At 35.0% G+C, this 144,179-nt stretch overlaps 1 pseudogene; it reads left to right on the forward strand.

Moving 5' to 3' along the window:
- Positions 1 to 114,320: 114,320 nt before the first annotated feature.
- On the forward strand, positions 114,321 to 115,328 carry LOC129495391 (glyceraldehyde-3-phosphate dehydrogenase-like; annotated as a pseudogene).
- The last annotated feature ends 28,851 nt before the right edge of the window (positions 115,329 to 144,179 follow it).

The following is a 144,179-nucleotide window of genomic DNA, read 5'->3' on the forward strand; positions in this document are numbered from 1 at the left end:
TGTATCTAAATATAGCTATCTAGGTATATATAGTGGCTCAAATTTAGATTTTTGCCAATTTCAGGTAATATACTTAAAAATCTAATTAACCTATTACTCATACTTACTAGCTTATAAAATATTCATTTTAATTCTCATCTTGTAATATCTACTTTGAATATCAGTTTGAAACAATTAAAGATGTAAAAGGCAATTTTTAAAATGTAGAATGCTTTTATTGCTATATACTTTTTCATTTACAACGATAATCATTTGTTTAACCAGTGTTAATCTTTAGAATTTTCCTGATATCTTGCTATTAACAATAACAAAACAAAGATTTTAAAGATGCATGCTCCATTTCTAAACTCCAAGTACATGAAGAAAGGAAAAAATCTATTATATAATTTTATTTTAGTATACTTATATTTTATTAAAGTAAGGCCACATTTTAATTATTAGTTTTATTGCATTAATCAATACTCCTCTATAAGTAATATAGTCAAGGTTATCCTAGACATTAAGGGGGAAATGGCCATATTGATAATATTTATTTTTAATAGTTTGCTTTTATGTAATACGGTTAAAAAGGCTTGTCATTAACATAAGCACTCTAAAAGCACCTCCGAGATTAGATAAAAATATTTATTATTAAATATGTGACTTACTGCTTTGTTCATAAATATTCACATGCTCGATGAAGAATTATCCAAATGTCAACTTCTTTATGGATCACATTTTTGGAGAACTTGACTTTGGTGTGCAACAATAGAAAACACAGCCATGCAGTTACTGACATCACTAAATACCACATATCTTACCTCTGTGAACAGGGTAGGAACATCAAATGGGCAGCTAGCTCCTCAAAAAGAAAAAAGAAAAACAAATGTAACAAAGGACTGCAGTGAACACATTCAGTTACTTCACTTGAACTCAACAAACTCATCAACCAAAAAGGACAAGTCTTATATCTTATGAAGGAGGGAGGCAGAAGCCAGATGTGTTCTCTAGCAGAAGTTTCTTCCACATGAGAGGGAACATCAGGAACACAGAATACACATTCTTCTTCTGTGATTTCAGGCTTAAAATAATCAATAAATACAAATTTACTGTGCTCACCATTGTTTCTCCAAGAAGCATTAATATCATTCATGGGATAAAGTTAATTTTTTCCTGTTTAGTCCATTTCATAAGATCTTTCTAGAGGGAATTTGGGGCATGTAAAAATGGTGATATCTTAGTTATATACAGACTTTCTTTTTGGCAGAACAATAAGTGACATTTTCCAGTGCATCTTGATTTTAGGAACATAAAGGGAAAACATTGTATTTGTCTTTTATAAAAGCATCAGGTTCTGAAAGCATGTTATTTATCAATTTTGAGGGAAGTTCTGAAAGTATCATCTTTCTAAAAAAATCAAGTGCATCATGAAGAATTCATGGTTATGGCAGCAAAAGGCTAATGACATTTGATTTAACCTTTTCTGAGTTCCTGATAGAATGTTGTTAAAGTAAAATAATGCAAAGCTTCCCCAGGCCTGGAAACATAAATGTGTCTGGGCCAGTGTTACATGATGATAGTTCATAAAACATGTTTGAAGCAAATTATCAGGCAGTAGATGTATAGCAACTAATTTAGTCCTTACTCAGCATAAAAAGAAATGTGACTAATGAAGATAAGGGAAGGTGGATGGAGGTTTGAATGGTGAAATAGGTAAGGGGGATTAAGAATACAGTCATGAGCACGGAGTAATGTATAGAATTGTTGAATCCACTGTTGTACACCTGAAACTAATATAACACTGTATATTAACTGTATTGGAATTAACATAAAACACATTAAAAAACAGTTGAAATCTTGATATGAACCTCTTTCCTCACTTGCTATTACAGACTAAAGATACATACTCTGAGATTATAATAATTAGAAATAAAGCATTTTTTCCTAAAATGCATGTTTCCAGTTTTAAGTATAGTTAATATTTTATTTGCTCCTTCATAGTACGGTTAAGAGGCCAGATGTCTTATTTCTATATTCATCTTTGAAAGTTCATATATACAGTTTTACTGGCAAAAAAAAATGTGGTTGTAGTCAGTTAAGCCCACAGTGATCTAAAACATTGGCCATATGTGGCTCAGCCACATATAGTGGCTCAGCGGTTTAGTGCCGCCTTCAGCCCAGGGCCTGATCCTGGAGACCTGGGGTCGAATCCCGCATCAGGCTCCCTGCATGGAGCCTGCTTCTCCCTCTGCCTATGTCTCTACCTCTCTTTGTCTCTCTGTGTCTCTCATGAATAAACAAATAAAATCTTTAAAAAAAATTTTGCCATAGAGGTGCCTTGATTGCTGTTTTTAATCAAAGATTCTCTATCAATATCATCAAGAGAGATAAACAAAGATACTGATATAATCTTGCCACTCTTTTCTTTATGGTGTGCATTAAAAACCAGTGAGACAGCAACTAACATAAAATAATTTGAAACATTTCTCTGAATTGTCCTAGAAATATCATAACACTCATTCTCATTGGCTTCTTTAATTTGCATATTATTCATAAATTCTATGTGGGGGTGATATGCAGCCTTATTTTTGCAAGTTAGCCATTAGTGATTAGCCCTCATTCTGCTTATTTTTTCTTTCTTTGTGTGCTTAATGATTGCGGTCTGTTTCATCATATTGTAGCCTGGCATTTTACTGCCTTATGTTCCCATTTTTGAAAAGTGTAATTTCTCACATTTATTTTACTTCTTTTTTTAAATAATTCAAGTAATATGGTTAGAAATCTATTAAATATTTATGGGAAATATTAATTATTGATTCATATTAAGCAAAACCAATTTAATATTTCCTCTCTCCTCTTGCCTGAAATGCTGGTTTTCCTATGGACAGCTCCTCCCACTCTCTGCTTTTTCGACTGGGTATGTCATTCGTAGTGACAATTCTAGCTGGTTACTGTGCATTGTGAGCTCTCTGTTTACACATTGACAACTTCAGAACCATATTTAAAACTGCCCAACATGCGTCCTCTTTTATGTCTTGCAGGGGCTTCATACTCAGCATACCCACAAATAAACTAAACACTTCACCCTCTCTTAGTCTTGTCCTTCCTGTTTTTTTTCTTGGTCTGTGTCTCTAATATCCACACATAAATCTAGAATCTTGGAATAATCTTTAATAACTCCCTCTTGCCTCACATCCAAAATTGGGCACTAAGCTCTTTTAATTCTGTCTCATAATGCTGCCTACATCTTTGAATTGCCATTACTGTGGTTATGTTTCAGAAGCTCTTCTTTCTTACAATGATGGCAAAAGATATTCTCTATACCCCCAGGATGGCACTTTGCATGCCCCTCTGTGATGGCATCTTTACAGGTGAGAGTACATTTGCTTCTTAATGGAAGTCAGAAACCTACACTGTAGATGACGTTGTTGTGATCTGAAGACATTTCTAACGGTCGTGGTTATGTGGCAGTTAGTGAGGTGCTAACCCAGGCATCACGGTTGGTACTGCACAGAAAGTCTAATTCTTTCAGTGTCTCCTGGGGCTTATCTCCACCAGGGACAGATCCAAAAGAAAAGATCTACTGATATAAGTTGTTTCAATTCACCCTCCAAAGCAGCAGCATTTCCTGCTTGTTTCAGAAAGAGAAAATAAAACTAAAACAAAAACTCAAACCCAAAAAACTTTAATTTTTAATGTAATTTTGTTATGTTTTAGCCTTCTGATTTTTTGCCATCTAGTATTTTCTGGGGAGATTGCAATAGGCAACTGGTTTCAATGAAGCCCCATGTTAAGTAGGCTTTGCCAAATGGAGGAATAAAAAGGAACCTACAAAAAGAGGAGTCTCCAGGCAGATAGAGCTCAAGAAAATTATTTGTAAAATACTACTGCCTTATCCATTTTTTCCCTGATGGGAAGGCCAGGGATAGTAATCCTTATTTCCTCTGAAGCAAAGTCTAGCATCACTATTTGACTATCACATGGAAGCTGTGAATACAAGGGAATAAGTCTTGGGGTGTTGAGACATTACTTGGTGAGTAGGACAAGCAAATGATAATCTCCTCAGTTACTTCTAGGCAGGTAAGCAACCACTTACAGGCTGGACTCCTGAAAAATAAATGTAGAATGCTTACTCCAAGCTATCGAATCTGATCAAGATGCCAGCATTAATGACATTGATTAGGGATATGGGGGACAAAGTTTATATTCAAAAAAACCTTTGAAGAGGTGCCACCTGAATGTCTGATGTCTTCATCTGATGTGCCATATGCAAGAAGCACCCTTGGATATTTGCAGTTCAGTGGAACTCAGCAACCAGCTAGTGTTATAAAGAATAAGAGCAACGGAAATTACGAGTTGACTGCTGATGTATGGACATGTGTAAATTAAGGAAATGGGTGACATAGGAAAATGAGAGGAAGCTCATCAATGCTCCTCTAAAAACACTACAAATATTTTCGAAGAGAGGGTTACTGCATCACTCACTAACCATTATTTGATTTATGGTTTAGGGTGGTTCTTGGATACTTGGGCTCTAAAACATAAAGGCAATGAATTTTATAAATCATGCATTCTATGATCTTGAAAGAATATATCATAGAGGTTACTTTACAGGAGTATTTTTTTCCCCAGGTAAATCATCAGATCTCACCCTGTGGATGAAATTTTATTGTATGAAATAGAATTTTCCAAGAAGTGTGGGAGATGAGGGAACAAAAGAGACTGTAGCTGTATTTCAACAAATATTTTTTCCAATTCTAATTCTAGTGTAGTTAATGTACAGTGTTATATTAGTTTCAGGTATACAAGATAGTGATGCAGCAATTCTGTGTGTTACTCAGTGCTCATTCTGATAAGTGTCCTCTTTAATCCCCTTTATTTATTTCACCTATTTCCCCCACCTCCAGCTACCTTCTTCTGATAACCATCAGTTTGTTATCAGTAGTTAAATATTTTTCAGTTAATCTCTTTTGTTTCTTTGTTCATTCTTACTCATGTAAGAATTCAAGAATATGAATATTTATCTTTCTTGGACTTACTTCACTGAACATTATGCATTCTAGATCCATGCATGTTATTGCAAATGGCAAGATTTCACTCTTTTTTATGACTAATATTGCATTGTGCGTGTGTATGCACCACATCTTTATTCATCTATTGATAGACACTTGAGTTGCTTTCATGATTTGGCTATTGTAAATAATACTGCAATAAACATTGATGTGCACATATCTTTTCAAATTAGTGTTTTTGTACTCTTTTGGTAAATAGTAGTGGAATTACTGATCTTATGGTAATTCTGTTTTTAACTTTTTTTGAAAATCTCCATATCATTTCCACAGTGGCTTTATCAATTTGCATTTCCATAAACAGTGCAAAGGGAACCCTTTTTCTCCACATCCTTGTCAACACTTGTATCTTGCTTTTAGTTTTAGCTCTTCTGACGGGTGTGGGGAGATATCTTGTTGTGGTTTTGGTTTGCATTTCCTTAATGATAAGTAATGTTGAGTATCTGTTCATGTGTCTGTTGGCCATCTGTATGTCTTCTTCTTCTGCCTAATTGGTCTTTAATTGATTTGTTTAGGTTTTTTTTTTGTGTGTGTGTTGAGTTGTATGTGCTCTTTATGTATTTTGGATACTAACCCTTTATCAGATCTATCATTTGCAAATATCTTCTCCCATTCAGTAGGTCATCTTTTAGTTTTGTTGTTTCCTTTGTTGTACAGAAACTTTTTATTTTGATGTCATTCCAATAGTTTATTTTTGCCTTTGTTTCCCTTGCTTTAGGAGACATAGCTAGAAAAGTTGTTGCCACAGCTGATATCAGAGAAAGTATTACCAGTGCTCTCTTGTAGGGTTTTTATGGTTTCAGATCTCACAGTTAGGTCCTATTTAATTCATTTTTAGTTTCTTTTGTGCATGGTGTAGGAAAGTGGTCCAATTTCATTCTTTTGCATGTAAATGTCTAGTTTTCCTAACAGCATTTGTTGAAGAAACTATATTTTTCCCATTGCATATTCTTGCCTCCTTTGTCAAAGATTAATTGACCATAAAAACATGAGTCAATTTCTGGGCTCTCTGCATTTTCTTCCATTGATCTGTTTTTGTGACAGTACCATACTGTGCTGATTACTATAGCTTTGTAATATATCTTGAAATCAAGGATTGTGATACTTCCAGTTTTGTTCTTCTAGTTCAATGTTGTTTAGGTTATTTATGATCTTTCATCAGTGTTTTATAGTTTGCAGAGTACAGGTCTTTCAGCTCCTTGGTTAAGTTTATTCCTAGGTATTTTATTATTTTCAGTACAATTGTGACTGAGAGTGTTTTTTATAACTTAATCTTTCTGTTACTTCATTATTGAATAGAAATGCACCAAATTTCTGCATATGGATTTTGTATCCTGAAACCTTACTGAATTTATTATAGTAGTTTTGTAGCGGAGTCTTTAAGGTTTTCTATATATAGTATCATGCCATCTACAAATTGTGAAACTTTTACTTCTTCCTTATCAATTTGAATGTCTTTTATTTCGTTTTGTGGTCTGCTGTGGCCAGGGCTTCCAGTACTATGTTGAATAAGAGGGGTGAAAGTTGATATCTTTGTCTTGTTCCTGACCTTAGGGGAAAAGCTCTCAGTTAATATAAGTAACGTAGAGTGTTATCTTAGTATGCCAAGGTCAGGTGAACATCCTGGCCAGACTTTTGCTGCATCCCAAAGACTTTGGGCCATTGTGTTTTCATATTCACTTGTCTCCATGTGTTTTCCATATCCTCTTTGATTTCTAGGTTGATCTGTTCATTGTTGATTACCATATCGTTTAACCTCTGTGTATTTGTGTTTATTTCAAATTTTTTCTTGTGACTGATTTCTAGTTCCAAAGCATTGTGATCACAAAAGATGCATGGTATGACTTCAGTCTTTTAAAAATTTTATGACCTTTTTTGTGGCCTAATATGTAATCTATTCTGGAAAATGTTACAGTTACACGTGCACTTGAAAAGAATGTGTATTCTGCTTTGTTAGGATGGAATGTTCTGAATATATCTGTTAGATATATTCTATTTATCTATATTCTATATAGGTCCAGTGTGTCATTCAAAGCCACTCTTTCCTTGTTGATTTTTCTGTCTGACTGATCTATCTATTTATGTATGTAGGATATTGATAGGGGTAGTAGTATTGTGTGAGGGGGGAAGTAGGGATACTATTATTGCATACTGTTTTTTATCTCAAGTTTTTATATAAACTCTAATTAGTTAACATACAGGGTAATATTGGTTTCAGGTGTAGAATTTAATAATTCATCAATTATATGTACTGCCCAGTGCTCCTCAAAACAAGTGCCCTCCTTTATACATATAACCCACTTAGCCCATCACCCACCCACCTTCCTCCATTAACTCTCAGTTCCCTATAGTTAAGACTCTTTTTTTAAAAAGTTCCTGTGGTTTGCTTTTCTCTCTTTTTTTCCCTTTCCCTTATGTTCAACTACTTTGCTGCTTAAATTCCACATATAAGTGAAATCATGGTATTTGTCTTTCTCTGACTGGCTTATTTCATTTAGCATAATACAGTCTAGCTCATCCACATCATTACTAATGGCAAGATGTCATTCTTCTGGTGACTGATTAATGCTCTCTCTCTCTCTATCTCACTTCTTCTTTACCACATCTTCTTTTTTTAAAAGATTTTATTTTTTTATTCATGAGAGACACAGAAAGAGGGAGAGGCAGAGACATAGGCAGAGGGAGAAGCAGGCTCCATGAAGGGAGCCCGATGCGGGACTTATCCCGGGACTCCAGGATCATGTCCTGGCCTGAAGGCAGGTGCTAAACCACTGAGCCACTCAGGGATCCCCACATCTTCCTTATCCACACATCATTTGAAGTACATTTGGGCTCATTCCAAAATTTGGCTATTGTGGATAATGCTCCTCTAAACTTTAGGCTGCATGTGCCCTCCTATTCAATATTTTTGTATACTTTAGGATAAATATCTAGTAGTACAATTGCTGGGGTGTAGGGTAGTTCTATTTTTAGTTTTTAAAATTTTATCTATTTTATTAATCTAATCTAATCTAATCTAATCTAATCTAATCTATTTTTAGCTTTTTAAGGAAACCCCATACTGTTTTCCAGAGTGGCTATACCAGTTTGCATTCCTACCAATAGTATAAAAGTGTTTCTCCACATACCAATATCTGTTATTTCTTGTGTTATTAGTTTTAGCCATTCTGACAGGTGTAAGGTAGTATCTTATTGTGGTTTTGATTTGTATTTCCCTAATGATGAGTCATGTTGAGCATCTTTTTATATATCTGTTAGCCTAGTCTGTATGTCATCTTAGGAAAAATGTCTGTTCATGTCTTCGGTCCATTTCTTAACTGGATTATTTATTTTTGGGATGTTGAGTTTGATAACTTCTTTATAGATTTTTGATACTAACCCTTTATCAGTTATGTCATTTGCAAATATCTTCTTTAATTTCATAGGTTTCTCTTTAGTTTTGTTGATCATTTCATTCACTGTGCAGAAGCTTTTTATCTTGATGAAGTCCCAGCAGTTCATTTTTGCTTTCATTTCCCTGGCCTCTGGAGATGTTTCTAGTAAGAAGTTGCTATGGCCAAGGTCGAAGAGGTTGTTACCTCTGTTCTCCTTTAAGATTTTGATGCTTTCATATCTGAACTTTAGGTCTTCATTCATTTTGAATTTATTTTTGTGTATAATCTAAGTGATCCAGTTTCATCATTTTGCATATTGCTATCCAGTTTTCCCACCACCATTTGTTGAAGAGACATTTTCCAATGGATATTATTTCCTGCTTTGTCAAAGATTAGCTGACCACATAGTTGTGGGTCTGTTTCTGGGTTTTCTGTTCTGTTTCACTGACCTCTGTGTCTTGTTTTGTGCCAATACCATACTGTCTTGATGATTACAGCTTTGTAAAACAGCTTGAAGTCTGGAATTATGATGCCTTTAGCTCTGCTTTTCTTTTTCAAGATTGCTTCAGGTATTTCGGGTCTGTTGTGGTTCCATACAAATTTTGGGATTGTTTTAGCTTTGTGAAAAATGCTGCTGTTATTTTGATAGGGATTGCATTAAATGTGTACATTTCTTTGAGTAGTATTGCCATTTTAACAACATTTATTCTTCTGATCCATGAGCATGGGATGTTTTCCCATTTGTTTCATCTCTAATTTCTTTCTATAGTTTTCATAGTATACATCCTTTATGTCTTTGCTTAGATTTATTCCTCGATTTTTTCTGCTTTTATGTTTATTTCTAGTTGCTTTATGTATCTGGGTGCACCCATGTTGGGTACATAGATATTTGTAGTTGTTATATCTTCTTGTTGGATCATTCCCTTTATGATTATCTCATGTCCTTATCTCTATTTTTTTTTTGTTTATTTAAATCCAATTGGGATCCCTGGGTGGTGCAGCGGTTTAGCGCCTGCCTTTGGCCCAGGGCGGGATCCTGGAGACCCCGGGATCGAATCCCACGTCAGGCTCCCGGTGCATGGAGCCTGCTTCTCCCTCTGCCTGTGTCTCTGCCCACCCCCCCTCTCTGTGACTATCATAAAAACAAATTTAAATCCAATTTGCCAACATATAACACCCAGTGCTCATCCCATCAAGTGCCCTCCTTAGTGTCCATCACCCAGTTATCCCATCCCCCCCACCGACCTCTGCTTCTGCAACCCCTTGTTTGTTTCCCAGAGTTAGGAGTCTCTCATGGTTTGTCTCCCTTTCTAATTTTTTCCACTCAGTTCCCCTCCTTTCTCTTATAATCCCTTTCACTATTTCTTATATTCCACATATGAATGAAACCATATGATTGACCTTCTCCAAATGACTTATTTCACTCTGCAGAATACCCTTCAGTTCCATCCACATCGAAGCAAATGGTGGGCATTTATCTTTTCTGATGACTGAGTAATATTCCATTGTCTATATATACCACATTTTCTTTATCCATTCATCTGTTGATGGACATTGTGGCTCCTTTCACAGTTTGGCTATTGTGGACACCACTGCTGTGAACATTGGGGCGTAGGTGTCACAACAACTACTTGCAAGATACATCTATGAAGACAAGGGAAACAAAAGCAAAAATGAACTTTTGGGATTTAATCAAGATAAAAAGCTTCTGGGCAGCAAAAGAAACAACCAAACTAAAAGACAACCTACAGAATGGGAGAAGATATTTGTAAATGACCTATCAGATAAAGGGCTAGTACCCAAGATCTATAAAGAACTTACTAAACTCAACAGCAAAGAAACAAACAATCCAATCATGAAATGGGCCAAAGACATGAACAGAAATTTCACCAAAGAAGACATAGACATGGCCAACAAGCACATGAGAAAATGCTCCGCATCACTTGCCATCAGGGAAATACAAATCAAAACCACACTGAGATACCACCTCACACCGTGCGAATGGGGAAAATTAACAAGGCAGGAAACAACAAATGTTGGAGAGGATGTGGAGAAAGGGGAACCCTCTTGCACTGTTGGTGGGAATGTGAACTGGTACAGGCACCTTGGAAAACTGTGTGGAGGTTCCTCAAAGAGTTAAAAATAGATCTGCTCTATGACCCAGCAATTTCACTGCTGGGGATTTACCCCAAAGATACAGATGCAGTGAAATGCCGGGACACCTGCACCCCGATGTTTATAGCAGCAATGTCCACCATAGTCCTTGTCTTATTACAGTTTTCATTTTGAAGTCTATTTTGCCTGATATAAGTATTACTACCTTGGCTTTCTTTTCACTGCCATTTGCATGATATTTTTTTCTCATTCCTTTATTTTCGATCTGCATGAGTCCTTAGGACTGAAATGTCTTTCAGAGGCAGTATGTAGATGGGTCTTTCTTTTTATCCATTACATCACACTATGTCTTTTGTTTCACGTATTTAGTCCAATTTACACTCAAAGTAACTATTGCTAAGTAGTACTTACTACTATGCTGTTACTTGTTTTATCGTTGTTTTTGTACTTCTTCTGTGTTCTTTCTTCTTTTGCTGTCTTTCATTGCTTTCTAGCTTTCTTTAGAGATACACTTGGATTCCTTTGCCATTCTTTTTTATGTGTCTATTACAGGCTTTAGATTTGTGGCTGCCATTAGATTAGTATATAATACCTTCATATAGCAGTGTGTATTAAATTGATGGTTTCTTGAGCCCATTATTTACCCCACCCTTTCCCCCAACACTTTAGGTATATGGTATGGTGTCATACTTTATATTGATTTTGTGAATCCCTTGACTGATTTAATAGATATACTTAATTTTACTGCTTTTTTGGTTTCTACTCTTATTACTCCTGCTTATAGTCTTTCCTTTCCACTCATTGAATGCCTTGTAAAATTTCTTGTAGGGCTAGTTAAGTGAACATGAATTCTTCTAATTTTTTTGGGATGGAAATTTTTTCTCTCTCATTTTATTCTGAATGATAACCTTGGTAGGTAAAGTATTCTTGGTTGCAGGTGTTGAAAAATCAGTGGATAGCTTTATGGGGTTTCCCTTATATGTAACTGTTTCCCTTTCTCTCACTGTTTTTAAAGTTCCCTCTTTTTCTCTACTTTTTGCCATTTTCATTATTATGTGTATTGATGTGGACCTCCTTTGGCCGATTTTGCTAGAGGCCCTCTATGCCTTCTGGATTTGGATGTCTATTCCCATCCCCAGATTTTAGAAGTTTCCAGCTATTATTTCTTCTGTAAATTTTCTGTCCCCTTTTTTTCTCTCTTCTACTGGGATCCCTATAACAAGAATGTTGTTATGCTTGAGGGTATCTCTGATTTCCCTGAGTTTATTTTCATTTTTTTTTTCCTTTGGTTCCAATTGATTCTTTTCATTACTCTGTCCTCTGGGGAACTTATCTGTCTTTCTTTAGTCTACTATTTATTCCATTTAGTTTATTTTTATTTAACTTAATGAGTTCTTCATCTTTTTTTTTTTTTATGTTTTCTATCTCTTGTTGAGGGTCTCACTGAATCCCTGTGCTCTTTCTTGATGCTAGTAAGTATCTTTATTACTTTAAATTCTCTGTCAGGTGTATTATTTAACTGTTGTGTGTTGCTCTCTTTTTCTACCTTTTTTTAAAAAGATTTTATTTATTTATGAGAGACAGAGAGAGAGAGAGAGAGAGAGAGAGAGAGAGAGAGGCGGAGACACAGGCAGAGGGAGAAGCAGGCTCCATGCAGGGAGCCCAACATGGAACTCAATCCCGGGTCTCCAGGATCACATCCTGGACTGAAGGCGGCGCTAAACCACTGAACCACCCAAGCTGCCCTTGTGTTGCTCTCTTGCTGTGATTTTGCCCTATTCTTTCTTTTGGGACATATTCCCATTTCCTCATTTTGTCTAAATCTCTGTTTCTCTGTGTTAGAAAAGTCTGCTATGTCTCCTGTTCTTGAAAGTAATGACCTTATGAAGAAGAGGTCCTATAGTGCCCTGCAGTACAGTGTCCCATGTCCCCCCAAACCTGGCACTTCAGGGGTATCTCTTCTGTGTGTTGCATATCCCTGAGTGTTGTGACTGAGCTATGTTTACCTTTAGTCACAGTGTCTGCAATGGCTCTCTTTGTCTATTGTGGGAAGGGTTTGGTTAGTGTTGTTAGAGGGTCAGTCTGGGGATGCTTTAGGCATGAGTTGAATCAGCCCATGCATTTGGCAGAGCTGCAGTAGCATTGAACTGCAATGTATTATCCCTATGCATTCCTCTGGGAAGCTTTCTTTGGTGGGTGGGTCCAGCAGTCAGACCAGCTGTCTGTCCCCAGCCCACTGCTGGGGCCACATTTGGACTGGGTGTGTGTGTGTGTGTGTGTGTGTGTGTGTGTGTGTGGTTGTCTTTCTTTCTTCTTGGTACAGGAGTCACTTTAATGTAATGTTGGCTCCTGTTGGGACTGCTTACACACCGCTAGGCTTGTTGCACAGCTTGGGTGGGCTCTGGTCAAGGGCATACAGGAGGGTCAGGTCTGCTGGAGAATGTAGGGATGGGGTGCATTTTGCCAACAAGGTCCTTGCAGGCCCCCTGGGCAAGGGAACTTGTAGCTATCTAGAAAAACTTTCAAGGCTGGTGAGTCAGAAAGATGGATCCACAGAAGAGCACAGGGGTGGGAATATGGTGTAGCAAGCTCAGTGCAGATTGTTAGAGCTGAGTTGATTCCTGCCAGTGTCCATGTATCTAGGCTGACAAGTAAGGGAGTGAGATGGATCCCTCCAGATATTTTGTTCTTGGAGAAGTATCCCAAAGATCCCTGACCCTCCAGCACATGCTCTGAGATTGATAAATACATCTCATTCCTGTATACTCTGGGTGTTTTGCAAAAAAGGTGCTTCTATGCTGTATAGGATAGTTGTGCTATACCTTTAATAAGAGTGGAGACTCCAGCCTCCCAGCTCCCAGAGCTGAGTCTGCTGATGTTTAATCTTCCAGGTATTAAGCCCCACTGATTTTTAGGCTCCTCTGGTTTTCAAGGGGATTCATCTTCCCAACATGGGTCCTTCATGCCCAGAGTACCTGGGATGGGAGTCTATTCCACTTTACTCTCCATGTCTGTGGCATTCTCCCTCCTGGGGACAGTCCAGTGGGTCCTTTTGGCACCTGACCATATCATCAGCCTTCCCACTCTGTTCAATGTGGCCTCTTCTCTATATTTAGCTGTGGGGAGTCTATTATGCCAGTCTTTGGATCATTTTCTGTGTCATTTACACTGATGTATTTGTTAACTAGTTGTGTATGTGAGATGAGGTGAGCTTAGAATCCTCCTCTACCATCTTTCCCATGGGTCCTTCAACCAATCATTTTAAATTATTTTATTTATCCCCTATTTAATGACAAGATTGTTGACCTTTTTAGGGCACGGATTCAATTCATATTTTGGTAATGCTGTTAGTTTGGCTGCAAACAGATTCTTTTTTCTAATCATGGTATTTAAAAAGTTAATGGATAGTGGTCATCAGTATCCCCTCGTAGGAATTGTGTGTTTTGTTTTGTTTTGTTTTGTTTTGTTTTCAAACTGTGAAGTATTAACCAAACATTTCCAGAATGCACAGAAGGAGATATGTAAGAATAAAGAGAGCTTGTTATTTTCTGATTATGATCTTTGTATTAGACCTTCCTAGAGAGGAACAAAATGTCATACTGAAAAATGAAAGCTCCTAAAATCTAGTGGATCCAATTCTGTACTCTTAGGTGACATTATTAGGACCTGAGACTTTATCTTTTGAATTTATTATTTAGAAAAAATTTCCTTCATTTTCATATGATTCATTCTGTATTTGAATATAAAATTTTATTCTTAACCTCTGTAGAGTGGAAGAGTAAGCTGTTGATTACTTTGTCTACTTTGGCCACCTCTGTTATTACATGTTTATGCTTGAAACCCTCTGCTGCTAACCTTGAGAACATACTATATTGTTCCTATGTCCCAGTGCTACTTCCACTCCTCCTGGAGAAAGTTCAGTTGAATCTAGTTACAAGTTTCCATTTATTTCTATCTCGTGTACATTCTGTTGGCTGCCAAGTAACCAAAGCATTAAACAGTTGGCTGTGTTAGGTGTATAAATTGTCATGGTAAGGATTTATAGTCAGTCTTAACTGTGTATTCTGACATTGTATGTTTTTTTTCACATTAATCACACTTTAACTTATACTATCCATCATCATTTACATACTTTTCTATGTGAAATCATTTTGTGGAATAATTGGAATAAATAAAAATAAATGAAAGTTCTTCCCCACCCCTCAAAAATTTTTCATTATTTTTTCTGCCTTTGAATTAGATTGTTTGATTAAATTGACTAGTTTTGTGAATGATGAAAAGGGCTGTTGCATCATTCCCAAAGTACAACCTATAGTAATGACTAAAGCTGTAATGATCATGAGTTGTTAAATCCTGTGTTTAGAACTTGTTCATGAATGTAATCAATATTATCATTGTGGTATTTAAATTTGAATTTTGATTTTAGATATTGGGCTACTTAAGAGCATGGAATAACTACTAGCTATAAATACTTATAAGATTTTTGATTTTAAGTTAACTTGAGAGCTGGAATTATTTATGAAATTTAAAAAGGTAGATATTCTGAGCTCTGTTATTTTTTTAAAGGAGTTGTTTATTTGTACTTTTAAAAATATGCGGAAAGTGATGTCTAGAGAAAAAGCCAATCAACTGAAATCAATTTGTTTAGTTCTCTTGTAGAAATAAATTGGTTCCTTTAAGTCAATTATATGCACTCATTATGAGAAGTCATAGCAAAGTTGTTTCTTTGAACATACTGCTGCTATCTGTTCCGTTTTTTTATATTGTTTCTGGATAGTCTGAAAATAAGTTTTATCAGAAGGGATTCCTTCTTATATTCTTCCATCCCACACCTGATGTAGAACAGCAGATAGGAGTTAGAAAGAGTTTAGGTCTCTTTCTCACATATTTTTGCTTCATTTCTTCTCAAAGGCAATAATCTATGTCTGCCTCTGGGTAAAGAATGTATGTTATGCCTGTGATAACAGCAGGACAAAATAACTCACTTTACTTCTTTTCTGTTTTAACTTATTTTGGGATTTTCCTACACCCTCCACACATATGGATAATATATTTCATTGGCATATGTAATTTACTGAGCTTTGTTATTACTATGAAACCCAATTATTGCAGAAAAAGAAAGATTGCTCCCATAAATACTCTTATGCTAATCTTGTTTCAGACTGGCATTACAGGTATGGTGCCAGCCCTAATGCCTGCTTGGTAGTTGGAAGGAAGGAGAACATTTTGTCTAATGTAAGAGAGATGTTTCTAGAGTCAAGGAAATTCAAGAAGCAGATGGTAGCATTTTTTATTGTTAGCTGTTTGTTTTGATTTGTCTGGTTAATGATAGAGTACTGAAGAGATAATGAAAAGTTCAGAGTAATGTGAATAGCTACATATTTATTAAATAAGAAGAGTGGGTGTGGTAATTTTAAAAATACATTTTAAATATTGGGTTTCTGAATCCCATAGTTGGTAGAACTGTGCACCTAAGAAGAGTTGAATGTTATACTCAGAGTCACAGGCAGATGTTGAAATCAGTTTATATTTAGAAGTATCTTAATCAACACTTATAAGTATGCTCTACAAGTACTTTATTCCTTTGACTATCCTGTCACTAGCATGTGTGGCTGTATAGAATATTGTATCTTCCTTGAAATTTCAAATGACTTGCTTTTTATACCCTTAATTGCAGCAATTTAAGTATCTTTATATATATATATATATGTATATATATACATACATATATATATCTAGCTGCGTACTAATAATACGTATTAATTGAAGCAAGTCAAGAATAAAAATTCTGAGGCATTTAGAATATATAGATATAGTTGAATATACCAAAGGAACTTAGAATCTTGTATATACTTCTTTCTGCTTCTTAGAAAGTAAATTTCAATTTAAGCGGGACCTATCCATTACACTAAGGTTGACCCTCTGAAATTTCCTATTGTTTGTTTTGTTTTGTTAAGATAAAATGCTCTGGGTATGTGAAGCAATTGATTTTGTTATATATATTTTTACTATATTCTTCTCCCTTGTCCCAAGGCAGCTAATTTGTGCTCCAAGTACCTTATATTTGTGGATGTTTGTGTGTTGGTATGACTTCTGCAATTTTTCTAGGAAAACAGGTAAATATTTCTTCCAATACCACTCAAGCAGAGTTGGAAGCAAATAATACCAATTTAAAGACAGAACTAAGAATGGAATTTTATCTCTTTCCAATAAAAGAAATAGAGGAAACTCTAAGATCTTACAGGAAACTGTAAGATCTCTAAGAGTAGAAAATCACATAACTATCTACCCAACTACCTACCTATTTGTCCATAATAATAATACACTGAGATTTAGACTTGTTCAGTGTCATTGAATCATCCTAAATAACCAGAGAAGAAAGCTTTCTAGACCTTTGTTTTCAAATTACCAACCATGGCTTTGAGGCCAGAAATTCTTTGTTCCAAAAGAAGTATTAAGAGCATTTTGTCTTGGTGAAAATGATTTATTTTTGTCAGAAGGGATAGAAAGGCTAGATAATGTCCACAGTAAGGGTATGGGCATAAGTAGCCCAAATTGGGGTTTTGATTTGAAGAGAGAATTGGTCTTGAAAGGACTGATAGAAGTGAAAGAGACCAGAGTGCTGCTTCCTGGGTCCTCTGTGGGTAGGAGGTCCATGATCTTGTGGTTTGAAAAAGTAGACCTTGAACTCTTAAGAGCCCTTGGTCTTCATAGCTACAGCCCCAAGAGCCATACCCAAGGAAACCATGAGAGCCTACATTTAACTGAACCAATCACATGAGGCTGCATGAGTATATTGTGCAGAGGTCATGGTGTATGCAACACTAGCACTTTTTCCCCACTTTCTGAGTCATAGAATGGATTTGGTGCTGAAACATAGTTGAGACTGCATTTTTCTCTAAAATGGAGCTTTACAGTCAGAATTAGACTCAGAAAAGTAAACTAATTGATGTTTCTAGCCCTTTAATATTTGGCAATAAAAAATCAGTGGTAATCTCTATTAGGTTTAGTTGAGGGAAATATTAGTCTGTATATGATGCACAAAAAGCAATTATCTTAGGAGTTTTGGCTTATGCTGTGTGGACTGGTTAATATGTCTATACAGAGTAACTGTTGCATGGGGTTCAGGGCCTGAAGTTGCTATTGGTAGGCCAGGTCAGCAATTGAGACATACTTTGGGGCTGAAAAAATATAAATTGAAACCTCTGAGTTTGAATTGAAAAGTAAAAGGACAAACTAGAGCCTACATTTGTTTCTTATCATCTGTGATCTGGATGATGTGGGTGACCTGAAGAAGCTTGCAGCTTTCCCCAGAGTTGGACACATACCTAGCTGAGGATTCAAAGTCAGAAATATCCCATGGGGGTTAGAAGGTGATATCACCTGCAAGCCTAAGTCACGTCTATACAAACAAGGGGAACTAATATTAGCAAAAATATGTGTGAGGTGTCCCAGAGTCTGCCTCCCTACACTGAACTTTGGCTCATAAAAAAGGTTTATACTTCAATTCTCACTTAAGATAACACAGTATTTTTCTTAAATCCAATCCTAACCAAGAATTGCACAAGAAGAGGAATTCTGGTAGAATGTAGTTACGGCTTGCAAAATTGTCTAAGGGCAAAAACCACATTTGTCAATTTGGCCCCCCGTACATTTCTTCTGTCCTTATCAAATCTCCAAATAAACACAAAAGCAAAATCATGTTCTAACCTCCTATGATGCAGGTATTATTATTTAAAAAAAATTAATTTTTATTTATTTATGAGAGAGAGAGAGAGAGAGAGAGAGGCAGAGACACAGGCAGAGGGAGAAGCAGGCTCCATCCAGGGAGCCCGACATGGGATCCGATCCCGGGTCTCCAGGATTGCGCCCTGGGCCAAAGGCAAGCGCCAAACCGCTGTGCCACCCAGGGATCCCCTGATGCAAGTATTATTGATACAAATGGAAAACATACTTATTTCCTCAAAAGAAATTAGATAATCCTTTTTTCCATTTGAGTGATGATCGTTCCTCTAACTGACTCCTACTCCCCATTTGAGATCTTGTATCTTAAATGTTGAGATATATGTTTAAATATTAGTACATTTAGAATTTCAAAGTAGGAAATAGGAGAGAGGAAGGAAATAATTAGTCAATCTATGCCCAAAATTGTTATATCAAAGTAAGAACACAATATGTAATTATTATAGTCCTTGTTTTTATGTATGTAGTTCTAACTGGCATTTATAACTATCTTTTCCCACAACCCATTCCATTTACCTTTCCCCTTAGCAAGCAATCTAAGCCCTTTGCCAATCTTTGTTTGATGGGGTAACCTAAACATTCATAGTTGAAGAATCGGGTATTCATAGTCCTATGTTCGGATGTTGTGGCTTTCTACTGACTTTTTTTTTTCTACTGACTTTTTATCATAAGATGTGAATATATTAGTGAGTCGCCTGAAGATACTTCCTGGCTTCTAGATGTACACATCATTGTCATGTTGCAACCAAATTTCCCTTTGAGAATCAGGGTCAGTCGCTCCAGCCAACAGAGTACTCTTTCTTTTGCCTGCTGACTAATTGATATGAAGGAACCCAGGTAGCAGTACCAACTTCCAGTTTGATAGACTATTGCTGTGTGTCTTGCTGAATGCATTCCTCCCTTGGGAACCAAGACTGTTTACAAGGAGAACCCCAAGAAAATTTTTACTAATTGGTCAGTGGAAGTAATAGAAGAAACACCTACTATTTCTACCCCTTGATTCCTAGATCCATGAATCTTGGCCATGGGAGAAATGGTATCATAAAGTTCTTGGTGATTTAGAGCATATATCATATCCTTGAGAACATTATTTCAGGTTCACAAACGTTGCCACTAGCTGGTATGGTAAGCAAATCTTCAGAAGTTTATTCCACTAGTGTATCCGGTCCACTGCTTTTGTGCTGTTTTGATTGGAAACATGCTAAGACCAATGAATTCCATTAGTAAAGGCCCCTTTTTTTCACTCAGTTTGTTGTAAGATGAGTTTGTCAGAAGCAATGCTGTATGCAATATCAAGGTGGAGATGTGTAATTTCACAAGTATTGGTTTTGGCAGAAGCATAGTGGACAGAGAGGGCAAATCCACAGGTAGAGAAAGTGTACTAGCAAAAGCACAGATCTGTCCCTTTCATGATAGAAATGATCCAGTGTAATCAACCTGCTTTATGGGCTGACTGACCCCCCCCCCCAGAGAAATGTTACTTTATCAAGGCTCAGTGTTGATTTCTTCAATTAGCAAGTTAGGCTCTCAACAGTGACTGTAGCTAGACTGGCTATGTGAGTGGAAGCCCACGGTGCTGAGTCCATGATAACTTCTATATCTATTCCAGTGGCCACTTTCAACATGGCTGCATTGGGCAAAGAGAGAGTGGCTAAGAAAACAAAACAAAACAAAATACTGGCATCAAAAGAATGGGTCAACTGGTCCATGTGATTATTTTGCTTTTCTTGCTAAGATTTCTCTATGGCAAACATTTACATGAGGTGCAGATGTATTAATATTCTCTCTCAATTTAGAAATCTCAATGTCTAGCTTTTTTTTAATGTCTATCCTTTCTTCTTTTTTAAGATTTTATTTATTCATGAGAGAGAGAGAGAGAGAGGCAGAGACACAGGCAGAGGGAGAAGCAGGCTCCATGCAGAGAACCTGATATGGGACTCGATCCCAGGACTCCGGGATCACACCCTGGGCTGAATGCAGGTGCTAAACTGCTGAGCCACCCAGGGATCCCCATCAATGTCTATCCTTTCTGATGATTCTTTTATTCCCTTTTCATTCATTACCAAACCATTAGCCATTGCACAAGAATCCCTGTAGATTGTTCCTGGGGCCATACCTTCTTACAAGCAAAGTATGTAACAACCAGGTATGCTGCTTTAAGTTGTTAAAACTGTTCTGGACACTACCTAAGGCGTGAAGGTAGAGATGCAATGCTCCACTTCCAGCTACTGTCAGCGTGTGTTGTAGAATCTTCTGTGAAATAGGCCTAGTTTTTCTTCGCCTGTAGAGTGTTCATATTGTCTTTACTTACATATTGTAGTAGGAATACAGGTCATGGGACTTTGAATCACATACTCATTCAACTTATTTGTGCCATTAGGACATTACAGAGGTGGATGTAGCCTTTTTTACTTCCATTTGATAAGGGATATGGGCCTTTCTCCATTAAGCTATAACTGATCCAGCCTAAGATGCAGAATTTGAATGGTGAGATAGAGTTAATGTTGGAGAATATGTGGTTCTAGGTGCTGCCCAGGGCCAACCAGTTGAGCTTGCAGATCATTGACAATGACATGAGCTGTCCCAGTGCCTGATAACTGTGTAGGACTTCACAGCATCAAACAAATGGTTTGTATGTTTATTATGTTTTATTTCTTTGGCATTTCACATGCAACTCTACCTGTAATAGTTTCTTTCAAAGTATCATCTTTATTTTTCCCATAAAACCATTCCACTTCCCAAGAGGAGGCCAATATTCTGGGCAGTATATACTCCAACTTTTTTTCTCTATTTTCCTGCTGGGGCCCAGAATCTTTTGAATGTTGTAATGGCAAAACACCACACAGTACATCCCAAAAGATCAGTGCTACTCTTTGTCCAGCTGAAAGCAAATAGGAGGGGCTAGACTGCCAGAAATAGCATCCTAGGTCTTGAACAGCATACATTTCTCCAAGGCAATGAATATTGTAATCTACTTCAGTCATGCTAAATACCAACATGTGTTATCTTCTAGGGAATAAAAGTATGTGTGCCTGTCAGATTGTTATCAACCACAAATTGGTCCTCACTAACTCCTAGTACATCTTCTATATGTCAAGATGGCCTGCCAAATGCCTCCTTGCCACCCCTAGTCAGGATTGCAAAGAATGATAGTTTTCAACCTCAAACCTCTCAAAGTGAAATGATGTGCTCAACACTAGCCAGAGAAAGAATTAAGCGTAGAAGGAGGAAGTTGTGACTCCAAGGCCAAGTTCGTCCATACTTTCATATTTCCCCAAAAGAGTCTAATGCCCTTTATACCTACTTACTTTTGATGCATTAAGTGCTCTGGGCAGAGGGAGTATATGCCCAATTACAATATGCACAATTATATATGAAGGAAAGAATATACTTATAAATTGAATATTGATTTTGAATACGCTGGGGGATATTGAATACTGGTTTAGAATATGCTTTGGTTTTTATTGAAAAATTAATATGAATGATAATTTAGATTTTATAAATGCTGAATAGCATAACTTTAATTCTAGTTACCTTAACTTCTCCTATAAGTGGGTCTAGATATTATACACTTCCTCCTGCTTCTGGAAATCACTGAATTCAAGTATCCCATCTTTTCCAGACTTTAGCATAATGTAACTCTGGCTATTATTTTCTCTGGAATCTCAAATTTTGAAATGGGCCTGCTGCTAGCCTCACAGATAAATTCTCTAATAAAATAATGAACACTTAAACTATAAAAAATACTCTATGTGGTTTAAAATAATTATTATTATATAATTATTATTTTCTCTTATAATGGGGAGCAATATAAAATGTGTAGTTTATATAAATTGGAAAATCTTTTTCTTATTTTTAATACTATGTTAAGCAGAGTGTTTTATTTTGAAACTATAGTCTCTATTGAGACTTCTGAATCAGAGTGCAGTGAAACATCTGGATCTTAAAAGGTCTCAAACCTCGAGACACTTTATATGTCTGGAAAAAGTCACACATTTCTTATGAAACACAGAAAGCCAAGGAATGCCTCTCTGTTTTGAAGATCCAAAGTGTCATTGCTGCAGAATTCCTGGATTTATTTCATGTACTTGTACAACTGTAGTTGCTACTATATGGTTCATAAAGTTCTGGGTCATTTTGTAAATCTGAAATGTGACAGGCCTGTGATGATTTTCCATGAATGATGACAAGACTAAAGGTGGTCAGTCCATGATCTTTGTGTCTTTCTGCACAGTCATGGTTAGCTTATCTGCAAATGGCCCTTTCTGTGCTCAGGCATCTCACTTGTGTTCTGGGCAGGAAGAATGACAAGAGCAAAAATGCAGCCAACAGAAAGTGCTCACTTTTAAAAGCCTTCGCAGAAGCCTACCAAGGGATTTGTTATGCATCCTATTAATGAGAGATCACGTTCATATGGCTCTCCCTAGCTGAGATATAAGCCATACTCTCTCTCCTCCATCTCCCTCATTCCCTACTCCCTCCACCCCACACACATTATTTATAGATTCAGAGCACCTATAATATATATGTTAATGATGCTCTGAATTCTATCTGTAGATAAGAACATGGAGAGCATGGAGTATGCACTTTTATGGGCAGCCAGCTAACCTTACCAATTGAGCCTGCAATGCCTAAAGCTTATCAGTACAATTTTATACTGTAAAAGCATAAAAGAGTATAAGCTCCATGTCTTTGTTACTGTATCCCTAAAACTAGGAGAATATCTGGTTTATAGTAGGTGCAAAGTACATATTTTTGAAGAAGGAAAGATTGAAAGAATGGGTGCTATGGTTTTGAAGGTGAATGCTTCTAGATCAAAATTTAAACTGACTTCCTTGGCTATCAATAATTTGAATAGTTTCAATCATACAAAGGCACTGAATATTAATAAGTATGTTCACCTGCTGGAATTGTTAAATATTAGTATAGAAAATGGCCTTAGAGTTTGTTTAGGCTGTTTTTACAGATGAGAAAATAGATTGGAATTTAGCAATCATATATTTTTGCTTGTGAAGTAACTTATTCACACCAAAAGGCTTCTGGTTGATATGCCCCCCCTCAAAGAGGACTTGCCAATGTTTATAGAATCACAGCGTGCAGAATTGCAAAGATAATTTGGGTCTTCCAACTACTGGTCTAGCTGTTCCTCCCTCTATATTGTACTGACTGTAAGTGTGCAGTTTTAAAAATGATTATAAATGAAATTCTCATTGGGAATTTGTTCAAAATTCCAAATTTTTGCGGCACACTTCCATGAGAACAAGAATCAGGGTCTGGATGAGGCCCATGACACAGCATTTTTAACAAGAACCCTGGATGATTCTGATGCAGGTGGTACACAGATCCCAAACTGAAAACAATAAAATAAATGAAATGAGGCTTAAATTTTATAGCTCCTGGAAGAGCTCATGAAAATTCCTAACAAGTAGAACCCTGGAAAAAACATGACTGCATGAAACTAAAGACACGTGTTTTCCTGATTAAAAAATGAAAAGCACAATGTTTAAATATAAATAATCCTGCTAACGCTCACTGTGAGAGTGCGCTACCTAAGGTGCTTCATTAAGACATACATTTTATAAACTCCGTGCCACTCGCATAGATAATTTATGTAATCGAATCGCACCAAAGCTGGCATTTTCACTGCAGAGTACCAGCTGTGGCTGCTGTCCAAAGGAGAACTCCATTCCAAGAGCTCAACGTTTGCTGCTTTATTTCATGTAGCATTTATTTGGCTGCCCAAGAATATATTGCATCCAGCATTAATCATCTTTTAAATATTTGCCTTAAATTATAATTTGTTCTGAATTTTTTATTTTGATGTAGTAGGAAAAAAGGAGAGCTAAAAGTAAAGTAAAAAAATCATACTAGTTCATATATGTGTGTGTGTATATATACATATATACTTTCAGGCTAACCTTATGGGAGAAATTATCTCTGTTTTATAGAAGAGAAAACCAAGGGAGATTAATAAGTCTGTGTCTCACTGAAAGAATTGAAAACTAAGACTTACCTGTTGTAAAATGTGATCTTCTTAATACATTGTGGTCTGCATGTCTCTCCCTCTGTCTCTAACCTGTCTCCCCATCCATTCATCCTGTTGGTTTTTTCCATCTACTTCCCTCATTTTCTCCTTTCCTACCACTCACCTACAGAGCAACCATCTTTAATTGAAAATAGGATTGTTGGGATGCCTGGGTGGCTCAGCACTTGAGTGTGTCTGCCTTTGGCTCAGGGTGTGATCTTGGAGTGCCAGGATCGAGTTCCACATGGGGCTCTTTGTGTGGAGCCTGCTTCTCCCTCTGCCTCTCTCTCTCTCTGTCAGGAATAAATAAATAAAAATATTTTTAAAAAAAAGAAAATAGGATTGTTAGCAGGTGCCTTGAAATTTTACTCTAGACTTATGCTGAGTATCCTAACTAGTTCTACCCTATAAAAAGTCATAGATGTTAGAATTGGATTATTAGTTTGAACGATAAAACTCTCTCCTGTTACATATGAAGAAGCCAGGTCCAGGAAAATGAAACAACTTCTTTACACTTTACACTGGTTACTTGAGTTATTTTTTTTAAGATTTTATTTATTCATGAGAGAGAGAGAGAGAGAGAGAGAGAGAGAGACAGAGACACAGGCAGAGGGAGAAGCAGGCTCCATGCAGGGAGCCCAACGTGGGACTCGATCCTGGGGCTCCAGGATCATGCCCTGGGCTAAAGGCAGGCGCTAAACCACTGAACTGCCGAAGGATCCCTGGTTACTTGAGTTATTAGCAGAGCTTGAATATAATTAAGTCTTTGATTCATAATGCATTTTTTTCTATTGGAACTTTAGGTTAAAGACTACTAGTTAAACTGAAAGAACTTAAATATAGAAGGGGAAGTGGGCGGGGGGGGAAGGGGTGACTGGATGATAGGCACTGAGGGGGGGACACTTGATGGGATGAGCACTGGATGTTATACTAGATGTTGGCAAATCGAACTCCAATAAAAAATATACCAAAAAAAAGGGAAATAATGTACGCACTTTGTTTATCATTAAAATCTTGACTTCTATCTATCACCAGCAAACATATAAGTAATGTAGCTCATACAATGAATAAAAATCCATGAGTAATGGAAAAAAATAAAGCTTTTCTAGGTAACCAAAAGAAGGAGAAAGATCTGTTCATGAAGTCAATTTGTTGCATGAGATACTTAGTGAAAGAGTGATTTTACAAATCACGTGCAATAGCAAATTCCAGAATTAATAGGGTGCTTTCTAGGGATTAATATTGTTATGCAGTATAGCAAGCTGCGTTTCTGAATGAAATTTGCCCCACTATATCTCCAACAGGGGCACCGTGTGGCTCAGCGGTTGAGCATTTGCCTTTCACTCAGGTAATGGTCCTGGGATCCTGGAATCTAGTCCCACATCAGGATCCCCAAGGGAACCTGTTTCTCCCTCTGCCTATGTCTCTGCCTCTCTGTGTCTCTCATGAATAAATAAATAAATAAAATCTTTAAAAAATATATATGTCTCAAACAGATTCTGCTAAGATTTTATTTCCTGTAGTGTTAGATTCGGTTGAACCTATCCAAGGTATGTCTAACAGTTTTGACAAGTTGTTACAATAGATTAACCATTTCTAGGGTGTATTCTGGACCATTCTAAAATTTTCCAATGTCACTACTAAATGATACAGAATAGAAAGAATATCTATCAGAGTGCCTACTATTGCCAGCTAACATGAAAGATGACTTACATATATTAATGTCAACCCTTGCAACGATTCTGTAAGTATATATTTTAGTAATTTTCAAAATATTTTTTACTAAATCTCTTCATTTTATAAATTTCCAAACTAAGATTAAGAAGTAATTTCCTCAGGAATACATAGAATCACATGAGCTGTGTTACCTGCATAATAAGAAGACATAAATATGTGTGTATGCTCTCTCTATATATATGTATAGATATACAGATAAGTAAACAAAATATATATTTCATAGTAGTATACATCACAGTATAGTGGAATACTGCAGAAAACACATATTTATCACAATGTGTGAGAAACAGTAAATTTAATGATTCAAGTTGCAGTTAATAGTTGATTTGGACTAGTTTTATAGTCAATAAAATGGTAACATTATTTTAAAGTGATGTTTATGCAATATTTTTCCCAGAAAATACTTCTTAACCTTTGTTAAAATATTTTGCATTGTATACAAAATTAAAATATTTGCTAAACCTAGAAAATATTGTGTTTAGTAATATAATAACTTGTGGATTTTTAAAAAGGATCATAGTGTCCAGGCCTTTGATTCAAGAAGTTTGCAAAATCACTGGAATCATCCCTCTTAATCTTTTGAAAACATTCATTAAAATGGTTATATATTGCTAATTTAAAACATCATCTGTATTACTTCCGGTTCTCCAGAGAAACAGAACCAGCAGCATTTTCTATATATGTTGTTTGGTATATACATACACGTTCTGGGGACTCTTTCTGTGTGGAAAGAGAAGATTTGGATAAGGATATTAAGAAAAAATCTCCCTCTGTGACAATGTGTAATCTTTTCCTAATTAAATTGAATGTTTATCATCATACACCCACCTGACCGTCACACCAGGGAGTAATGAAACAGGAGCTGAGTGATATGGAAAGTTGTAACTTACCCCTCTGGTGATGCTCTCCACCTGGAAACAAAGTGCTGGAGGCTGGAGATCCCTGGAGATGACAGGCCTACACCAAATTTAAAAGTCCTGAGATAGAACTCACTATTCCAGACTTGTAGATTCTATTGCCCCCCCCCCCCCCCCCCCCCGGTAACTTACCCCAGCATTTAATCCTTCTGACTGTTGGAGTCAAAATTTCAATTCAGGAACAAGTTTAACTTCATGAAAGAGAAACTCACCCTTTCCTGAAAGTCTTAGCAATAATGAGATAAATGTTTTATAAAGTTTAGTAATTTGTAATTTCCATAAGTAAGATTAAAATAGTTATTGTAAAATAGTTAAAAAATATTATCAATATTTAGTGTATTTTTTAAAAGATTTTATTTATTTATTCATGATAGGCATAGAAAGAGAGAGAGAGAGAGGGGCAGGGATACAGACAGAAGGAGAAGTAGCCTCCATGCCTGGAGTCTGATGTGGTACTCGATCCTGGGGCTCCAGGATCACGCCCTGGGCCAAAGGCAGGCGCTAAACCGCTGAGACACCCAGGGATCCCCAATTTAGTGTATTTTTTTACAATTACGACTTCCCTTTATTGAGAAAATATTTATTAAATGCCTACTATGTGTCAAAGAACTGTAGTACCCAGTTCTATACTCTCTTCACCAGAGGCTGCAACTTTTGTTATGGTTTTTTAAACTCTCCTAGTGATAAATTTCATAAATATTAATAATAGGTTTATAGCACTATTTGTTAGATAGTAAAGCAATTATGTGCTGATTGGCTCTCATGGAATAAGAATTTAGCTCAATTAACTGAGAAAAGTGTATGGTTCTTTCTTGTCAGATGATGTAACTCATCGGCATTATTTGGTATTTGACTTACATTTTAATTTGGATATAAATATTATCTAGTTTTTTTAATAATATTAAAATGATGTAGTTTGTATCCCCTGTCCTGTGGAAGTATATTATACACCATGGGATTAAAAGTCACATTCAAGTATCTGAGAAATCTGTTTCATGTCTTAGAGGAATCTATCTCATAGGAAAATATCTGTACTATTTACATCACCTCTGCTTTATTCACTGTATTTTAGTCTACTTGTTCTTCATAAAACTCACTGATGGATATCAACTTTTCTTGCTACTTTGGGGTGAAGAGGATTGCTAATTAGTGGCTTGATTTACCCAGTGTAAAAATACAGTAACCATCTAACAGTAAGAGTCACAAGATTTATCTTTTCTGCTTTAGATTTTTGTTTTAATGTTCTATTTTTCATTTCCATTTTTTAGAATTCTTCTTAATAATTCAACAAATGTTTGTCAAACCGTTACCATTCACCATGTGCTTTACATCACTGGCTACCAAATACTGGCCTCTAGATTACTGCTATTTTGGGTTTACCGGATTATGGGGTGCTGCAATGAAAGTGTAGATTTTCCATCACCACAACCCACTACTGGTATTCGGTATGTCTGGAATCCAGTCATGGTATGGTACTGCTGAGTTAATTAGGTAATAACTGCAATTGATAAAAGCCAAGTAGAATTTCTAGTGGAAAGCAACTATCTCTCTGCATCAGCCTTGTGTATACTTTGCCTTATATACTCACTGTTATTTCAGTTTATTACTTCTTCTAGTGGTTAACTCCACAATTCTTAGTAATATATTTAAATCACTGTTTGCTAAATTGCTAACTTAAGACATTACTCATTGATTTGCCATCATGACATATCCATGAGATATAATTTGACAAAGAATAACTTTCTGGTAACTGCATCCCTCATTTCTTTTGGAAATCCATCACTAATCAAGTTTTACTATGGTTAGAATGGTATTTCCTCCAATTCAAGCTCTGGAAAACTACAACTTTTTTTTTTTTTTTTGGTGTCTGTCTACACAGCCTGAAAACAAAGTCAATTCTCTGGAAAGCAGAGTCTAGGTATAGAAGAAAAATAGCCTATTGTGGTATAATTGGAGCCAAACAATTATCTTCCACCTAACATGAAGCTGTCCATTCAGAACTTTTTTTTTTAAAGAAGCCATTAAATTATATTCATTTTCAGTTTGAATTGTCTTTAGTCTTTGATAGCTAGTTATAAATTGATTGAACTGGATGACTCAATATTAGGATAATCATTATTTCTAAAACAGTTTATGCATTCAGTCATATTAGATAAGAATAAAATTGCTCTTTTAATGAAGCATTCTTAAATAGTTACATTTGAAAAATAAACATTGGAATATCTAAGAAATTATTTAAAAGGAGGGGGAATCAAAGTTTACAAGATATTTTTAGAAGCTAAGATAATATTTAAAATATTCTAAAATGTTTAAAGTATTTTTAGAAGCTAAAGTAATTTTAGAAGCTAATCCAGTATGACTGGTGTTCTTAAAAGAAGAAACAGGCACCGAGAAATTTCTTTAAGAAGTAACCAGAATCACAATCTGGAGAAGAAAATTGTGTTAAATTGGACTTCTTCAAAATTAAGAATGTCTGCTTTTCAAACAACTATTTAGAGATGGATACGACAAGCAAAAGGACTGAAAGGTTTTTAATTTGGAATCTCATGTATCAAAGCATGTGGCATTCCATACTCCTATTATGTATGATTTAATGAAACAAACATAATTGAATATATTTTCATGCCATAAACAGTGTTTAGACATGCAATGAGTAATCTATGTGAATTTAATTTCTGTCCTTGGTATTACTCTGATACATCGAAACTTGTTGAGATTTTTATAAGAATGAACTTTTATTAAGAGGACTTGGCCATCCACATGGCCTCAATACTAAAAGCAAGGATTGATGTAATCCTTGAGTGTCATTATTAGGATTTTTATTACTCTTACAGAACCAGCGTGTAAAATAGGCTACACATTGACATTAATGTAAGTGGTACGCTTACACCTGAATCCTCATTTTTCCCTTTTATGCCTCTGGTTTTATTGCCTAAGACTAACAGATAATACACATTCTGCCCTCAGCTACTTTTATTGCATATGTTCTTTTGTCTCCTTAAAAGATAAAGTTTATTCCTTTTTACTCCTTTTTTCTGATATACTCGTTCTTTGTAACTTATGTTAATTTTTCTGGTTCTACATCAAAGTGCCTTAGATTCATGAACTTGAATTTTTCTTCTCACTTATTCAAACACTGAGAGCAAGTTGTCATCATCAAGACATCATTTTGCCTTTTTTTTCTGAGTTATTTTTGTTTGCCTGTTGAAATTTATGCATCTTTTATTTTTCTAAGTCCCTGGTTTTATTGTGGGCTCATACCATTTGATACCACCACTTTACAATGCCTCTGTTTTCACAGTATGATATACAAAACATAAACACATGACAGATGTTGTAAATTTGCCTAATTTGATTTGGGAAAAGAAATTGGGTCGTTTGTCTTAGTAAATTCAAAATATGGTTTCAGTTAAACTTTTTTTGTTCTGGGAACATGAACAACTGAGACAAGCTCTTATGGTCTACCTTTTAAAATGTTTCCTCGTGACTTTATCACTGTGTAACTGAGAACACTCTGGTCAATAATACTATCCACAGTATCCATATATATGAATATTGATTAGTAAGGTTTTGTGATATCTACTAGTTACAGAGACTAGTAAATAATAAGACCAGTTAAGTGCACTGAGTTTATTTTACAAGATTGGCATTGTTTCAAAACTTTCTAAAGTGCTCATTGCTTAGAATCCATCGTAATTCAATATTTATTATTTTTCATAGTTCAATACCACTGATTTGAGTGGGGAGGATATCAAAGATGTGGCATGAAATGAGAAGCTCTCCAAAAGGCCATTGGTACTTAGAGAAGCTGTTTGGAACTCAACCCCTTGCCAAAATCCTGTGGCAGCCTTCAGACATGTTAAGGCATTTTACAGATAACCAAGATCAGTAATAAAAGCCAAGAGTAAAGGGGAGAAAGGATTAGAAGATACAGGTCTTACCATGGGCCTTTGTAATCCTTCAGCATGTAGAGTGAAGGATAAAACACCAGGGAGATCTGATAGCCTTGGTGAGATTGCCTTCTTTGACTAAGATCACATTCCCAGGAGATGCCTGGGTGGTGAAAGGTCAGAGCCAGAGCACTGGCTAACCAGGAAATGAGGCTCTGCGAATCGAGGTAGTGCACAAGATTATGCAGTATAGCTGTTACACCAGTATGGACGGTCTGGACCCTGGGGCTGACCTGGAGTCTTTTGACCAGGTGATTATAGGACATGTAGTTAGAGCACTTCTGGCAGCATTCAGTGTAATTCTTGAACTGTTTACTTGCTTATAGGCAGTGGGAAAAAAATCTTAGACCTTGAAATATTTCCTAGTAGAGGAAATGACACAATGATTCCTAGTAGACACAATGATCTCAAATGTAGAAGGAGAAAGACCAATCAGAAGATATTACCTTAAGCCTTTATTTTTTTATTTTTTTAAAATATTTTATTTATGTATTCATAGAGGCACAGAGAGAGAGAGGCAGAGAAACAGGCAGAGGGAGCCATCATGCAGGAAGCCTAATGTGGGACTTGATCCCAGGACTGGACTGAAGGCTGTGCTAAACCGCTGAGCCACCCAGGCTGTCCCATCCTTAAACTTTTATTACATTACAACATATGAAGAGTTCAAGATGGTTGCTTTGTGGAAAGTAAGTAGATAAAGGTTTTATAAGCTAGGATTGAGGAAAGTTAGTCATGGTTTAGTCTTATTCCAAGAATTATTCATTGCTCAAATTCTTGGATACTATGGGGGAACAGAGGTGTTATTCATGTGACAAGATGCGGAGACTGCATGCCCTTGTTAAGCAGTGGTTGGTCAATTCGGATTAAGTAAAAAGGGTAGAAAGGAACATCTGAAAGTAAGATATTGCAAGGGTCAGTGCAACATTTTAAGTCCTTCAGTTCTTCCTTTGGCCAGCATTTGTTTAAAGCATAGTATGCTTAGGCCAGTTGTCAAAGTCTAGATTGTTACCTCTCCTGAGATTTCCATGAATGCCATCCATGACCTTTGGAGATAGTTGAATCTTGAGAGCATTCATCAGCTCTTCCTATGACTTTGAGGACTTTATCCCTGCCAATGTTCTACTTTTGCAATTTTGCTAAGATTATTAGTTTAGCAGGGAAAAGACATGCCAGAAACATTCTCAACAATTTTAAGTAAAATTGCTGATGTTGATTTAAGCTTGCAGCCAATTTTTCTGTGCACATTATAGCTGATTATGTTAGCCAACATTAGCAAAATGGGAGATAGTAGCATCTTTTCTAAAGGGATGTTGCACAAAATTGATTTATAAGAATTGTCATTCATGATTATTCTGGGAATAAAAACACACTGTAAACAGTGAGACCATTGATAAATCTCCATGGCCTTTTGATTTATATCATGAAGCACTCTGTAATTGCCCCAAGTTGTCCTCGGTTGATTTATGCATTAAAATCTATTAATAACCTACGTGCTTTTTTCTTTAATTCAAGATATGCAATCACTGAAGTTATTTATACAAACATATTTTACTTATATATATAGTAAAAATATGATAACTGGGCTTCTCTTGTCACATTGCTTTTTTCCATTGTGAGTTAAATTTGGTATACAAAGAATTCCCACAATAGTTAGGACTTAATTAAAAATTGGATAATGCCAAAAACTATTTTTATTATCTTTCCATTTTATTATTAGTTTTTAAGATCTTATTTATTAGAGAATGCATGAGTGGGTGGGAGGGGTAGAGGAAGAGGGAGAAGCAGACTTCCTGCAGGACTCAATCCTAGGACCCCAAGATCATGACCTGAGCCAAAGGCAGATACTTAATTGACTGAGTCACTCCAGGAGCCCCTCTCTTTCCATTTTTAAAGCAAAGGAAGAAATCATTCATTATCTGATTGAAATCCAAAGATAGTTTTAGGTATAAATGACAAATTTATAGATTTGTTTTTCTGAATTTGGAAAAGGTAAAATCAAGAATTGACAGTACAAATAGCATAAACATATGAGCATAAGTTGTATTTTTTAACGTAAGAAGTAATTGGAAAACCACAGCAATATGGAATGATGATTCTCAGAATATAGTCTCTTCAAAAATTAAGGACTTTTGCTGTCTAAGCATAGCAGCAATTTGATCATTTCATATGAAAAAAAAATTACTTTTTTGTATGTTATCCAGTATTATTTTGAAATAAAAGGTGTATAAACTTTTCTCTATGAATGTAATGAATTATTAACATTGAACCAGGTTTTTTTACTCAGAGTTTTAATTTTACTTTTCTTTTTGTTTTATTATTTTAGGTTTATGATCTTAATATACCATTATATGTATGTGTTTAAATATACACAAATATATAACCATGTTAGTAGATTATAATAGCAAACTTTTAGTTTCAGCTTTTTAAGTATTTCAATACAATTAACTTCATAAGCATATTGAATATATCAATATTTTATATAAAATTTCCCATCTTAAACTGTAACATGTTTATACTATATTTTATATATAGCATGTATATTATATATACATAGATGTATATATATTCATGTAGATATATTATGTGTATATATGTTTATATGTATTTATATGTATGTATGTATATATGTCTTATATAATCATCCAAAAGCATTCGCACATTCTAAAACTTTTAAGAATAAAGTTCGTTTAAAGTTAACATTAGTGATTAGCATTAGTATTTCTTCCTATTTTGATCTTGTCCACATAGTCAAAGATTTTTTTTCATTTAATTAAGCATATATTAATCTATTGTTTTAACTTTAAAAGACAGGAAATATGATTTTGCCGAATATTAAGTCCCTTCCCTTCTTTTTAACATCATAAGAATTTATGGTAGTAATCTGTTAAGAAAACAATTTTTATTTAAATTATGTTTGGTAAAAGGCATTCTTATATATTTCTGCAGTAAAGGATTAACATCGTCCAGAGAAAGAGTTGATTATTGCCCCTGACTCCTGAGAAGTCTGAGCCCTTGCAATGTTTTGTGTGATAAAAGTGTCTTTGTTTACTTGGGGCCTGGGTTAAAGACAGATGGTCACTGCTAACAACCTGGTTTAATTCAACTTCTGGAGTGGATGGAGGCCATCAGCCATGTGAACAGACATTCATGGCAGTCCATGTGACCAGACCCCCCAAAAACTCTTAACACCAAAGCTTGGGAAGAACAACTAGAATCTTGTGCCGAATGACTCCTGGATCATGCCCTGTGGCTCTCTTTCTGTAGTTAATTTTCATCTGTGTCCTTTTGGTGTAGTAATTCCTACCACTGAAAATCACGGCTTTTGTGAGTTCTGTGCATCCTTCTTCTAGTGAAGTACTGAGCCTGAGAATGGTCTTGGACCCCGAAACTTGCAAATGATGTCAGAAGTGAGGGTGGGTTTTGGGGACTTGCAAATTTTGCAGTATTTAAAATCTAAAATATTTGTGTAAAGAATGGTAACTAATTTGAGGCTTAAAATCAGTGCAGGGAGTTTTAAAAGTTTAAAGCATAAGCTTCACCCTGTTAGTGAATAAACTAGCATTTTGTATTGACATTAATTTTATATAATATGAAAGATGAATAGTGTATTCTAACCCTTTGCTATTTTCTTATTCTAATTAGTCCAAGGCATCATGTAGTCTTTCAGGAATATTACATGAACTTGCAATTTATAAACCTTTGAGTTCATAAACTAAATTTTAAAGACATTCAAGTTCATTTTTATATGTTCTTCCCTTTTTTGTTTGAACCGGAGATCTATTTATCTTATAAGCAGTGAGCAACTAGATTGCATCTCTTAGCCTCAGTTTGTTTTTGTTGTTCCTTTTGGTTCTGCTTTTTACATAGCTCATATTGTTTTGAAACTCTAGGAATATCTAGTTCAGATAAATAATCAGAATACAAACATAATGACAGAAAACAAAACTTTGATTAAAAATCTCCAACATTTCCCAAGAGAAGGGAGGAGTGGGAGATGGAGGAAAACAGTGTTAGGAGAAGTAGGAGCCAACTTCAGACAAATATTTCATTATCATTGGAGAAACCTAATTATATTCCTTTTTTTTTTTGACTCTATAACATTTTACTTACTAAAAAAAGGGGGGGGGGCAAATTGTTAGTGTTGGAAAGGGGGTGGTGATTCCGTGGGGTTTCTTTTTTTTTTTTTTTAATTTTTATTGGTGTTCAATTTACCAACATACAGAATAACACCCAGTGCTCATCCCGTCAAGTGTCCCCCTCCGTGCCCGTCACCCATTCACCCCCACCCCCCCCTCCTCCCCTTCCACCACCCCTAGTTCATTTCCCAGAGTTAGACCTAATTATATTCCTTTCGCGAGGAAGAGAGAAGGATTAGATGCAGGGAGCTGATCTTCACAATAACACACTCATACATATAGTCTCACACTTACACTTGCACACAAACACGAGTTTAGCACAGCTGCTTGAAATAAGGTGATCTCTCCATTATATGGATCCTTTCTTTTACCCAGCAAAACAAATCTCATGAGAATTTTCCACTTGTGTGCCTCTGAATGAAAACTTTATGTTAAAAGTCATTTAGAATGATCATTATAATTCCAGACAGTCCTAGGGGAGTCTCATAGACTGAATGTGTCCTTTCAGAATTCTTATGCTGAAGCCCTAACCTCAGTGTGACTATATTTGGACATAGGGCCTCCAAGGAAATAACTGAGGTTAAATGAGACCCCAAGGGAGCCCCTTAGGAGTCTATGATCTCATAAAATTAGTGTCTTTAAAAAAAAAGTTTTTTTTTTAAGATTTTATTTATTTATTCATGAGAGACAGAGAGAGAGAGAGAGAGAGAGAGAGAGAGAGAGAGAGAGAGAGAGGCAGAGGGAGGAGCAAGGTCCATGCAGGGAGCCAGATGTGGGACTCAATCCCAGGTCTCCAGGATCATGCCCTGGACTGAAGGTGGCGCTAAACTGCTGAGCCACCCAGGCTGCCCAAATTAGTGTCTTAATAAGAGATGCCAGAAAGCTTGCTAGATCTCCTCCCCTCATGCGTGAATGAAGAAGTAGTCACGTGAGCATACAGCAAGATAGTAGCCACCTGTAAGCCAAGAGAAAGCTTCACAATGAAACCTTCATGTGTGGCACCTTCATCTTCATTTCCCAGCCTCTAGAACTGTGAGAAGTTTCTTTTACTTTAGCCATGCAGCCTGTGGAATTTTGTTATGGCAGCCCTAGAAGACAGATACTATGAGATTCACCCAGTATTCAATATTAGGTGGGGTGGTAAGGTCAGAGGGCCATTGCCTTTGTTGTCTACAACCACTCTAGTGGTGAGGACAATAAAGCGCCATTCACCCTCAATGACAGTCAGTGGTGTATCTTTTATCTCACACATAAAAGTCATGATCAGTGATGGTAATGAAATAATAAAGGTGCGAGAGGTACTTTAACACAAAAGACCAGGTTTCCAAGCAGATTCAGAGCTCCTCTAGTTGTCTAGTCACCTCAGTCCCAAAGAGGAGAAATAGCAGTGGTGTTTCCAGACTGTTCCAGAGCTTTCACTGAAGCATCCCAATCTCCTTAATGGGGAGTCTGGTCCTGATTAAGATCAATCAGGAAGGAGAAAAGTAGCCAAAAGCCATTAGCTTAAACTAATTTGCAATATAAGAATAATTCCAGGTATGGGATGCAAGTGACTTACAGGTCATAAATCATAGAGTGAGAAAGAGTAAAGTTCAGTTTTATTCTGGAAACTGTTCTCTGATTAAGTTCTTGGAAATTATGGGAACCTGGATTTGTTAGTTATGCTACAGGATCTATGGGCAGCAAGACTAGGGCATTTTTCATATGTTACTGGCTTCTGGAATTTCTCATCTGTGATTTACTTGTTCAGATCCTTTGTACATTTCTCCTAATGAACTGTCTTCATATTATTTATTCTTATATAGTTCATTATATCTATTATCTATATACCTCTTCTCCTGAGGCCATTCTTATCTTAATATTGCTTATTGTGCTTTTCTTCTTAATTATATATTTCTTAAATGTTGGCATATCAATGTCATAAATCTTTCTTTATATTTTGTACTTTGTATTTGATTTTAAAAGTGACACTCAATAAAGAGTTTATACCTTATTACATCCTGGGCAGATTCTTTATTTTACATCCACATATCCTGCTATGGTTCTCTTCCTTTCATGCAGTTATTTTTTTTTCTGGGAATTATTAGTTTCATTTTCCCCCATCTCTTTATATTCACATTTCCGAGATAATGTTGCAATTTCATTTATCCAACTCTTCAATTTAATTATTTATTTAGCAATCGTATTTTCAGTTTCCAAGAACTCTTTTTTCTTAATTTATTATGGCAATTATATTTTTTAATATCCAAGAGCTCTTTCCACAGCCTCTTGTCTCATGATATAATACATTAAGTCCCTCTGAGATACTAATTAGAGATTTTTGTTTGTTTTAGTTTATTATTAAACTTCTTTTCTTTGAATCATTAGTATTATTTTTGAGTTTTTAATCTCCTTTTGGGGGGATTGGAAAAGGGGTATGTTTCTTTCACTCTATAGGCTTTCCTCAAATAGCCCAAGATCCTCTGTCCACTCATATTTAAGAACAAGGCAATGTAAGGTTGACTGTGAATTAAGTGTACAGGTCAGGCTTCTCTCGACTTGAGGGCTTTCATTTTGTGTGAAAATTGGGGAAAATGCCTATATACTTGTATAGATACAAGTCTTTTGAGTCTTTTGTGAAGAAGTGTGGTATGCAATTTCTTAGACAATGTTTTTATTTCTCCCCTGACTGATTTCTCCCCAGGCATTTCCTGATTCCTCTGCCTCTCAGAGCTACAGTCTTAACTGTGAAGTCTCTGGGATTGTACTTCCACTAAGTCCCATCAAATCCTAGATATGTGTTAAACTATCTTATAACTTGATGGTCTCCAACTTCTCTGTATTATTATGAGTTTATAATGAAATACTAATATTTTCATCTAATTTCCACATATCTTGGAGATAAATACTCATATGTGATCAATCTGACATCTTAAACTGGAAGTTTTATTTTTTTTATTATCATTTGGGGATTAGTAAAATCTTCAGATATTTAGTATTCCTAATTACTAGATATATATGTAATTAACTTTATTAACTTGTTATGAATTAAATTTTGCCTTAGAAATATATTAGGTTTCCCAAATCCATCCAGGAGATATAGCTTGGAAGCTTTTGGTTTAATACTAAGGCAACTATTATCTACAAATTTTAGGTCAAATATACCTGAAACAGTTCAAATACCTCTCTGTTTATCTCTGTCTGCTACCATGGACTGGGTGGTGTAGTTTTAAATTTAAAAAAGAGTCAGATATATACCAAAAGCAAATACAGACAGTTTTATGAAATTCATAGGAGATATATTCCCCAAAATAATTGACCAAAACATTGAAATATAATTTAAAAGCATTAAATATGTGTTCTTTAGAGAGTATAGTAGAAGAGTATTACCTTGAATTTAATATTTGAAATAAGTTTTCTAAATAATGGAAGTTGATAAATTCACATATCAATGAGTTAATCACTTCCCTAAAGGAATTAAGTTTTAAAATCCGTATTGATAAATTATTCATCTTCTGGGGCACTTGGCTGTCTCAGTCAGTAAAGCATGCAACCTCTTGATCTCAGGACTATGAGTTCAATCAACCCCTATGATGGACGTGGAGTGTACTTTTAAAAAAAGTTGTTCATGTTCTATTACATATGTAATCACTATTCAAAAAATGGCAGTAAGAAAAGCCTGTATAGCCTGACCTGCAGCACATTTATGTATTTAGGGAAACAAAATATTATTTTTGTTGTAAATACTAGATGACTGTCATGGCTCTTTAACCTATCTAAGTTGATATTTGATCTGTCATTATTCTTCAAAATGTATACAACCCTTCATCTTCTTTATTCATCTATGATGGACATTTTAGTTGCTTTTGTATCTTGGCTAATGTAAATAATGCTGCAATAAACATAGGGATACATATCTTTTAGAATTGTATTTTGATTTTCTTTGGGTAAATACCCAGTACTGGAAGTACTGGATTATATGGTAATTCTATTTTTATTTTTTTTTTGAGGAATTTCCATACTGTTTTTCATAGTGACTTCACCAGCTGACTGGCATTCCCACCAACAGTGCTTGAGGGTTCCTTTTTCTCTATATTCTTGCCAATTTTTTTATTTATTGTGTGTTTGATTTTAGCCATTCTGACAAGTGTCAGGTGGTATCTCATTGTAGTTTTGACTTTCATTTTCCTGATTAGTGATGCCGAATATCTTTTTGTGTCTGTTGGCCATCTGTAAGTCTTTGGAAAAATATCTATTCAGGCCTTTACCCATTTTTTAATTGACTTATGTGTGTTTTTTTTTTGTATTGATTCATAGAACTTCCTTTATCTTTTGGATCTTAATCCTTTATCAGATATATCATTTGCAAATATTTTCTCCCAATCAGTAGGTTGCTTTGTCATTTTAGTGGTTTCTTTCACTGTGCAGAAGCTTCTTATTTTAGTGTTCCAAATTTAATTTTGCTTTTGTTGTCCTTGCTTGAAGAGACAGGAAAATGTTTCTATAGCCACTGTCAAAGAAATTACTGTGTGTGTTTTCTTCTAGGAGCTTTATTATTTCAGGTCTCATGGTTAGGTTTTTAATCCATTTTGAGTTTACTTTGGAGTATGGTGTAGGTAAGTAATCCAGTCTCATTCTTTTGCATGCAGCTGTCCAATTTCCACAACACCATTTGTCGAAAAGACTGTCTTTTTCCCATTTTATACTCTCACCCCCTTTGTCGTATATTAATTGACCACAAAAACATGGATTTATTTCTGGGCTCTCTGTTCTGTTTCATTGATCTATGAGTCTTTTTTGTGCTAGTACCATACTGTTTAATCAGTACAGCTTTATAGTATATGTTGAATTCTGGGATTGTGATACTTCCAGGTTTGTTCCTTTCAAGATTGCTTTGGACAGAAACATATTTTTAAAAATATCATGTAGGAAAAAGATTACAACATATACTTAAAAATATGATAATATACACTGCATTGAACTTATGTAAATAGTCAAAGATGTTACCACTTTTAAGTTTAGGAAACTTCTTCCTATAAGATGTCGCTGTTATAGACAACATGAATTATAAAGTCTTTTATCAAAACCAAACTTCTAGAAAATAGACTTTCTAAGTATTTTACATGTACACATGTGTTTATAAATACAAAGTCATATGTGTTTTCCTTCTGATAAGTGATATTAAGACAAAATAGAGATATGTATATGTAGTCAATTGCTCTTAAAGAGCTTCCAATTTTGTTTTATTTGAAACTAGATTTTTTCCATGAGATTAAAAAAACAATGATTAGAGAAATTCTAAAAACATACATACATACATATGAAATATGCATGAACTATTACGCAGCCATAAAAAAGGTTACAACAATATGTATGGACCTAGAGAGTATAATGCTAAGTGAAATAAATCAGAGAAAGACAAATACCACATGATTTCATACCTGTCGAATTTGAGAAACAAAACAAAAAAGCAGAAAGATTCTTAAGTACAAAGAAAAAACTGATGATTGCCAGGGGGAGGTTTTGGGTGGGTGTGACGTGGGTGGACTAGATAAAGGGAGTAAGAGTACCTTTATCTTAATGAACACTGAGTAATATGCATAATTGCTGAGTTGTTTTATTGTACGCCTGAAACTAATATAACACTGTGTGTTAATTATACTTCAATTAAAAAAATGTGTTTCTAATTAACATATATAGTGTATATTAATTCATATGTGTTTTTATGTATATCATCAGTGTATTACCTAATATATGACACATATTTATGTGATATCAGGTAATATATTTTCATGCTCTACAACACGAATGTGCCTTGCATATGCTTATTAAGAGCATTTAGAATGAAATTTGAGAGGATTCAAGTTTTTTCCCATGTCTGATATCATGAATTTCTCTTCTGTGTGATTCTTTTTCCTTCCATATATTAGATTTTCAAACTTATTTTCCTGCTATTTCTACATAACAATTTTCTGCAAGATTTTCAAGACGAAGTACTGCAATTTTTTTTGTATTAATTTCTCAGGTGATTCCCATGTTTCTCTACACATCAACTACTCAAGTAATTTTTAACTTATGTTAAAGTAAGATACCGTTGGACGCCTGGGTGGCTCCACGGTTGAGTGTCTGCTGTTGGCTCAGGGTGTGATCCTGGAGTTCTGAGATGGAGTCCCACATCAGGCTCCCTGCATGGAGCCTGCTTCTCTCTCTGCCTATGTCTCTGCCTCTCTCTGTCTCTCATAATAAATAAATATTTTTTAAAAAATAAGGTACTGTTTTCTAGACCCTTAAAGACAGTTTCTTAAAGTAAATATAAGAAATCATTTAATAGAATTTATAGTGATTCAGAAGCCCCATCACTTATATTGCCTTTCTTTTCTCTATAACTCTTTTGAATACCAAATCCAGTTATAGTCAAGTGTTACCAACTAACAAACAAGCACACTTAAAACACCAAAAAAAAAAAAATACTCTATTTCACAAAGGCTGAGATACAGCTCAGCACAAGGGTTTTCACAAACAGCTGAGTTCTATTTAAGTTTTGTAGGACCCTCACTAGTTTTAAAGTGTATAGATTGATTTTTTTTACACTCATACATCTTGATGCTCCTTCATTAATGTTCATGCATGCTCTCTTTTCTGTATATATCACCTCATGTCATTCTGTATCTATTTATATGTTTATCTTCTCTAGATTTAGAACTTGGGATAAACCAAAAATAAAAATGTCAACCTGCCTGAAAGCACTGGTTGTGTTCCATGAACTGTAAGATGAGCGAACCAGTCATTCCTATACTTTACTGAGGTTCCCTGTGGAGAGAATAGAGTTCAACCTTTTTGCATGCCTCAGAGGCTATGTAAGATCCAACTCTAATACCATGCGGTCACAGAGCATGATACATTGAGGTTGCACTTCCTGGATCAGCTCCTATTTCCTTCATCTAATAGCTGTGTTACCTGTGGTCAAGTTTTCACACCTATATATAGGGCTGTCATTAAAGTTTAATAAGGTAATTTTTACCATATGACTTTAAATTGATTTTTCAAATTAATTTAAAATATGCCATCATTTCAGCAACCATGCAGTTATTGATGCAACCTAACCTCCATGCAACAAAACAGGATACCAGATGATGAAACAACAAAATAATAAAAAAAACCCCAATAATTCAAAATTTGTCTAATACATACATATGGTGAAAGATAAAAATAAATAAAATCAATAGCCTATTAAATAGGATAGAAATTATACATTTTTTTCTCATCATAGTTGAAATTGAAGGAAATCTTTTATATTGAACTCCAGAAAAATCACTGTTATATGATTAGAATGAATATATAAAACAAAGATACAGAGATGGAATAAAATGGGGAAGAATGTGGAGTGAGAGATTCTAGAACATAATATTATGCTTTTACTTTCAAAATGTGCTAAAACATTAATCACTTTTTAGAAAGAATTACCATATGTATGTTTCTAATTCCCATTTATAATATTTCTCAGATGCTTAGATAAGTAAGTTTAAGATGTGGCTGCTTTCAGAAATTAAGATAAATCACTCTTTGAACAGTTAGATCTTGCAATATTAATATTGCATCCAAGTCTTGGGGATCTTAGTATTCCCCAGTGCTAACTCATCAAGGTAGGGGGCTATTTTAAGACCTTATAACTAAAAAAGACAAAAGGTAAATTTTGAAGAATTGGACAAGTATTAAAATTATTATTGGCCACAAATGGAGTGACCAACAATGGTATCAACATATAAACTTATATTTAAGTTTCTGATATATTTGTGAATGTGATTATTCCAATAGTATTAGGAGAAACTGCAAAAGTTACCATCTTTTTATAAGAACCAAGAAAAACAAGAAAAGGACAGTGCAGATTACCGTGAGAGTATAAAATGTAATGTTTTATAGCTCTGTAGAATTTTGAACATGGGATGATGCCTCTCTCATCAGGTGGTAGCTTCCTTCCCTGTCAGCAGCAGACTCGACCTCCTGCTTTAAACTCTGTGCTTCAGGGGTGCCTGGGTGGCTCAGCGGTTGAGCTTCTGCCTTTGGCTCAGGTCTTGATCTCGGGGTCCTTGGATTGAGTCCTGCCTCAGGCTCCCTGTGGGGAGCTTGCTTCTCCTTCTGCCTCTCTCTCTGTGTGTCTCAGGAATAAATAAGTAAAATTTTTAAAGTTAATAAATAAACCCCCTCCTTCAGAAAGGGTCATCAGCCCCATCCAGGATAATCTCTTCTTTGAGTCACAGTCCATTGATTTGGTGTCCTAATTAGATATACAAAACCCCCTCACTGTGTCATATAGCACAACCCACCTATTCACAGGAATGAAACCCATCCTATCCACAGTGCTTCCTGTGTTTAAATGGAGGAAATTATATGCCAGGGGTAAAGAATCATAAGGTCCATCTCAGAACTTTGCTACTAGAACCTGAGCAATGTGGTTTTAAGCTTAAAAAAAGAGCCAGATATATAACAAAAGCAGTAACAGAGAGTTCTATGAAATGCAGGGGAAACTTATTCATCCAAATAATTGACCGAAACATTGAAGTATAATTTTAAAGCATTAAATATGTTTTCTTTAGTGGAACTTAGGTGTCACCTCAAATATAGTATTCAAAATGCTTTTTAGATAATGGAAATTGATAAATTCATATATCAATGAGTTAAACACTTCCCTCAAGGGATAAAATTTTAAAATTCACATTGATAAATGTTTTATACTCTATTATGTAATCAATGTTCAAAAATAGCAATTAGAAAACTGCCTAGCCTGACCTCTAGCACAATTATGTATTTAAGGAAACAAAATATTATTTTATAATGATATACCACATAATTGTAATGGCTTTTTAGTTTGTATGAGTTGATATTTGATCTGTCAATATTCTTCAAAATATTTCTTTCCAAAACAACCGTTTTTTTAAGGTAGGTCATCTCTCAAGTGTAAAAGTAAATATATTTTTTGGTGTCTGAATTTTTATATTTATAGTTCATTAATCAATATTGATGAACATTTAAATGGGTGTCCTCCAGACTGTGACTTGAGAAGCATCAAATTGCCCCCTTTATAAGGAGCTATTTCTCTGTGTGTGTGTGTGTGTGTGTATTTAAATAATTTACTAAGCATTGGCTCTTTGTTACACAGAATAACACAACAGCATTGTGTTTAGTTAATCTATTTCCTATTTCATTTAAAATTCTATGGAAACTGTCCATCTTCCCTCTACACCTGTGTCCTCCATATTCTGATGAATTTCAGGAAAAATTGATTGAAGTTTTGCTCATTGTTTTTGAGTGGTGAGCATGCATGGGTGGATGCCCTGCTACGACGCTGCTAAGGATACACAGCAAGGAAGTGGGCTTAGAAGATTTTAGAACATGCTAACACATTTATGACAAAAAAATGTTTCACATTTATGAAACAGAAGATTAATGAATTTACCCACCTACCTCTAAAAGTGTGACTTTGTTTTGGAAGCAACTAGATTTAGTCAACTTAAAACTTGAGAAAGGCTCCTTCATGTTACCTGATCACAGATAGCAACCTTTCTCACTGCTCTTTTGTATCATTACTTTTCAGATGGATCTAGCTCTATGGCCACAGTACTCTTACCATACTACATTTTTTTTCCATGCTACATTTTTATCATTGTCATCTAGCTGGTTTGTTTTATAATTTTATAGGACCACTATTTTTGCATAGAAACATGCCAGATGAGAGAAAAAAAATTAAAGTGTTATGATGACAGAAGAACAATGATAAAAAAAAAGCACAAGTCTTTAACAAAATCAAATGTATTCTACTTACATGTAATTTTCCCCCTCAGTATCCATATCTTAAGGGAAAGGAGTAATTTAAGTAAATGTGATTAAACATTTAGGAGCTTCATTAGTGCTTTTTGTTGTTGTTGTCAAATAAAATAGCAACCAACAATCAAACCATATAAATGTATAGTTTTTGTGTATTTCTTCTCAGTTAGAGGTAAGGCTACATATCATGGAAAGGGAATAAACTCAGGAATTGTTTGGTGTCATTATCCAAGGGTTTCTAGGTTTTGACTTTGAAAGTATTATTCACCTTAATAATCTTGTTTTCATTGGAAAAGTAGAGATATATCTCTCTCTTAGACAGGTGTTATGATTAAACTAGATACGATATATGGAAAACTATCCTGGTCCCTGGTTCACAGGTAGGCACTTCATGAATTATTATCATTTTTTACATTTCTCTACAGGTAATTTTATGGTGTCATGGTTGCTAGTCTACTAAGGTAACCCTAGAGTCCAGTAGACTTAATGTATATTCTAAGCATAAATCATTATTCTCAATTTAGAGGGGACTTTGTGCAGGAAAGAGCTATATTCTTTCTTTATTAACTTTTATAGGATATTGAAGACTTACCTCGTGCAGGTATTAAAGCACCTCTGAAAATGTGTGATCTGTTCCTAAGGAGAACCCACTTGAATTTTGCTTTTCTTATTTGTCACAACAAAGTCTATACAGTCAACTAACCTTTGTGGGTTTGAATTGGGATTATTGGCAATAGCAGAAGTTGTATCATGAAACACTCTGGCCATTTTCTTCAGTTTTTCCACCTGATGTAGCTTTGTGTTGACAATGGTTCAGGAAAAGAAGTCCTCTGGAATTCCTTCAAGCAGAAAGATTTTGGAATCTTTTGGAAGATTTTGGAATGTTTGGACATGAGTTTTTTTTTTTTAATTTATGATAGTCACAGAGAGAGAGAGAGAGTGAGGCAGAGACACAGGCAGAGGGAGAAGCAGGCTCCATGCAGGGAGCCCAATGTGGGACTCGATCCCAGGTCTCCAGGATCGTGCCCCAGGCCAAAGGCAGGTGCCAAACCGCTGTGCCACCCAGGTATCCCTAGTTTTCTATATCTTCTTCAGAAACTTCTTTCTTTATATCAGAGAATAATTCCATTGAAAATAATTCTAGTCTAGTGTAGATAGAACTAAAAATTTCTTCATTTTTATTATTTATTTTTTAAATTTAAATTCAATTAATTAACATATAGTGTATTCTTAGTTTCAGAAGTAGGGTTCAGTGATTCATCAGCTGTATATAATACCAAGTGCTCATTATATCACATGCCCTCCTTGATGCTCGTCACCCAGTTATTCCCACCCCACACCCCTTTCCCCTCCAGCAACCCTCAATTTGTTTCCTATGGTCAAGAATCTCTTATGTTTTTCTTCCTCTCTGATTACATCTTGTTTTATTTTTCCCATCCTTCCTCTATGCTCCTTTGTTTTTTCCTTAAATTCCACATGAGTATAATGATATGATAATTGTCTTTTTCTGATTGACTTTTTTTCACTTAGCAAAATACCCTTTAGTTCCATTCACATTATTGCAAATGGCAAGGTTTCATTTTTGACAACTAAGTAATATTCTGTTGTATATATATATATATATATATAGATATAGATATAGATATAGATATAGATATATATCATATCTTCTTCATCCATTCATCTGTCGATGGACATCAGGGCTCAATACATAGTTTGGCTATTGTGAACATTGCTTATATAAACATTAGGGTGCAGGTGCCTCTTCAGATGACTACATTTGTATCTTTGGGGGTAAACCCCTAGGAGTTCAATTGCTGGGTCATAGAGTAGCTCTGTTTTTAACTTTTTTGAGGAAACTCCACCCTGTTTTCCAGAGTGACCCAATAATTTCTACATGTAAGGCAAAAGAAAAAAGGAATGAGGAAAGGAGGGGAAATAATGACAAATAACAAAGAAAAAGAGAAAACGTAACGTCATTAAAGAAAAATCACTGGACAGAGTGGGATGGGAGTTAGACATTTGGCAGGAAAGGAAAAGGCAAGAGGAAGAAAAATGAGGACGAGAGAAAAGAGAAAGGAAAGGAAAAGTAGGGCAGCCCTGGTGGCTCAGCAGGTTTAGCGCCACCTCCAGCCCAGGGTGTGATCCCGGAGACCTGGGATCGAATCCCACATCAGGCTCCCTGCATGGAGCCTGCTTCTCCCTCTGCCTGTGTCCCTGCCTCTTTCTCTCTCTATGTCTCTATGAATAAATAAATAAAATGTTTTTAAAAAAAGGAAAGGAAAAGTAGGAAAGAAAGGAAAAGTAGGAAGGAATTGGTCCCTCTTCCAGTTGTATGTTTGCTAATTCAATGACCTGGGTGTCTGGTCCCAGAGTTCAGTTTGTTTCCACCCCAGTGGGTTGTTGTAATTGTTGTTGTTATGGATGGTGAGGACAGAATGTATTTTTTTTTTCCACTATGTAATGTTCAAATTCCTGCTTTTCCACCCCAGTCATTTTTCCCCAGTTTTTTTTTTTTTTAAACAGTATTTGTCTTTGTATGGGAAGATGGCTGTTATTACTGGGGAGGATTCAAAGGCAGAGTCCTAAATTGGAAGCTGGAAACTACAATTATGTCTAGATGCAGCATCTATGGATTTAAAGGGATGAGTGAATCAACTAACTGACCAATGCAGACTCCTGGCATTTGAGCCAGAAGATAAACAAGAGGGGATAATCACTGACTATGTTTTTGTCTTAATTTTTCAGTCACCTTATTGAGGTGACACCAGGGTAAACCATTCCCTGAAGAATCTACTGGGTGAGTTCCACTGTAGCTGCCAGGCAGAAATGTCATTTTGTACAGTCTTAGAACTTAGGAGCACACTTGATAATAATTCTCTCTTGCACTTCTGGCTATAGAAATTTCTAGGTCTAACATAAATATTCAACAGCCATTTCTACCTCCGTCAGCTGTCAGCTTCAACTCATCTCATATCTTTAAAAGTTTAATAACTTAGATTTGTATAGCACTTAAGTGTTTTCAAGTCGATTTCAGAAATAAAATTTCATTTCATTCTCAAACAGTCCCTCAGATGTCAAAATTAATATCCCAATTTTAGAGACAAAGAAACTGAAGCCCAGAGAGATTAGCTGCCTTTTCCTGGGCCTATGGACAGGAACTGGCAGGAATATGATAATAATTCAACTTTTCTGATGCCTACATTAGTGAAATGAAAGTGATTTCTGTTTTGTTTTGCTTTTCATGTGATAAGACAAGCATCAGTAAGGGGAAAAGCATGATCTGCCTACGCTCTCTCTTCCCTGTAAATGCAGACCCTCTTAGGTTTATCAGTCCTGCTATAACTATGTCTATCGGTGTGTTGTGAGAAGAGATTTGTTCTCTATCATTCTACACAGAAGAGTTCAACTTATAATAGCAGCTTATGTTGGAAAAAGGACTCTGGTCAGGAAGGGAATCTGGTAGCAGTTCCATTCATAATGGTATTACCTGGGATGTCCTCGACCTAGTCAGAGGTATTTAGGGCCCCGACTCACCAAAATCAATACCCATTTTGTTTCATATTTCCCCGTGTTTTTCTCCTTCATACATTCATTTACCATTCAGATAATGTATGGCGAAGTAGCACCCTAGGTTTCAGAAGCTTGCCACAAAATGACAAGATTTTTTTTTTCTGAAAGAAAAATGAGACAGAAGGAAAAAAGTGTGTAAAAGGTAACAGATAAGGACAAAAATGCATTATGTAACCATTACCAGTACTTGGACTGTGGGAGGTTGTGCCTGCAAGAAATGGTCGAATTCTCATTCCAAATTGTAAGATATCCCTGCATTGTCCCTGTGGTCAAGGCTCTCTGGTGATGAATGAATCTGACTTTTACATGCCTGGGTAGTTAGGCTGTTTTTGTTAAATGATTCATTAAACCCAGTAAATCCAGAAAGAGAAGCTAGTTAGAGGAGGTACAGTATTTCATGCACGCTTGTTAAGCTCTTTCTTCACATAATGAGCAGAGTTTCAAAACTTTTGACTACACTGCCACTAGCAATAAAATACTTTCCTGAGATATGTATGGTTTGGCTTTCTGTTTCTGGAATATATTTCCTATAGATGGAGAAAACTGCTGAGGACCAAGTAGTCACACATGTTCTATTATCTCAAGTGAATACATTTGGAGTGTAAAAAAATCATTGCTTATTCTGTTTTGACAATTTTCCTTTTTTTTTTAAGAGGAAGTGAAGGTTACTTTAAGTTTTTGTGTAAGTTCCAGTTAGCATACAGTGTGATGGTAGTTTTAGGTGTACAATATGGTGATTCAACACTTCCATCCAACACCTGGTCCTCTTCACAACAAGCGCACTCCTTAGTTCCTGTCACCTATTAACCCACACCCCCATCTCCCTTCTTGGAAGGAGTTGTCTATCGTTAAGAGTCTGTTTCTTGGTTTGTCTCTCTCTTTTAAAAAATGTTTGCAAGGAATCTTAGTAAAGAATGATTGCTACTTTTTGAAAGGAGAAATTGTATCCTCAGTTCCTGTATGTGTATTTGTGTTTGTGTGGGTTTCTGCTTTACATTAATTCATATCCCTATGAAATATAGGCTCAGCTGTAGCATAAAAGTTACATTTTGGAAATTACATATTTGTAATATGTGTAATATATATCTTGGTAATTTTTCATCATCATTAAATATATTTGGAAAATACTGAACTTACAAATGATGACATTGCAGAATCTAATTGAGTTTGGCTGGCTATTGTAGGTAGGAATTTTATGTATAAAATATAACTCTGAGTTTTTCTTTTTTTTTAAAGATGTATTTAATTAATTATGATAGACAGAGAGAGAGAGAGAGAGAGAGAGAGAGAGAGGCAGAGACACAGGAGGAGGGAGAAGCAGGCTCCATGCCGAGAGCCCGATGTGGGACTCGATCCCGGGACTCCAGGATCGCACCCTGGGCCAAAGGCAGGTGCTAAACTGCTGAGCCACCCAGGGATCTCCAACTCTGAGTTTTTCTATCAACAGATGAGGAAAATAGTCCACCAACATACCACAGGGTTATTCCTTGTAGGTAATTTATTTCTTTGAATGTATTATAATCTTTATGACATGTTCAATAAAATTATGTTTTCAATATTTTTCATATTTGTTATAATGGGCTCACTCTAAAGACATGCATACTGTCTTCTATGATAGCCTATGTAGTTATGAATTTCAGGGAATAGGAAATACCTTGTTCCTTGACAGACTTTGTGTTAATGTCACTATTGGGATATAAGATTTGTACTTTGCATATTTGGTCTTAGGTCTTAGGTATAGCCTAAGAGATGTTTTCATACATAAATGTTTCCATAATTCCCTCCTGAGTTGAGGTATTCTGTGCTGGTGCAGGAACTTGTGGCTAATAATAGCAAACTTGCTGATTGTGTCATGATATAGGATTTGTTCTATTTAAATGTTTACTCTGCTTCACGCATTGTATTTGTTGTTCATTTATATAAATACATTTTTGTAATATCTGGAGAGAGAAGAGATGCAATTCTTAGTCAATTTTAGGTATATTCTCTAAGTGATCTAGAAGTATTTTTTCTTTCATATTAATAATATCGAAGCTTATTTATTTTCAAAGTATTTTCCAGTTGAACCTCCTCTCTCTTATTTCTCTTTCCATCCCTACCCTTTTGTATGCCATATTTTTGTCCTCACTTTGCAATGTTCAGGGAACAAGTTGGAAATTATCTCTTTCTGTTAATGGTTAGATAAAGATGTCAACATAATTTTTACTTACTGTGTTTGAGGCCTTTTTCAATGCCTGTTAGCACTACAGGTGATTGCCTGATTGCCAGCATGCAGCTGGTCTGTTGTCTAAAGCACTAGATTAGGGGTCAAGATGCCTGACTCTCATTATGTATCTCAGCACCTGTGTCTAGGACCAAAGTGCTAGTCTGTGCTCCATTTGCCTATATTTACAGGTATCTTTAAAGGGTTTGGAAATAATTTATTACACCATCTTAGAGTTGAAAGGATATAGTTTCTTCTAAGGAACACAATTAGCTTATATGACTATTGAATTTGTCAAGAGAAAATTGAAGGTGGTGCCTGAGTGGCTCATGTCTGCTTTCGGCTCAGGTCAAGGTCTCAGGGTCCTGGGATGGAGCCTTGGGTCAGGCTCCCTGTTCAGTAGGGAGTCTCTTCTCCCTCTGCCCCTCCCCCTGCTTGTGCTTGCCCTCTCTCTCTTTCTCTCTGTGTCAAATAAATTAATTTAAAAAAAATTGAGGGAGCTTTATTTGAAATGAATATTTTCTGAGTGAGAAACAAACTGTTTACAAACAGGGAAACATTAAACTCAAAGTGGTTGAAAATATAGCTTTCAGGAGTTACAGCTCAGCTTAGAAGTCATGACCTCTTAAGTCTCCTGAGAGATGAGGGGCTTCTCTCAGCCAAGCCTGGTCTTGCGCTGGTGCTGGGTTGTCCTCTCACTGATGTGGATGCTTTGTGTCCCAGGGGTTTCTATCCATCAGACAGAGTGCAGTGTTGGAAGAAGGAAGCCAATATTCTGAAATGTTTCTAGTTGTCTCACTAATATTTCCCTATCCCAGCAAAGTAACTGGAGAGAAACCGCATAGTTTTCAGGAATGAAGACACTAAGGTTGGGTTCAGCATGGTTTGGGGAGGTGAACAACAAGAAATCAATGTACACACAGGCAAGGGTAATTGTGTGTGTGTGTGTGTGTGTGTGTGTGTGAGAGAGAGAGAGAGAGAGACAGAGACAGAGACAGACAGAGAGACGAGAGGGACATTTACCAGTTAACTCACTGAGATATGTCTCTTTTGGGACCACTCCAGAATGTATGTGTTTTGGAACTTTATATGTAATACTCTTAGATTTTTTTTTAAGATTTTATTTATTCATTCATGAGAGACACAGAGAGAGAGGCAGAGACACAGGCAGAGGGAGATGCAGGCTCTCATTGGATAGCCAGATAGGGGACTCGATCCAGGGATTCCGGGATCACGCCCTGAGCTGAAGGCAGATGCTCAACCACTGAGCCACCCATGTGTTAATTATAGTTCTGTACCAATGATAATGGCAGCCACTTTGTTTTCTATTGTTAGATAGATTTTACAAGCTTTTTATTTTACTCTTTTGTTCTAATTAAATTGTGTAAGATCACACTCAGGGGTTCCACCTGTTATTCTTCTTGTGTATGAATACTTCGTCTATGCTTACAGGTAAGTACACTGTTTTCTCTTGTGATTGGTTACTAGAAATTTACCTTTATTTTCATTGCACAATTTGATTTGTGTGTAGCTAATTATTTAGGAAACTGTAAAATCATGCTGACAGGAAGAAAGCTTAAGTTTAGCTTAAGGTCAGAATTAGCATTTTGGGGAAACCAGGACAGTTTCCAGTTTGGGTTATGTGATTTTTTTTGTGTTTGGTCTAGGAGTATATTCAAATGTAGTCCCCTTTTGGGTCTTTACCCCTATATAGGAGATCTAGAGAAAAAGGTGAAGAAGAAAAGAACACTACTTGCTATTGATTTTTTTTTAAATCTTTTTTTTTAATTTTTATTTATTTATGATAGTCACACACACACACACACAGAGAGAGAGAGAGAGAGAGAGAGAGAGAGAGAGAGGCAGAGACATAGGCAGAGGGAGAAGCAGGCTCCATGCACTGGGAGCCCGACGTGGGATTCGATCCCGGGTCTCCAGGATCGTGCCCTGGGCCAAAAGCAGGCGCCAAACCGATGCGCCACCCAGGGATCCCCTTGCTATTGATTATATACATTGAGGTAGTTCTCTTAAAGTTACAAGCTCAAAGAATGCAGTAGAGACAGACCAGAAGAATAACAGATGCAACTTATGACTTAAAAGCTCAAATATCCAAAATTTTAGCTCCTGAAAAATAAGGAAGGTGAATATTAACAAAGCCAATTTCTACTCTTTTCAATTGTAAAATCAGCTACCATGTAAAACACCAAAATTTCAATTAAACCAGTATACAGATAAATCCTATCCATGCTCAAATGGTCTCAATACAGGAACTTCCGTCAATAGAAAACAATTATTTCAATCAGTCCTTAATTTTTAATCTCTCACCTATTACTTTTACATGCTCATTTTTTCTTTATACTTGGTTTTATCTCAGCAATAAAATTAGAATAAGATCCCTGATAGTTGCTGATTTAGATAGGGAAAATGAGTCAAAAGTACATTTCCCTTAGGAAAAATGAAACAAAGATTTGGAAAGGATGTTTCCAGGTTTTGAATTTATAGGATAGGGATTATCCTAAATAGTATTTGAAAACGAGTCTTTATGTTAGAATGTTTTTTAAACAGAACTAGTTGTATAAAATAGAAAGACTAATGTAAGGACATTTTGATTCTGTCCCTACATTTATCATTGTATCTGTGGAGAATGTTAGGCTTGTTAAAAACTAGGGTGTGGGGGCAGAATGGCTATGTTAACAGAAATATTGTTTTGAGAACAACGAAGAGGTAAATGTTATAAGAATCTGAGATTATATTTTTGAGGTATGGTAAAGAATGGGTGATGAAGTCAGAGAGCCTTGCCATCTTTGTCTGGACCTTGAAGATAGAACCTGAGTTGATTACAACCACATGTTTGGGAGACTCATGTGAGAAGTCTTTTGATATACATGTATCTGTTATGGACTGAATGTTGTATCCACCCAAGATCCATATTATCAGGATTAACAAACACTTTCATTCATTCCAGAGTCTGCTTATCACTTGAACTCCCACTGAAACCAAGCAATTTGGACATTTAAGTATTTTTTTCCCATTCCTTTTGAAAAAAATGTTAACTTTCAATGATTTGAAAAATTATTAATCTCAAGGCCATTGAGGAATAAAACAATATATAAAAGAAAATACAATAGAAGAGAATCTAGGGAAATACAAATGAAAACCACACTGAGACATCAGTGCATACCTATCATTATCACTGAAAAATGGTGACAAGACGAAATGTTGAAGAGGATATTGAGAAACTAGAACTCACATGCATTGATGCTGGAAATGCAAAATGATGCAGCCACTCAAAATTAGCTTAGCAATATTTTAAAGTATACGTTTACCATATGATCAGCAATTGCATTTAGGCACTTATTCCAAAGAAATTAAAATTTATATTCCTAAGAAATCTGTGCAAATGAATGTGGTTTCTCACAATAGCCCCAAACTGGAAACAACCCAGGCAGCCTTCAGTAGGAGAGTGTTTTAACAATGCTGCATATATCCATGCCATGGAATACTCCTTAGCAGAAAAAAAGAATTAAGTGTTGATAAATGCAACAACTGAAATGAATCTCCAAGGAAAAAATTCTGAGTGGAAAAAAAAACTCAATAGTATATGATTTCATTTATTATGACATGCTTAAAATGAGAACATTAGAGAAATTGACACCAGATGAGTGGTTGCCAAAGCTAGGGACAGGGCTAAGGCTGGGGAGAAAAAGGTGAATGTGGCTATAAGAGAAGAACACCTGAAATTTTCTTTGGGCAGGGGGCTCAAACTTTTCTGTATCTTGACTGCATCAATGTGAATACCCTAGTTGTGATGTTGCACTATAGTTTTACAAGATACAACCCTTGAGTGAAACAAGGTAAAGCATGTACAGAATCTATTATTTCTTACAAATGCATGAATATACAATTATCTCAAAATAAAAGCCGCTTTGAAATGATAAAACAAGAGAAGCAATAAATAGAATTCTGTGCAAGCATTCTTATTTTTAAAATATCGACAAGTTGTTTTTTATAAACATTCTTTGAAGATCAAACATATATAAGATTCTATTGCTTACTCCTCTCTCAACCTACCCTACTCCCCCCAAAAAGGGCACCATAATCTTTAATGCAAATCTATAGGATAAATGCAACTGTTCCTAATGATAATGGATCTGTGTTCCAAACCACACCTCATGTACTCTAATTCCCAGGTAAGGATCATGCCTCTCCACTGGAGGCCTCCTCCATATCTTTTGGGTCGCCCTATCTCTTGACAACATTGATGCTTTTGGCACCTCATCTTTCTTTTTGTGGCCATTTGCTCCACTTGTCTCTAAAAGCTGCTTTCTTTCATCTTCTCAAGGAATAGTCACCCTGGGTGACTTTTTTTTTTAAAGGTAAAGCAATAGATAATTATTTGAGTGGACTGGTCTCACAAGAGTACTGGTAATGTCACCAAAAAGCTCACTTTGTACATTTGGTTTTTAGGAATTGAAAGTAAGCTTTAAGTACTTCAGTGATGCAGCAGTATGATCTTTAAGCTTGAGTTTTATTTTTGGAATTTTTTAAAGACATGCTTTTCTACTGAGAATAGTTTGTGAAATTATGTCCTTCTATATAACTAGACCACCTTGGACCTCCACAAGTGGTAGGATTCTCTTGAAACTCTTCTGTTTCAGGATAAACTCTTTGACCTGTCACACACAAGAAAAGAGTACATGCAAGGTTTCCTGTCTCTTGTTTAGTATTACCTGATACGTGGCAGGTGCTTGTGAAATATGTGGATGGCTGGATATATATGTATGAATTATATGCCAAACTCCAACTTCTGTGCTATAACCTGATTTCTGAAGCATTAGCCATTCTAGCTCCAGGCTTTCCTTAGTAAATTTGTGGTTTCTATGAGTTACACTGACATGTTTTTAGTTGAAAATGAAGCTATAAAGTCTTTATTAATAAAAACTTCTATTTGTATGCGATTACTGATAAACTATGGTACCAACTATCAATAAACCATAATCTGTGGTTAAAATCACATACTAGCTCACTAAAATTCACAATCATTATCAAAGCATATTTAATAAAGCAGAGGTAAGTGTAAATCACATAACTTGTTAGGATAATTGTATCTAGGTTGTGTTTCTTGCGGTTTTCACAGGTCTTTGAGTATGTTATGCATATGCTATACTGCATCTTCTTTTTTAAATCTCCCTAAATCTCTCTAATTTTCAAGGAAGGGCATGATTACAAGTACTTCCCATTTTACATGCGAACATTCAGAACTTGTTCAGGAAAGTTTTCTTAAATGGCAATCACGAGAATAAAAGCCACCAGGACAGAGTTTTTCTTGACATGGTGAATCCTGCTCATCACCCACAAGTATGCACATATGTATAAGCACACACGTACACCTATTATGCTTTCATATACCACCGAATGGAATGAAGCCTTGCAAAATGTTTAAATGATATGGCTGAGTGGGATGGGATTTGAATGGAGGTAAGAAAAATAATAATTTCAAATTCTGGATGCTATTGCTCAATCTGTTGCTCTACAAACACTTTGTTTTGTTGCATTTTTCCCTTAGAAAAAATGTTGAGCCTCTTTAGAACATTAGGAAGAATCCTGTTCATCTGCCTTTCCACAATTTTAAGTCCTTAAAATAACAACCACCAAAGTATATTCTGAAACATGTGATTAATTTTTCTTTCTTTTTCTTTTTCTTGTTTTAATAAAGCTGTAAAAGCCATGAGATTTAACATAGTAGTGAGCTAAATTATTAGAAATGATCTAAGTACAGCAAACAGGTGACATTTGTTACTCTCTGACTCTGGGCCACATATATTCTAACATGACAGTGCTATTAGATAGGCACGTTATCTTCCTTTTGTAGTTGAGAAATTTCAGGCATGGTAAGTTTAATAGAGCGCTGGTAAGTGAGTCACTCAGTTCAAACTCAGTCAGTCTTACTCAGGTGATAACAGTCTTGGCTGGTGACTGCATTACAGGCATGGTACGCATGGCACAAAAATAGCCCTTTTTCATTCCCCTTGATGAAGAAGAGCAGATGGAATACTTTATGTTCCTTAGATATTGATGTAGCTGCAAGCAGGAGCATTGGCTGTGAGTTCAGAAAGCAGGTGGTGGGAATGCAAGCTCCTGGAAGCTTATTTCTCACACAGACTTCTGAACTGATAGCTGTTATGGTCTGCCTCTTGGTGCACAAACCTGCCCTGCTCAGGCACTGAATTTGTCTAGATTCCACAATAGGGTAGAGAGCAATATTGGTACTTATGTGCACTCTAGAGATTTCTGGTAGAAAAATTCAAAAGTAAAGTGAAAAATAAGCGTTAGTTTTCTCAGGGATAGTCAGGTATGAATATCCAAACATCATAGATTTGGATCCAAGGAAAACAACTTAGAGAATATTAATATTAATTTCTTGGAATTATTGAGTATAGCTCAATGACCATGGGTCACTGGGCACCAGAAGGAAATCAGCTAGGATGTCTCACTCTCTGTCCCTAATATCATAAGATTTAAGAACATGCCTAGTGTTCTTAACTTGATGAGGTTTTGTAATAACTATTCTTCGGTGCTCATGATTTCAGGCTCAGGTTCTCTAAGAAAGGAAGATCTGTAGAGTTCTAGGAGTCCTTGAGGTCATTTAAGATATCATAGAAGTCAAAATTATTTTCCAAATAATAATAAAGTATTATTTGTCTCTTCCATTACTCTTCCTTGTGAGTATATACTTAAGGTTTCCAGAAACTACATGGCAGTGATATTGCAACAAATCAAATGGAGAAGCTGATCAGAGACTCTAGCTGACCTTAGAGGGATTTACCAAAATGTAAAATAATTACACAAACTCCAGTATGTATGTTTGGAAAATATGGCTATTTTTTTCATAAAAATATTACCTATGTTAACATATTCTTATTTATTGTTATTTTAGATTAAGTATTTTTAAATATCTCCATTTTAATTCTAATACAATAAATATTGATAAATATAAGACACACAAGGAGAAGCCCCCTTAGGGTCCTCAGTCAACTTTAAGAGTATAAAAGTGTCCTTAGAACTGCCGACACTTAGAAGACCTGACCAAGTTTTCTTAGAATAGTTGCTTTCTGCTTTTGTTTTATTTTTGGCACCATAGCTATGTTATTACTTCGGTGTGTTGAACCAGCTTAAAACAGGAGTAAATAATTGTAACTATTTTTGAGTATTTTTTCATCATTAAATACATATATTTCTATATAAAAACATGTATAACATGTATATAAAAACATGTATATGTATGTATGTTTTAGGAACTTCCCGTCTTTAACTGTCAGAAGACAGCTGAATACAATTATAACTTATAAAACATATATAGCTTTCAAAGTCATCATATATATTTCAAGTTCCAAAATATGACTCTAGTGAGAAGCACATTTTGTCTAGATGAACATTAATCAGATCATTGACTTGCCAAATATAGAACATAAACCTACCTATATACGTACTGACCGAAGCTGATACTGAGTAAAGGAACTTTGACAAAATTTGCAAGCATATATTTTTGAATTTTTAAAATTTTAATTATTTTTTAAAATAATGACTTATAATGACTATTTCAAGAACTAATTTTCTGAAAGAAATGAGAACTAATTTTGATGACTATTTTTATGAGCATATGTAAATATAAAAACTTTGTGATTAGTTGAGTATCATACAGATTTGAACTTTTCCTATGCCTGCATGTCTAAAGTGTTAGAGTTCTGGGGATAATGTTTGAATTCTATTTCAGGTATATAAAACATAACCTCAGGTCCTCATTGTGAGATTCTTTTTTTTTTAAGATTTTATTTATTTTGAGAGAGAAAGTGAGAGAAACAACATGAACAGGAGGAGGGATAGAGGAAGATGGAGAGAGAAATCCCATATAGACTCCTCTCTGAGCATGGAGCCCAATATGGGGCTCGGTCCTACAACCTTGAAATCATGACCTGCACTGAATTCAAGAATTGGATATTCAACTCACTGAACCACCAAGGTGCCCCATCCTTGTGGCATTCTTAACACATCATTTTACATTTTGTTTTTGAACATAAGCTGTCATAATTAACTTGATAAAGTATTTTTTTTGGGGGGGAGTTAAGCATAAAGCAGGAGAACTCTCAAATTCCTTTTCCCTCAATATCACTGAATCCCCCAATTGATTATATCATTAGTAACAATTTAATGTGTAGTAGTTATAAACAAGAATTGCCTATATCACTTCATGAATGTATTTAAGTGGCTAAGTATCTCATTGTATAAATGATGGTGAAATGTAAAATAATAGTAGAAAAAGATCACTATGGTTTGTGTGTTTGTTGAGGTCAATACCATCTGTATTGCTAATAATAAAAACAGATGCATACTTTGTAGTTCAAATATTTAGTTTGATTGATAAACATTATTAGGAAAAATTATTAACTATTAGTATTACTATTAGGAAAAATATTTCCCAAACATCTCTATACTTACTAGCAATATTTCTTTGATGTATAAAAGAAATAAAACAGTAATCTTTGTTGATACCTCATGGCAATAAATATAAATATAATTCAGAAAATACATGATATATATATACTATTTATTTATATTATACTAATAATATACTACTATTTATTAAAATTCAATTTTCCAACATAGTATAACACTCAGTGCTTGTCCCATCAAGTGCCCTCCTCAGTGCCTGTCATCCAGTTGCCCCAATTCCCCGCCCACCTCCCCTTCCACAACTCTTTGTTTCCCAGAGTTAGGAGTCTTTCATGGTTTGTCTCCCTCTCTAATTTTTCCCTGGTCAGTTTTCCTCCTTTCCCTTATAATCTTTTTTCACTATTTCTTATATTCCACATATGAGCAAAACCATATGATGATTGTCCTTCTCCGATTGTCTTATTTTACTCGGTGTAATACCCTCCAGTTCCATCCATGTTGAAGCAAATGGTGGGCATTTGTCCTCTCTGGTGGCTGAGCAATATTCCATTGTGTATTAGACCACATCTTCTTTATCCATTCATCTGTCAAAGGGCATCATGGCTCCTTCCACAGTCTGGCTCTTGTGGACATTGCTGCTATGAACATTGTGGTGCAGGTGTCCTGGTGTTTTACTACATCAATATCTTTGGGGTAAATACCCAGTAGTGCAATTGCTGGGTCATAGGGTAGCTCTATTTTTAACTTCTTAAAGAACCTCCACACTATGTTCCAGAGTGGCTGTACCAGTTTGCATTCCCACCAACAGTGTAAGAGGGTTCCCCTTTCTCCACATCCTCTCCAACATTTGTTGTTTAATGTATGATATATTTCAGATAGAAAACTTCTTTTTTGTTGACATTTTGAAATAACATGGAATACCAGTTTGTCAAATTAGGTTCATAGGAATCAGATGACTTACTTAGTATAAAGGATCATTGATAATTTCATATATGCAGGTCATCACAAGGAGCTTACCCAACCCAGAAAAAGGTCTCCAGATTTACCACTACTACTCCCACTATATCAAATCCTGGCCCACATTTAACATATAAAGTTTATAAATATTTTCACATGTGGAATCTTCAAGTAATGTATATACTCACTTCACTTATATGGAAAGAAAATGTTTTCTCATGAAACAGCACCATTTTAGACTTACATAGCTTACCTGATATTTTTGGGGAAGTTATTCCCCATAAATCTGTAGTTTCCAGGTTTCTTTGATATAAAGCAGCCAAGACAGGCCAGGTACATTCTATTCAAATCATCCCATTAATAAGGACTCTCCCACAAGAAATGCCATTGACTTATTGCCTGGTGGTCTATCATTAGCATGTTTAAAAAGAATAAGGCTGGGTTACTTTTCTAAGGTGGTTGCTTTGGTAAAATAAAAGAATGGATTTTTAAACTGCTGCTAATCGCCCCCCCCCCCTTATTTCTGTTCATTCTTAAATTGCTTAGGTTTTGGCCAAGTTATATTTACTTATAATTAAAGAAAATGATTCCAAATGTTTCCAAGTTTCTCGGATATGGTACACATTTTGATCTGAGTCATAAATATTTCACATAGAAAATTCCCTTCTTTACATGATTGTGACCCAGATTTTGGAATTTTAGAGTTAAAAAGAAATTTAAAGCCCAGAGACCTTAGACACTTTCCCAATGTTTTGCATATGTTCAGTGGAAATGCCTTCTTCACATTCAAGTCATAAGTCAGGATTATGTCCATTCCACTCCCATAAGTCAATTTGCTAAATCTTATTTGCAGGTTAATTATTTTCACATCAGTTTCCATTATTTATTGCTACCATTTAGTTGCAACATTACTAAGTATTGTATATTTTAGTAGAAAATTATGTATTATTTTATTGAAACATGAATTTATTGACAGAAAATTAAAGCAGAACATAAGTAGCACATACAATCATCTTGTAAAAAAAAAGTAATGCTATAAAATAACTTTCTCATGATAGCACTTAAATTTAGTTTCAGATAACCATAAAATTTATTTTGAATCACTTCAAATATCTTTAATAAGATTTTTCATAAAGTACTGTGTTATTTTATAGATTATTATTCTTTATAGATAAAAAAAGTGGAAGTATATAAACATTGCATTACCTTTACTGACATGACTGGCAGTGAAATTTATCAATAAAATCCTGAGATGGGGCGCCTGGTTGGTTAAGTGATTGCCTTTGGTTCAGGTCATGATCTCAAGGTCCAGGGATTGAGCCCTTCATCTGGCTCCCCGCTCTGTGGGGAGTCTGCTTCTCCCTCTCCCTCCCCCTCTTCCATTTTCCCTGTTTGTGCTCCCTCTGTCAAATAAATAAATAAAATCTTTAAAAAAAAATTCTCGGACGTATTTGCCACTCCACTTCTTTTTCACTAGGAAAATTAACTCTATCTTTTAGAAACTGAATTAATCAACACTTTAATATACATAATTTGAAATGTTTATAAATAGATTATGGCACTGACAAAGTGAAATGAACATGCATTGATAAAAATAAACAAGATAAAGGAGTTAAAACTTTATATTTACAATGAAATATTTTATTTTTACAATTTTTATATTTACAATATTTGCAATTAAAAATTTTAAAAGATATCTCATGTGCCATTCTGACCAAAGTAGCTGCCAGTTATTCAAGAGAGAAGAGATGAATTTTATGTCTGAAGGACTGCTTATTAAGATTTTGAGCAAAGCATTTTGTAAAGACATAAGGATCAATCATCAAAGTAGATAATTGAAGTATTGTTAGTACAATATGCCATCACAGATGTCAATCCTTTATTACTGTTTATAGAGGAATGTAGTGTTTTTAGAGTGAAAATAAAGAAAGAATGTTTCATGCATTCAACATGTAGCATTTTTCTGGATTAATATAATAAAATTCACTGTAGTTTAAACAGATTAAGATTAAAACACACTCAAACATTTTTTTCTGTTCTCAAAAATCACCCTCTTCCAATATTTTAAGCATCCAAAGGGGGAATGGATAGAGATAAGATCTGAGAGCTCACTGAGAAAGAGTGTTATTTGTTTTTTTGTTTTTCTTTTTTAAGATTGATTTATTTATTCATGAGAGACAGAGAGATAGAGAGGCAGAGACACAGGCAGAGGGAGAAGCAGGCTCCATGCCGGGAGCCCGATGCAGGAGTCGATCCTGGGACTCCAGGATCATGCCCTGGGCCAAAGGCAGGCACCAAACCGCTGAACCACCCAGGGATCCCCAAAAAGAGTGTTATTTGTATTATGTCTTTGCTCTTATTGCAGTATGAAAATATTTTAAGGAAAAGTTCTTGGGCAGGGATTGGTCTGCCTGCCTTTCTGTTTCTCCTCTTCAAAACAGAGGGTATCCAAGTAGAGATATGCAGTTGTGTGTGTTAGTCCTCAGGTTTTGCTCATTGTGATAACCTTGTATTATGGTTCCATTTAGATGGCAGGATTTATATGCAAAAACTACATCCAAATGTCACATGACGTTCCATTGGAGAGGCTGCTCTCAGTTAATCCTTTCTTCATGTCCTTTGGATTACACACCTTAAGTGATAATGTGGCTGGGTGCCTATCTATATCGCCTGTAAGAGCATCATAGTCTCTTAGTCACTACTATATATCTCTGTAAGCTCCTGACCATTCCAAACTGGCTGTCATTCCAAATATGCCACCATATATGGTAATTACATCCACCCTGCCTCTGATGGTTAAATGTTGCCATCTGGCCTCTGCTCTACTGGGACCCATTAATCCTATTGATAATAGACCATTTTGAAATATCATTTCCAACCATAAGTCCTAACCTATAGAAAATAATAGTCATTTGAATTAATCAATAATGACAATTTCCTTTTACAAGCATACTTTTTAGACAAGCTGAGAAAGTTGAGGGATTAAGACAATTAGACTTCTACTGAGATATCCCCATTTCAAGTATAAGGACTACTTTCTTGGGCCCTCACTTTGGCATGAAGGGATCTGCACAGCCTAAACATGTTGTCTTCTCTGAAATTCGACTGCTCATTCTATTGAGTACTGTGCCTGCTTTCTGCTCTGTCACTTCTCCAGCTGCAGGTGATGAGAGTCTCTTAAAATGTAGTCATAGGGGGCATCTGGGTGGCTCAGTCGGCTAAGTGTCTGATTCTTGATGTAGGCTCACGTCTTGATCTCAGAGCTGTGAAGTAGAGCTCCACATTCAGCGCCACCCTGAGCGTGGAGCCTGCTTAAAATTCTCTCTCTCTCTGCCCCTTCCCTCTTTTATCTCTCTCTTAAAAAAAAAATGTAGTCATGGATCCCTACATGTCTTGTATAGCTTACTTTAAGATGATAGTTATCTGTCTTGAAACTCATATCTACTCATTATAATGCATCAGAGGCACTTATTAGCATCCACCACACAGTCCCACAATCCTTAAAAATACCAAGTTGTTCATACCTCTAAAATGTCAAACATAAAGCTCAAGCCAATGGATCCCTTTCTACCCTTTCATGCCTCAATTTAGTGCAGCATAGATCTTCTTCAGGATAGGGCCAGGTGGGATATGCCACATCCACTAGGAATCACTCTACCGCAGCCTGAAGCTGAGGGAGCTGCCCCATGGCTGCTCAGTCTGTTGAGATAGCTCTTCACCATGTAGCCATCAGAGATGAATGCAGCACCCAGCTCAGAGGCCCTGGCTCCCCACTCTTCTTAATTAGTTCTGTAGATTTTGTTGTAGTTTGTTAGAAGGGCACTTTGATTAATCTCCAGAGATTTTAAATGATTGTACTTTACTAATTTTGATCAGTTAAGTAGGTTTTCTCTGGGGGAGCTCTTTACCACCTTTCCAGAGCTCTGCTTCATCAGGTTGGCTTTGATCCTTTTTTACCAGTCCTGCATGCCATCATTCCCGCCAGGCTCCTGTGTGCTTTACTAACTCCTTGCCCCTACAAACTTCATTGGAGGATAACTTTGGGCCATTAGAGCCCCTCACGGAGGATCAGAAGTGGCTAGAATTTTATGTTCATTTTCTCCTCCTATGGATGCTCTTAGCTAATGATTACCTAACTTGGAGTACAAACATCCTGCTCATTTGTCTCAAAGAAGAATGACTCCTAGGCCTTATTTACTCCTAGGCCTTCATATAGTGTCAGGCATATTTGGCTTCTCCCACTTCTCTATCCTGTTTCCCATTCACTTGCTAGCATCTCCTGGGAGTACTTTTTTTTTTAATATATTTTTTTAAAATTTTTATTTATTTATGATAGGCACACAGTGAGAGAGAGAGAGGCAGAGACACAGGCAGAGGGAGAAGCAGGCTCCATGCACCGGGAGCCCGACGTGGGATTCGATCCGGGGTCTCTAGAATCGCGCCCTGGGCCAAAGGCAGGCGCCAAACCACTGCGCCACCCAGGGATCCCTCCTGGGAGTACTTTTTAAATAAATTACACACACTTGAATTCTTGGCTCAGTATCTGCCTCTGAGAGGACCCAAAATACAAAAAAAAAATATATGTATTTTTATGGTATGCCTATGACTTTCCCAAAGCAGTACATGACAGAAAGCAAGTTCATAAAATAAATGGGCTGTGACAATAACAGGGACAGAACTCAGTATTAAAGTCTTAGTAAAAAATTTCACTTCAAGAGATAATAAGCAGGTAATGGAAATCATTAAATGATTCAACTGTGTGTTAAGTTTTGGTCTGTAGGAAATCCATTTTGTCCTGTAACAATGAAATGATAATTTGCTATGATGATTTAAAGAGAGAATGGAGATCGGGGAGCCTTCCCACATATACTGAATTCTGATCATTTGGTTTATGTGTTCCTGAATTGGCAAGTGAAGCAATGGGATTCAGGCAATGGGCCTCTATCATGAACCTTCCCCAGGACTTGAGAGTTATCTCTTAGCAATAGAGGTAACATTTCCCCATATTCCAATTCCAGAAACAAGGTAGCATCTATTACACATACCAGAGTTTCTGGATATTTAATAATCAGAAAGGGAGAGTGGTTCCTTTTGACTCCCATAAGTATTTATTTCTTTTCATTATTATCCAGTAAAACTTGATCCACTTTTGTGTGCGTGTAGTGTGTGTGGATGTAGTTCTAATGAAGGGCTCTGTAACAATACGTAGCATAGATTTTATAGCAAACAACTTCTGTTATGAAAAAGGCCTTGAAAGAAATGCTAAATAAACTATGTTCAAGCTGTGATGGAGGAAGGGGCTGCACAGGGCAATTGCCAGTGGGTCTGATGTAAATACTGTGTAACACAGGTCTTTTGGCCATGGGGTAGGTAGGGAAGTTCAGTGCAAATAGGACAACAGAGAAATTATCAAAGACTATAGGTTTTTGTGTCCTGTTAATTTTTCAAGTAATAAACTTTTCAGAAGTTATTCTTTGTCAGCAATAATCCTGAATTATATATACAATTGGATGGTAAAGGAGAAATACACCATTACTTTATTTTCAACAATGTGCACAAATAGGATGGTAACTCTGAAACTATTGTCAATGAAGACAGTAATTGAAGAGTCTAAAATTTGAGTAATTATACATGGAGCAATATGGGAGATCTCTGCTATTAAAACATCATGTCAGATTCAAATATTTATGGTGCATTCTTGCATGACTTTCCCCAGGTATTGATTTTCCAAGAAGTTAACTTATAGGACCCCCTAGGATTATATTAATAAGTTTAATTAATATAATTCATCATTAACTCCCTAGTCAGTATGAGTTTCGGCATATTTCTCCCTCATAATTACAAAGTTCCTGATTATGTGTGGGTATGACCTAGTTTAGAATTGCTTAGTATTAGAGGATCATGCCATTTTTGCTTGCACATCACCCTTCTAACTTCCCTGGTGTTCATATCAGAATCTCCTGGGGAAGTCTCACTTATCCCAAACCACAACAGGCAGTGGCTGTCTCAGCAAATAGTTGGCCTGACTTGCTCACTCATCTGCGGGTGAACCCATGGTTCACCCACAGATCAATCACTAGGAAAGATAATCTATTTCTTATCATTTGGAGTCACACTCTTCTCCATCCTGTTTTCTTGAAGTCTTGTCTTCCTTCTCTGATGTCTCATTTACTCTCTTTTCAATCTAAGCGAAGTACTCTTTCAGAGTCCCATAGAAACAGTTTCTCTTCAACCCATCCCTAAGATAACCTCCTTTGCATCTCAGGATGTGCCATCTGCTATTCTTTATTTACTGCAAGGTTATATAAGCAAGTGACAACTCAACATTAATTTCCATGCTGCATGAGTGAGCCGGAACATCAGTGGAGGAGCAGTAAAAATAATGTGTTTGACAATAGGGAAAAGAGAAGGCTCTATATGAAATCGAGGTAAAAAAACTTTTCTCAAGCTGACTCCACTTGGTGTTACATTAACTTCCTCATAAAAATAGTTTGTCATTAACCCCCCATCACTATAATTGTGAATAACAGTTATAGCATTCAATATTTAGGGTATATATACATATATGAATTAGTGTATGGATTTATGATTCAAGTAATTATTTTTTGTGAACTGTATACATTTCAACCAGACATTTAATATCAGTAATTCTTCATCCTTTTTATGTCCTTGTACTGTGTAAGTAATCTCATCACGTCTTGATAAAAGTAGGTACATAACTGGATGGGTCCAAAAAGCAATTGTAGTAAAGTTGCCATCTGGCTTCTGCACCTGAAATGAAGTTGGCAGATTTGGACATTGGTTTCTCTATTGCCATATATAAAACTTTTTCATCAAGTCTCATTATCCTTGAGCAGATGACACTGTTGGCCATTTCCTTTTAAATTTTTTTCTCCCCTGGTTTTCATAAAATTATTACTCCTGGTTCTTCTGTGTTACTGGTCATTTCTGGTTCTTTCTTCCTCTCCCTCCTATTATTCTGATTTTACTTTACATTTTTATATTCCCTGGGATTCTCTATTCATGGCTCCTTTTCAGATTTTCCTTTTTTGTAGAAAATATATTTTCAACTGGCTTATGCAAAAAGAGAATATTAGTTTAAGTAACAGAATAATCTAAGGGTAGGCTGAGTTTCACTTTGTTAATCAAAATATGTTACCAAGATGTACTTATGTTCTTTTTCCAGGATTGACTTGATTTTCCTCCTCCATGTATAAGATTCATTTTTTTTTTTAGAAAAAAAATATGCTAGGAAGAATAGAACAGAGCCAAACTGTGAGCTTCCAAGTATAAACCTAAGGGAAAACTGCCTGGTGGCTCTCCATGAAGCCCCGGAGTAAATGTTCAGCCACAGGTTGGCTCTGATAATTCAAATTCCTGTCGAGAGGACCGTAACAATGAGTGCAGGATGCAGACTAGTGTAGGTCACTGTTTGACAATGGCCATTTTGAGTAGGACGGTTCTTTGCACAGGAGCAAAGCATTTGATGGCAGTTGGCATCCCTTACCCTAGGGAAATTATACCAGTAGCATCCTTTCCTCTAAACACCCACACAATGCTGATTGTGTAGTGGACCAGTAAAAGGACCAGTCAGAATGGAAAACTGCTAGTTTAGACCAATTAGGGTCCATTTCTGAATGGGATAGAGTCTATCTGATCTGATATCATGAACTCAGAGTATAGGAGAATAGAGTTCTGATAGAAAATTCATGTTTATTATTTAATGAGAAACTATAAATAAGAGTTGCTATGAATAGGTGTCACTATGGGATTTATCGGTTTTCATACCTTATTTCTGTGTAATATCACCTTTAAGATTTTAACTATCAATATCAGGCTAATGGTCACCAAATCAATACAGCAAGATATGTCTTCTGAGATCCCAGCTATTACAGATAACATAAGCTCATCTGTAACTATAATCACTTGTAGGGTCTAATCCTGAATTTATCATTAACTCTTCACTTCAAATTTATTCTTCCATTTTAATTCACTTTCTACTATCCCATGATTTTAGCACCCTCTGTACCGTTTTATATCAACTAAACACAAAGTCCTGTTGATTATGCTTCCTAAATGTTGTCTAACTCAGTCTTTATACTCAATCATTGCAATGCATTGAACTATCAAAAATGTATTTATTACTAGAAAAATGACTTATCTAACTCAATCTGGTATCTTTCTGTCCATCCACTATAAAATTACCAAAGTATTTTTATACTTAATATAATTTTTTCAACACATTTTATTACCGATTCTTTTTTTTTATTATTTTTATTATTTTTTATTGTTATTACAGATTCTTTACAGGAGTTGACAAACGTTATTAGCCTAAAGATTAAATCCATCGCGTGGCTTGTTTTGGTAAATAAAGCTTTATTGAGACACAATCTTCTACATTCATTTATACATTGTCTATGACTGTTTTCATTCTATAAGAACAGAGTTGAGTAATTACCTATTACACAGAAAGTATGCTGACACTTGCCTTGTGAATAAAATCCCCGCCCATCAGTATGCCGGAAATACCCTGCAACATCTTGCTTCTGTTACGATCTCCTCAGCTACACATATCTTGAAAACTATTTCATTGTACTCTTTGATACAAGCTTTTACAAGTTCATTGAATGCAGTTGTGCTGTTTCATAAGCTTTTTGCGTATCATGTGCTGTCTGCTCCATTTGACTTAATACACACTCTTCCAATCTTGTCCAACTATACTTTCACTTTATTCCTAAAAATTCATCTCAAACATAGTATTATTCGGGAAGCCTTTCTGATCCCAAGTGGATAGATTTAATTATTTTATTTCTACATTGCTTCTCCATCCTAGACTTTATTCTTTAATCAATTTTATTTTCTGTCTGAAGATCTATTTTTTTTTGCACATTGTGAAACTTTAAGATGGAGACTATGCCTTACTATATGTTTATCTTAACTTTCCAAGACATTCTTTTTAATGTATTGGGTTCTTAATAAATATTTGATGAATAGATAACTGAATATTTTTTTTTCAAATTGTAGTTATCAAATAAAAGTCATCTCTTACACAATGGTAGCTTAACAGCCTAATTCCATTTGCATACATCTCATTTTATACTACCTACAGAGTTCCATATGGTACATGTCATTAATAAAAATGTTAATAAAAATGAATGTACCTCTAATATTGGTAATGTTAGCTCCTACTTAACGCACAGGATTAAGTTTGGGAGAAGGGTAAGGTGTTGATGATGATGAGTTAATGTCCTTGGTGTTATTCTTACAAAACTGACAGCATTTTAGATATGTTCACTTGAGAAGTCCCATAGAAGTTTTCTTAGCAATATTAATCATATTTAATTTAATAAAGTAGCAGTAAATGCTCATGATTTGTCTTTCTAATATTGATAATAATATCCTTCAACATAACTAAAAATAGTTTTTAAATGTGATATAATTTCCACAATTGTTTGATTATGAAGTAGTAATCCCAGAGTTGTTGAGCAACTCTTTGGCAGCACCTGCTCTACTCCCACAATTGCATCCCACTCCCCAACTGCATCCAGGGTCAGGTATGGTTCACAAAGCCTTTCTTAACATAGGGGAGAAACAGTTTTGCAGCTTTACCCCTGCCATCTTGGGTAGCTTATAATCAATATACTCACTCAGACAATAGGAAATTTTGTACTCATGGAGAATCTCCTTTTTTTGTAGATTTGACCTGGGAAGAAGGAAGGCTCTTACATAAAGTAACTCCTCTTCCTCTGACACCCCTCTTGAACCAATCAACAAAAATGACTTTCTGACTTAATCCTATTCCATGTTTATTATTTTTCTTTGTGATTTCATTTGAAGATTGCAGAGCCACCCAATTCCAATACTGTTATTTATGTTTCATCATCCTTTGGACAGAAGCATTCCTTAGTTTCCAGTCTTTGTTTTGCATGTTGACTATTATGTACAGTTATCTTGGGAATATGCCCCATATATGTGGGATGTCAATATTAAATCTCCCAGATTTGTGGCTCATCCTGTCATTGGATTTTTATTTTCTAAATGTTACTTAAATAATTATTGAGATTTTGAGGCCAGTTGGCCCAATGTCAAACATACTTAAATAATATATTTCTGTAATACCAGTGTAACCCAGTTAGTTCCCCCAGACTGAGTTTATAGAATGTCCAGCTAGATCACTACATATTCTCATTTAGTACCAAGTCTTTTGGAGGTATCTCACAATACCTGTAAACCAAAGCCTAAGATTTGTCAAAAAATATGTGAAGTTACAACAAGGCAGTAAAGGAAAATAAAAACACAACGAGTAATAATTCAGTTTTTTTCCACAAAATATTCTTATCCTTGTAGAGAAAGTAGTTAAGGAAATGATTACCTATATTGCAAAGTCCAACTAATTGAGGGCCAAGTAGAACTACATATGAAATAGAGTATAAGTTTATACAAAAGTAATTATTACTTTCTGATGATATCTGATGAATATTTATCATAGACATTTGACTTACAATTTAGAGTATAAAATTAATTTTATGAATATGTATAATATTTGATATTGACAATGGAAGGACACTGTTCTGAGGAAAGATATAGTAAAAAATCAACAGATATAAAAATAGGGTAACAAATTTGACATATTGAGACATATATATGATAGAAATAGACCAATTCAGGATGGATTAAATGGAGAAAAATAGGTCTGGTGAAAGAGTGATTAATGCTGAGGCCATATATGGTAATAGATGCTTTAGGCTGAAGGAGGATATATTTTTTTCCAGAGTGAATTTTTACTTCACAGAAGCAAAGTAGGCCACAGACACTTGTAAGTTAGTTATCTGGTTTGTCGAGTTAGCACAAAGGTCAGGTTTTGTGTATTATGAACATTTCTCTCTGGTGACCCTAGAAGTAGTCCTAAAAAAGGTTTGAGAAAAAAAAGAAAGTCTAAGAAAATACTTAAGAATTATTTTACTTTTAACTTAAATAGTTCTGTATAGTCCATATATGAAGTATTAAGGGCTTATTTAGTATGCTGAAATTGAGAATAACAAAGTATATGTTTCTCTTTTTTCAAAATCAGGCTTAGATGGACACTGATGACTCCATCTCCAAAACATGTAGCAATTTTTCTTTTGTTACTTTCCCAGCTTTTCCCAAGTCCCACCAATGTATTAATGCCAGTCCCTTCAAGAACCAAACCAATGCTATTCCAAAGAGACACTTATTAAGTAGGCATATTTAATTAGGAAATCCACCACTAGCAAATATCCATGTACAGGTATGATGCCACCTCAGGTATTTGTAGGCGAAACTTCAAACACTCTTCTCTGAAGCTGATGATTTCTGTCTTTCTGATATCTTTTCAGTCCCATGGAAAACAAAAAAAAAAAAAAAGGAGAGAGATATCTTTAATGTGCATTATGAGGTTGTGGATTGAGGTAGGCTGGGAGTTCCAAGTGTGTTAACTTTTGCTCCGGTGGAGGATGCAATAAATTCTATCATCGTCCCTGGTGATTCTTGCAAGACTCTTTAAGACTCTATTACTTCTAAGTATCACTCTGTAATCTGATGAACGCCCCCCCCCCCAAAAAAAAAAATCCTAACTGATGTGAAGAGTGAATCCTGTCCTGACACTATCTTTTAGCTGGGACTTTACTCTCAAAGTAAAGAGACATTTGCCCCAAGTTTAACACATAGAACTACTCAGGCTGAATTTTATTAACATATAAAAATTAGTTTCTCAGATTTCTGCAATGAGCCGACTTCAATTTTCCTCATACTTTTTTTTTTCTCAGTGAGCAGGTATCTTAATGTAAATCTGTAATTTATTCTAACATCATATCAGTGTGTTAGAACTCCACAAATAATCCAGTAGTTTCTTCCTACTGGAAGTGTGGTCCTTTGGGAGGTATCACTTATTTTCAAAAAAGAAAAAAAAAAAAAAACAATAGCTTTGCTCCTACGCAGGTACTCAGTGTCACAGATCCTCTAAGTTTTAAATAATTGTGAATTTTGCTGTATTTGTATGTGCTGGAATACATCAAGTGTGTATTTCCTACTGGTTGTGCCATCCCTTATAGAAGCCAGTGGAAAGGTGTGAGGATTGGCATTATTTTGATGAGGTGCCCTGGAGTCCATGCTACTGAGCAGAACATTGACTATTATACTTGGGGCAATTTATATGAATTACCTTCTAACAAAATTTCACTCATAATCTGCAAAGGTTTACAATATGTATGTGTATTGTATGAGAATATGATTACTTCAAAATGAAAATGAGATCTTTTGAGGATAAATTAAAAGTAGCTTCTCTAGAAATAGTTCCATCACTAGTTGGTGCCATTTTAAAATTTTCAATCATTTAGGAAATTTACCAAGCACATACCATGTACTTGATATTATTGTGGAGTCTAGGTTTACAGTGAAAAGACAGGCAAAACTTACGTTCCCCATACAGCTTATGGAACTCAAATACTCAGAGACTGGTTGCAATTTTAGGGAGAAATGCAGAATTTTCTTATAGCCACTTCTCACTATTTTCCAAACTTTTGAAATACAGTATTGGAATAGAATAATATATATATATATATATATATATATATATATATATATATATATATATAATGAAATAATGCTGCTGATATATTGCTAAAACAGAGACCAAAATGATACCTAGTTATAAGAAGACACATTGTTAGTGTTGGTGGCAGCTATTAATGTAAAGTTGATTAAATCTATTTTATTAGATCATGAGTTTAAAAGCACAGTTTAAGGAAATGATTTCAGTTATAGAAATATATTTTAGAAGTATTCAGCTACAAAGTAGCAATTTTTTAAAATATAGCCAATATAAATATGGGCATATGGTATGAGCAAAATGAATTCAAATGAGTACTATTGAAATCCAAAAATATATTTATTATAGTGAAAAGTGGCATATTTAAATAGTTGATACTATCTGAAAAGAACTGTGAATAAAAGTTGTGCTTCTAGTTAGGTAATAATATTGATGACTGGTAGTGGTTTAACTCATGTAATAAGTAATGAGCATATTGCATTGCAAAATATGTTTTTGCATTCCATGGAAGCTGAATTAAGCAGCGCTGTGAATATTGGTCCCTATTGGAATAAGCAGTTTCTTCTTCTTTTCTTTTTTCTTTCTTCTTTCTTTCTTTCTTTCTTTCTTTCTTTCTTTCTTTCTTTCTTTCTTTCTTCTTTCTTTCTTTCTTTCTTTCTTTCTTTCTTTCTTTCTTTCTTTCTTTCTTTCTTTCTTCTTTTTCTTTTTCTTTCTTTCTTTCTTCCTGGAATAAGCAGTTTCTATTCTGGATCTTTCATGAAGTGGCTATCCTCTAGAAAAACAAAGATTTATGGGAATTATTTAAAAGAAAGATTCTATGTAAGGCCTACTTAAATTGGAAAGAAAGGACAGATAACTACACTAATTCTACTTCTTACTTTACTTTTGCATGTGTTGCTAAACAAATCACGTAATCTTGTTGCATCCCAGTGGGTTAAGTTCTCTTTGCATCCTAGTGGTTTGGAGGGTTTTGATAAAAGAAAAGAATAGGAGATTTTTGTGGGCGGGTTTGGGGCACAGACCTTAAGGTGTATGACCAGAGTAGCCTCAACAGGAAGTTGGAATTGGAACAAAGGCCTGATAAAAGTACAAATGAATGTCAACAGTTTTTGTAAACAATCTAAACTAGAAATAAGTGATTAGGGTCAACATTTGGTCAAGATAGAAGAGGATGTGGATAAGAAGCAAGTGGGAACATGAGAGATAGAATAGATCAAGATGGAGAGTCGGATCATGTGGAGCAAGCTCTTTGGACCACACCTTGTGTGAAGATCTAGGAAGTGTTCATCACAATCTTTTATCAAGAACATTTGTGTCCCTGAGCGTCACAACTTTTGAAATTCCACCATTTAACAGGCATTATTTTAGTTTCTGAAGCATTTAGTTCTTTAAAAAAGAAAATTCAATGAGAATCCCAGGCTAGCCAGTACACCATTCCATTCCACGACCTATACTCTATGTGCCTGTTTGTGGCCCCAAGAATAGGACTCTTGAGCAGTGTACAGCCCCTCCTTTGATGAGGAGGCTTGTGTTCTCCCCTTCACGGAGAGGTTCACACTTCTTAATGTGTTCACTGAATGTAACAACCCTCACCACACATCTACAAAACAAAGAACAAAAAAATTTAGAGGCTGGTATTGTACTGGTCAGGCACTGTACAGAACAATAGTCTCTGATTATGTCAGCTTAAAATGTGTTATTTTCATTTTGACATTTCTGTTGAACAGTTTTACCATTTCTGGAGAACTAAAAGCCTGCCAATCAAAATGTAAGATAATTAATTGGCTATCCCTAGAATTTGTTCAAAGACAGTTCCAGGTTTTGTGAGGCCTGAAGCTTATGCAGTGTGGGCAATAATCTTTTAAAAATGCATACAACATTACTAAAACTAAATTAGGTACAAGGCCCTGGAAGGAGCCCATGCAATTGGAAGGCCCTGAAGCTTAATCTTCATTAGCTTCACAGTAAATCTGCCTTTGTATATAATATAATTGCTCCTCATTTATTAGCAAGCATGGAAGGAATGGTGAAATCAGCAAGTGGCTGGCCTTGTTGCTGCAAGAAAAGTCAATGATTGGTGTTGCCATTGGCTTGATGATTGCTTTCACAGACTGAGACTGAGGACATTTTCACTAAAATATCATCTGAAGAGCAGAAACAGCCTAGGGAACAACAGATCTCAACACTTTTTAATTTGCACTCCCTACTGTCTCTGCATTGTGTGTCTTTTATTTTTAAAGGTCCACTCTTACTGGTATACAGCACAGGCCAGGTCTAATTTTAATAGTTCAAAATGGAGGTGGCAAACTTTTTGTGTCTACATGTATTATGCAAGTATTTTAAACAGACCCTTATATACTACTACATAACTTACTCAACTATTAATTATTTATATCTCTGTTATGAATTTAATTGCATCCTCCAAGAAGATATGTTGAAGTAGGAACCCCCAGAAACTCAGAGTGTGATCTTATTTGGAAATAGGGTTGTTGCAGATATAATGAGTTAAATTAGTATGTGGTCATAGACGAGTAGGGTGGACTTTTCATTCAGTATGATTGATATACTTGTAAGAAGAGTAGAGACACAGATCCAGAGGCATTGGTGTCTACCAAATGATGATGAAGGCAGCAATAGGAGCACTGCAGCTGCAAGGCAAGGAACTCCAAGGATTATGGATGAGATAAACCACTAGGAGCTGGGAAGAGGCAAAGAAGGTTCCCCCCTACAGAAGTGTCAGATGCAGCGCAGCAATCTTGACAACTTGATTTCAGACTTCTAGCTCCAAGAACTATGAAAAAATAAATGCATTGTTTTAAGCCACCTAGTTTGTAGTTCTTCGTTAGGACAGCCCTCCAATATCTGAATATGGTAACCAATGCCCATTGTGGGGTCTAGGTGCTGGGGCATAGAGCAAAGAATAAGATAACATACTCCCTGTCGTGCAGTTTAACTGTTGAGGAGTGTTGACTCTCAACATTGTCCATCATCTATCTGTATGTAACAAATGCAGTAAAAGGGGAAATCAGTTCTTTAGATTTCAGTTGCTTTTCTAAGTGTCTAACACACAGGTATTTCTGATTTAGATAAAATTATATATGTTATATATACATTTGTATTAGAAACATATTTTACTATATATTTATTTAATTCATACTACATAAAATCATCTTGTAAACCAGAAAACAGCTTAAATCATGGTCAGAAGGTAGTACTGTACAGTTAAAGTACTAGATTAGACTAAGTGCTTTTGACAGCATGTGACAGTATTTATTAAGCTTAAAAGAGAGAAGAAATGATAGAAGGCTTGAGTAGCTGGCTCCATGGAGGGCAATTATTTCAGAAAAACTATGTGTGGCCTGTTGTAAAGAATCCTATACAATACATGACACAGAGTAAAATTAATGGCTAGAACAATAGAAGAATACTTCACAGAAGGAGTAAGAAATCTTGGGCAAAGAAAAAAAAATCATTAAAAGGCATATAGCATTGGATTCTCCATTTGCATTGAATCATGGCTCTCCTGCTTACTACTAGATCTTAGGCACTTAGTTTTGTGAATTGCCTTCTGAAGTGCACTGTTTTCAAACCTGAGATAAAGGTAACCATTTTGAGGAGTTATTTATGAAGATTGCTTGAGGTAATATGTGTAAAAACACATTATTTCTTCTGACCAGGTAAGCAAATTGTTATTTGTCTTGCCAAGTGGAATAATGCTCCTCCCCGATCCGCCACGTTATGCACATGTGTGCATGCACACAAAACAATGTTCACTTCCTAATCCCAGGAACCTGTGACTATATTAGTTTATATGGTGAAAGGGAATTAAGGTAACAGATGGAATTAAGGTTGCTAATCTGCTGACCTTAAAATAGGGAGAGTATCTTGGGCTATCCAGGTATGCCTGATATAATCCTGAGTCTCTTTAAAAGTAAAAGAGGAAAGTACAAGAATCAGTTAGGTGGTTTGATATGAGAAAGACTTGACCCCACAGACCAAGAATAAGGGAAACTGGAAAGCCAGGAAAACATATTCCAAAAAGGAATACATCCTGACTGCCAATTATTTAATTTTGTGAAACGGATTTTGGTCTAAGCCACCATTAAGTATGTAGTAATTTGTTACAGCAGCAATTGGAAACTAATACAGTTATTATAATCTCACTGAGGAATATAGAACACTCCCCCAGGACAAGGAAAAGTAATGGGGATATAAAATGAAGAAACACATGATTCTTCATGAAACAGAAACTAAGAGAAATGGGGGCATATCGTAGGTGATTGCAGTACATTGTGATTAAGTGCTTGATAGAAATGAAGCATTTTCTTAACTGGGACATTGCATTTAGATTTGAAGAAGAGAAACTGGAAGAGTGTGGGTGTTAGGGAGTGTTTCATGCCATGCACCTGGAATTTCCTGATTCATGACTTGGGAAAGAAGGACAAGGAGTTAGGAAAAATTGAAAAGCTGAAAGGAGTTTAGGTTAAATAGAATTTAGATTCTAAGTCATGAAGTGATAAATGATTAAGCCAGAGGTATGAGCACTGTACTGCAGGTATCATGTTCTGCACACACTTCCAGATCCTATTCTTTCCTATCCTGTCTCATCCTTCACTATGCTATTTATCTACTACAGTATACTATTTCATACCACATCATACCATACCTTCCTAGCAGCTGTAGAATAGTGTAGAAAACCAGCATATTTAATCAGTCTAGAATATGATTGAATTCATTAGGTCCAATAACTGGCCATTTGCATTATCTTGGGTAGGTGAGATAACTTCTGAAAGCCTATTTTTCTGGAACTGGTAAAAGAGGGATTAAAAACAAGTCCTTCTCTAGTAGGGTGTTTAGAAGATTAAATAAGATAATACAGTATCTGGCACATAGTGATAGTAAATGTTAGTATGACAATACTAATAGTAATTACTATATTACTGTAATTACTATTATGATTATTACAGGTGTCAACTCAGGAAGCACATCAAAGGCCATGTTAAAGAGTTTGAGCTTTATCTTCAGAGGAATGGGAACCAAGGAGGATTTTCTGTAGGACGGAAGTGATCCAATTTGCATTCTAGAATAATTGTACAAATAACATGGAGGAAACCCACTTTCCTGTATTCCTTCTCAATATTCACTTAAGTGACAGAAAATGAAGTAAAAGATACAAGCCCTCACAAAGAACCCAGGAAAAGAGATTAACACTAGAGGAGAGATGTCAACTAAGACCAGTGGATAAATAGGAACTGATTTAGCAAGGTGAAGAAAGTTGAAACCTAAATGTCTGTAACAAGAGGAAACAAGAAGTGAGCCTCTTTGTAGCACAACCTTTGAAAGGGTCAGAAAATCAAGGAATCCTGTTCCTACAAAACCAGGTGTTCAGGGGAATGCTGAAACGAGGATGGAGCAACTGTCTCTTTTAGCCACTGTTGTCTTTCATAGTTTTGTGGGAAAAGAGAAGTTGAATCTTCAGAAAGGCTGAGCTGGAGAGATTCTGGAAAAATGGAAACCAGCCACTGAGGGACCAGGGGAGAAGTGCTGTAGGATTAGAGGGAGGTTTGAACAAATGTATGCATATTGCCCTACCAGACTTCCAGAATTCTAGCCGCCAAGCCTTTTCTGCTTTGGCATGTAATGCACTGTTCCTCTCTGGGGAATATGTCTAAGTTAAAAAAGAGAGACTATAATCAATGAACGGTTATTTATGTGTCCTTCAAATAAGCTGCTGAGTCCCCAGCCTACTCTATTATGGGGCTAGCACATGAATGCCTTATAAATAATTACTTCCTATTGTTCTCCCTTTCTTTTTCTATGTAGAATTACCCACATGTCACAATATTGATTATATAGCTATATTCCCCCTGCATTGTTTTGTGCACTACTTTGTCCTCAGTGCCGCCTACAGTCTTACAGGGCTCACACTCTCTTTCTCTCTCTCTCTCTCTCTCTCACACACACACACATGCCACACACACATATGTGTGTGTATGTATATATATGCATGTATAATTTTACATATATAATTTTATATAAAATACATATTTTTTGATAAGTGAATTTTTAACAATTAGCTTTCTATTTTCCCATGCCTTATTGCCTTTGCATTCAAGGAAAAACATCGACCCCCAAAAAGCAGAAAACTGGAGCTCAGGAGAAATGAGAGCAATGCACTGACAGATGAAAACCTGTGAAAGAAAACTACAAAACTACAAAATTAGGAAAAATAAAAGATACTTCATGTGTATCACAAGAACAGGTGCTATATATATTTAAAAAAAAACACAAGAAGAAAGAGTGCTTCAAAACAAAAATATAAAAGCATAATTTTATTCAAATAATGAAACAAAAACAGTGTTGAAAATATAGCTTGATATTAGATATGATCAATGAATAGAAGCATCTGTGTGAAACTTTCAGATAACTTTATACTCAGGAATATTGATGACTTTCTAATAATATTACCAACAAGGAAACAATATCCACTCTCACTACCTCTAATCAGTGTAATATTGTCCTTTCCTGTGGAAGAAGGCAAAATAACCAAATAAATAAAAATTAAAAATAATGGCATACAGTTCAGAAAGAAATATATTAAATTGTCTCAAGTAACAGGTAATGAGTGTTTATTTAGAAAATCCTCGGTAATCCACAAGAAAACTAGCTAGTAGAAAAAAATGATATTAGAAAAATCTTACAGAAAAAAAAAGAAAAATCTTACAGAACATGATTAATCTTCAAAAAGTTACATTTGTAATACAGAATTTTCTACAAACTTTGCAGAAATTAAATTTTTCAATAATACTTTTTGTAGTATTGCCTAAAATTCAGAATAGGAATAAATTGAACAAAAAAGAAAAAAAGAGGTAAAAAAATAATCTAAATTTGGAGCTTTCTAGAATTCAAATCTACCTCTTTTTTTTTTTTGCACCCATTAACTTGGATGCTCATGCAGTCCCATGAATTCACATAAAATACAAATGCTGTGCCCTGTTCCTTAAACTCATCAGGGTGACCCTACATCACATTTCTTATAGTTAGAAGACTCTTCCACCAGATGTCCACATGCTCACTCCCTCACTTAATTTGTTTCTTTCTTTCTTTTTTTTTTTTTACTTAATTTGTTTCTCTTTCAAATGTCATACCTTCAGTGGTTACTTCTTTTTTCACCCTATCTCTGATGCAACTTTTTACCGTTTTTACAGATAATTTTTCTCTTCGTTACACTTGTCTTCTATCACCCCCATTAGAATATAGTTCCATGAAGGCAGTAACTATCTTTGTTACATCATGTACACTAGAAGAACACTCCTAACATATACTTGTTAAATGAATTGATTTTATCAAAAGAGAAGGAAGGTTATCTCTTGGGTGGGTAATCAACACTATCTGATATTGTGCTTAATTAAAATACTCAGTTGTCAATGTTAGGTCAATGAAAGGATGCTCAGTAAGTTTTTTTTAAAGGTTGTTTATTTATTTATTAAAGAATACACACAGGGGGATGGACAGAGGGAGAGGGAGAGAGAAAATCACGCCGACTTGGCCCTGAGCACAGAGCCCGAAGCAGGACTTGATCCCAGGACCCCAAGATCATGACCTGAGCCAAAATCAAAAGTTGGCCACTTAACCAAGGGAGCCACCAAGGTGCCCCTTCTCAGTAAGATTTTTACATTTAATTTCAATAATATTCTAAAAGACTTATATTAAAGGGTAAAGCAAATTCATTTTGTAATACCTAATGGGCAGATTTTACAGATTGTTTTTTTTTAAGATTTTATTTATTCATGAGAGAGAGAGAGAGAAGCACAGACAGAGGCAGAGGGAGAAGCAGGCTCCATGCAGGGAGCCCGACATGGGACTCGATCCCAGATCTCCAGGATCAGGCCCTAGGCTGAAGGTGGCGCTAAACCACTGAGCCATCAGGGCTGACCAGATTGTACAGATTAGAAACACATGAATAAAGCATTTACAAATTGGAATATAGAAGTAAAAAATTACCTGAAATATAGACTAGATGTCAGAGATTGAAGATATTTAAAAAATTAAGAGACATAAGAGACAGAACCAACCAACATGCCTGACATATTGCAAATAAACCGTGATTAAAAACACACACACACCCACATTCTTGGTAATTATTCTTGGTAACTCTTATTTCCCTGCTGCATGTTCAATTTCTTGCATATATTAAGCCTCCAAAATGCAGCAATTATTTGCACAGCATATAATCATAAAAATATGCCTAAAATTGGTTAACCTACATATACATTATGTTTTTGCTTCTTTCTTTTAACTTTTTGTTTTGTTTATTTTTATTCCAATAAGAAAGTAGAGAGGACATGAGAACATGTTCCTGCAGATAATTATTATATGTTTTGGGATAACATTTTCTAATTACTACAGAAAACTAAATATATGTTTTTATAGACAAGATAGCCATATTTTAACCTGGTAAGAGTTAATGTCAAAAAAGGTTACATTGTTTTAATTAATAACATTGTTTTCTAGGATTGATATTGTCACTTGGACATGATAATTCTCTCTTAAAATGTCCATATATCATATCTATTATCCCAACTATTATCAAAGCAAATTGTAGCTTTCATTTTTATGACACTGAACACTGAGCTCCTTGATGTAACTTAACTTTCAATAAAATCCTTTTGTTATATCTTCTATTTTACTTTATTTATTACTATGATCAAGATAAAAATAAAGGTCTTCTATCTCTCATACTCAAAATAAGGAAGGTTTGATGCTGTCTTTTTCCTCCTGGCTTCCCCCCAACTGCAGGTAACAGCACTGATAAGCACTGTCATTTAAAATAGACACTTAGCCTGAAGGGTTAAAATAAGAAAGCAGGATTGCTATTAATTGCTAATGGAACAATTAACCTGTTTGAACAAAATATCAAGGTAAAAAGCAAGAATAGTTTAGAAAAACAACTGTAATCATGCTTCGTCCTACTTTCAGAATCATTCAGTCCATTTTCACTGGTTATTTAGTCATCAAAAAGCAGTATGACAGGTACTAGGCCTACAAATATAAGGATAAATGTCAACTGGACAATTAAAGTTCAAAAAGCAATGATGAGAGTCTGAAAATGATTTTATAGCCACCACCTACAGACTCATGCCATTGGATCTGGGGTTCTTTGATGTTATGACATCCTGAAAAATCTCATACCATTGCCTCTCATCCTTTGGATCATGCCAGAGTCAACATATCTCCAAAGTATGTATCTTACAGAAATGACAAAATTAAAATGCAAAGTAAGATGGCTAGCTGTAAACTCTCCAAGTGATGCATCATTTGCAAAGAAACACCATTTTTTTCCTAGCTATTATCTTAAGCCAGAGGTACATGCACTCAAGGATTAATTCAGCAATGGTTGAAAATATCCTTATATTTTCAAATTCTTAACACTGGAAAGCAACTAATCACTTGTGTACAGACTATAACAATCAACTCATAATCTGTCATTTATCTTGTGATTGGATTAAGAGCCTGGAATCAAGGCTGAATGGTGATTCCTTTCAAAATTCACTCTGAGACCCAGAACAACTCTTTTTCCAAAAACCCACTAAATAGAAAAAAAAAATGTGCATGTAGAACATGATTGTGTTACATTACCCTTTTAGGTAAAAGGACATTTGATGGAGTCTGTGCACATGTGTGGGTGTGGGCTATATTATTCTAAACTCTGAGTACAATCCTCAAATCCTTTTTGGTTGGTTCTATTTTTTTTTTAATTAAAAGAGTAATTTAACCAAATAACATTTCTTGAGGTTTTATTTAAAGTGAGTGAGGAACCTCACTTTAAATAAATTTATTATTCTTGATAATTATGATAACCCTATTAAAATATCCAATTATTTATAGTAATAAAAATGTTATAAATGTATACATAGTACATAAGCATAAAAATATATATGAAATATGAAATATATCAACCTATGTGTTGTCCCTTTTGTTTTCTTATACTGATTTTGTTAATTTTTATTTCTCTAATTTTTTTTATTGCAGTCATTGTGCTTTGCTTTTTTCTCCTTAAATTGAAGTTGGCATATTCTATATGTGTATAATTGAAAAACAACCACGTTTATGTAAAAATACCTCATTTTTTTAAAAAGATAGAAGCTGACTGGCATTGTCAACTTGTTTGACCAAAGGATATTTATCAGACAGCATTTAGTCTTGAAAACAAACAAACAAGCAAACAAACAAACAAAAAAAAAAAAAACCCCCACAAAACTAGTATTAAACTTATGGTTGCCATATTACCTCTTAATTCCACTGTATTTACTTACATCAATATTTACATATTGAGGCACCTTGGTGGCTCAGCAGTTGAGCATCTGCCTTTGGTTCAGGTTGTGATCCTGGAGTCCTGGGATTGAGTCCTGCATCAGGCTTCCTGCATGGAGCCTACTTCTCCCTCTGCCTGTGTCTCTGCCTCTTTCTCTCTCTGCGTGTCTCTCATGAATAAATAAAATCTAAAAAAAAAAATTATATATTAAACATGCTCAGTGTATAAAGGTTTAATGTTCTGTATTTCTCCACTTAACACGTGAATTATAAAAATAGACATGCCTTTAGCTTTTAAGTCTTGTCATAGGTTACTGCTATTATTCACTTGTGTTTGGTGCTATTTACACTCTCTTCATCTTATGTTTGTCTTTATGATAATGAGTAAGCAAAAACCAAATTGTATTATAAATGTAGGTGGAATAAATTCAAGAGTAAATTATCTAGAATAGTATTACAAGAAGTATTTCATTTATATCATAAAAGTGGGCATTTTGTATTTATTGCCACTTTCCATTTTTGATAAGGAAACAAAGCCTACTTATCAAAATGTGACTTTCACAGCAATTCTTTCTCTGTGCCATGGTTATACGATGGTTTTCTTTATCTTCTGTTTACAACATTATTTTGGATTGAGGAATCAGCCATCAAGATTGAAATGACAAACTGATTGATGGTGATCAAGGCAGAATAGAATCTCACTTGCTCTTTCATGGCTTACATGGCCACTTCTTTACTAATACCAGCCAAATTTAGTTATGTCCAAAAAATCAGCAAATAGGATTTGAAGCAAAAGCAGGAAGAGAAAAGACAGATTAAGAATGTGCCATATTTGCTCTGGCACCTAGGGACACTAACTAGTTTGGTGCTCAGTCACCATGACATAGGACAAGGAGTAGATTATCTGCACCAGGTGCTAATTCAAATTCAGGTTCTGGAAGACATGCAATCAACAAGCAGTACAACTTGTGAAACAACCTACCATTCAGCAAGTAATATTCAGACAGTCAGATACAATGTGTAATAGGCGAGGGTAGTTTTTCAATCCCTGGAACCTTGAGAAAAGTTGTAAGAAAAAAAGAAAAGAATACTCACTACCAGTTTAATTTTGCTAATGTTCCACTTGAGCTTCCCTTGCCAAATGTATTCCAGTAAAAAGTACTGTATTCATGTGAATTGTCTCCGTGAGATTAAACACTTATTTAGCTGTTTAGTATATCAGTAAATTATTTTCAAAATTTTTTAAAAAATATTTTATTTATTTATTCATGAGACACACACAGAGAGAGGCAGAGGCACAGGTAGAGGGAGAAGCAGGCTCCATGTAGGGAGCCCGACGTGGGGACTCGATCCTGCGTCTCCAGGATCACGCCCTGGGCTGAAGGCGGCGCTAAACCGCTGGGCCACCGGGACTGCCCTATTTTCATTTTTTTTGGTAAATGATATCAAGCAGTCTTCACAAAGAAGGTGGACATTTATTGTGATGCCAAGAATGTTCAAAGATTTTTATTATTTATTTTTTAATTTTTTAAAGATTTTATGTATTTACTCATGAGAGACACAGGGAGAGGGAGCCTGATGCAGGGCTCGATCCTGGGACTCCAGTGTCACACCCTGGGTGGAAGGCAGACGCTAAACCTCTGAGCCACCCAGGGATCCCCGTTCAAAGATTTTTAAATGAAATCTATTTTTAACATTTTTTGAGTATACTTGACATACAATGTTGCATCAGTTTCAAGTGTACAAGGTTGTGATTCGACAAGTATACATCATGCTATGTTCACCATAAGGGTAGCCTCCTTCTGTCACTATATAACACTATTACAATGTCATGGACCATATTTCTGGTGCTGTGCCCTTTATTCTGCTGACCTATGCATTCTATAACTGGCAGTCTGTATTTCCTACTCTCTTTCAACCATTTCCCTCTTGGATTCATCAGTTCTCTGTATTTATAGGTTTGATTCTGCAAAGACTTCTGAAATAGTAGTTTTACTCTGTGTTCTTTAATTACCTTAATAATTTTCCTAGAATGAAAAAAACATTTTTAATGTGAAGCCAGAATCTTTTTAGTAATAAATTTTAAATGGGTAACTATTTAAAAATTTGTTTTCACACAATATCAAAACCTTGGTTTAATAATTCAGCTATTGGTTTTATAGGTCCATTAAACAGAACTTAAAATTAGATCAATTAAAGAACTTAAAATACAACCTATATCATAATCCTAAACACATACAATTAAGCACATAGGAAAAAAAGGAAACCAGTTTGTAATCTCTTTATATGAAGATTGGTATATTAACATATTAACATACATTGAAATCATATACTCAGATGAGTAAGTAGATTTCTATATACACTTTATTTAATCTATATATACATATATATGAAGAAGATGATATAATCTTTAAATCTCGGCAGTGGCACATTTTCATTGATTTCTGTACTTTTTCTGTAAACTTGAAAAACACCGTTATAAAACAGTTTTTTTAAAGTGTCAAAAACAATGACTAACATGTTCTCAGAAGTTCTGTTCCTTATTTCATGTTTATTTTGTTTGCCAAGAAGAGATTATCTAGCAAACTGCATAAAAGGATGGAGCAGAAGCTAAGAATTCAGGTGACAGGACATATTTGCAGACCAGGCAGGATGCTCAAATCTATGAAACTTGGTCACAGCAGGCTCTTCATTAGCAAAGGGATTTTCCAGGGGCTGTTTTAGTAAGCTAGTAGCTTCCTTATCATTGCTCTTCAATTAATCCAAATTTTACAACTGAAAGTATAAACTTATAGAGAAATTTTATGACGAAGACTTATAAAATCATCTCCAAAAAAATTAAGAATTGAGAAACCTGCACTTACTGTAATTGAAATAACTGGTGAGCTAAAAAATAGTTTTTCATTTACATTTTTATGTGTAATTATGCCCCAAGATATGTAGAAAGTTACTTGACACATTGCTATTCATATTTTAATTGTTGCAACCTCCTAAATATGAAATTTGTAACCATCTTCTGAAGTATGTATTATTGAGGGATCAGACGTTTGTGTATATAAAGGTATGGGAAATACTAAAACCAAATCAGGGGGGATCCCTGGGTGGCTCAGCGGTTCAGCGCCTGCCTTTGGCCCAGGGTGTATTCCTGGAGTCCTGGGATCGAGTCCCACGTCCGGCTCCCTGCATGGAGCCTGCTTCTCCCTCTGCCTGTCTCTGCCTCTCTCTCTCTCTCTCTCTCTCATGAATAAATAAATAAAATATTAAAAAATAAATAAAGGCTAAAACCAAATCAGGGAAATAAATGTGAGCCCACCAACATAATTCTTTGATTTTTATATTCATTTTTGTTCTCAAAGTTTTATGTACTATACTGTTTTGTAATCATTTTGAAAAGACTACTTTCTTGGTTTTAGACAGGTGCCTTCACTGATATGAAATCTGAGTTAAGTAACCATATAAAACAACAGCTGCATTTGGGGCATGATGGGCAAGACACCACAGCACATATTTTCCAAATTAGTTGTCTCAGGAAAATGTCCATTGAGAACAATGCATGTGTTAAATGGTATCCTTTGGACTATCACACCTATATCCCAATCTTTTAATCTCTTAAAAAATAACCTATCTTGTGTATTGCTGAAGTGTGGTAAATTATATTTTAAACCTAATTAGATATACTGGATAGGCATTTAGAGGAAAGTTTTATTCCTATCAGAATTTTTATTTTATATATTTTATTTTTATATATATTTTATGTTTTACTACATTTTATTTTATATTTATAAAATAAATATAAAGTATATTTATCTACTTTATACTTCATATTTGTTTAAATATAAATATACTTATTAACTCATTGTATATAAATATATTTTATTTAAAAAACATGAAATATATACTTTATATTTTAAAATGTATATTTTATTTTATATTCCTGAAAATTTGAGCATTTAATATCATAAAAATAGTGTATGTGGGAAAAGACACAGAATATTTTAGTCTATTCTCTTAATTTAGCAAGTTTCTATATTATAACCATATGTGCTATATTATCTTCAGATATTTCACCAGAAGTTATACTTCAAGTGGAAAGAAGTCACAGAAATTTTCCTATTATTCCTCCAGGTTCTCAAGAGATGACTGTGGAACATGTATATTTGCTTGTAACAATTATAAAGTGATTGTTTTGTAAATTACTATGGTCCATGATATATTACATATTTCATCACTGCGTTTCTAGAAATACAGTTCTTCTCTTTTGATTCCTTCATCAGAAAAACAATCTCAGGGAAAAAAAAAACTTACTAAAAAACAATCTCGGACATCTAGGTTTCCTTTGGCAGAAAAGATACACAGTTTAAATTATTATTTGTGCTCTGGGTTTATTAACTTCCAACCCTGGGAACAAGGAGCAAACAGAGCAACATCAAAGAAATGCCCTGCTATTTGAGCATGCAAGACGTCAAGGACGTGTACTGCCGAACACAATAAAGAGGGAACCAGGGGGGATACTCAGGTTTGCTTCTCAAAATACAAGTCACACAAGTAGAATGCTTCAAGGCCTTTTTAGTAAAACACCATTTGATTTCTCATGAGAATTCGTTGCCAGAGAAGCAGCTCTTAATTAAGAATATAAATAATAACATCCACATCAGGAGGGCTGTGAAATAATCGGCAGTGTCAAAATATTAACATCTTACTTTTTTTTTTTTCCTTCACACACACCCCCCTCCCCCGTTGGCCTTCACATCTTCATCCCTGTGTTGTGAGTTAAGCTACTACTGAAACTTTCCATGCTTTCTGGGTCTGCTGCTGGTCAAAATTAAACTAAGCGTTTACTTCCAGAATCATCACCTGTGACTCTATTAAGGTATGGCGAGCCTTTTACTCTGTAAATTCCCAGATTTAATTTATAAATGAATACACCTGATTTTTTTTTTCTTTTTAACACTGAGTCATACTGGCTATTCACAGAAGAGGCTTTAGCTGCTCTTGTTGTAATGACTTGCGTATCATCTTCTCTCTTCCCTCGTCTACATCCTAATGTAGATGAGTGGCAGATGAGACCACTGCCTGAGAGTAGGAGATCTTGTCCAGCTTTGACTGAGGTCTTTGGAGCAGCCCCAGGGGTAGGGCATGGCTACAGTTCTTGCATCTGACAGGCTGATTGAGACAACCCCCATCACCAGTCAAAAGCTTTGTGGTTCAAGTTGTGAAAAAAAAAAAAAAGTGAATTTATATGAAGCGGTGGACCTGTGTATATTGTGTGCTCAGGCTACCATAACAAACTACCACCGACTGAGTTGCTTAAATTAAAAAAAAAAAAAATCATCTTCTTATAGTTTTGAAGGTTAGGCATTTCAAGATTAAAGTGTCAGCGGGTTTTCCTCCTGAAGCCTTTCTCCATAGCTTGCAGATAGCCATCTTCTCCCTGTGTCTCATGAGGTCTTCCCTCTGTGTTCATATTCCCTCATCTTCTAAAAACACCATTATATTGGACTACAGCCCACCCTAATGACCTCATTTTAACTTAATCACTCTTTTAAAGATTCAGTCTCCAGAGATAGCCACATTCTGAGGGACTGGTATATGAAGTTTCCACACACAATTCAGCCCACAAAGCTGCATCTGACCAGAGAATTCCGGTCCAGTTAGCCTCGTTGTCCAAGACATAGTTGGAATGGCCTCTGCTATACCTTAGACTATTCTTGTTGCTGCCAATTAGTTGCTAAATAAAACAGAAAACAAAACAAGAAAAAATAGAAGGAATCAGTGTAATGGAAATATTCTTGAAAGCCCTAGAACATGTGAAACCTGATTCAGAGAAGCAGAAGATGAAGTGAAGCTCGGTGTCCTGTGCTTTCCTAGTAAGGGTGCCTGCAGAATGTTTCCAAATATGCAGAGTGACTGTAAAGTGAAAAAGCAAAATGCAATCCCCCTTTCTGAAGATTTTCTTTGAAATACTGTAGACATCTGATGCTAATAAGTGCACTAAAATACCATAGAAATGAAGTAGCTTATTTTCATTGAATAAACAAAGTTTAGCCCTAACAGTAAATATATTTGTGTGTTTTTTAAGTAGTTCCATGTCAATATGCTCAGCAATATAGCTTAATAAAAACATGTATGAAATTCAGAATGAGAGTTTTAAGGTAGGATTCTATTATATTCAGGTGTTGAGGACACAGATTAGGGTGACCCCTGACCCCTGGTGAGTCATACTCTTCTATAATCCCCTCTCCTAGAGTGTGAGTGGGACCAGTAACTGCTTTTAGCCAATAGAACATGGCCACATTGACAGGAAAGCCACTCCTGGTATTGTTCTAAGACTCCATCTAGTAGATTGGAGCAAGAAATTCTCCTTCTAGCCTTGAAGACACAAATAGCCATGTTGTAACTTTTGGAGAGTTGCAGGTGCTTGGAGCTGAGAGTGGTGCCCGCCAACAGTCATTGAGGAAATGGGGTCCTCTATCAGCCTCTAAGAGAGGGTCTTGTTGACATCCTGAGTAAGCATGGGAGCTTACCTTTCCCAGTTGAGTATCCAGATGAAAATTTAAGCCTTGCGACCCCTGGATTGCAACCTTGTAATGAGACCCCAAACAGAGAACCAAGTTGAGCTTTGCTGGGACTCCTTCCCCATGGAAACCATGGGATAACAAATGTGTATTATTGTAAGATCCTAAATTTTGTGGTAGTTTTTCGCACAGACATATATAAAACTAATATATCTAAAGTGTAAAAAAAATTGTTAGGCAGTTTATATCCCAGGACAAGGAAAATCCAAAATGTATATTTGCCTTGTAATAGGTTTCTCTTATTGATTTGAAAATGGGTGAATTTTCTGATCTCAGAATAATAGCATTTCAAAAACTGTTATCTTTTACTATAAAAGTCCAGTTACCCACTTAGAATCTTTAGTGCCCCCTTTCTTCCAAACTATTTGTTTAGTGAGATTTGAAAAATTATTTTCAAAGCACCAGAGCTTGGCATATTATGAAATCAGACTCCCATTGCTCTGTTGTTCCACCTCTTTTCTTGACTGTTCTCCCTTTTTCTCTCCACCTTCTGACTCCTCTTGGACCCCTGTGCTCCCACTTTCTGCCGCTCCCTCCTCTTCCTCTTCTTCCTCCACTGTCTCATTATCTGACTCTCAAATTAGATGAAGCCATACGTGGAAATAATAGAAATAAATGGTCATTTGTACTAAAATAGGTTATAACTCTTGACCTTAGAGCTCTATAAAATGATGAACTATACATAATGCACAATTACATCAACCAAGACTATAGCAAACAGTTGGTTTATTAGCATATTTTGAAAGTATTTTTCCTCTGTAAAAAGTGTAGAATCAATAACTCTACTGATGATACTAATCATTAGAAGTGTAATTAATAATTGAGATAAAAATATGTAGGGTAGTTATTGAGCACTGAGACAGTCTTTTACCCAGAGCTATGATATATATACTCTCACAAATAAATAATGGCCTTATTCATATGTTTCTATATGTGTGTATAAATAGCTGTGTGTATATTTCTGTCTTATTATTTTTTTTACATTTTTTTATAAGTAAAAACTTAGTAGGTTACCTTTAAATTTGTAAAAATGTACCGCGGGCAAGGTCATTCCCATGGTTGGCCTCTAGACAGAACTAAATGGATAGCACTCCACTGTAAGGTTAAAGAATGATAGGCTGCCTGTCAGGGATTGTGAGCAAGGTGATAAGATTGAAATGATTAATCTGGTTAAGATAAACCAGTTTTATAGCCTTGAGTTCAATGATTTATGAGAGAGTGGTGTCTGTAAGAACATGTAGAGAGGGTTTGTTTAAAGCAGGATGAGAAAAAGGAAAACAAAACCAAAAACTCTTGGAGAAAGAAAGTAGATAATATTCCAATAAAATATAAATATGGTAAGATTTATGAGGAGGAGAACTGATGAGCTTTTGAAATAATAAATATTGCCAGGAGACATAGTTAATATTGTCTTTAATTGGTAAGGTATATATGTTTTCTTAAAATATTTAGCCATCCTACTTCCATCCATTTAGACACAAAATCATGTAAAAGTCTATAATCTGTCTCAAGCAATGTCATGCTATGTCTGTAACTTCTGAGACATCAGGAAAACATTTTTCATGAAAAAATATGATTTAAAATTCTCGACCAATAAGATTCTTTAAGAGTTGTTAAGTCATATCTCCATGCAAGAGCCCCTATATACAATTTGTCATATGTATTTTAATATCTGTGTATAGTTAATAGCTCATTTTTCAAAATAAACAAAAATGACTTTTCTTTCAGAGTAACTTTAGATTTACAGAAGAGTTGTAAAGATAGTTCAGAGTTTCTGTATATCCTCCTCCCAGCTTCAATTAATGTTATTTTTAAAAGCCATCATACACATATCAAAATGAATTTGATAGTGGTGCAGAGTTTATTTACATTCCACCAAGTTTTCCACAAATGTCTTTCTGATCCAAGATTCAATTTAGGATACAACATTACATCTTTTTCAACACATGTACTTATTTCTAGTATAAGTTGGTTTCTTGCTCTTTCCATGTGTTTTATAACCTTGAAACTTTTGAGAAATATTGATCTAGTACTTCGTAGTATTTGTCCCTCAACATGGGTCTTTCTGATTTTTTTTTTTTTTTTTTTTGTGGGTGAGCTGGGGTTTTGAATTTTTTTTTTTTAAATAGCACGGATGTAAGTGTTCTTATACTATGAGGAAGAACAAGATAACTTCACTTGTTATGGTTGACATACAAATCATGATCACTTGGTTAAGGGGGTGCCTGCCAGGTTTCTCCACTGTAAACTTAGTATTTCTCCTTTACCATGCTCTATTTCTTACAAGTCAGTTGCTAAACTCAGGACATGTTGAAGAAGTAAGGAGTATCATGGAATTTGTAGGCATATGTATCACAGCAATTAATAAATATTTGGTGGGGGATATGTTGCCAATATGCAAATATGCACTTTTTTCTTACTTAACCTATAGTAATTATTACTGCAATGTTCGAATAGTGATTTTTCTAGATCTCTTCTTTTACACTTATTATTTAGACATTTTCTGAAAGGAAGATTTTGTCCCTTACCTCCCATTTCTTTCTTTCTTTTTTTTAATCTAATTTAAATAGATAGATAAATACTCCCCACAATGTGGGGCTCAAACCCTGAGATGAAGAGTTGCGCTTTCCAATGACTGAGCCAACGAGGTGCTCCTCTCTCAATTACTTTTTTTTTTTTTTTAATTTATGATAGTCACACACAGAGAGAGAGAGGCAGAGACACAGGCAGAGGGAGAAGCAGGCTCCATGCACCGGGAGCCCGACGTGGGATTCGATCCCGGGTCTCCAGGATCGCGCCCTGGGCCAAAGGCAGGCGCCAAACTGCTGTGCCACCCAGGGGTCCCTCAATTACTTCTTAATACATTATTTATATCACTGTGGACTCATGGAATTTATTTTACTCTTTAAATTATAATCCTAAACTATCCTTAATTATTTCATAGCTCAAATTATTCCAGCTTTGGCCATTGGGAGTTCTTTCAGTTTCCACCCTGGAAAAGAATTTGTTTTAATTTAATAAATTATGATAGAAAATGATGTTGGCTCATCCTAACTTTTAACAACAGGAAAGTATTTTACACTCAGGGTTTTTTTTTTTGGCAGTTAAAAGTTAGTCACATATTGGTTCATCTTAGTTTCATTGAGGAAGTATCTCAAGATAGAAAAAAAAAATATTTGCACCTAAAAGATGCAATCCTATACCCAAGCTTTTCTGAATAGCCATGGCTTATACATGGGATCTTAGGTGACAATTGCGGCAAAAGGAACAGTAGCAATAAAAGAATATAGTAAAAATGGGACCTACCTCCTGAGATGTATCTACTATGATGGTTCATGTATGTAACAATAGCAAGTTTTATTTTTTACTCATGAACTGCACCAAGTTTTCAAAAATATTCAAAAACATATAAAGATGGATTTATTCATGATATTTTCTTAGGATAACTTAATAGTGAACTCTGTAATTTATTTTTAAATAAAGTTAAAATTGTTGAGTGGATCAGTGGTTTAACACATAGAATATGTTTGATTCCATTTATTTATTTATTTATTTATTTATTTATTTATTTATTATTTATTTATTTATTTTTGTTTCTTTGATTCCCTTTAAAAAATAACAAAACTAGAGACCATAGCAGGTCACTTTTTTCAGGTTAACATCAAGTGAATTTGCAAGGATAACTGCCAGCAATTCAGAGGTTGCTTTTCTTATCATCTACTGTCTAGTTTTTCAATTTTAGGGTACAACCCACCTTTTAGTTTGTATTAATCTTTAAAACCTTGCTTTAGGTTTAGAATATATGGATTTAATCACTTGTTTATATATATTATAAATTTGAAAATACTTTTCCTCATCCCATAAAATGGATATATAATATTTTGGTTCTCTTAATTACAACAAAACTAATGCTGGAAAAATTATAACACCAACTATGTTTTTTATTACATGCACATTATTAAATGCAAATAAAGATAAATAACAATTACATTATGTTATAGGTATAAATGACTTATCAGAGTCCATAAAATTCAATTTATTTAACATATTCAATAAGTCTTGAGGAGTATATCTCACAATGTCTTTACTCATGTTCTAGGACTTGTGTTTACAATATTCCAAATTTTAGTTGAGGTATATTTGGAACTTAAGTGTGTATTAGAAGAAATTAATGGAAGATTTCAACAAAAAGTAAATCAGGGTTTTTTGTTTTTTGTTTTTTGTTTTTGTTTTTTTTTTAATTAGGAGTGGGTTTTGTTGTTATTGTTGTTTTGGAGGTTGGCATTCAAAGAAATTGGAAGTCTATTTTACTTTAGTTATTTGCCTTCAGAAACCAGAATTTTCTTCCTATTTTCAGGGTCATGTCATTACAACTGAGATATTGGGGTACTTTTAAAGATAACTTTACAGAACATGGGGCACGTGGGTGGCACAGTCAGTTGAACATCCAATTCTTGGTTTTGGCTCAGGTCCTGATCTCAGGATTTTAAGATGGAGCCCCTGATGGACCCTGCACTCATTGTGGAGTCTGCTTGCATTTCTCTCTCCCTCTGCCACTCCATACCCTGTGTGCTCTCTCTCTCTCTCTCATAAATAAATAAACCTTTAAAATAAAGATACCTTATAAAACATGGTAAATTGAATGTTTAAATTTTTAAATATTATTTCTTTTTATTGAAATAATCAGGTCCTGATCAGGTCCTGATCTCAGGATTTTAAGATGGAGCCCGTGATGGGCCCTGCACTCATTGTGGAGTCTGCTGCTTTCTCTCTCTCTCCCTCTGCCACTCCATACCCTGTGCTCTCTCTCTCTCTCTCTCTCTCATAAATAAATAAACCTTTAAAATAAAGATACCTTATAAAACATGGTAAATTGAATGTTTAAATTTTTAAATATTATTTCTTTTTATTGAAGAATAATTAACATACATGATTATATTAGTTTCAGATATTCAACATAATGATTCCACATTTGCATATGTTGCAAAATGATCACCACAATTAAGTCTAGTTTAGTATCTATCACCATACAAATTTACAATTTTTCCTTGTAATGAGACATTTTAAGATTAATTCCTCAGAAACTTCCAAATTTCTTATACAATATTATTGAATGTAGTCATCATATTGTATATTACATCCCCATAACTTATTTTGTAACTGGAACTTTGTACCTCTTGATCTCCTTCATCCATTTTTCCCATCGTCCCAGCCCCCTCTCCTTGGCTACTACCAGTCTATTCTCTGTATCTATGAGTTTTGTTTTTTGTTTTTTAGATTCTACATATAAGTGAAATCATACAATATTTATCTTTCTCTATCTGACTTATTTCACTTAGTGTAATAACCATAAGGTCCATCATGTTGTTCCAAATGGCAAGGATTCATTCATTTTATGGATAATATTACAATGTGTGTATTTGCGTGTGCATGTATGCATCTCACATCTTTTTCATCCATTGATAAATAGATGGACACTTATTGTTTCTATGTCTTGTAAATAATGCTGTAAATACTGCTTTAGTGAGCATAGGGGTACAGATATTCTTTTGAATTGGTGTTTTAGTTTTCTTCAGATAATTACCCAAAATTGGAACTGGGGATCATATAGTAGTCCTGTTTTTAATTTTTGGAGGGGAACCATCATACTATTTTCTATAGTGATTGCCCAATTTACATTTCCACCTATAGTGCATAACAGTTTTGTTATCTTCACATCCTTGCCAACACTTGTTATTTCTTATCTTTGTGATGCTAGCCATTCTGACTAGAATGGCTAAAACATATGTTTTAGATTCTAAAAAGAAAACTGCTCGTTATTATAAAAAGCAAGATATGAGGGAATATCTCATTGTTTTTTTGATTTGCATTTCCCTGATGATGAGTATTGTTAAATATCTTTCCATGTGCCTGTCACCCATCTGTATGTCTCCTTCAGAAAAATGTCTTTTCAGATTCTCTGCCCATTTTTTTACTTTATTTATATATTTTTAAGTTTTTTAATTCCAGTAAACAGTGTTATATTAGCTTCAGCTATACAATATAGTGATTTAACATTTCTATACATTGCACATTACTCAGTGCCTATCATGAGTGTAATCTTTAGTCCCCATCATCTATTTCACCCATCCCCCACCCACCTCCCCTCTGACAACCATCACTTTGTTCTCTGTAGTTAAGGGTTTGTTTATTGGTTTGTCTCTTCTTTTCTTTTTTTTTTCCTCTGTTCATTTGTTTTGTTTCTTAAATTCCATGTGTGAGTAAAATTATATGGTATCTGTCTTCCTCTGACTGATTTCACTTAACACAATACTCTCTAGCTCCATCTATGTCATTGCAAATGGCAAGATTTCATTCTTTTTTTCATATTCTACTGTGTGTGCATGAGCATGTGTGTCTATGAGTTTGTGGAGCACCTTTCCATGTGTCTGTTGGCCATTTGTATGTCGTCTTTGGAGAAGTGTCTGTTTATATCTTCTACAAATTTTTTAATTGTATTGTGGGTTTTTTTTTGTTGTTTTGTTTTGTTTGTAGCTGTTGGTTTTTATTAGTTCTTTATGCATATTGGATACTAACCCTTTATTTTGTATGTCAGTTGTAAGTATCTCCTCCCATTCAGTAGGAGAAGATTAAAAAAAGAAAAACTAACAGTCTTTTAGTTTTGTTGATTGTTTGCCGTACAGAGGTTTTTGTTTTGGTGTAGTCCCGATAGTTATTTTCCTTTGTGTTTCCCTTGCCTCAGGAAACATCTGGAAAGATACTATTTCAACTGATGTCAGAGAAATTACTTCTTGTGCTCTCTTCTAGGACTTTTATGGTTTCATATCCCACATTTAGATTCTTAATTCATTTTGAGTTTATTTTTGTGTATGGTATCAGAAAGTGATCCAGTTTCTTTTGATTAAGCTATCCAGTTTTCCCAACACCATTTTTGAAGAGACTATCTTTTCCCCACCAAATATTCTTGCTTCCTTGTCAAAGGTGAATTGACCATGTAATTTTGGGTTTATTTCTGAGCATTCTATTTAAAGGCTGAATTTATTTCCATTGATCTATGTATATATTTTTGCATCAGTGCCATTCTGTTTTGATTACTACAGCTTTGTAATACAACTTGAAGTCTGGAATTCTGATAGTTTAAGTTTTGTTTTGTTTTTTGTTTTGTTTTTTGTTTGTTTGTTTGTTTTGTTTTTTTCTTTTTCAAGGTCCCTTTGGGTAATTGAGGTCCTCTGAGATCTCAACCCTCAGAAGCATGAAAGGCTCTGGCTGTTCCTCATCCTAACCAGACACTTCCGTCCTCTAGATGTTGACACTCATAAACTGTACCCCAGCCTCTCAGTTCTTGAGGATTCTCTCTTTCAGCAGCAAGGAAGGCTCCCAAACCCAAAGCTTTGAAAGTCAACTTCAACCGATGGTGAATCCCAGAAAATGTCGTGGGGGCTGGGGGATGCTCCTGTTTGCATGTGTGAACGTGCCGGTCAGCCTTCAACCCTCTCAGACTAGCGGAAAGGGCCACGAATGTCCTAGTCATGGAGCTGGGGTTGTCTTCTAGAGAGTGGTGTTTCCCGGTCAGGGGTGGTTTTCGGGTATGGGTGTGGATTGCGGAGAAGAGCGGTTCTGTATCTGCCATGTGAAGAAAATTAATAATAAAAGCGTGAAGCGAGATTATAAGGAAAAAAAATTATACAAATTTTCGGATTATTTATCTTAGTTCTGTGAAAAATGCTATTGTTATTTTCATAGGGGGTGCATTAAATCTGTAGGTGGCTTTGGGTAGTATAGATATTTTAACTATATTTGTTCTTCCAATCCATGAACATGGAATGTTTTTCCATTTCTTTGTGTCTCATTCACTTTACTTCATCAATATTTTATACTTTTCAGAGTATAGGCTGTTCACCTCTTTGATTTTCATTCTTAGATATTTTATTGTTTTAGGCCCTCTGTACGTTGATTTTGTATCTTGTGACTTTACTGAATTCATTTATCAGTCCTACTAGTTTTTTGGTAGTGTCTTTAGGGTTTTCTATATAGTATCATGTCCCCTGCACAAAGTGAAAGTTTTACTTCTTCCTTACCAGTTTGGATGACTTTTTCTCTTTCTGTTGCCTAATTAGTCTAGGACTTCCAGTACTATGTTGAATACAAGTGATGAGAATGGACATACTTGTGTTGTCCCTAACCTTAGAGGAAAAACTATCAGTGTTTCCCCCTTGAGTATAATGTTTCCTGTGTTTTTTTTCATTCAAGGCCTTTATTAAGTTGAGGTATGTTCCTTCTAAACCTACTTTTGTTGAGAGTTTTTATCATGAATGGATGTTGTACTTTCTCAAATGCTTTTTCTGCATCTATTGAAATGATCATATGGTTTTTATCCTTTCTCTTATTGATGTTGATGTCATGTTGATATGGGATTTGTGAAAATTGAACCACCCTTGCATCCTGGGAATAAATCCCACTTGATAGTGGTGAATAATTTTTTTTTAATGTATTGTTTGATTTGGTTTGTTAGTTTTTGTTGAGGATTTTTCCATCTATGTTCATCAGAGATATTGGTCTATAATTGTCTTTTTTTGTGTGGCATTTTCATCTGGTTTTAGTGTCAGGATAATGTTGATTTAATGAATGAATTTGGAAGATTTTATTCTTCTATTTTTTGGAATAGTTTGAGAAGGGTAAGTATTAACTCTTCTTTAAATATTTGGTAGAGTTTGCCTATGAAGCCATCTGGTCCTGGAGTTTGTTTTTTGGGGAATTTTTTGATTACTAATGCAGTATCTTTGCTGGTAATTGGTCTGTTCAAATTTTCTATTTCTTTTTGCTTCAGTTTTGGTAGATTTTAGGCTTCTAGGAATTTATCCATTTCTTCTAGGTTGTCCAATATGTTGGCATATAATTCTTTATAATATTGTCTTACAATTGTTCGTATTTCTATGGAGTTGGTTATTTTTTTCTCATTTGTGATTTTGTGTGAGTCCTCTCTCTCTCTCTCTCTCAAGTCTGGTTAGAGATTTATCAATTTTTTTTAATCTTTACAGAGAACTTCTAGGAGTTTTATGTTTTCAAGTCTTACATTCAAGCCTTTAATCCATTTCAAATTAATTTTTGTGTCTGGTTCATGATAATGATATAGTTTCACTCTTTTGCATATGGTTGTCTAGGTCTCCTGATACCATTTGTTAAACAGATTGTACTTTCCCCAGTGTATGTATATTCTTACCTCCTTCATTGTAAATTAATTGACCATACATGCTTAGCTATTTTTTATTTTGTTTTGTTTTGTTTTCTGGACTCTGTTCTGTTTCATTGATCTATGTCTCTATTTTTATGCCCATAGCATACTGTTTAGATACTATACCTTTTAATATTGTTTGTAATCAGGGAGAGTGTTACCTCCACTTTCATTCTTCTTCCTCAAGATAATTTCAGCCATTTAGGACCTTTTGTGGTTCCATAAAAAGGCTCCACTTTAGATAACTAGTAGAGGTGGCCAGTGTACAGAAGGCCCCTGTAGATAATTACCTTGGGACCTCACTACCATGCTCCTTGTTTTATACAAGCTGTAGGATAAGGCCTGAACAGGGTAGAGAATAGCTGTAGAGAATGGAGGGAGGAGAATGACTGAGTACTGCCTGAATAAAACTCTGTGTAACTGGTATGGAGTGGCTTGCTTTGTTTTTCGGTCTGAAAGTGTCTTTTCAATCTGGAGACTCTTTACTGTCCCTCCTCCACTTTCTAACAACATTTAGTTGTGTTTCCTTCAATTTATTTCTTCAATGTCTCTCACCTCCTTGGTTAAATTTATTCCTAGGTATTTTGCTCTTTGATGCAGTTGTAAATGGAACTATTTTCTGTTGGTTTATTTTTTCATTTTTCCCCCAAGTTTTGGGTTAATTTCCAGGTTAATTTTTTCATTTCCCCCCCCAAGTTTTGGCATACAGTGCAATATTAGTTTTGGGCATAGAATTTAGTGATTTTTCACAGACAGCAGTTAGTGCTCATCACTTAAGTGTACTCCTTAATAACCATCAATTATTTAACCCATTCCCTCCATTTCACTTGCCTCCCCTCCAGTATTGATCACTTTGTTCTCCAAAGTTTAGAGACAGTTTCTTGATTTGCCTCTCTTTTTCCCCCACTATATTAATTTGATTTGATTCTTAAATCTGCATATGAGTGAAATCATGTGTTACTTGTCTTTCTCTAACTGACTTATTTTGCTTAGCATAGTACTCTTAGCTCTATCTATGTCATTGCAAACGGCAAGATTCATTCTTTTTGATGGCAGAGTGATATTCCATTGTATATATACCACATCTCTTTTTCCATTCATCAGTTGATGGGCATTTGGGCTCTTTCCATAATTTGGCTATTTCTGATAATACTGTTATAAACAATGGGACACATGTATCCCTTCAAATCAGTGTTTTGGTATCCTTTGAATAAATATCTAGTCCAATGCTGGATTGTAAGGGTAGTTCTATTTTTTTAAACTGTTTTCTTAATTTCTTTTTCTGATAGTTTGTTGTTAGTGTATAAAACTGTAATAGAGGCACCAGCATTATGGAGCAATTAGGCTCCTTTGGTTAAAGTGTTAGTAGAGAACTGGAGAACCCATTGGAAAATCAATGCTTTAACCTGAAAGTGACACTCCTAACTTCCCAGAACTCACTGGCTAGCACTAATCAGACTCCTTGTGAGTTAGGAGGTGATTATAATCTATCTGTTTGAAAGAATTGCAAGGTGGTTGTGGGAAGTCTCTGGTGTCTCTACCACAATCTGAGAAGGAATGTTAAAAAGATGAGAATTTTGTCAAGAATTCTTTGTCGATGCCTTAAGTTAATTAAAATATATCAGTGGAACATGTAGAATGGCTGGATTGCCAAATTTCTTATCCATTATAAGAATGGAAAAAGTATTACACATTTATTTTTGTCATTGTAATTTTATTTTTTTAATTCACTAAAAGTGGCTGTCAAAGTGGCCTTGAGTTCAGAGCTTCCAAATGTAAACACTTGCAAATTCAGATATATTATAAACCTACTTAAGATTAGGACAAATTGTTTGGAATAAAAAATGAATTTTTAAAAATAAAATACCCAGCCTGAGTTCCATTCTTAATTACACAAGACAATAGTAATAATCAGACTGAGTCCTTCAAAATGAATATATCAGGAAGAAATACTACGTGCTGCAACCAAAAAGTTTCTATGGTGCTATTTAAAGAAAAAAAGAAAAAATTCATAAATAAATTATTAAGTTCAAGAAACTTGTGTTTTTCTCTTAAAGGTGGATAATTATTTTATCCTAATTGATACAGGATGCATTTCTTAAACTAATTTTCACAATCACTGAAATATGATTATTTTAAATAATTTTAATATAATAAATTAAACTAATACAAAAATAAATTTATTTTAAGCACACTGTTCAGTAAGTTTTGATGAATATATACTGTTTACCACCTCAGTGAAGATATAGAGCATTCCTCTTCCATAAGCACTTTTTGTTTTCTTTTTATGTTCGGCTTATGATCTATCTTTGATAATCACTTTTATAAAATGTGCACTAATAGGGAATTTTTTAAAAAGAAACAGAGCATATTAAACAATAAGAAAACAAGTATCTTTCATGAGCATGCTAAATAAATACTGTCTTAGGCAAGAGGACATGTTACGTTTACACAAAGTCTGTAATTTTAAAAAAATATTTTAAAGCAAATTCAGGCACTTAAAACAGTAGTACTAATAAAGTTAGGCTTGGCGATGTGAGAAGCACTTGATAAAGGACTTGAAATACTTAAGTTATTAAAAAAACACATATATTACATATATCATCACAGGGTCCCTGCTCATTGCTATTACTCAAATATCCAGGCTAGCAGAGATTGTAATATCTTATCATACTACCTTTTCACATGAAGATATTAGACATTACCAACATAGGGAAAGGGAACATGTAGATTAATATGCTTAAAGGCTCTTAAGTACTTCCACCTAGAAGTAGCACCTAGAAGTTTGAAACTTCATTAGCTAGGGCAAGCCGCATGACCATCCCTACCTTCAAAGTTGAGGGAAAATATATGTTTGTTTGTTTGTTTGTTTGCTTTCTCAGCTTTATAGAGGGTTAATTGACATAATATTGTGCAGGTCTAAGGTGTACAATGTAATGGTTTGATAATTGTATATATTGTGGAGTGATTACCACACTAAGGCTAATTAACATTTTTATCACCTCAGAGTTACAAAGCTTTTATTTTGGTGGTGATAATTTTTAAGATTTACTGTCTTAATAACTTGCATGTACAATACAGTGTTGCTAACTATCATCACTGTGGTTTATGTTACATCCACATAATTTATTCCTCTGAAAATATAATCTGAAGTGTCACAATGATAAGAGAACTCACAAGTTCTCTGAATGCTAATAATATTTACTACAGATACCCCAGCATAATGCTAAATATTTAATTCAGATCTTAATAGATGGAAACAATTATGTCAAACATTGACAATCATCAATATCTTGCTATATGCTTACAGATGATATGCCATAAAAACTGAAATTAGGGCAGCCCAGGTGGCTCAGTGGTTTAGCGCCACCTTTGGCCCAGGGTGTGATCCTGAGACCCAGAATCAAGTCCCTGCATGGAGCCTGTTTCTCCCTCTGCCTGTGTCTGTGCCTCTCTCTCTCTCTGTGTCTCTCATGAATAAATAAATAATTTTTTTAAACTGTGAAATTATCATAAATATGAGAAATGATTTTATAAATCTCTATTAAATCCAAAAATCCTTAGTTATTTTATGGGAAATACTTTTTCTAAAAATTTTGAATTATTTATTCTAATATTAGGAAGAAGAAACACATGACAATAACAAATGTAGATCTGATATTTTGCAAAAGAACTATAGTATTGATGTTTGATTTTTATTTCTTTAAATATGCTGCTCATTCAGTAAACCTGCAGATAGTTTTATTTGCTTCATTTTGTTTCAAATCAAGCAAAATATCACATGATTGATAATATATTTAAAATTGAAACATATTCAACTAGGAAAAAAAACAGTTCTCAGTTAAATAACGTAAGACTCTAATAACTGGAATCTAAATAATCTGCTGATAATTCCTGGATATATGGTAGCATTTATAAATAAAGCCAATTACATTTCCTTTTCTTAGGAAATAAATTATAACTGCATAAGTAACCTTGAAAATCTCTGCTCTTGTTTAAATGCTGAAGGAATAAGGTATTTTTTACAGAATAGCTTATGTATTTTGGGAAAAAAGGATTTGTACATTTTACTTTCTTGTAAGGTAGAGTAAAATGTTTTTCCCCTCTGCCTATTAAATAAGACATATTCTCCTTGTCAAGAAAAAAATCTCTTGACTCTCTCATTTTTATGTGATTTTAATCATTAATCTAAAAAAACCCAGCAAATTCTATTCCAAAATCCTTATAACAGCCTTCATGTGAAACTCAAAGTTACCTGCATTATTTACATGAGATTAAGTATTTTAAAATTGAGAAATTATTTCTACCAATAAACTACCCACAATGTTTTCATAGTCATTTCACTTCTTTATGTTTGGGAATTTCAGTATATTCTCTCAAGGAAGTAAATATATTTTCTAAGTAAAAGGTACTTTATTTTTCTACTACTTGGCACTTTTAAGTTTAGGGCCCAATTATATTTTGAGTCCCTGTGATGGTGACTGCTGCAGCCCTGGAACTGCCAGGATAAATAACTCATACAGGTCCTGCCATCAAGGAACTTGCTGATAGTGTATATAATGTGATGGGATAGAGAGAGAAACTGACACATAGTATCAATCTGCTATCATAAGCACTAATTGTTATCCAGAAAGATCTGGGGATTTTTACTCTGCATTTACTCTGCATTTCTGAATCATCTGTTTCTCACTTATAAGAAGGAGTATATAAGCACACCTTTCCATATTTACTAACCTTGAGAAAACCAATCTTGATGAAGAGGCATATTTATGTTGTAATTCGTAAAGACATGCAGCTATTTACTTGTTTACATTCTTTCAGACTTGATTAACAAGGAGACTCCTATATGCTATGCTATTAATTAAAATGCACAGATAGAAATTTAAATGAATTTGTGGATAATAGTATGAAGCACTTTTGGCAATAAATAATGACTTCCATCATAATAATTGCTAGCCATATAGAAGAACAACTAATAGTGAAGCCTGACCTATCAGAGTGGCATGTATTATTTATCTGAAGACATAAATAGAGGTTTTTAATGTAAAAAAAACTGATAATTATTTAGAACTAAAAATAACTTTTGCTAGTCATCAAATCAAGTTAGTAGAAGAATAGGATGGGTAAATTATAAACAAAAAGATTGAAAACCACCTGGATTTTATGCACTATTTACAGTTATCCAAAAATATTAGAGTAAAACAGCCAAATATAGTGTTTATATAAGATTGTTTATAAAATGAATTTAATGAACCCACTTCCTGAGTTAGTTCTGAGTCCAAGGTCATGCTAGTTGCAAAGCCCTGAGTGAATTTTCTGCCTTCACATTCTATACTTTATCATCTGGATTATGAAAATAATAGCAGGGATATCTACTGAATGAGGTGGTTCTAAAAATAGAAAGAGATGCATTATTTAAAATTGCTAATGTGTTGTCCAATTCATAGAAAGAATTGAATAAATCTGAAGCATTACTGTTAATAGTAATGATAGTGATAGCACAGAGACACTAATTACATCCCAAAAAAGATACAGGTGAGCTTGCAGAACCTCAGTCAACTAGATTAATAAAACTAAGAATCAGCATGTAATTTGGATATGATTATCTCACTCCTTAACCCTATGACTCAGTAGTCCAGAAGGATCATACAAAACAGGATTTGCTAATATTGATTAGTAAGTACCCACATTCCAAGATCAACCATTGTCAGGTAGCTACCTGCCTGAAAGCTTCGATTGATCAAGACAACAGAGAGCATACTGCAATGTCTAGTCAAGCTTCCCAAGCCACTAAAAAGAACAAGTCTGAGAACAGAGGCTCTTGGGAGCATTTTATTATTTATACCAGCAACCAAACCGATGGCTTCTCCCCCCTCCTTCCTCCCTTGTCTCTCTCTCTCCTCCTCTTCTTTTTCCCTGCTTCCTTCCTTCCTCTCTCTCTCTCTCCCTCTCCCCTCCCCCCACCCTGCCCCTTCTTTCTAATCTAGAACTGGCCTATTTCAGTAGTAGATGTAAAATATGAACTGTATATTTAGGAATGTGTGTGAATGTACATGCACACGTTTGTCCCTTTGGAAAAATTTTTCATAATATTCAATGATACATTGTCTCAGAACTTTTTCTATAAAATATCTTACTCTTAATATTTGAATTTAATCAATGGCAGTTAACCCTGTTAAGCCTTTAAAAAGAATTCTCAAAATTCTTTTTCAGCATTTATGAATTAAGGGCAAGCTTTACAGGGTCAATTTACAAGGATCCTTTATGAATCAACATAAATTATAAAAATAAATGCTGCAAATTATATCTCATTTTGAAATTAATAGCAGTTTTTACTATTTGCATTTAATGATGGGTCACTTAATTTACACGAAGAATTAGAATGCAGCTTAAATGTTTACTTAAAACTCCAAAGGACAAAATTAATAAGTCAGGGCAATAAACCTATGGATGAAGAAATAATCCGAGAATACCATTAACCCAGGTAAATGCAAAACATGATCCCATATGACAAATGAAGATACAGTATTTGGCTCTAAGCTTCTAGTGGCCAGATCAAAGACAGAACATAATCTGTTCTAAAAGTTATTGCATCTATAATATAAAGAAACAACCAATATAAAATTCTTGAGATTTTAGGTGGATATCATACAAGGAGATATTCTTGGTATTTCTTAGTGACCAATTTTTTTTCTTTTATTATTTTAAATGATCATTAGCTGAAATTTAAAAGAGCAAATTAAATGTTTTAAAGTTATTAGTGGTTATTGGAAAAGGTCATACAGTAATAAGGCTATGGTTCTTGTAAAATGCAGTTTTAGAGTGTTCTTGCTTTTGGCTGCACATATACCAAAATACAGTTTTAGGTAAATAATCTAAGTATAAACTGGCAATTAGAGGATCAATGAAAATAAAAAACTTGATTTTAATAACTTATCAGGGGGTTTAACATAGACTTTTTTGTCTTACATATCTGTTAAATAACATACTTAAAAATATACATTATAATTCTTCATGGCATTTATTAAAGAAATAACTCATTTAATTTCTGGAAACTTTAAATAATTTGCCCCCAATTATTGCTTTTTCATTTCAAATAAAAAGGCCTATAGAAATTGATGTAATGGTCATACCATTGCCTGGATTTGTGTATAACCTATAGTTTCTATAGTCCCACTCTATTTGCTTAATTATTCAAAATGATCCAGGTATATATTTATACAAAATGTTTTATACTAATTTTTTAGAATGTTATTGCATACATGTTAATTCCTCTGTTTACATCACAGACTTCCTAAGGTCAAGAATCATATCCAATAGTCTTTGGTATCTACATATTTGTAGGTACTCACCTCACTCCCATGATGTTTTAGTTTGAAGACCACTTCCTGGAACAATAACCAGTGAAAACTATTGTAGTGTTAAATATTTTCCAAGATATATAATGGCTATCTTCTGTATTTACTACATATCATACTATCCAGGATACATTCTGCTGATTTTTGCTGAAATTAGGAAAATCAGAGTAGTTTTCTTTCAAAAGAAAGAGTATCTTTCTTGGACATTTTACATTGCTCAAATGTGATGGCACAATTTCCAGTGAGAAACTAAACTGGTCTTGGAAACAATGACAGCCTGCTGGCTGAGGTAGGGACTCCGGTTACCTCTATTAAACTTCACAGTTTATTGCCCTGAAGATAATCTGGAGCCAGAGTCGCAATCTCCCCTGTCTGAATATTTGAATAGTCAGACACACAAGTACCAGCCAACAACTTAATTATGGATTTAAAAATTGGCATTAATCTTTTCTCATTCCTGTATATATTCTCTTCTAATGCCACAAGTCACAGTAAATTGCTCATTAAACTTCAAGCAATGCAATGGAATGCTTGCTACCATTTATAGGCAATGCTCTCCAAAGTACAATTAGAGGGAGTATTATGACATAGAACAATGGAGACAATTATTTCTGAAGTTTATTAATGCTAATTAGCATATGGCATCTAAGACAGCTGCTGATACTTCATTGCTAAATACTGAGGGACTAATTAGTGTTTGATGTTAATTAGCTTCTTCTGCATGTGCTTTGCCCTTAGATGCATATGCACTGTCACCATCCGGCTATTAAAAGTCTGGCCTTGCACTCTACAAGAACATGATGTGGCATTTAGGAGTTCTTTTAGAGTATATGGCATTCTTTTCTAATATTTATACTTTTAATAGATTCCACAGAAGCCTTAATAATTATCTAGTTATTCTACTTTTCATTTAAAACATACTAATAAATCATAGAGTTTTAACTGCTGAAGTGAAGAAGACCCTTTAATATATCTTATAATTTTCATGCCCTCTGATAAATGACTTCTAATACCAGAGATTATTGGCATAAAAATATATTGGTTTAACTTAATAATCAAGCTGATTTAACTTCTGTGTGTCAATTTACACTTATTTTATTTGTGATTAAAATTTATTATTAAATATATCAAATATGTATACTTTCTCCATTAACCAATTTGGTAACTTTTGGTTTCTGATTCTTTTCCTCCATTAACTGAAGTAAAGTGCATTTTCTTTCTTTTAAAACCTGAGATAAGAATTTACCCAGAAAAACTCATCTTTTAAAGATATCAAAGTTTAGGTTAAGCAAGTGATCTAGAAAGATTTTCATGTTAGTCTTGAAAAATTTCAGGGGCACTGTTTATCTGGAGGCTTTGTTGAGTGGGTAAGGGGGCGACTAATAATAATTTGCTCAAAAATTCCCATGACAATCAGCTTCACTTGTGTACGTGTTGAATAATTTTTTTTAAGGCAGAAATGACTTTGTAATTAGCAAATGAACTTGAGGATTTTGGTTAGAGGGTGAAGCTGTGAATAAGAACCCTAAAGATTTATCATGGTTTAAAATTCTGCAGATAATTTCTGGTTTTAATTTCACATAGGGATAAGTATTTTTAAGACGCTATAGGTGTTTTTTTTTTTAATAACTATTAAGATTCAGGGTTAATAATAATTACCCGATCATTTTTGCCTATTATTTTGTAGCTTTAATTGCCTTGGTGCTTTATAGATTGATATGGATATAGTTTGGTTCATGGCCACTAAAAATAAAGAAATGAAACAATTATCTACAATGGAAATTTTACAATCACTTGTCAAAGTTAAAACCACAACATCTAACATCTACTCAGCCAGACAACATGCAAAGGGAGGACAAAGAAGGAAGAACAAATAGTGATGGAAAAATAAGTTGTAAATACATTGATTTCTCAACAATCTAGAGAAAGTTTGGAAAACAGGAATGTACCCATAACAGAAGTTGTCTTTTTATTCTCTTGCTCCTCCACCTCATCCTCTTTAAATTATTCTTCATCATCTTCATAGTTTTTATATTCCTTCCCAGAGAGTGAATAAATACTTCAAGAAAGATTTCATGAGAACAATCCAACTGTCCACTGAGAGATGAATGGATAAAGATGCGGGACACTTGTGTGTGTCTAATGGAATGTTACTCAACCATTAAGAAGAATTAAACTTTGCCATTTGGGACAACATGGATGGATGTAGAGGGTACTATGCTTACATGAAACAAGTCACAGAAAAGCTGTATCATTTCATTTATGGAATCTAAAAAACAGATTCTTTTTTTTCTTTTTTTTAAATTTTATTTATTTATTCATGATAGAGAGAGAGAGAGAGGCAGAGACACAGGCAGAGGGAGAAGCAGGCTCCATGCACCGGGAGCCCGATGTGGGATTCGATCCAGGGTCTCCAGGATCACGCCCTGGGCCAAAGGCAGGCGCCAAACCGCTGCGCCACCCCAGGATCCCAAAACGGATTCTTAAATACAGAAAACAAACTGCTGTTTTTTTGCCTAAGGAGAGGTGGTCAGGGGGGTGGGCAAAATAGATAAAGGGGATTAAGAGGTACAAATTTCTGTTTATAAAATAAAAAGTCACAAAAATGAAAAGTACAGCATAGGGAATATAGTCAATAATACTGTAATAATGTATGGTGACAGATGGTGACTACACTTATTGCGGTGAAATGAATAGTATACAGAATTGTTGAATCAATATGTTGTACACTTGAAAGTAATATAATATTGTATGTTAATTATACTTCAATAAAAAAATCCAAGAGGTGAAAAATGAAAGCTATAAAACTTAAAAAAATAATTAGCTGCTTAAAAACTCTGAATAATGAAATATCAACCTGCATAAATACAATTGACACAGTAAAAACAATATCAAATGTGACTCTTCATATAATTGTGGCATTGGACTCAGGATCTTCCATCCTTATCTCTAGAATGAAAATTATTCTCTTCACACAGCAGAGTATTTAAGAATATGTTCTTTGACTGCCTTGCTTCAAGAGGCTCTTGTTTCAAGGGGCTCAGTGACTTAATAACTCTGTGTCAATGTTTTATCTTACTGGAGCAATGGAAACAAAGGCTGGGGGCAGGTATTAAAATGCAAATACTTTACTTAGGGCATGTGATATCAATAGTGTACCCTTATGGGTACATCTGGTGATGTCTCTCTCTACAACAACATTTTAGTAAGTCAGTGATACCAAAATTAAATTTCACAAAAGATGCAAGTCAGTAGCCTCATATCTGAGTTCTAAGTTTGTTTACGAGATTTAATACACTTCAATAAATCTCATTAATTTTGAATTAACTCTTTTGTTATCATTTAGGATGGAAGAATAGCAAAAATTATCTTAGAATATCTACTCATAAAGATTTATAGTAAACAAATTCCATTCTAGTTCATATGCAGAATATAAACTGATAGACAATAACTACACTTAGGGCACCTGGGTGGCTCAGTTGGTTAAGTGTCTGACTGTTTCAGCTCAGGTCATAACATCATGGATCATGGGATCTAGCCCAGTATTAGAGTCCGTTTAATGGGGAGTCTACTTGAAGAATCCCTCTCTCTACCCTTTTCCCCAAATGGGTATGCATGCCTCTCTTTCCCTCTATTTCTAAAATTAAAAAAAGAAAACTTTAAAAAAATAAAGAACTACCCTTTACCCATTTGACTGGTTTTTTAATAAGTAACTTAGAAGTCTTTATTTTTACTAAGATGACCTTAATATTCTCATCTTACTTAACTAGAGCATTTGCTTTAGAAAACTTTTTTTTTAAAGATTTTATTTATTTATTCATGAGAGACACCTAGAGAGGCATAGACATAGGCAGAGGGGGAAGCAGGCTCCCTGCAGGGAGTCTGATGAGGAACTTAATCCAAGGACCCCAGGGATCATGCCCTGAGTGGAAGGGAAGGCAGATGCTCAACCACTGAGCTACCCAGGCATCCCTACAAAACTCTTGTAATGCAAAGTCTCTGTCCCTTTTTGATGTAAATCTTCTCCAGGCTCAGGTAAAATTTATAACCCAGGATTGTCTTTCTCAAACACCTGGAAGCCATCTCTTTGAAGTGGAATCTATAATGATAGTATCCCCACCTCCCTGTCTTTCTGGAGGGTGGGAGCCCAACTCACCAATTATTACAATTATTACAGTCCCCACCAGTTACAAACTCAGAGGATCTAATCACATTCACCATATTTCCCTCCTCCAGTAATGTTCTAGTGACACATCCTTGAATCTTAAATCTCTCTAGCTTTTTCTTTCAGTGGAGTTGACTTTAATCTCTATTACAATAGTCTTGAATGAAGTGTTCCTGACTCATTTAACTCTTTTTAGTGAAACTTTTCCTTGACAGCTTCAAGCACTGACCTTAGATTAATAATCTTGAAATATTGATGAATAACAGTATTAGAGACATCTGTGGGGTATTTTGTATTTGAAAATTATTTACTAATATTCCAAAAATATAAAAAGCATGTCCATGCATTAAATATCTTTAACTTTGTGAAAAAAAGAGTTTCCCCATCAATATGCATTTAAGAAGCTACCAGACTGGGACACCTGGGTGGCTCAGGGCATGATCTCGATCTGGGGATCGAGCCCCATGTCAGGCTCCCTGTGAAGAGTCTGTTTCTCCCTCTGCCTATGTCTCTGCCTCTCTCTCTGTGTCTCTCATGAATGAATGAATGAATGAATGAATGAATGAATAAATAAATAAATAAATAAATAAATAAAATTAAAAAAGGAAGCTATCAGACTTTAATATTAATGGTTTTCTAAGACTTTGCTGTCTCCAGTGATAGTTGTGATAGTATTAAAGAAGCTTGCCTTTTCTTAATTTATAATTAAAATTTAAATCCAAATTTTTATTTCACTTTTTTTAGCTGTCATTGTTAAAAAATAAAAATAGGTGATTTATTTTGTGTTAGGATGCTATTTCTTTTGCCACATCATATTTTGTTAAACAGCAAATTCCTAAAATCTGTCCTAACCTTTGTATGGCGCTATTATCCTTCTGATGTTCCCTGAAGGTTATAGCAATTAGAAACATAGTACGTCTTTGCAACTAAAACTCAGAAGGTCTATCTTAATTATTGCTTTACATAGATCAATAGCCCCCATTAAAATGATTCCCTTTTTTCTCTCTACTGAACCACTTTGACTACACTTGCCGGGAGTTGCAAATCAGATATTATTAAAAATTATCTAATTATTTTCTTCCACTAAAACATCTAATTTAGCTAGGGGAAAAATATAAAGAACCCCACACATTGTTGTTTTTGTTTTTTTGCTTTGTTTTGTTTCTTAAGAATTTGGCCTCCACCTGAATACAAGTAGATTAATTATTTTAATGAGGCAACATGCCCAGGATGAGTCAGAATAGTAGCAATGGCAAGTAGGAAATTTCAGGATGTTATGATTCCTCATCACAGGCAGAAAGGTGATGACCTGTACTTTTAAGCAAGCAAAACAGCTTTCCCTTTACTACTCCATTGCATTTAAAGCTTTTGTGTCCTTTCTCCATGCAAAAATATATCTTTATAGCTGGATAGGAAAGGTCGACATGATCTGCTCGTAAACTTAGAGAGGAAGTCATTGATACATCCATGAAGCCTTCTAGAGCCGTTTAAATAACTACTGAAAGGTGAATGGTCTCATCTGAGTAGTCACTGGGTAGTAATCCTAAACTTGACTGCCTTTCTAACCATTACATAATATATAATTATTCTCATTGAATTTCCTTAAGGCAACCCAATTCTAGAAAAATTACAAATGGAACAAGAAGAAGCCATAGACCTGGGTGGCTCAGTGGTTGAGCATATGCCTTCTGCTCAGGGCGTGATCCCAGGGTCCTGGGATAGAGTCCCACGTCAGGCTCCCTATAGGGAGCCTGCTTTTCCCTCTGCCTATGTCTCTGCCTCTCTCTGTGTATCTCTCATGAATAAATAAATAAAATCTTAAAAAAAAAAGAAAAAGAAAAAAGGAGAGGCACTGACCTATATGTGCAATACACTGACCTATATTTGCAAAAAAAAAAAAAATCTGACAGCCATATTTCTATTCTATTGCTACATGAAGTATTATTCTAAGATGACTTAGTCTCAAAATGAAGTTAATGATTAATGCTATCTTCCTGAACATTGAGCTTATTTTGAAGAATTAAATGATTAACCTAAGGTACATAATTATATATCGGTACATATTTATATTGGTTATTTAACAACCTTTGATTTTCAGAGCTTCTCCTGTGTTTGTAGTTTAAAATTAAATACAATTTAAATAAAAAATAATCAGCATAAAATAATCCTATGCCAAAGAGACATATTTTGGGGTGGCAAATTTTACTCCCTTACACATTCACATGTGTCTAGGGTTGATGGATTGATGAATACTTTGGTGGTTTCATATCTTGGGTTTTGTGGATAAAGCCCAATAAACATTATTCACCGTAGATAAGATATGATTTTGTACCAAAATATTTTAAAAGGACCTTAGGTTTTTTTTAATCTTTTCTATATTTGCATATTCTAATGCTTATCTCTAATAAAAATTAATATCTAGGGACTCCTGAGTGACTCATCCAGTTAAGCAGCTGACATTAGAGTTTGGCTCAGGTCATGATCTCAGGGTCCTGGGAACAAGCCCTGTCTTGGGCTCTTTGCTCCCTGGGGAATCTGCTTGAGGATTCTCTTTCTCTCTCTCTCTCTCCCTTTGCCTTCCCAGCTCCTACTCACACACTGTCTCTAAAATTAATAATTTTTTTTAAAATTACTATCTTGCCTTTTTCTCATGAAAGATTTGATAAAGTGAAAAACTCAGTCTTTGAAACCCAATTGCCTGGGTCCTGGTTTGGACTCTCTTACTAAAGTATCCTATTTTAATATAGTTAAGCTTTCTGTATTTTACTTCCTTCAATCATCTTTTATCTCTCTTTCTTGATTTATCTATCTACATACCTAGTTACCTATCTATCATCTGTCTACCTACCTGTGGTGTTTTGATTTATATTCTATTTAAATGAGGGAAAGGTCTCATTTAAGTAACATGAGCAGGTAGGCAATTTATCTAGAGACCAGAAAATGTACATACATTTTAAAATTCTTTGTACAGTAGAATTTACTTTGAAGATTTTAGTTGTTTAGTTACTTTCATGTGGATGTTGTGTGCATATTAAGACAACTAAATAAACATATTTTGGAATGGAATTTGTGGAATTTTTTAGTTAAAAGATCCTTAGATATTTACCTTCCTGTAGGTTATAATAACATGACAGACAACTGATCTCCCTTCAAACCATTTGAAAATTGATATATTAAAAAGTAATCTATTTAAGGCAATATAAGTTGAAGAAGCAATAAATAAAGAGTATAATGGATAAAATTTTGAAGAGAAGGCTTCAGAGAAGTTTTCTGATGACCTACTGCTATTTTCATTTCTACATATGTTTACAATTTCTGACCTCAAGCTTGGAGAATTGAGGTTTGCCTGGACAGATAACCCCTTCTGGGAAATGGAGAAAAGCTAAGAAGTCTTAGGGGTCTCTAAGGGCTAAACTAAAACCAAAACAAACAAAAAAAACCCACAGTGATATAAGGGGAATCAAAACACCGAATTCCTCCTCAAGAGATTGTATGAAATTATGAAGTTGTACCTGGTGAGAGAGGGACTAAAATACTAATTTTCTATGATGTATAGCAGAGTTTTCTGTCATCTCACAGTGGAAAGAAACCAGAAATTAGAATTGGGATTATGCAGAAGGTTCAAGTTGAATAAATGTGGCTATTTATGAAAATCCAAAAAGTCTATCAGGTATAAGGGGGTCTCAGGCTTTCCATAAATTCAGCTCTGTCCAACTGCTCATTCCCTGTGTTAATGTTCCACTCCATTTGTCTGTCTAGCAGAAGAAAGGTGAACCCTTAGGGAAGTTTGATGCCATCTATAACTTCTACATTTTTATATATAACATGTATGACTTTTAACTGAAATTAAGAAGAATACCAAGAAATAGGATCTCATGAACAAAAACCAAGAGATAACAACAACAAAACAAAAAGTAGAATTGAACTGGTATGCTTTCTACCAAAATCTTTAGTTGTTTTTACTCTTTCATTTTGAAAATGAAAACAGCAGAATTGGCTCTCTGCTCCTCCCAGATCGACAGACAGCCACATCTTCTGGTTGCAGTGCCAGCCACATCCCCCAGACGCGATGGTGAAGGTCGGAGTGAATGGATTTGGCCATACTGGGCGCGTGGTCACCAGGGCTGCTTTTAACTCTGGCAAAGTGGATATTGTCGCCATCAATGACCTTTTCATTGATCTCAACTACATGGTCTACATGTTCCAGTAGGATTGTACCCACGGCAAATTCCACAGCACGGTCAAGGCTGAAAACAGGAAACTTGTCATCAATGGGAAGTCCATCTCCATCTTCCAGGAGTGAGATCCCACCAACATCAAATGGGGTGATGATGCTGGTGCTGAGTATGTTGTGGAGTCCACTGGGGTATTCAACACCATGGAGAAGGCTGGGGCTCACTTGAAGGGTGGGGCCAAGAGGGTCATCATTTCTGCTCCTTCTGCTGCTGCCCCCATGTTTGTGATGGGCGTGAACCACGAGAACTATGACAACTCCCTCAAGATTGTCAGCAATGCCTCCTGTACCACCAACTGCTTGGCTCCTCTAGCCAAAGTCATCCATGACCACTTTGGCATCGTGGAGGGCCTCATGACCACCATCCATGCCATCACTGCCACCCAGAAGACCGTGGACAGCCCCTCTGGGAAGCTGTGGCGTGACAGCTGAGGGGCTGCCCAGAACATCATCCCTGCTTCTACTGGCACCGCCAAGGCTGTGGGCAAGGTCATCCCTGAGCTGAATGGGAAGCTCACTGGGAAGCTCACTGGCATGGCCTACCATGTCCCCACCCCCAACGTGTCAGTTGTGGATCTGACCTGCCACCTGGAGAAAGCTGCCAAATATGACGACATCAAGAAGGTAGAGAAGCAGGCACTGGAGGGCCCCCTCAAGGGTATCCTGGGCTACACTGAGGACCAGGTTGTCTCCTGTGGCTTCAACAGTGACACCCACTCTTCCACCTTTGATGCTGGAGCTGGCATTGCCCTCAATGACCACTTTGTCAGGCTCATTTCCTGGTATGACAATGAATTAGGCTATAGCAACTGGGTGGTGGACCTCATGGTCCACATGGCCTCTGAGGAGTAAGAGCTTCCTGAACCACCAGCCTCAGCAAGAACAAGAGGAAGAGAGAGGCCCTCAGCTGCTGGGGAGTCCCTGCCCCAACTTAATCCCCCAACACACTGAGAATCTCCTGACCTCCAATTTATATCCTAGACCCCGAGGAAGGGGAGGGGCTTGGGGAGCCCTACCTTGTCATGTACCATCAATAAAGTATACTGTACCCAGCCAAAAAAAACAAAAAACAAAAACAAAAAAACAGAATTTAAATTAGATAGACCTTAATCGAATGGTATCGACAAACAAATTAAAACTTGTGTGAAAACCTTATTTTATAATTCAGTGGTGGGCAGCCCGGGTAGCTCAGCAGTTTAGCACTGCCTTCAGCCCAGGGTGTGGTCCTGGTGACCTGGGATCGAGTCCCACGTCGGGCAACCTGCATGGAGCCTGCTTCTCCTTTTGCCTGTGTCTCTGCCCCCCCCCATGTCTCTAATGAATAAATAAATAAATAATCTATAATTCAGTGTGGTGATATATGCATAGAATTTCAGACATATAAGATTTGTTTAATAGAATAGCACAGTTTAAAATATTCTTATTGTGTATGTGTGTTTATGAGAAAAAGAGATCATGCACATATATGTGGTTGTGTATTTTCAAGAACACAATATAGACTTGAAATAATTATGTTTTCCAAAATATGGGCGGAATATTGAGAGTGTTCTAGAAAAAGCTTTATAAATAACTATTATTCAGAAATATAAAAGTTTACAAATCTGGGCTCTTATGACCAAAGCAGAAGCCAATTTTTGATTCCAAATTATACTTTAATGATTTGAAATTTTTCTTGATTAAACCTGTTAACCTACATCTGACATTTTTGTGTAACTAAACCAGTGTGAGTTTCATAGCAGCAAAATCACATGGAACAAACCAGATGTTCCATCCCATTTCATTGAGAACAACCTCCTTTTCTCTGTTTATTGTTGGGATTCGGCCCAAAACATTTTGAATAGCTCCTGATGACAACCCAAACAAACTAAAAATCTAATATATACATTTTTGTGATGTTTATTAGTGTACAATTTCCACACAGTATAATCCATACACTCTGTTGTTTACAGTTTTGTGTTTTGGCATATACATGTATGTATATGCATATATATATATATGTGTATTCACATAACCACCACTGATGTCAAAATATAGAATATTTCTATCTCCCCCAAAAGTTCTCTCATGTCTCTTCGTACTCAATCTCCCTACTCTACCCACCCTCTTCCACTTTTGGTAAAACCTGGCTAGGGTTCTATCTCTGTAGTTTTGTTTTCCCAGACTGTCATGGAATAAGGATCATAGCCTGTGTATCCTTTTATGTCTGATTATTTTCACTTAAAGTAATACTTTCAAAAATTTATCTATGTTTTTGTATTTTTAGGCAGTTCATTACTATGGATTGCTGAGTCATATATCACTTTCTGGCTCTACTATGACATTTGTTCCATTTACTGATTAACAGCATACATGCTATTTTCAGTTTTTGGCTATTAACCAAAATTATTGGCTATTAACTATAATCATCACAATGGGTCTTAGTGTAGACATATGTTACCACTTCTTTTGGGTGAGTAACCTAGGTTTGGGATTCCTGAATCCTATGGCACATTTTCATTTACCTATAAAAGAAACTATCAAACTGCTTTCCCAACCAGCTATACCGTTTTTCATTTTCTAGAATAAAAATGTTATGAGGGTTTGAGTTGCTAGTATTTGGTATTATCAATTTTATTAAAGTTAGTTTTCCTCATACATGTGTGGTGTTATCTTTGTTTAATTTTTGTTAGCTTAATGACTAATAATGTTGAACCTTTTTTCATGTGTTTACTTACTACTCATAGCTCTTCTTTGGTAAATGTCTTTTCAAGAGTTTTCTTATTGAGCCCTGAGAGTCCTTTACATGTTCTGAATACAAGTCTTTAATCAGATATATTTTGCAAATATTACCTCCCAGCCTTTGGCTTTCCATTTTCATCATGTTGTCTTTTGAACAACAGAAGTTTACATTTTGATGAAACACAATTTATCAATAGTCCCTTTTATGTTGTGAGTTTTTTATGTCCTATCTAAGAAATATCTTTGCTTAATTCTTCACACAAATCAGAACAACCCCTGTTACCTTTGTTTGATATTAGTATTGTGTTCAGGACAAATAAAATTTTGATATTGAAGCTGAAAAAATATACATGCTGGTGTATGTTGTTTGCTTTTACAGGAATAAAGAAATATATATGCAGTACTAAACTATGTCATTTACACTGACAGCTCTTACTATTATTAAGATAAAATATATTATTATAATAAAACTTGAAAACAGCATTTGTAGTAACATAAAATAAAGATGTCACATAATATTTAAATCAAATTACCTTATCATTTCTAGTTTTAAAGTATTAGTGAATGTACAAGATATGAGTGAGGCTCTTTGCCTTCAAAAATAAAAACTTGTTTGATTTCCAAAATTTTTCCTTGAAACATATACCATCCTTTCATAGAGTATATTTATATTTTATTTCAATACAAAAATTGAATATAAAAAGGAGAGTTGTAACATTTATTTGTCAATCTGAAAATAATTCATTTTTAGTTGAACCTTTTAAAGAACTTATATATTTTATATATATGTATGTCAGGGACTTCATAATATATGGTTTTCATTTTCACTGTAAACATCAATAGCCTCTCTAACAATATATATATAATATATTACACAGATGTATTGAATAAAATTTAGATATATGAGACACACAGAAAATGATGATTTCTGTATCTGATACAAACATTTTTTTTTAATATAGGTCATCTTTGTGTGTATCTGTGTCTCATGCGTCTAAATTTTATTCAAGACATGGTATGTGAAAGAACATTATAGACTAATATAAGTATTATTTGCCCCCTCCCCCCCTCAAAAAAGCATGTCTTTTCTGTTTTGAAGCATCAATGTGGAGTGGATTGACCTAATGTGGAATTGAGTTGGTTCTTGGCTTTATTGCATTTATCACTATCTTCACATATTCTCTGACCAAGACTTGGTTTATCAGGGCTTAGGCTATGAGCACTGGCAACACCCCAGACTTCTCTTTGCTTTTTATACAGGCCTTTGGCCTTTGCTGTGCGTATATAAAGCAAAGTGAAGGAGGGAGTGGAGGAGGAAATCTCTCGGCCCTTCTGCCCTGACCCAGCCTGTGGTGGGTTATGCGTGGTTCTGTCTGTTGAGGACACAAGAAAAAATGGTGTGTTGAACAGACTCAGTCTTTGGCTGTAACTCCTCAGGACTCTAATCTCCCATATCAGCCTACACCTGGATAGTACAAATTTATTAAGATTTAGGATACTTTAGCTGTACCTCTGTCTTGAGAATATTTTCCCACACCTGCCATTTCAGCAGGAGAGAAAGCATGTGTGGCCACTTCTCTCCTAGCAAAGCCATCACACTTTCTGGAATTTGGTTTTATTATGTTTCTTGTTATCCTCAGCTCTGTGGTGGGTAGAAAAGGCTGGTGTTCCATCTGACTCTTGTTCTTAGGGTACATAGGGCCACCGCTTGTGATATCTAGATCTTAACTGAAGGCAGAGGGCTGTATCTTGTTTTCTTAAAATCAAAACCTGAAAGATACCGAATTGTCAGCACCTAACAATTTTTTCTGTATTGTATCCCAATTTAAATTAGATACACAGACTTGTAACACATCCCCCCCCTTTTTTTAAACACATTTCCCATTTGTAACTCTAGTTGCCATTCTTAAAAATCTGCGTTGAATGACATACATGACACTTCTAGTCACCCTTATTTTATGCAAATGTCAGTGACCTATCATCTGGTTCATCACTTGGGCCTGCCAGGATGTCTGAAATGGAGAAATAATGGGCTGTGCCTGGTAGAACTGAGAGAGCAGTAGCTGTTCACTGTGCTTCCATGAGTCTGCTTTTGAAATTAAAATCGTTGGTGCTCTTTTTTAAATCCCTGTTTGTGTGCCCATAAACTACTGAAATTAGAATTAAAAAACAAAATGTGAGCATTTAAATAGTTCACATCTCACCTGTTCTCTAGATAAACATTTTCCTTCAGTAAACAGCCAGTACACCGAAAATAATTAGACAGAGTCTATATCGTCTACTTCCTTGGAAAAAGAGGTTTTCTTTTTCTGTTTTGTTTTCATGAAAACCTTAAATGGAATTTCTTTGACAGCTTATCCACTGATACGTTTCTACGTGATTGTTTAAAGAGCAGTTACTGCAATTAGTGTCTTTGTGTACTTTGCAATTTGTGGGTAAGTCTGTTGCTTCACAGAATCTGGTATTTTGGATTTTTAGCCAAGCAAATGTCAACACATTCATATTGAGGTTTTTTGTTTCTTGGTGGTTTTTTTTTGTTGTTGTTGTTGTTTTGTTTGTTTGTTTCTTTTTGCTTTGGAAAAGTTAACTTATTCAAATAATACCTTCATTAAAAGTAGAGTTTTTCACAGTTAACATTTCATTATTTGACCTTGATTGCCTTATCCTTATAACTTTTATTTCCATTCTTGTAACAGTTAAAATTAACTATGGAGTTTCTTGAATATCAGCATATAAGAATATAACTATAAGATATTTTCCAAAGAAGAATCTCAATTGTGGGCATCAAAATAGAATGAGTTATTTTTGTCTATGCAAAACCCATCTCATATTAGGTCTGCATGAATAAACTGCTTAACTGCTATGTTAGCCAGAGAGAGTACTTAATGTTAATTTCTGTAACAATAAAAACAAAATCTCAGTGGCATAGCAAAGAAAAGATTTATTATTCAAATTGCCATCAATGTAAAGGGTGAGTCATTGCTCTAAACAATGTCTCAGTTGCTTCGGTTTTGTGGTAGTTTACAGCACCCCAGTTTACGTGGGATGAACAGAATGGCCTTTGAAGCTATTGGCATCTTTATTAGAGAAAAGCCAGAGTTTTATCTTTCATATTTGAGGGAACAGGTCTAGTTACATAATGATCCTACTGGCAAAGTAAGTTTAGGAATGGGAGAGGAGGATGTGGATGGTGATGTGTTTCTATAATTTCTGACACAAACTCGTAATCAAAGTAAAAGTGAAGTTTGAAAAGTTGCAGGGTATGGGGGTCATTCTATGATGAAATGATATTTTGTTTCATAGGAATTCAGGTGGAAATGGCACAGTCATTTTGTTCAACACCTGAAGTGGCAAGCTTTATTTCATTTTATAAATTGTCACAGGATGTCAACTATTACAAGTGGCTTCTATGCCATAAAGTAAATACTAGACAACATAGAAAAATTTACGTTTTGCTTTGATTATTGTATTGTTTTTCCAAGACTTCATGGTGCATCTAGAAAGTTCATTGTGAAACCTTATCAGATAATTCTATATTATTTTTTCACTTTTTAATATGGTCTTTTCAATATGGTTGTTAAAAATTCTTAGCAAGGGGTTTACATAAATCCATCACTCTAAATTAAAACCTACACTTTGACATTTAGTACATTCATATATGAGAACTGCCACGATTCACTCCTATTTTAACATTATGGGTGAGAAGGAAGTGATACACTGCAAGAAATACTTTGCAAATTGATATGAGGGGATCCCTGGGTGGCTCAGTGGTTTGGCACCTGCCTTCAGCCCAGGGTATGATCCTGGAATCCTGGGATCAAGTCCCACGTCAGGCTCCCTGCATGGATCCTGCTTCTCCCTCTGCCTGTGTCTCTGCCTCTCTCTTTCTCTCTCTCATGAATAAATAAAATCTTAAAAAAAAAAGAAAAGAAAATTGATATGAGCTGTTATTAAAATTGGAGATTTTTCTTTGTTTTATAAAATACTAAACAGAGCACAATTGCTATTAAATGATTTACCAATAACATAAACTTGCTGCTAATATTAGATAAAGGCATGTATAATATTGTGCATATATTTACTAGTAATATCCTTGTTATTGTTATTGATCATGATTTTTGTTTTAAAATAGGTTGGAATTAACAATTCAGAGCTACTATAAGTGAAAGATGGAAAACTTTTACATTTCATGTAGAATCCTTCTCTTCAAATCATAAAGATAGATAGGATAGCAAAAAGGAGAAAATTTACTACCTCCTCCTTTGTGCCATAAAATAAATAAAATTATTTATTGCTCTATATGTCAGTTTGCATCCTTGAGAGAGAGTTATACAATATTTTTCTTTTCTATATTGTGCATTCATCAGTACCAGATATAGATTATTTCCTAACTTCTAAAAGTACTTGAGGATATTCTTTTGAATCAATGCATATACATTAAAATGTATAAAATAGATTATAATAAATATATTGTCTTAAATAGTCACTTTAGGAAGGATCAGAAAAAAATTAAGATGAAAAAGAGATATACTATGCAAATACTAAAATGCTGTAGAAAATGTTAAAAATTATGAAAGTTTAAAAAGTAGTTAAATTTAGTGGAAAGAAACAAATATTTATGAAGCAGATAAAATCTGAAAGATAGGAGAAGTATCAGTTAGAAATAAGGCAACTGAGAGTGAGGTTTAATGTTGCTTTTAGACAAAAGGAAAAAACAGAATTTTGACTGACTACTCAGTCAATATTAAAATAGACTAGGGGTACCGGGATAGTGCAGTTGGCTGAGCACATGACTCTTGGTTTTGCTTAGGTCATGATCTCAAGGTTGTGAGATCAAGCCCTGTCTCAGGCTCTGATTTCAGCACAGAGTCTGCTTGGGATTCTCTCTCCCCCTCTCTTTCTGCTCCCACCCACCTCAAATAAATAAATAAAATCTTAAAAATATAAAATATACTGGAATTTAAACCTTGTCTAGAACAATATTGGATCAAAATGGGAAGCCAAATTAGAGTTATGTCATGGAGATCCTGAAATATTTATTGAGTGCCTTGCATTTTCTAAGCACTGGGGTTGTCAGAGTTAACTCAAAGAGCAAAATCCTCTTTCTGTTGATGTATGCCAGAGGTTAGGGGAAATGTGGAAGAAGGATTAACAGAAAATAATTAAACAAGTAAAATGTATGCTTCTCAGGATGTAATGCTAATAATAAATCAGGAAAAGAAATGGTGATATTTGAGTCTAATGGTGAGAGCTTAGTAATTTAAAGTTGACTTGGGGATTAGGAAAGGTCTTACTACAGATGCTATATTTGAGCAAAGAACCAAAGGAAATGAAGTGAACCACGCAGCCATCTGTGAGAAGAGCATTGAGGTGACAGCCTCATATGGTGAACATACAACACAGGCCAACATGTCTGGGATATAGTGAGGGAGGAGAGAGGTAGAAGGACAGAGTAGTGGAAACTTTGGAAAAAACATTGCAAGAAATTGACCTTTTATTTTACATGAAGTGAGAAAATATTGGAGTGTTTATAAAAAAAAGAGTGTTGTGATAAGTTTTACAATAAAAACAAATTTTAAAAAATGAAAACAAACAAACAAACACAAAAACACCTCCCTGGCTGGTGTGTATAGAGTAACTGGAGAGAGGAAACAGGGAGAAAAGGCAGGCAGAAGCAAAGAGACCATTTAGAAGGTATTTGAAATAATCAAGGTGAGAAGTATTGATTGTAGAATGGTGAAGGTCTGTGAGTATTATGGAAATAGAACTTCATATGGACTGGATGTGGATCAGAACAGAAAGAATTCTTTAGAGGTGAAGTTTCTTCATCTGAGCAGTTAATGAGGTGGAGCAGTCCTGGACTGAGATGGAGAAAATTAGAAAGCAAGACAAAAACTTGGCATGGTAGGTAGAGAATTTGATTTTGAAAGATCTGTTATATATCCAAGAGGTAATGTTAAAAGTATATTGAAAATAGAGTCCAAGTAGTTTCAACCTGGAGTTATAATTGGGAAGCCTGTAGCACCTTTAAACTGATGGTAAGAGATGAACTCACAGAGGGAAGGAGTGGATAGAAGGTAAAGAAGATGGGTATAGATTGGCCTACTTATCTAACTTTAGAGCTTGCAGAGATGAGGTAGGAACACCAAAGGAAGTTGAACATGAAAAAAAGCACAAAGAGAAGAGAATCAGGAAAATGTGTTAGCTTAGAATGCAAGTAAGGAAGGTATTTCTAGAGAAAAGAAATTGATTAATTTGTTCAAATGCTTTTAGGGATGTTATGAAATAAAGATCACACAATTGCTATAGTTAGCAGTTCAGGCCATTGGTGGACTTTGAGAAGACCAAAGTCAGTAGAATGATGATGGTGAAAAACCAGTTGAGCAGGGTTCAAGAGAGAAGAGTAGGGAAAGGGCTGTAGACAAGGAGACCAGGGAACTCTCGAATCATATTTCTGTTTTATATGATGGAGGGGGAACAGCAAAAGAGAAAGTCTCTTGCTGAGGCCACATGAGACAGTGTTTAGTACACAAGGGGAGGGTTATTATATGGGAACTGGGACCGCTTTTCTAAATCAAGAGCAGTAAAAGCAAAGGTACAGTTAGATGAGGATATGTGGTGGTGGAAATGTGGCTTAGTCTTTTTCTGAAAGCTTTTATTTTCCACATGGAATATAAAGCTGAGAATGCCAGGAGCAGAGGTCTTGAATTCTGGAGTAGAGAGAAGAAAACAAAGTGATCTTCCATGAATGGAGAATAAGTGGACTAGAGAAATGGAGTAGGATTGTGGGCAGCATTAAGAGGTCAATACAGAAAATTAGCGATTACAGATAATATGAACCTGCATTTTTCTGTGTGTTTTCTCTGAATATATTCAGCTGTGCTGTTTTAGGCACAGAGTTGGAGAAAAATTAGTCCCAACTATGGCTATTGCTTTGCTAGGCAAATAGGATGATAAAATTGGCAAGCAAGAGAGTGAATATACGCACTGCAGTCATTGACTTGGTGAACATGGAGTCTACACTGGGCTAGAAGGAAAGTGTGGTCATAAGAGTGGAGGAGAACTTTGAAAAGGAGGTAAAATGAATGGACTGCAGGTCTTACTTAAATTGAAAGGGTGTTGAAGGGTAGGAGGGGCACCTGGGTGGCTCAGTGGTTGAGCTTCTGTCTTCACCTCAGGTTGTGATCCTGGAATCCTGGGATTGAGTCCCACATCAGGCTCCCCACAAAGAGCCTGCTTCTCCCTCTGCCTGTGTCCCTGCCTCTCTTTGTGTTTCTCATGGATAAACAAATAAAATCTTTTTTAAAATGAAGTGAAGGTCGGAGGTAGTCACCTGGAAAAATTGGAAATGGTGGTCATAGGGTGGAAGACATTACATTGTAATTATGGAGGGGACATGGCTTTCAGAAATGACTGAGGTCTAGGGCATGCCACTGGAGGTGGTGGTGAGGTATAATGGATGATACATCAACCCTCTGAGGGATGGTGATATTGGGAAATTGATGGTTAGATATTAAAATAACTACAATGGAGTAGTTCTAGACAAAAATAAATGCAGCCAGAAAATAGATTCCATTTCAATGGTCTAAAGAATTTAGTGCCTGAGTATGGGCCTTAGGAAGGACTATGAGAAGTGGCACTAGAATTTTAAAAAGAAAATAAGAACATTGCTTCCTGTTTTTCTTATACAATAGACCTTGATGACAAAAGACACAAACACAAAACTGTTGGTGATTTACTTTCTCCCTTTCAATTCGTTCTTCCCATAGAGACCTGCAAGGTTTAGTTAATAGAACTTCGGGTTTCATTTGAGAAGGAATACACTACCTTAATGGAGTAGTTGGAATTGCCTAGTGTTTTATAAGAATCAAAGATTCTTTTGATGGTAAGATGCAGCACACTGACTCCCAGATGAAAGGCAGAGCTCTGTTACCGCTCCGAAGGAGAGGAAGCTGCTGCGCAGCATCCATGGGGCTGGATGAGGACAAGAGAACAGCAAGCTGCAGCTCTAGGGGCATCCTAAGTGTGGCAAACAGTGTGGAGTTTGCTAGGTTTTAGTAATCTGAATAATTTTGAGGACTCCAAGAGCATAGGGGCTGCTGTCACTAGTTGTGTGTTCCCTGGTCTCAGAGTGGCTTGGGGTGGTGTATGCAAGTTAAAGGACAGTAAGGAGGTGCTTGCATTGTAGATTTAATCAGCTATTTGAGGAGAGGAAGGGACCAGTCTCTAGCCTAGCCAGTGCCTCAAAAATTAAGTCAGTACAGCACTTAAAAAAAAAAAAAAATGAGGAGCAGGTCATGTGGGTAGCTCAGTGGGTTGAACATCCGACTCTTGATTCTGGCTCAGATCATGATTTCAGAGTTGTGAGATCAAGCCCTGCAGCTGGCTCCTGCTCAGCCCACTCAGCAGACAGTCTGCTTGAGATTCTCTCTCCCTCTCCTTCTGCCCTTCCTCCTGCTCTCTCTGCCTCTCAAATAAATAAATCTTAAAAAAAATGAAAAAAAAAAACAAAGCTAAAGTGCATACAGTTGAGACAATTGCCAATCAAAAGACTTAAGACACTTTCATCTTCAACCTCAAAAACTGACCTAGTTACATTGAGTTTGATACTCAAATTAGACAGCATTATATATCTACTTTTATTATATGATCATACAGTTCCATTTAGGTAAAAATTTAGGATTACAATCTCTGCAAGTTTTTCTCAAGCTACATTTCCTCCCTTAGAACTGACACAGCATAGTATTGGTACTAGATCAAAAAGCCCTTAAAAAAAAAAAAAAAAAAAGCCCTGCTTTCTTCTAAGATCTCAACACTAGAGCATTACAATATTAAAGTTAAATATTTTTAGAAGATTATTTATTTCCATATTTTCATGCATCAAACTTCTAGAGCAGAAACCAAACATGAGAGATTGACTAGGCATATTTCAACACCAATCAAATGTAATTGGCAGCTACGATCGGTCACTATTTCTACAAAGTGAACATCAGAAACTGACATGTCTTTAGCTTGCTATGAAAAGTTCCTATATGCAATAGTTGTGAATTATAATAAACCAAAAATCGTGCTTACAAGTTAAAATGTTCAAATAGCATTTCATTTCAAATGCAACGTCTAACAGGTGTTCTTCAAAGTGATACCTGAGTACTGCTTTTTACAAGCCTCCTTAGATTGTAGCATCTGGCAATATATTATTTCTAATTTCAATTTCTCAGTGGCACACTTGGAAAGTACCAGAGTGACTGTCTTCAGATGAACATGGCCCTTGTGTCAAAATAAAAGTTCAGGCTTTAGAAAATTACAAAATTATGAAGCTCCTTATAGAAAACTGTGATCTGCCTTTTTTTGCAATGCAAATAAAGAAAGCAATCTTAGTGTAATTCATCAGCATTTGAAATCCCTTTGCATTGCAGTAAAGTGTTCTTTAATTGACTAGTAAATTATTCTATGATCAGTTTAGCAAATTGTTTCTCTCTCTCTCTCTCTTTCCTTTGCTGACTCCAAGGAGTATTGGACTATTTTATGGTAATCAGGTTTATTATTATTATTATTATTATTATTATTATTATTATTATTCTCCTTTTCAACCAAACTGCCATAACCCCTACATCAGATTAACAGGAAAACAATGCCTATGTGTGAGAAAACAGATGATCCTAGAATTTAGTAAATATAACATCCCTACCACAGTATTACTGAATATGAGACTTATTAACAGCTGAAAAATTCAAGCTTTCAAAAAGGCTGATTCCCTCCAGAGAAATTTGAAAATAGAATGTTTGCAAATAACTAGATCTAGCTTTACAGTAATTGCTCAGACCAACCAGGGCCTACAATGTTACCAGTACAGCTGTGAAGTCAGTTAATTGTATTAGAAAAAAAAAAATCAGTTACAGTACATTGATACAAAGATTTAAGAAGAGAATATTCTTTAAGCTTTTTATAATGCTACTGTGCCATATAGTTATAGTTAATCTTATTCAGACACCTAGATCCAGGTACTATCATGAAGTTTATCTTTGACTAATTTGCATCCTCTTCTCCCTCTGTTGATATTTTTGCCAATTACCCATTCAGACATTTCCTGGGTGTGCTTTTGAGAGTGACTTTGCTTTCAATCTCTTCTGAATTGATTCTTCTAATTGTGTGATCAAGGATGATTTAGTCTCTATGAGATAATGGAAATTCCCCAAAGCCTTCCAGGCCCAAAGGGATTCCTCTTAGGGAACACCCTTCAGGGCTTTGCATTTGGGCAGAAAAGCCTTCTGATCATATTATCCAAACAACTTCTGTGTGTACCATCTGAAAGAGCAATTCAAATCTTTTGTCTGTACTTTTTTTTTCCCCCTTCCTCTTGGTCACCTGCACATAGTTGTTTCCAAATCACTGAAAATTTGCTTTTTCAAAGCTATATTTAAAACACTAGTACTATAATTTTGCCGAAAGAATCAGATCTGGCATACCTTATTGCTTAATATGTTGAGCCTTTCACATCTTTTATATGCTACTTCCACAGATTCATTCTCTTTATTAATTTTATATTCACCATGTGAAGAACTCTGGCTGTGGGAGCCATTGGTATGAATGAAGCCTTATAAAATTTTATTATATTTTATTATTGCATATACTGTTATGCCAATAAACATATTGTAAGAAAACTATTGGTGTTTAACATGTAACAAATTCCCAGCATAATGTTATTTGAAACCTTCATTTAATGCATGACTAAACCTTGTTTCATAGACACAGTAGATTTGAATGAGAACCAGCTCAATTTTACTTATAATAACAAAGATGCTCTAATAAAAGAGAGACGTTCAATTTACTACTTGGACTCATATCTGTCATTGAAATGGAAATAATAGCTCCACGCATAAAAACACAAGGAGGGAAAGCATAGCAGGGCTATAGAAATTTAACTGCATTAAAATTCATATTATTTTTGTATTTTTAAATAGATCATGTTAAATTTCTCATTTTTCTGCCTGATATAATTCACCAAAATGAGAGAGAGAGTATTTACATGGTTCAGAGGCAAAGCTTAATTATCTAATATTTTCAATTGCTTTGAGATCACTGATCTCAGATCACTTTGATTATTGTGCTTTTGTGGTAGAAATGAATATGGAGCAATTCAATGATTCATGTCTGTGGTTAAAAAATCTTTAATCTCTTTATAAGGTTACTATAGAGAGAAGTATACAGAGATTTAATCATGTTGATCTTGCTAATATTAATGACCAAGAAAGAGTCAAACTCAAGGTAGGATAGCAAAAGATTACTTATTAAAATGAACCAACTTCATATCAACTCACCATTTATAAACTATTACTGTGACTACTGTTCGTTTGAATGTTCCATTACAAATCGTGGGTTTTGAAATTTTGAAATACCAGTTAGTTATAAGAACACTATGGATACATTATGAGAGGTTGTTATTGCTCTGAAGGTAGTCTTTTAGCAGAGAGGAAAAGCAATTTCAATATATATTTGCATGTTTTTCTCCCTAGTTTTCTTAATTAAAAATTCCAGATTTTTACTTCCTAAGGAATGTATATGATTTCACTATAGTATCTTTATTCTTTGGGTGGACCATGGGTACAATGTACTTTACTATGATTTGAGGTATAAAAACTTTCCACAGGAAAGAAAGAACTCTATCAAAGCAGAGAATTCATAGGAGCACTCCAAAGAAAAAGGAGTTCTTGGCCTCCATGGCCAATTTAGTCTTCGGAAATGTATAGCTGTGAATAAGAATGGATGTTTAAAAGGCCAGTGAATAATCTCCTTGGTCCTCCTGTGCCCATCTGAGGTCTGAGCCAGTTGGGATACAAGATACAGGAGTCAGACAAAATAAGTTAGCTATGTTGAAGATAAAACTAGATTGGAGGATATTGCTTGAATCTGATGCGATCACACATTTTCTAATAACTCGTCCACTGCATTAAACTCATTCACTTAGTCACAGGAGATCCACGCAGACTCTGTCCTCCCTGCAGAGGCATTGCCTGTCCTGGTGAGTTTCCCTCATGAGTTAGCTGAGAATGCATTCAAAGGGCACATTTACTGTGAGACACCCAGAATGGTTTGGTCGCTCATGTTCCTTTCCTTCTCTGAGATTCACCTGCCAGAGCGGTGACAGTTCTTCTCTGAGAGTTGAGTAGTTGAAAGATGAAGAATGGAACTATATTTCAACTTCTTCCCATAGAAGAAACATGAGGAAAGGGGAATAGACACTTTTCCCTTAAAATGAGTTTTTCTTAGGCTGCATTTCTGGAACAGCCTGGGAGCAGACAATTAGTGAACTATTCTTCTGACTTCAAAACCCTCCTTCTAAAATTGGCTTTGTGATGTCAGACTTTGGCATCGCCAGTTGAGGGTATGGTCTGTCCATAGGATTTGATGAAAGGAGAAGCAAACTGAAGCAGAAAAGGAAATTGCTTCTGGCAGTTTGGTCTCCCTGACTTTTTCTTGCTGTCACCATCCAGTGCTCCTTTTCCGCCAAGGCAGCAAAGATTCAGGTGAAGGTATTGGAACCCACTCCATAATTTCTCCAGCATTCCCAGAGCCAGTATTTTCAGCACCAGTCTGGTCACTGGCAAACCCTCCTCAGTCCCACCTGCTTCACCTCCTCTACAGAGCCTCCTGTGTCAACTGAGTAGCCCCCTTTTCAGAGTCCCTGTGAGTCCTTGATGCCTTATCTGAGCTCTAAGTTTTAACAGTTTCAACCTGACTCTAAGTGTGGTAGCTGTTTTCCCCTTTGCTCCTATGCTACTATCTTCATGTTCTCTTTTCTCCTTCTTAGTTTCCTAGCTAATACATTTTATCCTTGATAATTCTTTAAGTTAAATTTTCTGTATTGTTTTAAAGATTTTATTTATTTATTCATGAGAGACACATAGAGAGAGGCAGAAACACAAGTAGAGGGAGAAGGACACAAGGAGCATGATGTGGGACTCATTCCTGGACCCCAGGATTACGCCCTGAGCCGAAGATAGATACTCAACTGCTGTTTAGTATACTAACATAGTATACTAACTGTTTAGCAACTAACATAATTCTGTTTCCTGAGTAGATATAACATATATAGTATATAATTATATATCAAATATATATTATATTTCCAGTATTGAAGACAGCTATTTTTGGCTTCCTTTCCTTTAGGACTCACGTCTTGGTTTAGCATGACTATAATTCTGTGGTAAATGAATTCATATTTGTTAATATACTTCCTTAAATGAGACGCTAACAATTGCAAACACATGGAAGGTTGGAATAATCATTGCAGAGAATTTTGGAAGCGTTGCATCCATTATATCAATCCCATACTGCCACAGGTTGGAGTCCCTGGAAGTAGAATTTGAAACACATTGATATATGTGTAAGATAGTATTAGGGAGGACCCTTGGGATCAGTATCTGGGCAAGGAAAGGGAAAGTAAGCAAGAGTGGGCAGTGGGGGAAGACAAGATGTCATGTAGGTTCTCTATCCTAGCCAGCTAGAGAAGCTCTGGATATAAATTGATCCCTTAAAATTATTCCAAATATAGGACATAGGATTTAGGACATTCCAAGAAGGGTGTGATTTTTAGAGTTGTCTCTCTGCAGCTGAGGCAATCCCTGGAGGAAGGTCAACTGAAGTTAAAGCAAATGGAAGGAGGGGAGAATGGACCAGGTGGTGAAAATATTTTTTATCAGGGAACTGTCATCCTTAGGTTTTATATTTCTGAAAGTTCACTCCTATGATGGCTTAAATCATAGACTGGGTTGAACATGGGGGGTTGATGAAAGCAGAGACACTAGAGTTCCTGAGGGTTTAAATTAATGTGGGATAAAGAAGAAGGGTGGTTTTCAAAGAAGCTGTTCAGCATTTGGTGATGGATGGTGTGCATGAGAAGGGAAATTGAGACTATAAAGGTGATTGAGTTTATAGCATATATGATATTAGCTGATGCTATATGACCAGAATAGAAATTAAAGAGAAGCAGATGTAGTTGACACTATTTGGACAGACATTTGGTATTTGAAGTGCCTGAAATAAATCCCACTGTAATCCTTAAGCATTTGTATGCTGAGGTCTGAAAATCAGATACAATTTCAAGCCATTATGTGTGGGATATATCAACATGCAATTAAGGTTGAAGGCAAGAACTAGATGACAACACTCCAAAAATATATGTAAGACAACATTAATGATAGAATGTGATATATAATTTTATTGGCTCATTTGACCAGGATGCCAGCTAAAATCTTCTTATATATTTTTCAAAAGAAGATCAATTTCACTTGATATATACTTTTTTTTTTTCTTTTGGGAGGACAAGGATGTGGGGGTAGAGGTAGGGATGGAATAAGAGTAAAAACCAGACTCTGATTCTTGTTAACTTTCTTCTCATGAGATTCAACTTAACTATCCATCCTGTCAAAATATTTATTTATTTATTTGAAAGAGAGAGAGAGAGAACATGAGTGTAAGCTGTAGGGAGGGGCAGAAAGAGAGAAAGAGAGAATCCCGAAGCAGACTCCCACTGAGCACAGAGCATAGAGCCCAGGGCTCCACCCCATGACCCTGAGATCATGACCTGAGCTGACATCAAGAGTCAGCCACCTAACTGATGGAGCCACCCAGGTGCCCCTCAAAATATTTTTGAATTTTGATTTTTGTCATCTAGAATTTTCACAATCTCTTCAAGTTTGTAAAACCTAAATTTGATGGTATTCATCTCTCATTAAATACCTGATAAAAATATCATAGATAAATGCCAAGGTCAGAACCATGCAGATTGACATTCACTTTATATTATTATTATTGTTATTATTATTATTGTTATTATTATTATTATTTTATTATTACTGATGAAATGTTGGAATTGGAAATAATCACCTGTTACTAATGACACTTTCTTCCATCCAATATACACATAGCCATTTATCCCACAATCTATTATAGAAGGCTTTACTACATTAGGTATTAAAGTATAGCCACAAAATAGAAACCATATATCCTTATCTACGATTATTTGTTCCTTGTGAAAATATGTTGAAACCAATGATCTAAAAGCCTGCTACATTCTTTCCGCAATAAGCGTACACTATACATATACACTTAACTAGAGCTCTGAATATTTGTTATGCTTGCTTTTTAGATAAGGCTTATTATGTTAAATGGCATGCACACTTGAACATTCTTTAACACAGTCAAATTTTAATCCAGAAAAGTACATTGATTGGTACTGAGAGTCCCAGTCTCATTACATGTGTGCATGCAATTTGGTTGTAAGGCATAGCAATTAAAAGCAAGGGCTCTAAAGTTAGACTTCCTGCATTCTTATCATATTTGTTAGTTCTATAACCTTACAAAGTTGCTTAAGCACTGTATACCTTGATTTGGATTATGCATCAAATGGGGATAATAGTGCTTTCCTTTCATACTTGCTGTGAGATCCCAATGAGCTAATAAATGCAAGTCCTTAGTAGGATACTTAGAAAGAACTCAGTAAATACTCTCTATTATTAGCTACCTTAACATTTATAAAACAAGATTCTACTGTCTTGAATATGGCAAAATCTATTCTAATTTTGGTGAACATTTGATTAATTATCAATATGGGGTCTTTACAAATCATGAAGCTCCATGCTCCTTTATACAAATTTCTCTAAAGTATGTATCTATAAACAAAATAAATTGGTTATAGGTTATAAATATCTTTGATTTTGTTTAAAATTATTTTCTGAAAAAATAAAATAAAATTATTTTCTGAAGTAGTTTCATTTCACAGCAATATGTAAGAATTTTTATTTACATCCTCAAAAACATTTCCTTTTTATTCAGACTCTTAAATTTTGCCAATCTACAGGGTGTGCAAAGATATATCCTTGGGGATTCACCACTCTGATTCTCAGAAAACTGAGCATCTGTTCATAATGTATTGCCCATTTGGATTTCTTCTTTTGTGAAGTATGTGTCTAAATATTTGTGTATATTTCTCTGAGGCTGTCTGTCATCTTGTTTTTGAATAGTAGGAGTTCTTTAAATATTCTGGATTCAAGTCTTTTTGATTGTATATGTAGCAAATATCTTTTCTCTGCAGTTTGTATTGTGAGAGGCTGTCTTTTGATAAAAGATTTGCTTATTTTAGAGCTTAATAAATTTATTAAAGTTTATTTAAATAAATACGGGTTTCATATTTCACTCTATTATTCTAGGAAACGGGGTTTATACGTTGTTTGAAATAAAGGCCCAATACATTTTTTTCATATAACCAATTGTTCCAGGACCATTTATTGAAATGACCAAAGAAAATAAGCAGGCCACAGTTTCATGCAATAACTTGTGCTCCCAAGAGGAGCAAAAACATAAACAAAACTTATAATTTATACACTTAAGTTTGCTGTAGATAAATAAAGTTTCAAATTTTAAAATTTAAGTTTTTACTTTTAAGTTTTACAATTTGTATCTTGGGGCACTTGGGTGGTGCATTCTGTTAAGCATGGGACTCTTGGATTTGGCTCAGGTCAGGATCCTAGGGCCATGATGGGATTAAGCCGGGCATGGGGCTCTGAGCTCACAGAGTCTGCTTGAGACTTTTTCTCTTCGCTCTGCTCTGACCCCTGTGCTTTCCTGCACTGTCTCTCTAAAATAAATAAATCTTTTTTAAAAAAATTAAGAAAGAAAATAAAATTTACATTTGGTTTTGTTGGGGAACAAAATAATGAGGTATAAAACTGACCATTAAAATCTCTAGTATTTTGAGATTTGAGTGCATTTTACAAAAGAATAAAATTTCGAATCTATTGTGATTTTAAGGGGGATTTTTTTGTTTTCATGTTTTATTTAAAGATATTTTTATATTAGTATGCAGGGAAAAATACTTTTTCTGTTTCTTGTGTATCCTTACACTTTACAGCACCTAGAGTTCTCAAAGTTTGCATTTCTTTTCTTGAATTCTTCTAGGTATATTATCTTCAGATAATGACACTTTTTGGAGCCTACTTGTCTACTCTGTGACTTTTTTCATACCTGCCTTTATATTTTCATCAGTCAACTGTCTTCTTTGGACACCCATCTTTAAACCTTGTATCATCTTTCATTGTGAAGAGTAGGAGAGTCAAACTCAGTTTTTTAAAGGCGCCTTATATGTATTTTTATTGACAAATGTTAGTTACAATTAATATGTCTTTCAAGAAATTTAAAAAAGTTAGCATAGTCTCATATTCAGTTTTTCATTCATTTATATGCTAATATGTATTTTATTTAGCAACATTTAAATATGTATGGGATATTTATAGTATTTATTTTTAGAATTCCCATGTAGTTGTAGAAACACTGTTTACACTGTAGAAATTCTAAAATCATCATCAAAAGCTAAAAGGTGCAGGTACTAATATTTATCTTTTAGATACAAATGTAACCAATTATTGTATAATCTAATTTGTATGAAAATTTTAAAAATTATCATATATTGCCTTTTCTTGAGGATGTTTTACATATCTTCATCCAATGTTAACATTTACTGATGAATAAATCAATATGAATAAGGTATTTTTTTAAAGTTTTTATTTATTTATTTATTTAAGAGAACAAGTCAGGAGGGTAAGGTAGAGGGAAAGGGAGAAGCAGACTTCCCACTGGGCAGAGAGCCTGATTTGGTGCTCAATCCCAGGACACTGAGATCATGATCTGAGCCCAAGGCAGACCCTTAACCGACTGAACCACCTAGTGCCTCACAAATAAAGTATTATTATTCAGACTAGATATATTTATGTTAGAAAAATAAGGTATTTAAATTATTTTTTGGAAAATGTGCATCTTTATATTATATATACATTTGGGGCCATAATTTCTACTTCTAGAGCTATTGTGAGTCCTGAGCCTTGAAAACTGTCAAGCTTTTCCTAACTATGCTGTCACACATACTGTTCTCTCTAATTGGAAAGTTATTCCCAGAAATCTTCATATAACTTAAACCTCTTCTGGTTTCAAATTTCCCATAATTTATATCTTTTCAGAAAAGCTTTTCTAACAAACATAGCTAGGCTTTTCATCTCCACCCTGTTACTATCCTTCTATTATGTATTTATTAAAAAAAAAGATAGGCTTTGTATTAGATTTCCTGAGGTCCTCCTCTTCTTATCTTATAGCTCAAGCTTTTCTTTTGAAGTGCTTTCTAAAGTAAGAAAAACTCCTCTGTCTGAGAAAGGAACTGTAATGGTGACTGACCTTTATCCAAAATGGCCCGTGAGGTAATTACTAGGTACAGAGGGATAAATGAAAGGGGAGGATTTAAACAGGAGGTTGATTTCCAGGGTCAGCTGGTTCTGGAATCTTGGCTGTTACAGTGTTGTACTCTAACTGCAAGATAAACACAACACACATGTGCAAAATTTCCACTCAAACTTGTGATTTTTAACTTCTTAAAAGAGTAGACGTCAAGAAGCTTTTCTCTGTTTTCTCCAGAAGTTTTACAGTTTAAGAGCTCATATTTAAGTCCTTCATATATTTTGAGGTAAGTTTTTATGAATAGTGAAAGGTAGGGATCTGTTTTTATTTTTTTGCATGCACATACCAGTTTTTCCAAGACCAATTGTCAAAGAAATATGCTTTTTCTGTTGTGTATATTCTTGGCACCCTTGTCAAAGGTCTGCTGATTGTATATGAATGCTTTGTTTCTTGGCTTTCTTTCGGTTCCATTGCTTTCTCTCTTTAAGCCTGTACCATACTGTTTTAATTACTGAAGCTTTGTTATGTATTTTTTATTTGTTGTATTTGAAATCAAGGAGTATGATGCTTCCAGCTTTGCTCTATCTCAAGATTGTATTAGCTATGAGGTCTTTTGTGGTTCTATATAAATTTTAGGGTTATATTCATACATATGTAAAAAATGCCACTGGGAATTTGATGAGGGTGACTTTGAATATGTAGATGGCTTTGGGTAGTATGGACATTTTAACAATATTAGTTCCAATCCATGAAGACACATGCCTTTCAATTGGACAGATCTCTGCCCTGAAGTCTTCTTAGGCTTTCTATTTCACTCAGAATAGGGGTTGAGAATCTATGCCTTTTACAACACAGCTAGTCCAAATAGCAAAGTGTTGAAAATTTAGTGAAAAAAAATATAAAAATATATAAAGTATATAAAATATATATAAAGTATCTCATTAATAATATTTTGACTCAATTACATGTTGAAATTTTCTTTGTGCTACATTATGCTTAATAAAATGTATTATTAAAATTAATTGATCTTATTTTGATTATTTAATGTCGACACTAGAAGTTTAAACTTAATGCATATTACTCACATATCTACTGGACATCACTACTCTTCACAATTGCTCCCCATTCTTATGTTACCACTTTCCTCCCTGTTTATTCTGCTATGCCCATATTGGCCTCCTTGCTGCTCCTCAGATATTTCAAGACTGCTATTCAGAGTCATCGAACATTCTAGGGACTATCTCTGAAAAGCATTTAAAAATAAAAAAACTAAAAAAATTCTAAATATTTGTTAGACAAACAGTGCTATAGGAATTACAAAATTTAGTCTATAATCTAGGATTGATTGTGATGAATAATCCAAGAATTTCAGCATGTATTTAAACACTATAGTATTTTAACCTTTTTTTGGATTATGAAATATATTCCTGGGATTTCAGAACACTAAGTTTTATGAGGTATAATGCATGTTGTCCAAATATTGCTTAGAAAGTAATATCTGTTAGATGTGTGACCAATAAAACATACATGAACCATGTATCAACTGAAATAAATTCAAGGTCATTGTATAATTATAGACTTTTGAGCATGTTCTGTACCTAGGTCAAAATGAAAGTAAAATAAAGGGTATCTAAACAAGGCTTTTTTGCTTTGCCTCAGATAAATTCCTCTAAATACACTTCTAATGCAATGGTCAGAAAAATGTTGATTACATTCCATACTGAAAGATGAATTAAAACCTCCCGTGGATGCACACTGATTTAGGAAAAAAGAAGAGGCTTCCAAAAATAATTTGATATGCAAATAATGAAGTCTTTCAAATTCCTTATTTATAAAATAAAGATTAAAAGAGCACTTCCAGGACACTTCTCAGTTAATGAGTTCTTAAAAGTATTATTAAAATTATTATTATCAACAACATAATCCTCATTAAATTGAACTTTTCTTTCAATAAAAGCAAATAGAGAAATCATGCTAATTTGCAATGAGAAATGTAAGTAGAACAACAAACCGTTTAAAAAAACAAGATTCTTGGGCTGCTTTGACTTGACTTTGAAGAAAGTAAAATCATTCTAGCAATTATAGAATTATTTTAAGTTAAATCCCCAAGGGTTTTATAGAATGTACCTAAATATTTTGCAAATTTGAACAATGGCAATTTTTGAAATTAATAATGGCATGACACATTAAATAAAATATGAAAATTAAATACTGTAATATAAAAAAGTAAATATTGTGTTTCATTTCTCACGATCTTTATGTGAAAATATGTACTTATTCATTGCACTTCTTAGGAAAATCACTTTAAATTTTTAATTCAAAAGATGTAGAATCTTCACTTATATCACAATCTTAATACATATTATTTAATAATATAAAAGAAATGTATGTGTGGAAAGTTTAAAAAGTACAGTAGCAAATTTTTGGAGAACTTAAAACTCTACTATTTCACAAATCAAAAATAATCACTGTTAATATTCCAATTACTGAGAGAGACAGACACAGAGATTATATAGTGAAATATTTCATATTTGCATAATTTGGATGCATTATTGTATCCACAGATTTATGTAGAATTTATACTATATTCCTTTTTATTTCCACTATATAAATTTAAAAATCTATCTATATATAAAGACATTCAGGTATACCTCGTTTTATTGCTCTTTGTTGACTCTGCTTCATAGATACTTTATTTATTTATTTTTTGTACAAACTGAAGGTTTGTAGCAACCCAGAGTGGAGAAAGTCTATAAGTGTCATTTTTCTGGTAGCATTTGCTCACTTTGTGTCCCTGTCACATTTTGTTAATTCTTGAAATATTTCAGACTTTTTAATTGCTTTTATATTTGTTATGGTCATCTATGATCTTTGATGTCACTATTGTAATTATTTTGGGGCACCAGGAACAGCTCTCATATAGGACATAGAAGACAGCGTAGAAGAACACAAATTTAATGAATGTTATGTGTGTTCTGACTGCTTCGACTGACCTTACCCCATCTATCTCTCTTCCCTCAGGTCTCCCTCTTCCCTGAAGCACAATATTGAAAATAGGCCAGCTAATAATCTTATTTTGGTTTCTAAGTGTTCATGTGAAAGGAAGAATCACATGTCTCTCGCTTTAAATCAAAAGCTAGAAATGATTAAACTTAGTGAGAAAGGTATGTCAAAAGTGGAGATAGCCCCCAAATTAGACCTTTCATGCCAAACAGTTAGTAGAGTTGTGATGCAAATGGAAAGTCCTTGAAGGAAATTAAGAATGCTAGTACCATGAACACATGAATGAGAAGAAAATGAAACAGGATTATTGTTGATAGGGAGAAAGTTGTAGTGGTCTGGATAGAATATCAGCCTGCCACAACACTCCTTAAGCCAAAGCCTAATCCAGAGGAGGCCCTAACTTTCTTCAATTCTGTGAAGGCTGACAGGTGAAGTAGCTGCAGGAGAAAAGTTTGAAGCTAGCAGAAGTTGGTCCATGAAGTTTAAGGAAAGAAGCTGTCTCCGTAACATAAAAAAGCACAAGGTGAAGCAGTAAGTGCTGATGCAGGAGCTATTGCATGTCATCTTAGAAGATCTAGCTGATATAATAAATTAATGCAGCTACGCTAAATAGCAGATTTTCAGTGTAGATGAAACATCTTTATATTGGAAGAAGTTGCTATCTGAGACCGTCATACCTAGAGAAGAGAAAGCAATGCGTGTCTACAAAGTTTCAAAAAACAGGCTGACTTTCTTGTTGGGGCTAGTTCAGCTGGTGACTTTAAGTTGAAACCAGTGCTCATTTACCATTTGAAAATCCAGGGCCCTTAAGAATTATGCTAGATCTACTCTTCCTGTGCTCTATACATGGTACCATAAAGCCTGGATGATGGCACATCTGTTTACAATATGGTTTATGAGTATTTTAAGCCCACTATTGAGACTCAATGCTCAGAAAATAAGATTCCTTTTAAAATATTACTGACAATTGACAATATACTTGGTCACCCAAGAGTTCTAATGGAGATGTACAATGAGATTAATGTTGTTTTCATGGCTGCTAACACAACATCCATTCTGCAGCCCATGGATCAAGGAGTAATTTCAGTGATAGCTGCCATAGATAGTGATTCCTCTGATAGATCTGGGTAAAGTAAATTGAAAACCTTCTGGAAAAGATTCACCTTTCTAGATGTCATAAGAGCACTCATGATTCATGGGAAGAAGCCAAACTATCAACATTAGCAGGAGTTTAGAAGTTGATTCCATCCTTCAAGAATGACTAAGGAATTTAAGACTTCAGTGGAGGAAATCACTACAGATGTGGTGGGGATAGTAAGAGAACTAGAATCAGAAGTGATGCTTAAGATGAGACTGAATTACTGTAAGCTCATGATAAAACTTGAACAGATGAGGAGTTGCTTCCTATGGGTGAGCAAAGAAATTTCTTGACATGGAATATACTCCTGGTAAAAATTGTTGAAATGACAACAAAGGATTCCCTATATACTTAGTTGGTAAAGTAGCAGCAAGGTTTAAGAGAATTGACTTCCGATTTTAAAAGAAGTTCTACTGTGGGTAAAATGCTATCAAACAGTATCACATGCTACAGACAAATATTCATAAAAGGAAGACTTAATGCAGTAAATTTCATTATTGCCTTATTTTAAGAAATTGTCACAGGTACCCCCAACCTTCAACAACCACCACGCTGACCAGTTATCAGGAGCCATCAACATCTAGACAAGACCCTCCACCAGCAAAAGACTTGCTGAAAACTCAGATTATGGGTAGTTTTGTGTGTTTTTTGCAATCAAATATCTTAAATTAAGGTCTGTACATGTTTAAACATAATGCTCTTGCATGCTTAATAAAGTATAGTGTAAACATAATCTTTACATGCACTGGGAAATCAAAAAATTCATTTGACTGGCTTTATTGTGATATTTGCTTTATTGTGGTGTCCAGAACTGAACCCGCAGTATTCTGAGGTAGCCTGTAAATCTTCCACTTAGCATTTTTTAAAAATCTCTACTTATAGGAGCAAAGTAAGTTAGAGAAAACCTTCTGGTAAAACTTAGGAAGAAAACTTACTTTTTGTCAGACAGATGGAAATGATTTCATATCTGCAAGATTAAATTTGGTACCTTTGCAATAAAACAACCAGAAAAAGCAACAGCTTTTTAAAAAGTGCAAAAGGATTTGCTTGACAGTTTATGAATTATAGTGCAGGTGTATGAAGAAAAATGTATACTTCCTTTAAAAAATCAGAAACTAAACAGGAAAAATGGCCATCTCAGATTTTTAAAAAATACTTTATGAGAAAAAAAATAGCATTTTAAGAAACAGTTTGGTTCTTAAACTTAATTGAGACATTCTTGACTCTTGGTTATTTGATGATACTGGTGATCATCATAGTAATTATGATAACAATAAAATAGGAGGAGGGGAAGGAAAAAGAAGAAAAGAAAAAGAAGACAAATATATGGACACTGTTAAGAGAGAATATTTTTCTAGGCATGGATTTTTGAAATGTAAAACTAGGTTTTACCAATTTATCCTGGTCACTAATTTTAATCATTACAATGTCAGTGCACAGTCAACTTGTCAGGTGTTCAAAGCAAGCTGCTGGTGGTGTCTACAAAGAAGTCTAAATATAAAATCGCCATGTTATCATATTGCTAATGGATACCACTGAATAATTCAGCACCGATAATAAAAAGGAATAAAAATCTGCCCTATATTTCTACAGTATGATTCAGGATAGTAATTTACTTCAAATAACCAAGGTAAATGCCTTTTATTTTTCTCTGGAAGATTTTTTTAATCTTCGGCTTTTGCTTTACTTGTCATGTCAGGAAAAAAAGTAGGAGTGGGGGTAACAGGAGAGGAATTAAGCTGGAAGCTCAAGATTTATCAGGTGGTTGATGCTCTGTGTCAGTTTCAGGAGAGAGCTGTGAACTTAAGATAGAATTTAATGTCTATTTTCTGTTATAGATAAAAAATCTGGAAGGCTAAAGAAAGCTTGGACAAAATACGATAGAGTTCTCAGATGTCATCACAACTATTTTTGTTTTCCTGTTTTTCTGGTTTCCTTTTATTTTAGCCTGTAGTGAGAATCAAGTTGAGGAAGAAGTGGAAGGCATATCAAGGTAAAACTGTGATAACCTATCATCTCAAAAGTATTTTCCAGAAAGTAGGAAGTATTCCCAAGATAGTATTTAGAGCTCCTTAAATGATTTGTTAGTTAAACCTGGCTGTTGCAAATAGAACTTTTATTTTTTATGTAAGTTGTATAATACAGTGTATATATATTTTAAATATATGCAAAGCTTATAGGAAGCATTTTGACAGTCCAGTTAAAAATATTATAATCACAAATGGCTCATGGTAAATAGTGGCTTAGTGATATTAATATGTATCTATATCAATATTTTTATATGCTTATCTCTCCATATGTTTAAATTTCCCGCTTTTTATAATGACATAGTCAGTTTGGATTAGGGCCTGCCCTAATGATTTCAGCTTAATGTGACCATCTGCAAAAACCCTATATCCAAATAAGGTCCCACACATAAACACTGAGGGATAGGACTTCAACGTGTTTTGGGGATACAGTTCAATTCATAACACATGTTGAGGTGTCAGAGTCTCTTCTCATTAAATTTCTGGTCAAGGTGTTGTTGTGAGTTAACACTTTGAGGATCCCTCTCTGACCTAGTCACTAAGTAATAATATATTCATTATCAAAATAACAGCAAAATGATAAAAAATAAAAGGAAAATGGGATAGCCAAAATCAAAAACAGGATAGTTGTCTCTTTGGACCACAAGAGGAAGGATAAACATGAAATGGTTTGGGAGAATCTCTGAAGGCTGATTCATCTCTGGCAATAGCATTTAAGTAGAATAAATCTCCAGGCAAAAATTCAACATAGATTAGATACAGCTAAAGAGATAATTAATATTTTGGATGGTGGAACTCATGATATTATCACCAGTGAAAAAGATTTAGTATAGTATCAGATTAAGAGATAAAAATTATCTTCAATGTATTTATCATATATAATTTATATACTATGTGTTGAATTATATATGAAATTAAATGTACATAATTCAACTTATATACACAATGATCAGAAAGAAGAGGTCCAATATGCATATAACAGTAATTTGGAGGCCAGCACTATATTAATAGTTAGTGGATATAAATTATCTTAAAGAAAGATAGTTGCTCAGATTTAAAATGCATAGATGAAAGGATTTTTTAAAACTAAAATTACTATTTTCTGAAGCCATGCCATTTCTCTATACATACACATACATACAGGTACACATACAGTAGATTCATGATCTTATATGTAGAAACCTTAGGGAATCCATTCAGTAAATATTTAATGAGTACTTATTATAGCTAAATATTATTTTCAACAATAGGAATTAATAGTTCCATTAAACATACTAGTTATCTGTGATCATCTTACATTGTGACATTAAAAGGAAAAATAAATAACAGGGCATTTGGAAGTGATTATGAGAATGCTGTTGTTGGGTGTGGGAATGAGAAGACAGGTTGGGTGGTATTGGCTGGCATGGGAAGCTCCACCAGGTAGGTGACATCTGAGCTGAGAGCATGGATGTAGTCAGACTGTATTTTAGAGTCAGCTGATGGTGTATGGGGTGAAGAAAGAGATGTGTCAAACAAAGGGAAGTCTTCAGTATTCTACTTGACCTAATCGTACCAAGTAATGGGGCACCTCAGTGGCTCAGTTAGTTAAGCATCCAACCCTTGGTTTCAACTCAAGTCATAATCTCAGGGTCTTGAGATTGGGCCCTGCCTGAACCTCTGTGCTCAGTGGGGAAGTCTGTTCAGGATTTTCTCCTTATCTCTCCCTCCCACTCTGCCCTTCTCTCTCTCTCTCTCAAATAAATAAATAAAATCTAAAAAGTATTGAATAATGATCAGTTTACTGACTTGAAAAGCAGTATGGGTGGGACAAATTGTGAGAGAAAGCAAGACAGTGAGAGTTAAAAAAAAACCAGAAGCAAAAAAATCAGTATTATTTATATATATATATAATGAATATATGATATATATAATGAATATATATATATTTATTTATTCATGGAGCCTACAATAATAAGGATAGGATACCACACAGCCGAGGAGTTGAAGACTTACAGTTTAGTATATACATTCAAGGCATCATAAATGAGAGCTAAAATTTCTCCAAACTTATTTAAGGAAAAAAAAAAAACACTTCTTGACTGATGAGAAGTTAATATTTATGATATAAAGATAGTGGGGGTAGATCAACCATAAAGTAAGATGAACAATGTCCATGAATTGGCAAATCACTGTTCAATAATTTTAAATGCCCAGTCAAAATGAGTAAAACATTCAAGTGCTTTAGTAATTCAGCAAAAGCAAATCAGAATATATCAAATTGGTCAATAAGGAAAAATTCTGTAGCATCCATTGCTTCTCATATTATTTCTAAAGGAAGTGTGAATTTCTACTGCTATTTGGGAAAATTGCATTGCAATTCTTTTAAAATTAAAAGCTCATTTTGTAAAATAAACTTCATCTTGTGATCAAAGTTTTGTGACTGCCTTGTACAAAAATAATAGCCCCCGTATGTAAGTGCATTTGTATATGGAAATTTATTTTAGTGTTGTTTGGGTGACTGACAACAAACAAATCAACGAAACGAACCAAAGGAAACTACACAGACAAGTGAAAAAAATTTAATTTGGCCAAAAAAAGAGGAAAAGAAAGAAG

This window comes from Nyctereutes procyonoides, unplaced genomic scaffold (assembly GCF_905146905.1).
Source record: "Nyctereutes procyonoides isolate TBG_1078 unplaced genomic scaffold, NYPRO_anot_genome, whole genome shotgun sequence".
NCBI classification, from domain to species: Eukaryota; Metazoa; Chordata; class Mammalia; order Carnivora; family Canidae; genus Nyctereutes; species Nyctereutes procyonoides.